General features: G+C 40.0%; 4 protein-coding genes across 8 annotated transcripts; 2 read left to right on the top strand and 2 right to left on the bottom strand.

The window, feature by feature from the left end:
• Positions 1-20,598: 20,598 nt before the first annotated feature.
• On the top strand, positions 20,599-28,717 carry RNF2 (ring finger protein 2). The gene is made up of 6 exons (XM_009947654.2): positions 20,599-20,685; positions 21,048-21,208; positions 22,417-22,632; positions 25,259-25,531; positions 27,518-27,689; positions 28,616-28,717. The coding sequence occupies exons 1-6, from the start codon at positions 20,599-20,601 to the stop codon at positions 28,715-28,717; spliced, it is 1,011 nt and encodes a 336-aa protein (XP_009945956.1).
• A 5,802-nt stretch (positions 28,718-34,519) lies between these two features.
• On the bottom strand, positions 34,520-58,243 carry TRMT1L (tRNA methyltransferase 1L). 4 transcript variants are annotated; one of them, XM_086463404.1, is made up of 16 exons: positions 58,040-58,243; positions 53,437-53,589; positions 50,994-51,056; positions 48,974-49,087; positions 47,553-47,617; positions 46,865-46,994; positions 44,151-44,274; positions 43,006-43,085; positions 41,684-41,930; positions 40,534-40,746; positions 39,079-39,269; positions 38,332-38,410; positions 37,415-37,581; positions 35,679-35,738; positions 35,137-35,263; positions 34,520-35,014 (listed from the first exon to the last, which is right to left on the bottom strand). In XM_086463404.1, the coding sequence occupies exons 1-16, from the start codon at positions 58,197-58,199 to the stop codon at positions 34,771-34,773; spliced, it is 2,217 nt and encodes a 738-aa protein (XP_086319530.1). In that variant the 5' UTR covers positions 58,200-58,243; the 3' UTR covers positions 34,520-34,770. The 4 variants fall into 4 exon arrangements, with proteins under 4 accessions (XP_086319530.1, XP_086319531.1, XP_086319532.1 ...); XM_086463405.1 differs by having other exon boundaries at positions 50,946-51,056; positions 58,040-58,057; XM_086463406.1 differs by lacking the exons at positions 53,437-53,589; positions 58,040-58,243 and adding an exon at positions 52,616-52,639 and having other exon boundaries at positions 50,946-51,056.
• A 259-nt stretch (positions 58,244-58,502) lies between these two features.
• Positions 58,503-99,496, top strand: SWT1 (SWT1 RNA endoribonuclease homolog). 2 transcript variants are annotated; one of them, XM_086462322.1, is made up of 19 exons: positions 58,503-58,565; positions 59,453-59,527; positions 64,157-64,215; positions 65,796-66,549; positions 67,813-67,878; positions 68,010-68,066; positions 68,683-68,812; positions 68,958-69,059; positions 70,634-70,822; positions 71,392-71,485; positions 72,779-72,915; positions 73,752-73,903; positions 75,269-75,407; positions 76,496-76,641; positions 77,986-78,194; positions 79,861-79,989; positions 89,647-89,713; positions 90,609-90,673; positions 98,620-99,496. In XM_086462322.1, the coding sequence occupies exons 2-19, from the start codon at positions 59,462-59,464 to the stop codon at positions 98,723-98,725; spliced, it is 2,667 nt and encodes an 888-aa protein (XP_086318448.1). In that variant the 5' UTR covers positions 58,503-58,565; positions 59,453-59,461; the 3' UTR covers positions 98,726-99,496. The 2 variants fall into 2 exon arrangements, with proteins under 2 accessions (XP_086318448.1, XP_086318447.1); XM_086462321.1 differs by having other exon boundaries at positions 58,548-58,615.
• Positions 99,497-100,892: 1,396 nt separating this feature from the next.
• IVNS1ABP (influenza virus NS1A binding protein) lies at positions 100,893-119,230 on the bottom strand. Its single transcript, XM_086463402.1, has 15 exons — positions 119,073-119,230; positions 112,025-112,266; positions 110,577-110,703; positions 110,052-110,221; positions 109,887-109,962; positions 108,953-109,126; positions 108,428-108,553; positions 106,943-107,050; positions 104,712-104,838; positions 103,926-104,150; positions 103,645-103,766; positions 103,355-103,481; positions 103,137-103,268; positions 102,806-102,979; positions 100,893-102,337 (listed from the first exon to the last, which is right to left on the bottom strand). Exons 3-15 carry the CDS (start codon positions 110,685-110,687, stop codon positions 102,084-102,086), a joined length of 1,926 nt encoding a protein of 641 aa, XP_086319528.1. The 5' UTR covers positions 110,688-110,703; positions 112,025-112,266; positions 119,073-119,230; the 3' UTR covers positions 100,893-102,083.
• Positions 119,231-143,792: the final 24,562 nt, after the last annotated feature.

Here is a 143,792-nt window from a genome sequence, read left to right as displayed (position 1 = left end):
TGGGAATGGGTTTTCCCTGCATTCAGTCCAAACCTTTCTTGTTTCAGCTTCCTGTCACCTCTCACTTTGCTCCCTTGCAACGCTGAGAAAAGCCTGGCTCCATATTTGCGGTTCCCAAAGCCTTCCCCGCACCAAGCTGACCAAGCCCTGCTCCTGTGGCCTCTCCTCTCAGGGCAAGTGCTCCAGTCCCAACCATGCTAGGGGCCTCTCTGACCTTGCTCCAGTTTGTCAATGCCTTTCCTGTGCTAGGAGCCCAAAACAGGACACAGTATCTGGATGTGATCTAATGAGGGCCAAGCAGAAGGCGATAATCTCCCCCATGATCTCCTGGCCATGCCCCCGTTTGTGCCATCCAGGAGGCTGGCCCCAGGACCTTAACCGAAGAGGCAGTAGTGTCCTGTCTCCTGCACTGAGCAGGGTACGTGACATGGAGGGGAACTGGGCATCTGCACCACATTTTCCCCTGAACTGGGAACCTTCTTCATGTTGGTGTCTTGGCAAACTGACAGCCTGCACTTGGAAAGTACCCAGCAGCCGCCTTTTACATCCTCAAAAGTAGCAAGAACAATACATTGCAGAGAAGATACATGTGCTACTATTAAATGATAAATACAGGAATTGTAAAACAAAATCAAATAAATATTCTTATAAATATGGTGAGTTGGACATCACTAGCACAACTTAACTGTGTTGAATTTCTTTTTGTCTCCCTTTCAGCAAAATGGTCTTAAAAATGTTTATAGTTTGTCAATTTACATACCACTGTGTAGTTTTGCATTCTACCAGATGTTTCCAACTCACCTTGCGCTCCATCTGCCTTTGGAGATCTGCCTTCCTTACAACTGCATGCTTTCATTTTGCAAATATTTTTGCAACATACAATGGCCTAATATTCATTTAGCTTTTTTAATCTCAAAAAAATTTACTAACAGTGGTACATTAACATAGGATCTTCTTCACTCACTGCAGTATTGCAGACAATTAACAAGTCAAGCAATTTTCACCAAAGGGCACTTTCTGGTACAGCAATAGCTTGACAGACGACTTTTTCCTTTCCTTAGCACTGACCAACAGCTGAAACATCAAGAAAATTCTGACTAGTTTATTCTATAGAGAGGAACTTATCAGAATATCTTTTTCTGTTCTGTACCAGCTTTAAACTTCAGCATTTTAAAGAGGTCAACACAACACACTTAAGGAAAACAATTATTTTAAAAAAACTAATCAAGAACAAAAAAGGACTGTTAAATCCTGTCCCCAGCTGACTCCCTCTGAGATTTAGCTGAAACATTTGATCACACTTAGAAAACAGAGATGTTACTGCTGACTACCTTATCAAGCTTTTGTGAGGATTTAATTATATAGGTTGCAGTGTAGGTAACAGGAGTGTGGGAGAGTGAAAGCTATTACATAAAAACAGTTACTTAGAATGAGCAGGAATAACCTGACATAGACTAGAATTTCTTAAAAATACGTGAAGTTTTGCAAAGAGGGAAAAAGTCCAAACCAGGACTTTGTTAATATCCTAATTATGAGAATATTAACTGTAAAACTCTAGGAAAACTTAAAATACTCTGTATTGAATTGCTTTATATACTCCATATTGAATAATCTTAAACGATGTTGCTGGATCATTAAAGACTGAAATATTAATTCAAATTTACGTCTCACAAGGTGATCTCTGTTCACTTTTTACTCGCACCAGATTTAATTACACTAAGCTTGCTGCTTTGCTTTTGCTATAAAACAGTTAATGACAAGACCAATAAAGGCACCACTGAAGAGCCAAAGGTCATAAAAACTACCTTAATTTAACAAACGTTAAAATGCAGACACCAGAAGACAAATGCTTATTTCACATTACGACCACAGAGCAGACTTGAGAACATCTAATGTGCGGACTTCAGACACTTGAAAACATCTAATGTGCATCTTTGTACTTTAAATACAAGCACACGGAGCCTTGCTTCAGTTTTGGACTCTTGTCTGAGGAGCACGAAGATGGCAGCATGCCTTTCCGTTGGGCTTGGTGCCACGCTGCCCCAGCCTCACGGTTCAGTCCTGCCCAAGGGTCCAGCTTTGTCTCACGGCCTACACACGGCAGGCGCGGTCCTTTCTTCAGAAAGGCGGCCAAGAGCGAGACCGCTCAGGAGCCGTGGAGTCTAAGGGCACGTCAGGGAGAAAAGGCCAGCCGCAGGCCATGAGTTTGGCCCACTGGGTCCTGAGGCTGCGGACCTGCTCTTGCCCAAAGACAATTTAATAACTTCACTCTATCGCTTCACCTGGCAATGGAATGCAAGCGGCTGCTCGGGGTCAGTCCAGACTTCAGCCGGGACATCGCCGCCGCCATCCCACCGCCTTGCTCGTCGCGGAGATACCCGCACCGCCTCACGCCGACCCGCCAGCTCCCGGGCAGACACCGGGGCTGCGAGGAGGCTCAGCCCCGCCGCCTCCGTCCCCTCCTCGGCGGCGCTGAGTGGAAAACACGCGATCGCACCGATCGCCCACAGCAGCTTTACCTCAGGGAGCGCGGCCGCCCCCCGCCCCCCTTCCCGCCAGGCGACCCCGCTGGCGGCTGGGGCTGCTCCAGGCCGGCGGCACCGGCTCGGGGCAGGGGGCTGCGGCTGGCTTGCGGGGCCGTTAATGGAAAGGGGTCGCAGCGCGGGAAAGCGAGGGCCGCGGGCGGAGGTAAAGGAGGGCGGCAGTGGGGAGCCCCGCCGGGGTTGGTGCCGCATCGCCCGGCGCTTGGGGCCAGTGGCGGGGGAGGGCAGTGGGAGGGCGCGCCGCTGGCGGTGACAGGCGGCGGGGAGCCAGGGGCCGGGCGGCCGCAGCGGAGGTGTGGGCAAGGCGGGGGAAGGAGCGAGCGGCCCCCAGCCGCCGCCGCGCCCCGGCAGGGAGGGAGAGAAGGGTGCTGGGCGGCTCAGTCTCGGCAGCCCCATCCATGCTCCCCCTGCCTAGCCCTGGCCATGAATATGTAACTCCCCTCTATTTCCCGAGCTCCATTGCGGAGCCTGCCGCTCGCCATATTGTGCTGCTGGGGCTGCAGCTTCGCTGCCGGCGAGAGAGAGCGACGGGAGTGAGCGGCGCAGTGAGGCGCGGCGGCCTGAGGTGGGAGCCTGGCGGGCGGTGAGCGGTCTCTGGGGCCGGGGCCGCTGCTGTCGCTACCGCCGGGTCTCTTCCCCTCGTGGGGCAGGGGAGGGTGTGGAGCCGCCGGATGTGGCAGGGTGCCCCGGAGGGGTGTCTGCTGCCGGGAGCGGTGCCCGACCATGGTGCAGGGAGACCGAGGAGGGGCTGCGCCTCCCTGAGCTGGTGGTTATGGCGGCGTGGGGATGTCCCGCAGTGGGCTCCCCCTCTCGGCTGGGGGGGGGGGGGGCGGGGGGGGCTGTCCATGGAGAAGCTGTGGCCAGGCTGCCCCGGCTGGGCGGTCGCTGTGCAGGTGGGCGCGCTGCCTGCCCCGGCGTCAGGCGGCTCCGCTCGCCCCGGACCGCCTGACAGGCTGCCCCCGCCGGGCTGGGGTTGCTCGCCTCTCGCCTGCCGGCCCCGCTCGCTGTGGGGGCTGCCGGGGCGGGTGGTGGGGCCGTGGGACGTGCCTGGACCCCTTCTGCTTTCCTCCAGCCCGGTGCCTTCGGTGTTGCTGCAGGGCCGCGGGGAGCTCCGCAACCCTGAGCTGTCCCCGGGGGGCCCGGCGTGTGGCCGCGAAGCCCGGAGGTGCGGGAATATGTGTGTGTGTGTGTGTGTGTACACGCTCTGGAAGCTGCAGGGAGAGGTACCATACACGGCTGCTTATCACAACCGCATACTGTTAAACACCAGCTTGGAGAGCGAGGCACTGCCAAATGCCTTACTCGGGAAGGGAGAGCTGATTAACAGAGTCACAAGCCGTTATTGTTGTTTTGATAAATCGCCTAAAATACAATATTCAATATGATTTATTGCTCTGTCTTCCCGGTCTTTTGTTTCTCTTAAAGCCTGTGTGCATCACCATGCTGAACAGTGTTTGCAAAGCGTGGTGCTGATAAACTGATACTGGGAATGACCTGACTGCTCTTGTGAAAATGTCATCATTTCCAACAGGGCATCACGTGGAGAAAGACACTGTCAGGAGCTGTAGACATGTCTCCTCCATTCATGCTCACCCTCCCTGCTTCTGATATGAATTTAGCACCTGCTTCTTGGTGACTGTTATACTCTGTAGTAGCTGCCTCATCAAAATCATTTGCCTTCCTTGGACCCACCTCATGGCATAGTGTGTACGTGAAGTGGACACTGAACATTATTATTCTTCTTGGGATTTTTGTTAACATGGTTTCCAGACCCTCTTCTATGGAAAGTAATTGGATCAAGTGCCTAATTCCATAGAAATCCGGAGGACAGCTAGTGGAGAAAGATGATTTCCAGTATGACAACTCATAATCCAGTCATGTTTGGAAGTGATTATAGCTCTCTGTAATAACTATGTATTGCATGCAGGCTTTTAAGGATTAAAGGAAATTGCTTGCATTTGAAAAAATGTGACTGGTGCGCAGGTGAAATTATTTTTGCTTCGGGAAAATTCTTTAATCAAATATGTCATTCATCCAGTGACAAAGACTCGATTTGTCATAGGAGTTCCCCGCAGAGGTACTCTCATTTGTATTCATCTATGTTTTCATTAAAAACTTCTGTAATGAGATAATTTGACTTTTTTATACATCATGTCAAGCTCAGAGCTGGCATTCAACTTGTCAGCTAAGACAGAGGCGCTCACTTTGAAAGTAGCAGTTATTGATAAGCAGTATATTGTGCATTAAAAGATACACTTGTGTGAAGGATCAGCTTTGTCAGTTGTTTGGAGGTGGGAAGAATTTTCACTGGACATATGTTAGGGTGAGTCACAGTGTCAGGTAGCAAGCTTGGGGCTGGATCTGACTCTGTACACTTCAGTGTTGATACTTAGATAAGTTTAGAACATCTTTAGACCTTTTTGACCCTGTTAATTGTCATTTACGATGTTTAATAAATACCTTATTACTTTCTGCATTCAGCTTCATTGTAGTAGTGGGACACAGATTTTTGCATTGGAGGAGTTTTTTAACTTCTTCAGTGGCTAAGAATTTGACCTTTGGCTTCAAAGCTTTGAAACACCAGCCCTGCTGCAGCTGCCAAGAAAAGCACTGCCTGTCATGTATTAGAGTTGAAATAATATGCAAGCACCAGTGGAATAAATGGCATGGGGCTCCCTTTATCAATGACACTTTGTGTTTTAGGAGTGATGCGTGGTAATATGTTGAGTATAAAGACTTGGTTGGGCATCTTGGGTGATTAGAGCAGAACTCTGGCATTTTCAGGGCTGTGTTATGAAATAGAAATATGATTGGCACCTATAGGAAAGCCATCAGTCTTATGTATAAAATAGAAGTTGGGATATGTGAATTTCTTCATCTTTCTTTAAATGTGTCTCTTTCCCTTGCTTAACGAAAAGAATGCAATGGGGGGGAAAAGGGGCTTCAAAAAATGAGGTGTAAGTCAAACTGCTCGGTTGTATTTTTCTTAAAAGGAGCACTACTCTTATTGAAGCACTAGTTCAAAGAACATGCATGAAAGAAGTGTCAGAGTCACTTTTTTTTTTTTCCCCTGAATACCCTTTACCTATTTTTTACTAAATAGATCAGCAGTTTAATAGTTTCCTCTGCAAACAGAGAGGAAGTAAGTTGGAGAAGGGATGTTGTGGAGCCGCAGTTTTGTTATGCTTGTCGGTGAAAATAACTGGCCTTTGAAGCTGACCTTAAATTCTTAATTTTCTGAGAAATGAGTACTGTTTGGTATTATGGAGCTGTTTAGACTTGTTGCAGTGGAGAAATATTTTAGGAATTACTGCTGTCTGCCTTCCCCCCACTTCTGGATCATGAAACTCTTGCAAACAGCTGAGAGTTAGCAGTAGTATTCTGCTAACTAATTAAAAATCTAATCCATTCTTTACTCTTCACCACTTAAGAGATAACATTAAACTATTTTGGATGATTACTGTGGAAGTATTGCTCCTGTAGTACTGTTTACAAAATGTGCAGTTTTATTTGAGAGAAAATCCTTGAAACATAAATTGTTGTTAGCTGTCACCCAGCTTTAGGTGAAAGCTTGTCTGGTTGCGAAATCAACAATTTTGTTTCTATTTATTTATTGCAGCTATTAAGTCAATCATACATAAGATGTCCTGAGTCTGTGCCTTTGTCTCTCAAGTGTTGTGGGGGAGTTTATTTTCTGTTTATTAATAACTAAACAGTCTTTTTGTTCTCATTAAGAAAATTATATCACTATTGGTTGTGGCTAGCTTCACTATGATAGGTAAGTGGGTGAGAAATTTTTGTGGTTATCAGTTCTGAAAAGCTGAAAACTAAGGACATTTCTTGATCTGATATTCTCAAAATGTCTTCTACAATAAAAACTCATTAGAATGCTACTGCTTACTGCCATTTATATTAATAAATGTGACGGATAGTAGGTATGTTGTATGCTGAGAGGAAGGATAACAAAGTGTCTTACTTAATGTGATCCCAGTAGCCCGGGGAGAGCAGTACACCAAATTTACAGTATATTTGGCTTTAGCTTCTGTGATGTTTCTGAAAATTTGCTTAGAAGCATCTTGGATCCTGTTACAAATCAGTGAAAGCAGTAGTCCAAGAAGCTGATGAGCAGGCTTTCATGTTTTCTGCTGGTGGAATGAAAAATAACAAACCCATGTTGATTTCCCAGTGGAAGTGGAAGCAGATCTGTGCTGGCTGCTAAAGCATTGCAGTTCAGGGTCTACCGTGGTCATTTCAACATGCCTTCAGTTTTACACTGTCTTGCGACTGGGTGGTGAGCAAGCTGTTCTGCCCTGCGCTCAGGAGGGACATCTGAGGGCTGGAACAGCCACCACAGTGCAGTGTGGGGAGCAGGAGGTACAACCCTGAAGAGTACTCTAACAAATTAACTGTGGAAGTAATATATCAATTCTATGGCTCCTGTTTATTAAGATCCTGTTAAGGTTATCCTCATATTTGCACTTGAACAGAGTGCTAGTTTTGATGTTGGAGGTGCCTAACACCATCCCAACTGTCAGGAAGGAACGTGAAAGCTTTGACTACACATACCTCTGGTAGGAGATGTTTGTTGTTTTTTTTTTAAATCTGTGTAAGCGCAGTGTTGTGTTAAAACTGCAAAGTCCTGAAGGTGAAATTCAATCAGTGTTTCATTATCACCTCCAAAAGTTAGTTGAACTGTTGGGTAAAAAACAGCTGTGTGTTTTTTTTGTTTTGGCTTGGGGTTTTTTTGTTTGTTTGGGTTTTGTTTTGTTTTCCTGGTGTAAATGTAGCTGTAGAAGTGATTTCTACCAGCACAGTAATCAGTCAAGGAGTGTGTTTCTCCACGTTCCCAGTGTAAAAACTAAAAGTAGAAGACTGGTTTTCTAGAGACCTAACTTTGTCTGCTGAACAGTAACAGTGTTTGTGGAGATGGGAAAGATCATTTGAACTGTAGTGCAAGTAAGTTCATAGGATTTCCATTAAAATATGCAGCAAACTAAAAGGCTAACAACAAGGGTACTGAAATGATCAAACTTAACCTTATTGATTGGAGCAAAAAGCCACGAAAGCACTGGTTCTGAAGCATAATTCTGTGGTAAACGGGTACACTGCACAATAGCAGGGTACGTGGTATTTTGATACAATCACATCCATGTAAATGTGGTCTTTTACTGCAGACTGTGAAGTGCACTCTAAATGTGCTATTAGAGAGTGAATTTTAAAAAGGGAAAAAAAGTAAGTCTGATAAAAAGTATCCTAAGGCAACCTGCATAATTCCTGACCTGTTTGTATGTACATAGTTGCCGTGACAGATTCAACTTCTCTGGAGTTTGAAGGTTTACTTTTGTTTGCTCCCAAAAGTTTTCAATCTTTTATCCCTCCTACTCTGATCTGATACAGCACTGAAATTAATTTTAGGCAGGATTTTAGAGAGGCGTTTTTTACTTTTCTCCTTCACAGTTGGTTATTGATTCTGCAGTCTAAGGTTGATTTAACTCTTCAGAGCTTAAGAACTTTGTTAAGAACTATGGTAGCATGTCTCATAATATGAGGAACTTTGCATAAAATCTAACAAATAGCAGAAAAAAATGGCAATTCTACTCACTCTCCCACAGAGCTCTGCTTAGTATTGTTACTTTACAGGGCTAACTTGTGGCTTGGTAATGGTATTTTTCCTTTCTGTATGAATTGTAGGTGAAGGTCTGTAGCAAATTTTATGTCAAATGCTTGTCTGACTTACTGGCCTACATGAGGAGTGAAAAGGTACTCTTCCTGTAACAGTTTTATTTTCACTCCTGGCAGAAGGTGTTACTGTTGTATTTTAGTACTCACTTTAGACAAGGTGTAGATGGTGTGAAAGGGTAAGTACCAGCATTTTTTAGCTTTAATTATTAAAATAATCTTAATACCTGTTGTGTTAGAACAGTGGTCAGTTTGTGCGGGGACAGTGGTTCAGACTTAGCCTGAGGCCTAAAGTTTAGCTAAGTGAGCCAGCCTGATCCACTGTCCTCGCAAGTTTGTCTTTTTTTTTTTTTTTCTTTTTGTACCAAAACCTGAAAAGTTTTCTACTTAATCCATCTGAGATAAACAAAAAAAGCTTAGTTTTTTTATTTGTTTGTTTGGGGTTTTTTTAGGAATAGCCTGGTTTTGGAATGTAATGAGTTTAAGCATTTATGGGTATGACAGCTAGAGCAGATGGGTGAATTCTTGACTACCTGGAGGCAACTAACATGATATAGAGAGAGGTCTCTGCAAATGTTGTGATAATTCTATATATTCTAGTTTTTGTAGCTCAAGAGATGTCTGGGAGGGTATGATACAGAACCGTAAATAAGAATTTGGACACTGAGGACTGAGGTTATCAACAGTAATGGAGTGATCCAGGAGGCTGTGTGAAAAGGCCATTAATGCACCTAGCAGGGAGTACAGAATAAACTCATTGGAATAAACTTGAATTTGAGCATCAGCTATGTATGTACCTGGACATAGAGTGCTTATGTGCTATCACACTTTGCTGCTATAAATGTACAGAGAAGCACCAACTTAAAATCACATACTTCTGTCATGTCAAAAAGTACACAACTGTTCTTAACGTGGTGATAAAACAGCCTTGAGTATGATCAAAAGTTTAATTTGTTACTTTTTTTCCCTTAATGCTTGACATTTAAAATGGGAGGATTATCTCTCTCTGGTCACTTATATTAGTGTCAGCTTAACTGAATTCTTCCATAGGTGTACATATGTATAGCAGATGGTTTGTATGAGGTCATAGCACAAATGTTTCTAAAGGCCAGGACGAGCAGATGATGGCCAGATTGGAAATGCTGCCATACTCCATGGATCAATTAATTTCAAGCCCAGTAAATTGTGAATGGCAATTGATAGGAAGATCCCACGTCTTAAGGCACCAGGGAGAATGCTTTCTTCCTTGGGAGAATAAATACAGTGAAGAAACTGTAAAAGACCATGTGCAAGCAAGCTAGTGTTTCAGAAATGCCAGTGGTGTTTGTTTTTTTTTTTCTCTTCTGTCAGGTGTCATCTGTCCGGTAGCCTACTGGACATTTCGTAGTCACAGCATTAGGTGTTATGTGGTTTTCAAGGAAGGATTTTTTTTATATTGAAGAGAAATGCCTATTATGTTTATGGGGCAGGTTGTGGGAAAATAGGAGTTATCAGGAAAACTAAAAACTCGGAACTAGTGTGATTCAGAGGGACAGTCATGTTGGGAAAATGTCTGTAGTGTTGCTGACTGTTGAGGCTGTTAAACTGTGCCGGTGCCTCAGATTTCTCTGCATTCCTCAGTTTTACTGGCTGCTTTGGAACATTTTTGAGTCCGTGGTCTTGAATTAATTATACTACTTCTTTTTTTTTTTTTTTTTTTTTTTTTTTTTCTTTCTTCTTCCTGGCTGGTAGTGCTTTAGGGCAGAAATGAGGTTGTCTCTCTTTGCTAACTGCTCTTTATAGACCGGCAAACTTTGTATTTCTCAGTATGACCAGCTGAAAATGCAGAGCTTTATAATACTTGCTTTGGGAATAAACACAGCTTCTCTAATTTTTATGTACTTCCAGTGTTGAGTGCCATAAAGTAACTTCTCATGTAGTTGAGTCTCTTCTAGATGACAAGCTTTGTGGTTGAAAGTAATGGGATAAGAGGAAAAAGCATGAATCTTTCTAGGGTGACCTTTACAAGGGATTTCGATGAGCTTCACATTTTGAGAAGTGTAGACTCAATTTTAGTGTCAAATGAGAGAATCTGACAAACTTGTCTTAAAGATTATGTGCTTTCAAGCAGCCTGTAGAAATCCATACTTCTAATGTGCCTTCTGATGACAGAATACTGTAAAGAAAAGGAGAGTATGTTATTTTTTTCATGTAGAATACACTGGATTTGTGTATTAAATTTAGAACTTGACGCAACCTTGAGTATGGAGAACACCTGGCGCTCATGTACGTACAAACAATTTTATTGCGTTAGTAATTTCTTCATTGTGCCAGTTGATCAGTTATCTGACATTCAGTGGGAGATAGATGTACCCATCTGAAAATAAAATGTGTGATCGTTTAATATCAGTTTTCTGTTTTTATTATAGTTAAATTGTTTTCTCATCCTTAGTGGGCCATATTGATATAATTGAGCAAAACTCAATTTACTTCTGTAAATAAAGTAGGAAAATAGGATGGCAAGAAACCAGATGCAGACATTGTTCAAATGGGATTGCCAGGATGGTTATCACATTGCGTGTATTTCTCAGTGTGCATCATGCTGTCCTTCAAGTGTAACTGAAAATGGAATGACTTAAAAGTAGTGAAGGAGTAGACCTGCTTTAAGTTGTTTCATCACATCAAACATCGACCATAACGTGCACCACAGTCAGATTGCTTGCATTGATACATGTTATTATTTACAGTCATGTGTGGCTGCAGGATAGTCCCAGATGTTCTTTATTTTCATACAATTCTTTTTTTTTTCAGACTTAGTTTCTGGTTTTGTTTAGCTCAAAACCAAGTTTCCAGGTTTACTGTTTAAGAATGAAATGCAGAACCCCTTAAAAATGGACCTGGGAAAAAAAGGAGAGGGTACTGAACTATGTGAATGCCTTGTGGCTAATAGCTTTCCTAAGGTATGGGTTATAATGTCAACCTTTGAGCAATCGTAGGTGTGGTCTTTGTGCCCTTAGTCAGTTGTCCAGGGAAGAGTGTAAGGGCAGCAGTGGAATCTGCAGTGGAGGTAGCTGAGGGTTTCTGTCTGGGTTGACACGATCTTTGCTCTTGCAGTAGGTTTGGAGAGAGGTGGAAGAGTGGAGGCTTCTGCAGTGCTCTGGAGGCTTTGGGTGATTGCAGGGGGACGTAGGGATAACACTGCCATTCCTTGTGGTGTTTGGGAAGGATCTGGGGGAGGACTGTACTGGCATTTGTGAGGATTTTTGGGGGGAGTAAAGGTGGTGATTGTAATGATAGACATGGTTTTAAACATGCAGTACCAAAGCCCAGTTCAGGATCCAAGGATGATGCCCTGACAAGAATCTGATGATTCCTTTCTTATTTCCCAGCGACACTGTTGCCCCTGGAGTTGCTGGTGTGCTGATTTTATGTCTTTCATGGAGCATATAACAACAAGCTGTAGCTATGTCTGACTGATTTTTTTTTTTTTTTTTTTTTCTCCTAATTCAGTGTTTCTGTCCCACAAATATAGTCCAAGGATGTCTTTGTTTGCAAGCTGATATATCATAAGGGTGGGAAGCATGGTGTAAATGCTCATTATTTGTTACCGCATTTGACTTCTGGAGCATGTAATTGCTCTTTGAAGTTTCAGCGTCATAGTTTGTATTAATTTGGCATCTTTAATAGTCTTTTAATTGGCTTTGATTGTGCTTTAAAGATGATAAACTTCTAGCTAATGTGTACAAAAGTATTTTAAACACTGGCTTTGTGTAAGCGTTGCTAACCACTCATTTTTAAAGGTAGTAGGCATTTACAAAGGAGCTCACTTACATTACTATAGAGTATTAACCAAAGTGTTTGGTAATAATTTTGAAATTAACCCATGTATGTACTTTTAGGCATTTGGTGTTAGTAGATGAAACTATTCACTTGGTAACATTAATTTTGTAACCTATATCTGATCCTCATGAGTTTGCAGATTGACTACTAATCTGTGACCACTTACAGCTTTTGTTCTAATAGCTACAAATTTTAAATTTGGGTACATACCTTCAGCTCTCAAGAGGCCTGCTTTTCAGTAGGTGACCAAAACCCAAGGCATTTTTGTTTGATGTTGGTAAATTTAGATGTACATACAGGAAAGACAAACTGTATTATTGGAAAACATTTATGTGGTGATTTGGGGCATATTTGTTAATTTTCCAATTTGGACAAGAGTACGTAGTGAATTTTACTGCTGATTCCACAAATTCTCAGAAGATATTTAAGGAAAGTGTTCTTTTTTCTTAAGTAGGTGGTTGTATCATGTGTTTATGGCAGAAATTCCCATCTTAAGCAGGCTTGCTGGATATTTTTTGTAACATACTAGGTATCTGAAGGCCTAATTCCATTGTTGTTGTTTCCACACAGTTCAAACAAATGGATTCTACTTTGTATAAAGCTAGTGGTCACTGTAGTCCCAAAAAAGCCTTCTGATATTTCTTTTGTGGGTAAGGTTGTTGTTCATGTAATCGTATTCAGCCATCTAGATTGTTAAAGGTGTGTGCAGTAGGAGAAGGTCATGTTTAGGTTTCTTCAGCTTTTTATTATGGCGATGCTTTATTGGCTGATTAGTGTTTGTTGCAGTTGGCTGTTCTCAGGTGGGTCACTTTCTATACAGCAAGACTAAGTATAACTGTCTCCAATAGTGAGAGAACCCCATAATTAGAATAATTCAGGTTGGAAGAGACCTCCAGAGATCATCTAATACAAGCTTCTGGTAAAAGCAGGGCCAGTTAGATCAGGTTGTTTGTGACCACATCCAGTCGAGTGTGACTGTTTCCAAGAATGGACATCCCACAACTCTGAAGTGACCTTTTATTGGTGATGCTTTTGCTGTGGCTTTATGCTTTCAGTGTAGAATTAGTTTCCCCTCTGAATTTTACTGCTCGATGCTTACTAGTTTATTCTGTCTGTCCCTATGCCCTTTGTCATGGCAAATACTTTCTCCTTTTGTTTTTAATAGCTTATGTAATTGTTGCTTTATGTCTGGCTCATGGTACAAGTCCGCAGCACAAACCCCTAGAGATTTTAAATGGCATTTTAATGACTATAAAAGATTATGATGGATACCAAATCATATCTTACCTCTTAGATGTCTGCAAGACTGACGACTTGAACCTTGCATGTTGGAGGTGAGCTGCACTACAAAGGCTCTGTGTTTTCATTGCAACTTTAAACATGGATCGATGAGCTTGAATTTCTGGTTAAGCATAGATCATGACTGATTGTGTCAAGAGAAGATGACTGTACACATGGCTAATATAATACTGAATTCAGTTTGCAAATACAAAGAAGTGAAAGCCTTCCCGGTAGGGACATTGTGACATTGAATTTGATATTGGGAGGACAAGGACTGATAACTGAATGAACTAAAACCACTTTAGTAAGACATTCCTCTCTCAAGCTTATCCGCTTTTGAGTACAATGTATAATTATAGTGAATGGATTATAAATTTACCGAGAGACAATTTGAGGAGAGGTGACAATATGAGTAAACAAGCAGAAGAGGAAGGGGAGGCACAGGCAAATGCAATGACATACTTGTTCAGGATCATTGAGCAGTTAATTTCAGAGCTCTGAACAAAATGAGCTGCAGGCCAGAACCTGATTTGGCTGTGTCCCAGGGATTTTGAGATCCAGAGTTCATAAAAACTTCAGAGAAGAGTGAGTACTAAAAGTACTGGTTGTCCTAGATTACAACTGGCTGTAAAGCAATCTGAGCTGCCAGTGAACATTAATTCCTTTAAATAGTGTCTATTAAGAAATGGTTTGGGTTTGTTTGGTTTTGTTGTTTTTTTTTTTTTTCCCGAATTAAGCTTTTAGCCAGAAAGTAAGAGCAGAAAAAACTTAAATTTCAGAATGATTTAATTGAATAAATTGAAATGAATGATTGAATTGAATGCTTTATCAAAACATGCAATTTGTTCCTAATATTAGTTACAGTATCAGAGAGAGTAAAATATAAAACTCCAATCCTGTTAAGCTTCCAAGTAACTGCACTATGATACCTGTTTTTAAAAGAACTAATTCTTTGGGGAAAATAAATAAGAATGGTTGAAGGGGCTGTTGAACTTGGCACACCAAATAGAGGTCTAACTCTCTTACTGTTTTAAATCTAAATATTTACCTTATAAAACTTGATGCAAAAATCAGTTGATTTCTGAGGATTTAATACTGTGTAAAAATATGTGTTTTTTTTTTTTTTTTTAAAGAGCCTCATGCAATTTTTTTTCCTCGAAGATGTTTTTTCAGGAAAGTGTCAGAGATCAGTACACTGTCTTGAGTTAAATAGCAGCTGGTATGGTTATGGCCTGAGCTGGGTTTGTGGGTTATCTTTTCCAGCTGCTTGGTACCGTTCTACCCTTTCTCTGATCTCAGGGTGTGCTGGCACAACCACAGGTGCAGTTGCTCTTTAGCCTTTGCCTGGGCTAAAATAGGCACTGCAAAGTATTTTGGAGAATAATTCAGATTGTGAGGGATCTCTCATGGCATCTAGTAGAAACTCTCCCGCTCTCTGGTTAAAGCAGGACCGCCATCCAGTTTATTCCAAGCTAGAGCTAAGGAAATCTTAAATTTTCACAAATGACAAATTTTGAGAAATGAGACTAAGGAGTGGTTATACATTGGTGAATCTAAGGGTGGTAAACCTCTGAAAAAGTGAAGTAGGGAAGAGCAGGAGCAGCGACATACTGCTGCTGAGCTCTTTCTTTGGCTGCCTTGTAGCCAGAACAGCCTGCCTGCCCGCAGCTCTGAGTGGTCTGAAGTATGCTTGTGGCCAGTTGGATTTTATTTTTACTGGGCAGTTTCAGGAATGGGATACCCAAATGCTCAGCCTACTGTGACTCAACTACATTTGAGCAAATAAATTACGTGTATTTCAGTATAAGAGCTTGTAAAGTGGGTATGATGTGTGACAAGTGTGGATGTTGCTCTGCTGGAGTTTTTTTCTGAGCATGTTGGAAGGACTCTCTGGCATAAATTCACTAGTCAGTAAGCAGGCAGGAGATCAGAGGGGCTTTTCTGATGGGGTCTTTGATGCTGTTGTTTTTTCCTGGAACTGTCTGCCTGTTTTCCAGCACTTCAGGAATAAGACTTATTTTGTTGTTATTTTTTTAAACCACAGCCATTTGTCTTCAAATTTGTTTTGGAAAATAGTCTACAGATGGATGAGCGCAAAGAGCAAGGTTGCATAAACCCCGTTTTCGGAAGAAATGGAGCTAAAATAGCAAGTCTTTCAAATGAAGTGATGCGATACTTCTTACTAAAGCCGGCAGGCTCATTTCCCAGCTCTAGTTAGGGAGCTATTCAACTTTTGGATAAAGTTTGGTTATATAAAGTCAATCAAAAGTTTCCAAAGTGCCTTAAGAACAGCACAGGTAGGGTTTGTGTTCTTTCATTTTTAGTGCTCTGGCAATGTGGAGAACTGAGAAACATCCTGGGTACAAAGAAATAAAATTTTACACATTCTGATAATCTTTATCAATCTCCCCATTTCATCTTCCAGTTTTCTTCTATGAAAGACATGAAGCAACTAGGCAGGTTTTATGACTATATATTAAATATTAGCTTGTTTCCCTTTTTTTCAGATGCTGTTTGGAACTGGGGAGTGACAAGAATCGAACCTGAAGAGGTTCATAACATTTCTGGTTCTCACATTTGTAACGTATTCTTTTGGTTTTATCAGTCACCTCTTGCTTTGATAGTGACAGATGTGTGTACTCTGTAATTATGAAGTTTGCGCTTGAGAGTCTTATTGTGCTTGAAGACTGAGTCAGTCTGAAGGATTGCAGGTGTTCTTATAGTATTGGTTAGCGTTTGTGGGGGTTTTTTTAATGACTGTCAAGAGTGGCCCTCTGGCTACACCATAAATCACAACTAGTACTTGTTAGTGGCTCTGAGAGAAAGATGTTTGATCTGCCAACAGGAATGTGGCTTTTCCCCTTCCTATCACCCTGTTTTGTGATTGATTGCTTTTCTACTATATCCAGAGGGTATAGACAAATCATAAAGGTAAAAAATGATAAAAAGTGTAAAGCTGTGGTGTGTTAGAAGTCTTTTCAAAAACTTAATGATGAAAAAAGGCTCACAGGGGGTATCTGACTTAATGTTCCTAATGCTAGCATGTGTGATCTGTGAAGAGAACCTGTCTTCTTTGTTTAGAAAGTGGAAAACATCTGAAATGTTGAACAGCTGAAAACTTAAGTAGATATTGTTGTGATTAAATCTGCTTCATATTTTGAGTTGGGAAAATAAGCATGAGAAAATTGTTACGGGAGACTTTTTTTTTTTTTTTTTTTTTTTTTTTTTTAAAATAATGCCAAAAGGAATGCAGTGGAATAGTGAACTGTGTCAGTGAAGATCAAACTGATCTCAAGAATGTGATATTTCAGTGGAATAAATTTCCAGACTGAAGAATATATGTGAGGTTTTATATTCGTTCAGTATCTCCTCTCCCCTTGCCAGTGGTAGTTAATAAGTCTGTTGTACTTTCTGTCTAGAAACTTCCCACTTCCTATTTTTCACTCTGAACAAAGTGTCAACAACTGGAAAAAAATCTTTCTTTGGCTCATGAAAGACTTCCTAATTTTGTAGCTTTAGAAAGGATCAGCTAGCCTGGCCTGCACCATCCAGGATTTCTTTTAGCAGATGCTTGCTTCAAATCTAGTAGCAGTGGATTGTCCTGAAAGAAAACTGAACTAAGGAGTAATCTTTGTATTATTGTTGCAGGCTGTGAATGTCTTGTCACTGTCAGAACAACTAGAAAAATCCCTTCTGTCGGATTCACCTTTATGTCAGGCAAGGAGAGCTGGAGATCGTCTGTCCACAGCAATTCAGCTCCACAGCCAGCACAAGAACAGAGAGAATGGTGTGGTCAAGTCCAGTCATGTCTTGCTCGTTAGGGTTTTTTCTACTGGAGACCAAAAGATTAAATGACACCCAAAAATGAACTAAACAGTGCTCTTCAGGATGTGCTTTGTAAAGAGTGCTTGCTTGCTTAAAACAGATGTTGGTATAGCTGCCCTAACTCTTTGCTGTTAAACCTGAGAGCAAGGGGCCAAGTGCAATCTCCTCCTGCTTGGTTGCAATGCTTGACTTGAGAGTCAGCTAGCTGTAGAGGTTCTTCCTACCTCTGTTCCCCAAGCGAATGGAGAAGATCAGTCATTGATGAGAACAATCTGAACCATCTTTACTGGTTATGATTTTGACGCTGCTAGTTGATGCTTGGTGGCTATTACATGATCAGTGCAAATGCCTCTTCTGATTGTGGAGTTTGATCTTTGATACTCATGCCAGTTGTTGATGTTGCTGTATTAGTTTTCAACAGTGGGAAGAAACTTAATCCAATGTGATGTCCACCAGTGTCATAAGGAAGAGAAGTGAAGCCTCCTTCACATGCGTTTTTCAGGCTGCATATAGATTTGTAAATTGTAGGGGAACAGGAAAAAAGCTAAGGAGGCTTATTTATTGATTATCAAGCAGATTAAAAAATTCATACAGTGTAATGTGGGTTTTTTTGTTGTCGCTGTTTGTTTTGGTTTTTTGGTTTTGGGGGCCTGAGCTTTTTAGCATGTTTGAATTGACCATGTTTCCTCTGTTTCACAGATTTTGACTTCATACGTACCAAAGGTAGAGGAGGTGTTTGCTAGTGATAAAATGGACTTATGTGGATCTCTCCAGCTTTCAGCTAGTTTTAAGGCCAATATTTTTCCTCTTAAAATTTGAAAGTGCTATCACTGCAGACCTTAGGGTGAGAATGAAGCACTCAACATCTCAGACTAGAAGCCTTTAGAATAAAGCTGGTCAATTATTTATCATGACACTTGTACTGTGTCTTCTGCAGTGTAGCCTCGGGCTTGTAGGCAAGGTTGCAATATAAATGATAGTGTTAATATACTTGTTCTCTGGAATGATAGGTTTGCTGACAGTCTGGCACCTGAAGAGCTGCCGTTCTCTTGGCAAGTGTAAGCATGCAAGTTTAGGCAATATATTACTTGCGCATGCAATGATCTCTTTACTATGGGGCCACTGAGATGAGCTCTTTACTGAGATGGAGCTGCATAATGTTGGGAGCTGGCTTTTCTGTTAAGAGAGCCTGGATTTACTGGGACTTAGTTGTCTTAATCTGCTGCAGGCTGACTGTATGCTTCAGCAGATTTTGGGGACGGTGTGAATGATTAGCAGCTTTGTGAATTTCTCTCAGTAGTTGAAATGATAGTTAATTAAACATGTCAGCTTGAAAAGCACTCAAGAGTAGTATCCAGTGCAGACACAGAATAATAATTTTGGACCTCTGTTAGAACAACCAACTGGCAGTAGCACATAACAAAAATCCTTAGCCCGAAGGACTTGACTTCCTGTATGCCTGGAATTACCTTAAATAATACTGGAAATCAGAACACAGAAAAGTACTATTTCCTTTCTTTGCCACTAGTACACTTTTTAATGTTGCTCCTTTGCTGAGATGTGTCACTTAATACCATTATTAAATTCTTAGCTCTGAATAAGTTAAATAAAATAGCCAGAATCCTGACAGGGCAGTCCAACGCTTGTCCAGACTGGGAGCTGACAGTCTGCACTGGGGTCATGGTGGCTTGTCACTTTCAATGGGGAGGTATGTTCCTAACCAGACATCTTACTTTGCTGATCTACACAGAGGAACATGTCTGTTTTAACAAGCAAGCTGTATTTTTAGAGCACAATATTTATGTAGTAAAAATTGGAGTTGATGGTCTGTCATCTCCTAATTATTTCATTTGATGCCTCTTCAGACCCTTATTATTTATTAGACATAATAGTGGATGTGGCTACTTTACGTAAGAGTGTTTGGTTTTTTGTTTTTTTTTTTCCCCTGTTTTTTTCGTAGGGTGAGAAAACTAATTTCTGTGCCTGGATAAAGGTAGATATAATAATCTTTGCTCTACTGCTTTTCTTGCTTTTCCCTCAACAGTTAATTAAAGCTTATAAAGAAACCTTATTCTCCAGAGAGGTTCACCCTTTTCATATAAAACTTGATGAACTGGAAACTGAATTATAGTGTAGATTATAATATATAATATCTATACTGATAGATGCCAATAGAATCTGCATTTGTCTGCTGATTTGAGGGGTCTGGAAATACAAACCTAGATTTTAAAAAAAGTGGTAAAGGAAGAAGACACTTCTGCTTTTTTCCACCTAGTAGAAATGTCTGCAACTGCAATCTTGACTCTTACATGGTTACGTTTATTTTTTTTTTAAATATACCAGATAGTCTGGGATAAGTTTTCCTGCTTTGAGGCAGGCATTTTTGGAAGGATGCTTCCTCTCCCTCAGTGTGAAATATTTCCTGTTCACAAACACAATTTTCTTCTGTGGTTTGACCTGACTTTCACATGTCTGTGGTGACCACATGTGGTAGTTTTGCCTCATCTCATACAATAATCCCAAAATTTTGATGGAAAAGCATTACAGTTTCTTTGCATGGTCTTTTTTTTTTTTTTTTTTTTGGTTTATTCATGTGGGGTTTTTTTAATGAAACGGCAACGTGTGCCTTTGCCTGTAAGCAAATTCTGAACCAGTGGTTGTGGAGTCTATCAGTTTTCTGTTGAGTGCAGTTATTTCTAGCCCTGTCCATTTATAGGGATACCTGTCTAGCACTGATAGAAAAAAATGAGCGAAACCCTGATAATGTGTGTATGATTTGGGTTTCTGAAACATAAAAACTTCTCTGCTGTCCTCCACCCTGCAAGTAATTGCAAATCAGGTGCACATCCACTGAAGCCCAGTGGGATTGCACAGAAAAACGGGACCTCTTGATTGAAGTTAGCCAGTCATTGGGTTTTACTTGATCTTTCAGTGTTCTCTAAATGTCTGGAAACGCCTAGCAATGTATTTTCAGGAGGAAAAAGGCATTATAGCATGCTTCCAGTGAAAATGTTTCGCCAGTTTTCTGTGTGCATCTATAATTTGGCTTTCCACTCTGTTAGGAAGTAGACCCTACTTGACTCGTATGCATTTGTAAGTGGATGTTTTATGAATGTTTTCCGCATCAGGTGGCATTTACAGCTTTCACAGCACACAGCCGAAGTTTTATGGCCTTCACTTCTATGTCACTTTTGTTTAACGATCTTAATTGATTCTTTGCAAAGTGTTCATGGCTGACTGACTCCCTCAGTTTTTCTGGAGTGGTACAGAGCATGGGATTTATCAGTGTGTAATGCAGTGGAGCCTGGCACTTGGATGAACAAGTGTTCCCCCTGTACTTCTGCTTTGCTGGCACAGAGACCACTGTGTCTGTATGGACCCAGGAATTCGGCACTTGCCAGAGAAGACACGTATGTGAGTGTGCAACTTGTTTCTTTTTTCCTTCCCAGCCATGTCTCAAGCTGTGCAGACAAACGGGACACAACCATTAAGCAAAACATGGGAGCTCAGTTTGTACGAATTGCAAAGAACGCCTCAGGTAAAACATAATAAAGAGCTGGCCTTTATGGCAGGGCTTTTTTTATACTTTTTAAAATGTGAAGTTTGATGTTTAAGGTTTTCTTTTTTCTTTAGGAGTGTTGACTGCCTATTCTAAATGATAGAATATTAAAAAATAAAAATCCTTCCAAAACAAAGCCTCTTTCATAATACAAAAAAAAAAAAAATTTGATCTGTATTCCTTTTTCCGTTATTTGGCAGCATGGGTTGTGTATGCTTGATTTGTTTCTCTGTGTGTCTTGTTTTGTCTTCTTACTGTGTTTCTATTTAAAAGAATAGTAAAACTTGCAATCTCTGTCAGGAAGTTACTAAATTCCATTAAAGAACTTTATTTTATGCTAGGAAGCAATAACCGATGGCTTGGAAATAGTGGTGTCACCCAGGAGCTTGCACAGTGAACTGATGTGTCCCATCTGTTTGGATATGCTAAAAAACACCATGACAACAAAAGAATGTTTGCATCGCTTCTGTGCTGACTGTATCATTACAGCCCTCAGGAGTGGGTATGTAAATATTACTACAGGGAAAAGGGATTTCACTTAAGATGAAAATGTGATCAAGGAAATCCTTTTAAGTCCTGAGTGTTGATGTGGATCAGTTACATGCTGGTGCACTGCAAGTTTCTGAATGTGTAGCACACCTTTCATATTTCATTCTTGTGCATTCAGCCATCTGTGGCAGACCAGATCTGGTTTTTACCTCATATGAAAAATTATCCCACAACTTTGTTTCTTGCAAGGAAGTGGAAAACCTCTTTTCTCTTCTTTTTTTTGCTGCTTTTTTTTTTTTTTTCAATCCAGTGACAGCAAACCGTAAATACACTATATTACTTACAAAAATGAGTCTCACTTCCTTTATTCTTCCTTTTTCCTAATAATAAATTGCAAATTGTGTGGCCTTTTGGCAGCAGTCCTGCTTCTGAGCTTCAGTACTGAAACATCCTATGCTAAAGTACCAATAATTTTTCTTGTATTCTTCAGTTACAAGTTCATATTTTCTTAAAAGCAATAGAATTCTGAGGTAACCAACAACAATTAAGTCAATGATGTGAGTATCTATTTCTGATAGTGGCAATTACCTCTGTTCAGAGGTCACAATTAATTTGCTCTGCCTGTGTAAATTCTGATGAGTAATTAGCAAAAATACATCAGAGGGAAACAAGAAAACCATCAGGAGTAAAGACATCAGAGTTTCAGGTATTGAGGCCTCTTCCTCTTGGAGGAAAAAAAATGTGTGAACCTGACATTTTAGTTAAATGAGAACAAAATGGTAGGAAGGACAAGACTGCTGGTTTTGTTTCCCCAATAATTAGTGCTTGAACTATACAATAGGTCCCTCAATCTCTGTTTTGTCCTGCGAGTGCTAGGAAGTGCCTTAATATAATTCCCACTAGACATGCATTTTTTTCTAGGTGAAAATCCATCCAGAGAGTTAAGGAAAGAACCAGTTTGCAGAGTGGAACTTTTGAACTCTAGTCTAAATACAGTTTGCTCAAACATACTTTAAAAAAAAAAAAAAAAAGCAGGGGGGTATATATTAGGGGTTTTGTTTACATATCTGGAACTACCTGATCTGTCAAAAGATAGAAGCCCCATTCCAGATTTACTATAAAGTGTCAGTGAGCACTTTGACTAAGAATTGCAGCATTAGGGCAGACTCTTGTTATTGCCGGAGAGTTAGTATTGTTTTCTTCCTTCTTGTTCACGTCCAGCAACAAAGAATGTCCCACGTGTCGTAAAAAGCTAGTTTCAAAAAGATCACTGAGACCAGATCCCAATTTTGATGCTCTCATCAGTAAAATTTATCCAAGCCGAGATGAATATGAAGCTCATCAGGAGAGAGTGCTAGCAAGAATCAGCAAGCACAATAACCAGCAAGCTTTAAGTCACAGCATTGAGGAAGGATTAAAGATTCAGGCTATGAACAGGTGCGTAATCCGTGTAATTTGTCCACATGTAACCTTGTTTGCCTTAACACTAAAAATATACTGTCCTCACTCCCTGTATAGGTTGAGATTCCTCTTCTCTCCTATGAAGTCTGCAAAAATAATTTTTAACATTTGACAAAATAAGTATTAAACTTTTGTCTACTGATAGAAACCTTTTTATTACTCCCTGCAACTTCTCTGACAACCTGATGTAGGCAGCAGATTTCAGCGTAGCTTCACCAAATTATGGCTATCATGTCTTAGATAATAAACTGTAATACAGTGAATCCTGTACCAACATATCACCGTTACATGCAGATAAATGCACATAATGCCAAAACTTCTATAGGTACGTCAGTGACAAAAGGAAGACTAGCGAAAATGTAGGCCCTTTCCAGAAGGAAATGGGAGACCTGGTTACCCAGGATATGGAGAAGGCTGAGGTACTCAATGACTTTTTTGCCTCAGTCTTCCACCAGCAAGTGCTCCAGCCGTGCAACCCAAGTCGCAGAAGGTGAAGGAAGACAGGGAGAATGAAGAACTGCCCACTGTAGGAGAAGGTCAGGTTTGAGACCAGCTAGGGAACCTGAAGATGCACGAGTCCATGGGACCTGATGTAATGCATCCACGGGTCCTGAGGGAACCAGTGGATGAAGTTGCTAAGCCACTATCCATCAAATTTGAGAAGTCATGGCAGTCTGCTGAAGTTCCTGCTGACTGGAAAACGGGAAACGTAACCCCCATTTTTCAAAAGTGAAAAAAAAGGAAGACCTGGGGGACTATAGGCCAGTCAGTTTCACCTCTGTGCCTGGCAAGATTATGGAGCGGATCCTCATGGAAAACATGCTAGGGCACATGGAAAATATAGGGGGGGATTGGTGACAGCCAACATGGCTTCACCAAGGACAAATCGTGCCCGACAAATTTGGTGGCCTTCTACAACAGGGTTACAGTGTTGGTGGATAAGGGAAAAGCAACTGCTATCATCTGCCTGGACTTGTGCAAAGCATTCGACACTGTCCCACACAATATCCTCATCTCTAAATAGGAGGGACATGGATTTGATGAATAGACCACTTGGTGGATAAGGAATTGGCTGGATGGTTGCACTCAAAGAGTCACAGTCAACGGCTTGATGTCCGAGTGGAGACCAGTGACGAGTGGCGTTCCTCAGGGGTCAGTATTGGGACCAGTGCTTTTTAAGATCTTTTTGGTGACATTGACAGTGGGATTGAGTGCACCCTCAGCAAGTTTACTGATGACACCAAGCTGTGTGGTGTGGTCAACAGGCTGGAGGGAAGGGATGCCATCCAGATGGACCTTGACAGGCTGGAGAAGTGGGCCCATGCAAACCCCATGAAGTTCAACAAGGCCAAGTGCAAGGTCCTGCACCTGGGTCGGGGCAAGCCCCAGTATCAATACAGGCTGGGGGATGAGGGGATTGAGAGCAACCCTGTGGAGAAGGACTTGGTGGCACTGATGGACGAAAAGCTGGACGTGAGCTGGCAATGTGCACTCACAGCCCAGAAGGCCAATCGTACCTGGGCTGCATCAATAGAAGTGTGACCAAGAAGCTGAGGGAGGTGATTCTCCCCCTCTACTCCACTCTTGTGAGACCCCACCTGTAGTACTATGTTCAGCTCTGGGGCCCCCAGCAAAAGTAAGACGTGGACCTGTTGGAGCAGGTCCAGAGAAGGGCCACGAAGATGATCAGGGGGCTGGAGCACCTCCCCTGTGAGGACAGGCTGAGAGAGTTTGGGTTGCTCAACCTGGAGAAGAGAAGTCTCCAGGGAGACCTTCTAGCAGCCTTCCAGTACCTGAGAGGGGCCTACAGGAAAGATGAGGAGGGACTTTTTACCAGGGACTGTAGTGATAGGACGAGGGATGGTGGTTTCAAACTGAAAGAGGGGAGACGTAGATTAGGTATTGGGAAGAAATTCTTGACTGTGAGGGTGGTGAGACACTGGCACAGGCTGCCCAGAGAAGCTGTGGCTGCCCCCTCCCTGGCAGTGTTCAAGGCTGGGTTGGATGGGGCTTTGAGCAACCTGGTCTAGTGGAAGGTGGCTCTGCCCATGGCAGGGGAGTTGGAACTAGATGATCTTTAAAGTCCCCTCCAACCCAAACCATTCTACGATAACTTGTGAATTAAGTTGCAATTAAAACCTAAGGCTGGAATATATGGCATTTACACAGTATTGAAATTGTGGGTGTGCATTTATACCTAAGAGTGCCAGCTGGGAAAGAGGCTCCCAAACTTTGTTTTGGTGAAGCATGATGTGATTTATATTTTTGATTACATTTAGATGAAAATAATGGTCTGAAACTGCCTGAAAAATAAAAATAACTATAAAGTTAAAATTATTTTAAAAGATGTCTAAAAGGTGTTTGAGGGATAGCAAAAATCTAGTCTTGTCTGTGAGTATCTTTTTGTAAGAAAGAATGAATTTAATTATTATTTGTTTAAACTTGAAATACCTCTGAAACTTTTAGTGCCTGTGTTTTCATATGTCTGACTTTTGGCATGACGGAGACTGAGAAAGGGAGGAGTTGTACAAGCATTGTGGGCCTGTACATTGGGTGAATTCTGAATGCGAATTAGCATTTATTTCTACCTATTTCTTACCAGGTTACAGAGAGGCAAGAAACAGCAGATTGAGAATGGCAGTGGTGCAGAAGATAATGGTGACAGTTCACATTGTAGCAATGCCTCAACGCACAGCAATCAAGAAGCGGGGCCTAGTAACAAGAGGACCAAAACATCAGATGATTCTGGGCTAGAACTGGACAATAACAACACAACCGTGGCAATAGACCCCGTAATGGATGGTGCTAGTGAAATCGAGTTAGTCTTCAGGCCTCATCCGACCCTCATGGAGAATGATGACAGCGCACAGACGAGGTAAATGTCTTCTGTTCCTCTTCATGTATTCTGCTGTTATTTTCTGGTGCTTTTATTTTCTGTCTCTTCTTGGGGCTTTTAAAAATCAATTTACTTTGGTCATACCACATCCTGTTTGACCATATGCACTCTTTCCCTGTTTCCATTGCAAGACAAATAGATGGTACTGCTCAGCTATTTTCAAAAATACAGTAACAATCTGTTTTAAGCCTTTGATCAGAAATAAAGATGTTTTTAAGGGTTTCTAGGATTGCAGTTCACAGTAGGTACTAGGATGATGGTATAATATCAGCCCCTTTCTACTTATTCTAAGATTCTTTGGGAATAAACGAACTGCATAAGTGTCAGCAGTTTTCAGAGCAGCTTTGTGTTAGCAGGATTTGTAGGCTGGAAGCTTTTTTTTCTTTTTTTTCATGATCCAGTCTGAGCACAGTCTCATGGAGTTTCCTCAGGTCTCTTCCTGGCTTTCTGTTGGCATCAAAGCACCACACAGCCACTTGCTCACCCCTACTACCTGCTTGGTGAGATGTGGGGGAGAAGATATAACCAAAAGGCTCAAGGGTTGAGACAAAGGACAGGGAGGGCTCACTCACCAGGTATGGTCACGGCCAAAAGACAGACTCAGCTTGGGAGAACAATATCAATTTAATGAACAACCACCACTGTCAAGGATAATGAGAAATGCAACTAGGTCTTAAGAACACTTTCCCCTACCCCTCCCATCTTCCCCGGCTCAGCTCTGGTCCTTCTTCCCCCCCCAGCAGCGCAGGGGGCAGGGAATGGGGGTTACAGTCTGTCTGGCACAAGGTGTCTCTGCTGCTCCTTTGTCCTCAGGGAGAGAGGCCCTTGCACTCCTCGCCTGCTCCAGTGTGCGTCCCTGCCACGGGCTGCAGCCCTTCCAGCAATGGGCTGCTCCAGCACGGGCTTCCTCGGGGTCACAGCCTGCTTCAGGTGCAGCCAGCTGCTTGGGCATGGCGTCCTCCATGGGCTGCAGGGGTCAGCCCGCCATCTTGCCACGGGCTGGAGGGGAATGTCTGGTCTGATGTACCTCCTTCCCTCCTTCCTTACTGACTGGGGTGTCTGCATGGTTGTTTCTCTCACATCGCCCTCCTCTCCTCCGCTTACAGACTCATGAACAGAAACTCACAAACAAAGAACTTGCCCAATTGGTTTTTCCCCTCTTAAATAGGGTTATTCACAGAGGTGCTGATTGGCTCAGCCTTGGCCAGAGGCAGGTCCAAACTTGAGCCAGGGGAGCTTGTGGAAGCCTCTTACAGGAGCCACCTCTGTAGCCTCCTCCCCTGCTACCAAAACCCTGCCAGACACAAACCCAACACACTTTCTTTCTTGATGAGACATCCCTCTGTAGTGTCTATAAATATGTTACAAGCTTCAGCCAGCTTTTCTTTTTCGTTTGGAATTGCAAGGGAGTTCTGGGGGTTGTTCTGAAAGGCAAAAAGAAAGCTAAGCTTCTGGGAGGGGCCTCATTTGCATCAGCCTTTAATTCTTGCACAAATAACTGAAGTGAGAACAGATAGTGAGACAATGAGGAAAAGTAACTTTAACAAGGAGCAGAAGTGCAGAGTGTGATGCATGTACAGTTCTTGCAGCTTACGGCTTTCTGTCCAGGCAGTTCAGACTGTATCTATGCTCAGAAGATTTCAGCAGTCGTAAGTAGTTCTCAAAACCCTTTGACAACCTGTTATTAGGTTTTTCATTTTGAGCAGATGACAGGGCTATTGTGTTTCTACAAAGAGCAGGAGGGCCTGTGGGAGAAGTGTCAAAAAGATGTAAGGGCACTTTGGAACAATATAATTTGGTAAGCTGCTTGCGTGTCTTGGGTGAAAGCAATTGATATTCTTGTTTGTGAACTGTCTTTAAAGGCTTTTTCACACTTAATGCTTAATATTTGGGGGTGTTGCAGATTCTTTTTTCCCATACCTACAACTCAAACGTCTTTGGTTATCTTTGTGGTTGTTGTCACAGATACATCAAGACCTCAGGCAATGCCACTGTTGATCACTTGTCCAAATACCTAGCTGTGAGATTGGCTTTGGAGGAACTTCGTAGCAAAGGAGAATCAAACCAGATGAACCTTGACACAGCCAGTGAGAAGCAGTATACCATTTATATTGCTACTGCCAACGGGCAGTTCACTGTAAGTAGAACTTCTGGCTAAGAGTAAAACTGAGCATCAATACATCTTTGATGCACTTAGATGGACTTTTCCTGAGGTGGCTTGGGGGTAACATTCGTAGTACTAGGTTGTTTATTTAGATAATTGCTTTTTAGGAAAATGTATGCGGCAAAAGCTTGGTTAGTAGAAAAGGAGGCATATAAATTACTTGGGGAAAAATCCAGTGATGCCAACAACTGTGAGCTGGCTTATGCCATTATTTTACAGTTAAAATTGAAGAGAGAAAGTATTACTTCATCTGAGCATCTTGTTTCAAGAGCAGATAGCTCTAGCACCAGAAAGCATCTGTTCTAAGGTGGCGTTTCTCCACTTCCATGCAGGCTTCCAATATTCCACTGTGAAACAGCTGTGAGTACACTTAGGGAAGAACCTCTCCTCTCGGTTGCTGACTTGCAAATATACTGATAAAACAACAGGGCAGTATTGCGATTACATTGAACTCTGAGCCTGGTTTTACACTTGGGCATTTATCTGAATAAAATCTGGTTAAGAGATAGGCAGCTGCTTTGCAATGAGAGTCTGTTTCAAACAGCTTTCGAACATGACCACAGATTGTCCCTTAAACAAAGGCAGAGATGCTTTTGGTGTAAATGCACATCTACTACTGCCTCTGTTTGCAGAGAGAGGAAGGAGGAAAACTGAAGTTCACTTTACTTACAACTATATTCACTTTGCAAGGGTGTTTTTCGGTGCTGTTTTAGTGAGATTAGCAGGAGTTCAGAATAGCTTGCATTGTTTTGACACCAAGTGGTTAGCTAGTAACTTGTGCCACATTATCGGTGACCTCTTCAAGTCAGTGCATTCCTCTGATTTAAGTAGTCTGTTTCTACAAACACCCATGTAAACCATCAGTTTTATTTCATTTCTGTTGTGATGTTCTCTTCTAGGTGTTAAATGGGTCATTTTCCTTGGAACTGGTCAGTGAGAAGTACTGGAAAGTGAACAAACCCATGGAACTGTACTATGCACCAACAAAGGAACATAAATAAGCTGTGCTGGAAAACTGACATGGGACTAACTCTTTTATAGCTGTGACTTCTTTAATATTCAAAGATGACATCACCATTATCTTCATGGACGATACGCGTGATGCCTTCAGGCGCTCTCAGTATACTTATTAATATGATTAGATAGTATTCTGGGTTGTATTTAATTTAGTCTTTGTTTTGGGTTTTTGGTTTTTCACTAGGAGACTAAATGACCTCCAGTGCATTCCAGTGTTTGACATGCTTTTTTTGTTCCTAATGCATGATAACTGAACGCGTGTTCCGGTTTGGAATGTCTTAATTTTGTCCAGGTAAATCTGGATTTCTAATACATTTGACGCAGTTATAGTAGCCTCTGTGAAGGATTGAGCATTGGATGGCTAAGTAAGTCTATTCAATAGTAACATATGCCAAGGAGCGTGTTAAATGTTATGATTTGCTCTAATGGTTATCCATAGAAAAGATTGGCAGAGAATTGATTTCTGATCATCTTGCAGCTAGAGGTAGTCTGATTCCCTAGAGAAGATTTATTAGTAACTTTCTTGTGAACAAATAGCACTGTAGTGAGAGAACTGACACTTTAAAACCTTGCTGTTTCCTGGGCTTAATACTTCAGGGCAAGGTAATTCATGAGATTGGTTTGCTTTTTAATGAACATTTCAGTCAAAAAACCCCCAAACAACCCAAACCCGTAACTTTTCCCCCATGTAGAACATGCCAACCTTGATGCACACTGCAGCTTCCCGTCTGGCCCCTGTTGCAGTGCTATCCTGTCCTCACAAGCTTAATTGAAGAAAATAATTCTGGAAGTTTTACAGCCCTACTCTGTTCCCTATAATAACAGATTTTTATTGTGACTGTATTATAATGTTCTGTAAAGGACTGTACTGAAAACTTTTTTTTTTTGGAAGCAAATCCCTGAAATTCCAGCACACGGACATAATGCAACATCAGAATGCTTTGCTTTATGGAATTCGTGCCACCAATAAGCTATGAGCTTATCCAGGCTTCAGTTTGAGTAGGGAGGACTTCAGCTGTAAGCTGCTCGAAGAGTCTATTTTTTTTTTTTTTTTTTTTTTGCCATAGCTTTAACAAATGTGGCTTAGCACTTTGGAAGACAATTTTAGTACTTGACAAAGTTTACCATTTAGTGTCTTAAATTTAGGTTCAAGTTTTAAAACTTGGCAGTAGGCTGTTGTGTGAAGTCCAGTAGCTGTTGATTTGCATGTTAAACTCCTCTTCCCTCACTCTGGACCTTGCTGTCACTTCATGGGGCTTGCTTTACCTGATGACATTGTGTCTTAAGAGAAATGATGTTACTGTGAGATTCCATTTGCTGTAGGACTTGCTGATGAAGTCTTCACCCATTTGCACCTGAAGCTAGAAGCAAAAAATGTTGCTGATTGATAGGTGAGAAGTAATACACTTTAAACCATACGGTATTGCTCCTTCCTTGTCTTGCCCATAGTTAGACTGGTTTTGGCGTGTGGTGCATACGTATTCAGATGCTCGGGGATTCTTTTGGGGAGGAGGTACCTTCCATCGCTTCTGTCTTTCAAGCCTAGCACTTGTAAATACGTGTCCATTCCAACTGCTGTTTCAGATCAGCTTGATTCCCATGTGAAAACTGCACAGCCTTCTTTGAGTAACTTAATTATTTTCTCTTAGTGGAAAGACTTGGGTTTTTGTGACATGAAACCGAAGTTTTCAGGCCCCAGAACACGGAGGGGGCAGTTTTTAAGGAAATACGTTATTCATGACTCTCTGATGAAATGTTGCATTGTATAGATTAGTAGTGCATGTCCACTAAATATAATCTGGGGGGTGGGGGAACAGTGATTATAAATGCTTTTAAAATTTATGCGGAAACTTCTAGATTAGTTGCAGCATACCTTCCCATTGTGATAGCTAAGGTAATGTCCAGTCCCTTAAGCAAGAGAGGTGTTTGTGAAGCTGAGCAGTCTGTCTAGGAGCTGTCTGTCACTTTGTCCCCAGTTCTTTAAAAAGTGTGGGAGAATGTGAAGCTTTTATTTTCATGTTGTAGTGAATTTACTGAATATTTATGTTCTTCAAATATTATATATATACTGTAGTTGTTTGATTAAACCATTGATTGCACTGTGACTCTTTAGTGCTATAAACTATTTTATTTTCAGAATGACTTTTCTCTTCCACCTTTTAAAGCCATGCTATTTTTTAAGTACATAACGTGTGTTAGGTACGGGTAAACCTAATAGCTGTAGTATCCAACTAAAGTCACACTGAAATTCTCAAATTGACAATAAAAGCAAAAAATGTTATCAACAACCTATTGGAAATGCCAGTGCTGCTTCCTCTTATAATTCATAAAAGAATCCCTTTGGACAGTTATTGTTTGTTAGTGCTGCCATGTTTGTGGTTGTCCCGAGGGAAGGGTGGGTAGGTACAGCTGACCTCCGCCGGTGTTGATACGAGTTGAGGCTGGCTGTGAGCACTGTTACAGTCTGTTGAAACTCCTGTGTGTTATGTGCCTTGAATGAGAAAGACGGAGACGTATAGAAGATGGCAGGTCTTCCATAGGTGAGAGGTCATAGGTGCTGCTGAACATCCCCAACTCTCTCAGCCTGTCCTCACAGGGGAGGTGCTCCAGCCCCCGATCATTTTTGTGGCCCTCGCCTGGACCTGCTCCAGCAGGTCCATGTCCCTCTTGTGCTGAAGGCTCCAGAGCTGGACACAGCACTGCAGGTGGGGTCTCACCAGAGCAGAGGGGCAGAATCACCTCCCTCGACCTGCTGGCCACACTTCTCTCCATGCAGCCCAGGATACGGTGCTCACATTGCTGGCTCATGTCCAGCTTTTTGTCCTCCAGTGCCTCCCACATCCTTCTCAGCAGGACTGCTCTCAATCCCCTCATCCCCAGCCTGTATTGATATCAGGGATTGCCCCGACCCAGGTGCAGGACCTTGCACTTGGCCTTGTCAAACCTCATGAGGTTCACATGGGCCCACTTCTCAAGCTTGTCCAGGTCCCTCTGGATGGCATCCCCTAGCCTGAGAAATAGGATGGATTTTCACAGCACGGGGGTTAAACCCAGCAACTTCCATTGCATTTAACTGTACATTAAGCAGCTTCAACAGAAAACAGTGTAGGATAACTAACGAATCACAGGTTGAGGCACATAATTTGAAAAGGTGAAATTCTGTTTTGTTCTTTGTTTTATCTCTACAGTTATCGCAACCTTTTAACCAGAAGGATGCACCTTGAGTTAAGAGGGAATGCTTCTGTACACTAAGAGTAGGGCTTCTTGAGATGTAGTGAACCGAAGTTCTCTGATTGCAGGAGGTCCCTTTCTGCCCACACTCCTGCTGCTTGCTGTGCTTACATGGATTTTCAGAGCTGCCTTTGAACAGCTTTAGCTCCCTGAAAGCTTCCCTGAATCACAGCTAAACAGAAAACACCCAGAGAGCTCATATGCTCATGGGCAGCTACCCTGTGCTGTATGCAGTGGGTAGGTGGACACGTCCTTCAGCTAAAAAGCATTACAGGTGCCACTCACTGTATACTACCCATACTGGTAACTAGATCATAGCCCAAAGCTTAAGTTTTCCATCACCCCCTGGTGTTTGTCCATGAGGACCATGTACTAGTCCTACCTTCTAACAATCAAAATTTAACCAGAAGCCCCCAAGCAACAGCCCTGAACCAACACCAGTGTTAACTATTGCAGGCCTGACCCTACCTGATGAACAACTGAGGCAAGTATGGAACAGAAAGAGCATTCTCATAGGCCTGAGTTACAAACAGCCCTTCTGCTGGTCACTTACAACAGGGAAAACGCCTTGTCCCAGATTATAGTTACTGATGCCAGTCTGACAGAGAAAAAAGCCTAAATTGTGTGGACAAGCCTGAACTTCACTTTCTCTGCCCTTCCTTTGTGCACAGCTGCAAACACAAAGGGATAGTTGCTTTGACTTGGAAAAGATGTAGACTACCTTCTGTTGCTTAGGAGGAGCCATTAAAGTAATCAATCAAAAATATTTCCAAGAGCAGGCTTCAAACTTTCTTCTTATAGGCCTACTGTACTGTAGTTGCAGCACTCTGTTTTGCTCCAGTTAACTGACTTTATGACTGGGTCTAGCCCACTTTTACATTAACACTGATGTGAGCAGTGTTATCAGCCTGGGGAGACTGGAGGGGTGGAGGGGAGGTCTGTTGTATTTTAGACCTGGTTGTATCTCTCATTGCCCTTGATGGTGCTGGTTGTTTTGTATTAAATGTGTGTTGTTATCCCCAAGCTGGGTCTGTCTTTTACTCGTGACCATAACTGGTGGGTGAGTCCTCCCTGTCCTTTATCTCAACCCTCAAGCTCTTTTGGTTGCATTTTCTCCTCCCCATCCCTCAGCTCCATGGTGCTTTTTTTGCTGGCTGGGTGGGCTCAAACCCCAACACACTGTAACAAGTAAGCACTACAATAAGCAAGCATAGATTACTATTTTAGCACTGTAATTGATTATTGCTATTCTCACCAAGGCAGCATCCCTACTTGGGGAGAAGAGAGATGCAGGCCCAGTCACCCAGCCAGTAGCTAGAGTTCTCACCCTCAAAATGGAAGATTTAAAATGCCAGATTTACACTCTTGGCAAGGTGGGACTGGACTGAGTCAAGTGTCATGTGTTGGTTGGCTCTTAATAAGACTTGTTGTGTTGTCGATTGAGGTGAAGAGCAGGGGAAGAAGAAAGTTTAGTGCAGAGGTGATTGAAAAGTGGTCTGCTTAGTTTCACTGAAGTAAGGTCAGGCTGCAAGGCCTCCCCCTCACCCCAGGTATCACTCAGTTGATTCAGTCCTAGACCAGGGGGTGGAAGTTGCTCAAGTCTTGCCTTTGATCAGGTCCAGTGCTTATTGGCATAAGGCAAGTACAGCGCTCAGCTGCTGCTTTTGTTATTCTGTATCCAACAGTCAGTCATGTTACCCTTGGTTGGTGCTTAATAAGAAGCAATATTCTTACTGTGAAGTTTTAGGGATGGGTAAGAATAACCCCTCATGTTCTGCTCTTAGATAAACCTGGGCCAGTGGCCACCAGGGGCCAGGTTGAACACCAAACCTGTGAAAACATGGAAGGACTAGTTCAATTGTGAGAGCTGCTCCCAATTCAAGTGAAATACACAGGTATCTGAACAAAGTTTGGGGAAAAGAAAGGACAACATCAAGCTTATTTGGCTGGAGTGCTGCCATGTATTTTAAAGAAACCAGAACCAACTACCAACACAGCACCTTTGCTCACTGACAGATCTTTTCAACAGCTAAGATTGTATTTATTGACAAACTCATAGCAAAACTTCACCTAAAACTTCAACTTTTGGTGCCTGTCACTGTACCTTTTTGCAGTACCCAACCAAATGTAATCTCTTAACAAACAGCTACCTCAGGTGACTACCACAGTTCACTAAAGTTTGGTTATAAACTGAAGTTTCAGTAACAATCTTGGAATCATTCCCCTCCATTCTCACTTGCGTCAGGTCCTTGCCTGTAGGCAGAACTATGAAAAAAAGAACTGAATGCCAAATTACATGTGCAATCTGGAGTTAGAAGTGCACCACATCAGGGCTTTCTGGGTTGCTTTAACTCAGATCACATTTTATCCTGTGGTATTTTACCTTAACATGACCTCCCTCTGAATTGTAACCAGTCAAGTTTTAGGAATGATTTGGTTTTTTATTTTTATTCCTTTTCATATTAACCTCATGTTCAGAACTGCTTAAACACTTGGCCCCATCTACCCTTCTGGATTCTGTCCTAGCAAGACAGCTTTAACAGACTCGGGAGCAGCCACAGAACCTCAGTGTGAAAGTGGATGTGAGTGTAAAAGCAAGTAACTGTCTCTGAGACCTTCTCACAGTAACAGTACCTTGACCAAAAACGCTGTGATCAGGGGTAAGTTACTCTAAAATGTCCTTTCAAATTAAAATAGCAGGCAACTCAGGTTTTCAGAACCCAGTTTGGTCAAAAGTACTGCCTTACTTGAACAGGGCGTACTTGCAAGTCTGTAAGATCCTGATCTATGAACAAAATGATTTGCATTACTCAGCTGCACCGTGAGTAGGGTAGTCTTTTGTGAACATGGCAGCAGCAACTCCAGATTTATCATCTTCCAGAAACTCGGCATCTTCTGCCTGCCCCACCGTGTACGTGGGAGTGCTGTACTTCATAAGAACAGTCTTAAATTGTGCCAAGGGTGCATTTGTGCGAACTCCCATAGGATCAAAGTGGGTTCTGCTTACTCTGTATCCAGCTTCAGAGAGATAGTTTAAGAACTTATTTAACCTGGAAAAAAAAAATATCAAAACACAACCATTTAAAAAGGAGTTAATGTGCTAATAATGCTGATGATTCAATACAAGTTATATCAGTTGTCATTAAGACTGGAACATAAAGGAAAACCTTACTTTGGCATGTTCATTCCTTTAATACTGTGTCTGTGGATATTGTAGTAAAATGCAGGGTGCTCAGCACTGTTCTCAGATTTTTGTCGCTTGGCTGAATTTTGAATCACTTCATCATTCTTTCTTTTTCCTGGACCACAAAAAATGCCAGTGAAACCAGTGAATATTCAATGAGAACAAAAAAATGCCAGTGAAGCCAAAGACAGTACATACAAAAAAAGCCACATAGCAACTACACTCTGTATCTGCTTTTATAACCTAGTGTTTTGCAGAGTTAAGATCTAGCCTGAATTTAATTAACATGCCATTTTCAGTAATAAAAAGTGAAGTCAGGAAGGCTTCATCGAGTATTTAGCATTCTGCTTTTACCAGTGAGTATGAGTCTGGATGAAGGTAAAGTAAAATCAGTATTCAGTGGGAAAATAAATCCCAAGTCCCAGCATTGGTAAATTTAAAAAAAAGTGAATGCTAGGTTGGCTTAGTCATCATTTAAACTATAGTTTAATTTGAAACTGCTAAGAGCTACACCAAAATTATCTACTTACCAAGTACCGAGTAGGAGTCAGGAGAAGCATTTGGTGTTTTAATATATACCCCACACTCTTCTAGAATACAATTAAAAGTCAAAATTACTTCTACTGCAAGAATGGCAAAATGCCTTGGTTAAACAGAAAGAAATAATACATTCTGGCCTAAAGAAGGTGGTGTAGTACTAAGCATACATATGGGTTAACTTTTACTTACTAACTCAGTAAGTTGAATTTACAGGGGATATTGAAAATACAATTTTATTTAATAGTAGAACAGCATTCCCATACACAAAGTCATTTCTTTTAGCACACTGATTCGCAATCTCTGCAGAGAATGCAGAGCATGGCAGCTGAAGTCTTCTCTTCCTAACAGCACATGCTCTCAGGTTGGGATCAGGATACACCAAAGAACTAGCAGACACTTAGTATTTCCATCTCCTTCAGGGAACATGCTGGATTTCACGGCAGTCAACCTGCCTGCACGTGTTGGGTTTGTGGGGGGCAGGGTTTTGGTAGTGGGGGAGAGGCTACAGGGGTGGCTCCTGTGAGAGGCTTCTAGAAGCTCCCCTGGCTCCAAGTTGTCAGACCTGCCCCTGGCCAAGGCCAAGGCAATCAGCACCTCAAAGATAACATATTTAAGAGGGGCAAAAGCCTGCTAGGCAAGCTGGAACAGAGGAGTGGGACATGAGAAGCAACCATGTGGACACCCAGGTCAGTGAAGGAGGCGGCGGGCAGATGCACGAGGCAGAGATTCCCCTGCAACCTGTGGTGAGATGGCAGGCTGACCCCCTGCAGCCCATGGAGGTTAATGGTGGAGCAGATGCCCACCTGCAGGCCATGGATGACCCCATGATGGAGCAGTGGCTGTGCCCAAAGAAGGCTGTGACTCCAAGGGAGGCCTGTGCTGGAGCAGTCCATTGCTGGGAGGACTGCACCTGGTAGAAGAGACTCACGCTGGAGCAGTCTGTAAAGAGCTGCAGCTTGTGGGAAGGACTCATGTTAGAGAAGCTCATGGAGGACTGTCTCCGGCGGGAGGGACCCCATGCTGGGGCAGGGCAAGAGTGCAAGGAGTCCTCCCCCTGAGGAGGAAGGAACGGCAGAGAATCTGCGATGAACTGATCACAACCCCCACTCCCCCTGCACCACTGTGGGGGCAGGAGGTAGAAAAATCAGGAGCAGACCTGAGCCCAAGAAAGGAGGGGTGGGGGGAAGGTGTTTTATTATGATGTGGCTGTATTTGTCATTATCCTGCACTGATTTAATTGGTATATTAGTATTATTATTGGTGTTCAAATTAAATTGATGTTTTTTCCCCAGCTCAAGTCTGTCTTTTTGCCTGTGACCGTAATTGGTGAGTGAGCCCTCCCTGTCCTCATCTTAACCCACAAGCCTTTTGTTATATTTTCTCCTCTCCATCCCACTGTGGGGAGGAGTGAGCAAGCAGCTGTGTGGTGCTTAGTTACTGTCTGGGACTAAACCGTGACATTGCATTATGTTTACTTGGTTTAAGACCTGCCATACTGATTAAAGATGTCTAAATCCAGCACTCTGCCTCTGACAGACCCTACTCTTTTTGCAGCACCAAAGACCATCTGACAAGAGCTGACAAGTCCCATGCTGTATCCAAAGCGACCAGCGTTTTCTTGACCTTTTTATGTATGCACTGCTGTTAGTAAGTTAAAGAGCAGTACCTCTCCAAATCACCACAAAGGCAGAGGGTTTTTTTGTGAACAGTGTGCCATTTTTCTTACCTTGTTTGTTCTCATCATAAGGACCATGGGTAGAATAATGTTTTAAAGTTGTGCACTCAGCTTCGCAAACTAATGTCTTCAAAAGTGACTGTGCTTCATCCAAACCATACTGGACAGCCTCAAAATACATTCTTCTGAGGAATCCAGCATTGAAGAGGGCTCCTGACCTATGAAATACAAGACAAGTGAAGAGTTAAGACTTCTTAATGAAAGCAAAAGAAAGTTGCTCTAAAAAATCTCTCACCCAAATTGATCGGCAATTATATTACACTGAAGTGCTGCATCTGTGCCAACTGTGTTCTTAATAATATTGAATCGCTTTGTTTCCAAGGACAGTAACATTGGTCTTACATTGAAAAATCAACATCTCAACAGTAGTAACTGTATTTCCACTAGTGACATGCCTTACCACATTAAGTAATTTAACTCCCAGAAGAAAGGTACTGTCAATTGTCAACCATTTTTAAAACTGCTTTGGAATGGTTAAAAGACTAAACAGAAGGATTTAGCCTTGTTTCTCACGAGAGAAAATTTTAAGTATTAATTATTATCATCAGCACATGTAAGGATTTACTAAATAAATTGTCCACAAATATCAAGTGATAAACTGCTGCTTAACACTTGGCAACTAGAGGAACACACTGCCAGGTTCTCTTTATTAGTTAAGTTGCACTGAATGTGAAATTTAAAACAAATTTCTTAACTGGTTTGAACTCCATATGGACAAAAGCAAAAACTAAATACCCTACTGAATTAAAATCGATGATATGTTTCCTGGATTCCTCCTGATTGCTAAATTTTGTAGTGCTAAAATACCCAGGTAGACTTGCATTTTTATTATGTGACTGCATAGTTGACCTCCAGAGGTCCTTCCAACCTAAATTATTCTCCAATTCTGTATCGTGTTCTGAACTCACCAGAGAGGACCAAGAACTACTGCTGTCTTCCCAGGCATACTGCCATGACAATCACAGGGCAGCTGCTGATAAGGGTTTTCTACAACAGAAAAACAGGATTTAAGTTGTTTTGAAATAGTATACTCCTGTATAGAGACAGCCAACGAACAGTTGGTTTTTAACCTAAAGGCTGCCTTCATTTACCAAGTCTTAGATCAATTACAGGAATGTTGCATACCTTTCCTACCACACCTGCCAAGATATTTCCATCAGGCATGTACAGATACTGCTCAAGGCCAGGCAGAATACACCCTCATCTGAGGGGAAAGTGATATTGTTTAGTCCATTACGTTTTCAGGTAACTAAAACGAACAGTAGAAAAGCAATCTGGCACCAAAATCTGTCAAGCTGCCACTGTATGGGGAGAACCAAACAGCAGCAGAGACTGTCCCACTCTTCATGCCTGTTACTGAAAAGACAGATCCATGGATGTATCTGGCATTCTGGCAGCTTCAGCAGCTACAGCTAGTTGGAGCATGTCCTGTCTAGAAACAAATCCAGTACATGTACAGCAAAATCCATGCAGATATCTAACCCACTCCCATAAAGCATGGTACCTTCTCCAGCTCATACAATACACTCATTGTTACCTTAAAGGGAGTTACTACTTTACTAAAGGGATGTAAATGTAAACAAGGCCTAAACAAGCACAAAACTGAGATACAGAAATCAAGACCTTTTATAGTGGAAAAAAAAAGTGCCATTTACCTTCTACCATATTACCCTCTTTCTGAAAAATTCTCTCTTCACACCACTGGCAATGGATGAGGTATCTTATTTTCTTTGCTGAATCATCCGCAGGGGATGGTCCCCTTAAAACTCTGACCACTACTAGAACAAAATGTTCTAGAGCTACTGCGAGTAAAACTTCAATGCCTTTGTTACAGCGAGCGGCAGCTCTGTGAAGGAAAAACAAACACAAACCCATGTTGTACTGAAATCAGCAGACCAAGATCTGAACCTGATGGTAGATTCTTGAGCTCATCCAGTTTCTAGAAGGAGATACTAGAGATCTGAGAAAGTGATCAGGAGGAAGTGTTTCTTAAGTCCGTAGTTTTGTCTACTTGCTGTAAGGCTAAGCAGATCTTGTTTCACTTTTTATCATGTCTAGAAATATTGGTCTGCCATCTGCATAATCTTCCTATCCAAACACCTACTTATTGCCAGGATATTGCACCAAAAATTATAAAGAAACTACATGAAAATCTGAGAAAGCAGAAATTTCAAGGGACACACATGATGGTAAGTCATTGAATGTTCATTAAATAAGGACTGTGGGAAGGCAAGTGAGCAGTTCCCGAATAGGTGATCATTGAGAAGGAAGAAGGAATCTTCAGGGTAGCGTTGGAGCATGTAACCCAGAACACAATTAAAACTTTGCTTGAGCAGCATGTCTGTATCTAAGAGCATTCTGCAGGGAGCAGCTTCACATACGCAGGGAGATAGAGAAGTAAAATCTAAACATATTCAGGTCAGTATTTTTGCTCTGGCATTCTGAAGACCTCTGTGTGCTTTATTTCATCCCCCTGTCTTTCCTGAGCAGTTGTCCCATACTCATACTCTTGCCTGTATCATTTTTCCCTCTAAATTAGGGACCAGCTTTATACACCTTCATTATTCAACACTGAATTTACTAAGAATATCTATATGCAAATGACTAGTTTTACAACTTAGTAACTACATGTATCTTTTTAACTTCAAGCACAAGGATCTGAAGGGAACATCAGTTTCCATTGGAGCAAGTCTAACCATAATGCTCAGCTAGATGCCATTCAAGCAGCTTAGTATCTACAGAGTCCTATGCAGCACCAAAATGACAAAACCGATCGAGGAATAAAAGAGTTTGCAGATAGGCAAGTCTGGGTATTACTTTTTCTATTACCATGCCTCCCCACCACCAGAACCACTCCCCACCATCCCAAACCCCTAACCCTATTTACACATTTTTCACCTTGCCCAGTGTTTTTGTTTAAAATTTACATTATCCCATACCAGCACACATAAAATATGAAACGTTAGTTTTGTATCAAGAAGCCCAGCTTTTAGAATTAGGGAATTCTGGAAACTGAACAGGTACAACCTACAGCAGCAGTCTTAAGATTCTTATCACTAATAATTTTCTAGTATTTTTTTTCCCCATAATTTGAGATGATTTAGCACTACCTTGTCACAGCAGCAATTACTATTCTGGCTGCCAGTTCCTTGTAGTACTCTGTTCTGACAATATTACATCCATAATGACGCAGGGCAACGTGTTGAGCCTTTGCATATAGAGAACTGATGTCTGTGGATGTCAATGACACAATTCCAAGATTTCTCACATTTCTAAAGGCAGAATCCAGATAATTCACAGAAGTTCCAAAGGGGTCCAAATGGCTGAAAAGAAACAAAGTACCACTGAGTAATTATAAATGCTCAAGAGTTTAGCTTTAAACTGAGGAAAACACTATTTTATAATCTTCATCTATGGTCCTTATATTTAAAACAAAAGGAGGAAACAGGACTAAAATATACAGCACACCTCTCATGAATACTTAAGTGTCAAATTGCAAGAGCCAGGAAAGCATTGTGCTGGAAAATACACATTGCCACAAAGCCAGCAAGTACTGTTTCTTGCATCCTGACCCACTGACTAATTCAAGTTACAACAATGCTGGCCTGATGCTTACCTTCATCTTAAAACAAAGGGAAATTTCTAAAAACGAAAGTTGCTTCAAATGTATGTATTCCAGTTTACATACTAAATAATTAGCCAAATTTTCAGCCTGAATACCTTCTGCTTAGATCTGGATGTTAATTGATTAAAATAATAATAAAAAAATCTAATTACTTTGATCTGTACAGGTTTTGAATGTATGAATCTATAAACCCAACTTGGAAGAACTAGCCTACTTTAATTAAAAATGAATATGCTGCAAAATGGATTAAAACAAGAGATGCAATAAAATCCTACATGACAACATGCAAAGATATGAATTTAAAACTAATTTAAAAAGTTTTCACAAAAAAAATATAAAAGACTCATTTGACATTTCTCTTTATCAAACATACGATGAAGTTATTAAAAGAAAGTTTAGCTTCAAATTTTCATGTACTTTTATAGTCCACCGTAGATGTCATTTTTTCAGCTATTTCTAAAACATTGAAGATTAAAGTTCTGTTCCCACACCATTTCTGGGACAGAGTTAAAGTTAAACTACCTGTTCGTTGATTCTTTCATTCCAACTTCCCTAAATAATCACACACTGGGAGATGGGGTGGGTTGTGTCATTATCAAAGCAGAAAATTATGAACAGAAACATTCAACACTTACATAAAATCAAATGATCTCAAATGCATTATAACGTTGGCATCCATTTTTGTCACCTCAATGCTGTCAGTATTTTCTTCTCCATCTCCCATAGCTTCATCATTGTCGTCCTCCTTAGTGTTCAGTCTCACCTTAATTTTGTTTAAATGGCAGTTTTCCCGAATCATCATCACAGAATTTTCGTTACAATCATTAATAGTGACTTTCACAGAACTTTTGAGATGCTTTGCCCATTGTAATCCCATTATACCTAAGGAAAGACAGAATTGTAACTCCATGACAGAACAGAGTGGGTTTCTGTGTCACTGAACTAGCTAAGAAAAAAAAAGTCATCCTTTAAAATGCTTATAATACAGAAATGTGTGTGATGCAAATTTTGTCATGTTCCTGCAAAAATGTGTTGGTGACCTTCTGCCTCAGCACAGGGGTAGGTAAAGGGACAGTCTGTTTGGCACCTTCTTATATGATAATTTGGGCTATAGACCAAAAGACTTGACATTTTGCAGCAAGCTGGATCCCAAATCTGCAGAAAAGCTCCTGGGCTTGTTGAACGCTCCTATGTAGCAGACAGACCCCTGTGACAGACCACCATAAACCACAAACATGAGGTTTGTGGCACTGTGAAGATTTTTAGGCTGCCTCCAAGTATTTATTGCTGACTTTCATAGTAAAGCCTATGATCACATTGAAGTACAGGACAGGTTGCACTTGTGAAGTCTGGCCTAGTTCAGAATGTTGATACATCCATTATCAAGAATTTTTATGGAAAATGCTAAGCAGTTACCACTGTTCTCAACTATGACCTTAAGTTTACAGTAGCTGGCTGATAATGAAGCAACAATCCAGACCTCTTTGGATTTTTATTTCAGATGGTTAATAGACACAGACATAACCACTTTAAATTTAGTTCATGTTCAGAATTTTTGCAATCAATTAGGAGATGATTCTGATAAAGAAGCTTGGATTCATCACCATTTTTAAACCACAGGTTGATTTCACAGCCAAATTCCACAGCCACGGAGTCAGAAGAGATCTGTGACCTTGGACGCAAGTTTATGAAGATGCCATTTCATGGACATTAAGGCAACTGATTTTAAGAAGACCACTAAACTTTGATTTAATATTATTTACAGTCTTTTTAAAAGGCCTAATACCAGGCTCTTGATACCTGTTTTTTTTTCTATGGAAGCTAATGACTGCCTGCCTAAGGAGGAAAATTATTGTGTACGTCACATTATTTTTGAATACACCATGTCAGTTACTATAGATTTCTGCAGCTTCATACTATTGGATATTAGCCAAAAGATTAAAGAAAATTACTTTACCAGTGGCACCAAAAGCATCCAAACATTCTATTGGTTTACGTTCCTCGGCTAGAACAGCTAGTGCGCAGAATATCAATTGCCTTAAAAAAAGAAAGGTCATAGTAAGTTGAAAAAAATATTTTTCCTTCCTTTTCCTTAATTATCTCCCTTGAACACAATACCAGAACATTTAAGCTAAACTCTATCTTTTATATGGAAGAATTGTAAATTAAAAAACCTCAACTACCCTTAAAAGTTTAATTCTACAGCAGGATATTCATAAGGTAAGATCTTGAATCAACTCACTAGTTACTTTAACACTGGAAAAAGTGGCTAGCATTCAAAAGTAAATAGCGCTTTTCTTATATTCTTAGGACAGTCTGATACTACCCTACTAATGGCTCTGTGTTTAAAAACGTCAGAAATTACTGTAGAGCAGTATGAAATTCCACTGTCTTGAGGAACAGGCCTCGTTCTTTTAGACATGGCCATAACCTTAGTTGCAATGGCCTTCTTCAGAGGCATGCCTTAGCTTTCACAGAGGTATCTGAGCTAACTTTAAACCTGGAAGCTCAAATATTAACAGCACTGAGAACGTAAGGGGTCAGCACAGGCTGAAGCAGAGTCCCATGCGTTGCTGTCAATGCTCATACCTTTTAGTTGTGGTACAGACACCATTTATGACTCTCCTTAAAAAAAGACAATGTTTCTTCCTTCATCTTTTTCAATGCAAATAATGAGAAGACACTTGAGAGAATCTGAGCCCCAAGAGAAAAAGGCCTAGAATTTGAAAACAATTATATGTATGCTGCTGTGCAGTTAGAGGAGAGCAGTGACCATACATAGTATCTTGTGGAGATGCACAGAAAAAACATCTTAATTGTATACACTTAAGTTAGTTTTCAAGCGTGCTCCTTTCAAATGTTGTTCTCCTTAAACTACTCATTACAGAAAAACATTTAATTGCTTCAGAAGTGACAGTATTTCCCATATAGTGTTCTTTGGCTTAAATATTATTTGTCAAGAAGAGTTTTCTAATGGAAAACTATTTCTCCAGCCCTCTGAACAAAAGTTTTGCAGGATTTGCTTTTCAAAAACACATTGAGTACTTTTCACTACAAACTCACCACTCCTCTGGTGCCTTCTCCCACTCCTTGTTCTCTTACCTGTTGAGTTTCATTTTAGGATTAAAATAGGAATCTGTTTTCTGAGGTGTGGAGTAGTTGGGAAGAACCCGCACATCTGTGGCCGACTCTTTCAGCACTTCATGAGAAGACTTGGGAGCAGGAACTAAAAGAAAGCAATTGTGGGCGTGTGGGAAAACTGCCCAGCTCGCCATGGAACAGGAATGCAGGCCAGTTAAGTGTGCTGATCTTCTACCAATGCAGGCCAATTAATGTGCTTATCTTCTACCAGCCTTGGACAGGAACGCAGGCTAATTAGTGCACTTATCCTTTACCTGACAATGAGCAGGGGAGGAAGGATGAGCATTTTGCTTATCTGGCCAAGACACAGCACAGATGCTGGATTTTACAACCTGGTGATCTGGATGTTTTACAACCCAGCCCAATTACTACTGGGACCGGGCAAAGGTCTTGTAGCCAGAGGCTGCATCAACAAAGCTGAAGACAAGGCCTAATTGCCAGAGGTTGTACCAACAAAACCAGAGAAGCATTGGCTTTCCTTTCCGCCCCTGCTACCCCTTAATTAATAGCACCATTAGCCTGCTAGGAGCCCATCAGCACACGAGATATGACTCAATCCCACCTCATCAGCAGGTATAAAATTAGTCTTTACAATCTTCTATTTTTGAGGAAGAGAATTACAACTACACAGACAGGTCGACAGGCCTACATCTCTCTCCTCCCCAGGCCTTGGGCTAAGGGTGGATCTGGCCACACCTAGGCTCCTCTGTAAGGAGTTTAGAGAGCAAAGGGGTCCACTCTGAACCTCGTGACTCAACAGGAGGGCCTCCCTCAGCCAGGGATCAAACTCGTTACCCTTTTACATGACAGGAGGAAGGAAAGAGTGAGAATTGAAATTAACATTAGCACATTTGATAAATTAAACTGTAAATTTGCTCCTATATAGCAAGAAGTCTTGGCTATGCTGGAATTGAAACTAGCACATGGATCAGTTAAAAAGTACATAGGGCAAAAAAAGCAGGTGACAATTAATCTTCTAGTCCTAGGAGTGGCACAGAAGGATCAAGCTCTACCAAAATTTTCTACCCATAAAACATCAGATTTGTTTCTCAGTTGGGCTCCTATGTATCCACTGAAATTTAAGAAAGCAAGAGCCTGAGCCTTAAGCTTAGCACATTTGTTTTGCATGTCAGACATAACACATTGCTAATTAAAACTCTATTAACATAGTCCTGAACATATATCAATGAACTGAAAAACTCCCTCAAAATCCTTGATCTCATCTCTAAGTTATCAAACAGCTTCATGAAATGTGTATAAACAGCACAAGCATAGGGCAATTTCAGCACTGAAGCTTTGTATAAAATAGTCTGTGGCAAAACAAGCTTTCTGATTTGATGGCTGTAGGCACATGCCTATGAGTTATTCCTCTAAGCAATTTATCCCCAGTCTAGTAGCAAAATTCCCCAAAAAGAACAACCAGGAAAAATTTGTTAGCTATCAGCTAGATACCTTTCACTGCTCAGCCTGCCTACCTCTCAGTGCTTTCAAACACAGAGATTCCTTATCTGTGAACTGCTCTAATGCTCTACCATGCGCTCCACCATGTGCTCCACATTCACAACCCCCAAGTGTTGCTGAAGCACCTACAAAGCATGAAATACCTGATCTCTGAATTTCTCCTCTCCCTATGAGGAAAAACAGCCACACACATTTTGTTAAAAAATGACAACTGGGTCATTATTTACTAACAGGTCTGAAGGGAACCATACAGAGATGAATACATTTCACAACACAAACTCTGTTTAAGTTAATGGTATAGCTAGTACTAGTATCACTTCAGACACGCAAACTGATGCTCAGACACTAAACTACTATTCCTAAACCACATATTGCTAACAAAGTAGTGTGAACCTCATAGCTCCCAGGATCATTTTTACTATATTCTATCTAGATAAAATCCATACACCTACACAGAGACAAAGAAAACAGACTAATTTTCAACAGTAACAGTCTGGGCTGTAGCAAAAAACCCCTTTATTTTTACACAGCAGCTAATAGATTACATGCTTTTTAATTAACAGCTGCAGAGAACACACAACTTGCAAAAATAAAGGAAATAAAATTAATTTTCAAGATTTGGCATTTCAATTATTTAAAATGTTTATCTAGTTTATCCAAGTTTAGAAAAAGTCTAATTCTGGAGAAAGTCCAGTAGGATTGTAATTTACCAAAGAACTACTGACACATCTGTCATGACTCTCCGGGACTGGTAAAAACATCATCTTGTTTTGTGAATCCATGCTGATGCAATTTGGATAAAAAGCAAAGGATTTTTATATTGCAGAAAGATGTACTCTAGACTGTGTTATGAAGACAGACAAATACAGAGGCATGAAATTCTCTGCACAGACTTCATTTTATGGATGCCATGTCCCCCATTCTTTTGGGGACACAGAAGCATGTATTTACAACATTAAACTAATCGTGAAGGGAGTATTATTTATCACTAAGAACAGACTAACTGATCAATACAGAGACTAAATCACAACACTGCTACATCTTTGAGGAAAAAAAAAAAAAAAAAAAGAGTTCTGAAATATTAAGGGCCGGTTTCTCATTAGTAAAGCTAAACCTGTTTCAGAATTTTTCCTCATGTCTCTCACCCACATATAGTTATTGCATGTGCTACATAAAACGTTCAATCTTTTTATAACATTTAAGTAAGAACTTACCTGTAATAAACCTTGATTCAGTTTCTCCTTTATTCACATGACGGTTAATATGACTTATCATGTCAGTTCTTCGTGTGATAGTTGCTGAGCAGATGATACAATGGTAATGGGCTCCCATCTTTGAACATGTCTGTAAAATAGAACATACGTAGTTTCAGAATATATAAACATGGCTGAAGTAGAACCATACCTGAACACAGGCATATAAACAAGTCATTTGCCTGTTACCTCTAGTGCATAAAAAGTATTTTGAATCTACAGCCACAGAGACTGTAAATAATCATATCCGCAGAGCCAGCACAGCACAGCTATCCTGCCACAGCTCCACAGCAATTAAACTCTGCCAATACTCCATATACTCAAGCACATCAGGAAGGAACTGAGAAGCATCCATCACCTGGGCTAATGAACCCTTCATCTCTTCCACACAAAGCTGCTGCTTACTCTGAACTGTGACAGTGTTTTACATGATCTAGGCAGCTACCCACCAAAATAAGAGAGATACAACTACATTCAGCTACCCAAGGGTTATAAAAAACATTTATATTCTGGACCAATAAGCTTTTGGTATCCCACACTGGATAGCAAGATGCTTTTTGTGACTAAGTGGATAGCAAAAGTTCCCCTAAATCACTCATTTCCTCCACTTCATAAGGTAATAATTATTTATGTGATTCAGCATTTTTACCTGGTCTCCAACAAGGTTTGGTTTTACTGGACGACAAGGTAAGTAACAGATGCACATTCTGTACCCTGGAAAACAAATTCTTGTCACATCACAGTACAGCAAGTAAACAGAATGTGTATGTCCTATCCCACAGGGAGAAGAGAAGAGAAGACTGAGAAGGGACCTTATCAATGCTTATAAATATCTCAAGGGTGGGCATCAAGAGGATGGGGCCAGACTTTTCAGTGGTGCCCAGTGACAGAACAAGGGGCAATGGGCACAAACTGGAGCACAGGAAATTCCATCTGAACATGAGAAAAAACTTCTTTACTGTGGGGGTGACAGAACACTGAACAGGCTGCCCAGGGAGGTTGTAGAGTCTCCTTCCCTGGAGACATTCAAAACCCGCCTGGATGCAGTCCTGTGCAACCTGCTCTAGATGAACCTGCTTCAGCAGGGGGGTTGGACTAGATCTCCAGAGGTCACTTCGAACCCTTAACCCTTAACATTCTGTGATTCAGGATTCCCAGATATTGCCACAAGACGGCAATAAGAGAACATCACCAAGTATTTGGTACATTCACCCTCTGCACAGGGCAATTTATCGCATCCTACAAAGCTACGTCAAGTCTTCAGGCTACACAGTATGTAACTTTCAAAAGTACTTGTGAGTATGTTACAAAAGTATTGTTACCTGGCTAAAAGATTTGTGTGAAGACTCCTATAAAACCTATGTTCCACAGTTTAAAGAAAAACAAAACCAAAAAAGATACCTGCTAATGCACAAAAAAAACCAGAACTCCAGTCAGATAATTTTAGTTTAAGTAGTAATTTTATTTCCCACAAACTTATACACCTAGATCTTTTAAAAAACCAAAACAAAAAAAAAAAACAAAACAAAAACAAAAAAAACAACACCAAACCAAAACCAAACCATACTGGTCGCTTTCTTTCCCTTCTTAAACATTTTAATGCATCTTACAAGCAGATCAGTTTGTTAAAAAACAGATAAGGCTACTAAGTACCGATACTAAATAAATACTTCAAGTATTTATCTGAAACCATGGAATTTTTATGAATGAGCCAAAAATGACTGTGCACGTGTGTGATTATTACCAATATAAACACAACTTTAATAAAAGTAATTTTCATTATAGATCTATTTTAAATTTTATAGTAATTTTCATGACATGCCAAGCAATTTTTTTTTCAAATGAAAAAATGCACAACTGTAACTGTATTTTTGCATGTACAGGAATACAGAGCTTCTTTACTTTTACATCTTACATCCCAGGTCAAAATTCATTATGTCAAAATATGGCTCTAATTCAGAGCTCGTAACAAGATTCTTAAGTCAAGAGGAATTTAAAAAGATAAAACACAGAACAATGTTTTACACGTTGACAATTTAATATTTACTATTCAAATATGATTGCCATTACCTTCAAATTCAACAGAAACTTTCCAGTGAAAATTCTGAAGGTGGCGATGGAGTTTATGACTATAGCAAGCTTTGTATTTCTCCTCAGGACACAATGGACAAGGCTTCTTTTCATCTGAAAATACAAATCAATAAAAAAAGCATGAGAAACATATGAAATGCAGTTACCACTCACGTTAATAGAGATGCACGCTAAGAGCAAAAAGAACAAAGATCCTATCAGTGGGACTCAAAGATGAATTTCCCCAGAGATTATTTTATTTCAGGCACATACAAACTTCAAATTTATGGATTGCTTCTTTCTCCTCCATAAAATAGAGACAAGAACCATGATTACTTTAAATATCATTAATTTCTACAACCTTTAGTTCTTGGTTTCTAGCATGTTTTAGTCCAGCAACATAAGACTAATGCAACTTCCGAAGAGTACTACAGAATAACAATTTTATAGATGAAGTCTAGAGACTTGCAAAGTTTCAAAAAACCCCAACTGAAGAGGATAGAACAAGAATCCATCTTTCCTCCTCCTGAATCTTTTAGATAAAACAAGCACCTGGTGTCTTTTTAAGCTGCAAAAAAGATAACGTACTCTATGTCAAAATACTTTTTCTTCTTGGAAGTCCTGCCTAAGGCACAAAAAAGCAAAGGCAAGATTATCTGACATCAAAGGTGTAGAAACACTTGAAGTACTAACCTAAATAAAAAATAGCTATTGGGAGATGTGTGTTCTAGAGCTGTACAGAGGAATTATGTATCAGAGCATGCACACATCTGCTACTGGGTGTTAAGACTGCTGAGTGTCAAACAACCTCATGCACAATTTAGCAGAAAAGCTTCTACATGTTAGAACAGGACAGGATGAATACTGCAACATGCCACACAACATGGGCATCTATAGTAATTACTTTTCTTCAGATTGCACAACAGCAAAATTCCTTTTTTGTGACCTTTTTTAACGAGTGGATTACTAGGTCCATGCAGAGTCCCATGCCACTGAAGCCAACAGAAGCAGTCTACACCTCACCACATAAATTATCAGTGTTTTCTGATATTGATCAGCCTCTTTTGTTGAATTATGATTTACTGAGTATCAATTACATGAGGCAATGGTAATAAACACAAGTCAGTCCATTTACAAATGGCAGAAGAAAAAAAAAATTACTGTTGAGAATAGGCACAGGAACAACAAGTTTCTTATCATGCATTTACATGTAACTGGGTTTAGCAGCAACTCTAAGTACCAAGCTTATGAGATACTTATAATCTATCTCCTAGTTAAAAACAGAACAAACTCTCTATAAGATTTTGGCATATTTGTTAGTAAAATTAAACAGACATGGAGGTAAGCTATTATTTCCACCAGTGGCCACTCTAAAAGATGATTAAGGCAGAAGAGCCACACGATGTAGAGCCTATGTGGACCCTGACGGTTTTGGGGTTTTTTTTGTTTGTTTGTTTGTTTTTTTTCCAGTTGCAAGGGCTGCCATTACCAGCACTACATACATACATGTAATCAGAGGAAAACTAAAACGTTGTGATAAAAACACTTTGCAGTCTTAAAGCAATCCTTCAATGCACATCTGGATCAAGAATTAATAGTGTGTGGGGGGAAGGAAATAAAAATAAAAATCCAAAAGAGATTACATATTTATTTAAACAGACATTTAAACACTGCAAAGACAACAATTAGCTTCCCTGTTATTGTGGCACTTAAAGGAAAATAAAAATGTCACCAAGCTGCTAGAACTGACATTTTGCTGATACGTGCGCATGGCCAACATTAGAAATGCTACAATGCAAATGAAAAAGATGAAAGGGAAAGAATAAGGCCTTAAATTTACTTAAGAAGTACAACATTTGATAAGTAAGGGGACAAATCATAAAGCTATTTTTTTTTAATGAAACCCTAGTCTTCAAGCACTATAAATATAGGTAGTTTGCTAAAAACAAAAACCAAGAATAAACGTAAATACCTGTAGCATGAAGATCTGTGTTCTGGGATACTGCCATGGTAAACTCACCTTCTTTCAGGTTAGCTAGTTTCTCTAGATCAGCAAGATGTCTTTGAATTGAAATATGTTTCTCTAAAAAGCAGAAATATTTACAAGTTAAACATCCTCAGTTAAAAACTTATTTTTAGTTTACTGCTATTTTTCTATGCATAATTTCAAATCTAAACACTATTAGAGAATGACTACAGTACCAACTGGAATATTTGTTTGTATTCTTCAACCACTATGGTAGAAGGAATGACTACAACATGAATCTCTGGATGATTCTTTAATAAGATCCATGTATTTCCACATATTTCTACTTCCTTTTTAATGCTCACACAAATTTCTCAAATTGGGAAGACCTTCATTTGAAAAAGCAAGCTGAAAAGATCAAGCCATATTCCACTTACTCCTGATTTTACTGCTCAGCATCATTAGTGACTCTGAGTCATTCATAAAGCAGTATAAAAACATCCTATGAACTGTCTGGCATCATCTAGAAGTGGACCAGCTATAAGTAACAATTGTTCACTATGTAGCCAGGTTATACTAAGTTCTATCACTCCCCCCCTCTTCACTAGACTGTTTAACATTTAAATTTACTTCCTGATTTTTCAACTTATTAGTGTATTAGTCAATGGGAACAATGGAATATTTGTTAAAAACAAGAGAATTCGCTTATCCAATAAATCAGCTTTATCTGTTTCAGCACACAAAACATCTCATTTACAGTAACACCAATTCTGTAGCAATTTTAAACCTTTACAATGTTTTTACAAGATTAGCCTTCAGGTTTTCTTATGTGAAACAAAGATAGCAATTGATCAATGTGCTCAAAATACAGACATCACTTTTAAAGCTAGGGCTAAAAGTAATTCCTAGCTTTTAATTTCAGCACTCAGATACAACAGGTTTTCTCTGCTCTCCATGGTGCTTTTAGCATCAGAGCCTTCTTGCGGAGAAGTGTTTTAGGTTGCTTAAAGAATCATCATGAAAGATAATTAGCAAAATTGATTTTTAATATGAATTTGTAAAAGCGTGACTTAACAAAGTTCGATGCAAGGTTCACTCTACTACTTACTCCACGGGAGAAATACACAATGGAAAAATCAACTTGGGAGTTGAGCTAGAATGATTTTATACAGAGATTGTGAATGAAAGGGGTCAGGTAGGCCTTCCTGTTGAGTCATGAGGCTCAGAGTGGACCTTCCTTGCTTTCTAAACTTTGTCTCAGAGAGGAGTTGAGGTGCAGCTAGATCCAACCTTAGTCCCAGACTTGGTCAACGGTTTATGTCTAAGAATTTGGTACAGGGATTTCAGTGGTATCAGTTTAACATGGCATTATGGGTGCTATGTAACTTTAAAGTAGCAGCCATTTAAAATTCAGTAACACTGTTCCAGTAAATCCTAAGATCAGGCTGTATGATTTTCTAGCAATACTTAATCAGTCAACAATTGCTCATTGGTTATAATCAATGCAGTGACTTAGTTAAGGATTCCACAAAGTTCTCTCATCAAATCACACACACAGAGAAATAACAGAGGTTAACCCATGACTAAGATGTTTCCTTTTCTGCAGATTATAGCCAATTTTTGCTACCCAATGATCTCTAGGAATTTATAAAATCTCATGATAGTGAACTACTCACTTTTCCCTTCATCGGCTTTTACAAGTGGACAGTCTTTCCCTTCGTTGGCCTTTGCAGGCGAACGGTCTTGGACTCTTTCTGTTTCATCGGCATCTATCGGCAGTCAATGAGAGTCTGCCCTGAGAGGTGTCCCAGCTCAGGGGGAGACGCGAAGTCACAGCCCGCTGCAGTCCCTGAGAGCTCAAAGGGCCTCGCTTAGGATCGGTATTTATAGGGGCAAAAGATGGTTGACTTTGGTCAGTACATTTTTCATTGTGGCCATTACTCTTGTCAGGCAAGAGTGGGCTGTGATCCAGGCAGGAGTTGTTTCAGGTGCGGTTAGGGAGAGCCTGATCATCCCAACTCACTGTACTGGTACCCAGGACAGGAGGGTATGGGATTGCTCCAACCCTCTGTCTCATTAGGCAAGATCAAAAAGGGCCAGATTGTCCCAGCTCGCTGCAACTTGTAATTAACAAGAATAGCAACAATGCCTGTTGCTGATATCGCAATGTGGCCCGAGGTTGGGGGTCTGCACCACCAGAGAGCCTGATGTAGATCATACTTCACGTAACCTTGACTTCTCTTCTGTCACTGTGTATGTGCAAATTTCCACAGTGATTTCTAGAAATGTTAAGGGGAAAATGGCATCTCATTTGAAAGATATTTCCAACTCCTTTGGAAAACATTTTATTGAGATGCATGGGAAAAAGTATCCATAGCTATCGGATGTATGGAAAATGAGATTTCAGACATTCCCTTTACCTTTCTTCCCCACTATTTCTACCTTTTCCACTACTTTCCTCAAGCACACAACACATTCTTAGAGTTTATTAGCAAACCTCTTGGATAATCAGATGATGCATCCAAAACGTTGGTATCCGATTCCTTTGTGGATTCTTCTTCCGTTCCCTTTTCTTCAGATTCCAATTCTGACTCAGTAACTTTAACATCCAGATTGTTGCTCTTCACTTTTCCAGAGGCCACCACGCCATCTTAAAATCAAACAAACAAACAAAAAAATCCAGTAAAAGTGTTGTTGATATAGCTGACATATAAATGTTAATCTGTTCCATGTAATGTGGTGCTTCCAACATCCAAAAACGACTACAAGTGTGAAGGAGAACAAAAACCAAACAGTATGTTGGAAAATAACGTGAGATGAATTATTGCTGTTGAAAGAAAAAGAGTCAGCCATCACAAAAATTTCAGGTTTCCCAGCCAGGTGGGCTTGTGTAGTTGCTGAGTGGGAGTGGGGGGACCTTGCTGGTGCCAAACTAATCTCAAACAAAGACAGCAGGAGTCTGGAGGTAAGAGAATGGTAAATTTCTGCTTTCATAAGTAAAGTTAGGAGTGACAAATGACTAACCAATCATTCACTGCAGTTTCTTCTTTGTTGTTATTTTATATACAAGACCTGGTTTATTTCGCAGGTGTCCTGATTTTGCGAGTTATCGCCTAGCACCCTTTTCTGCCCAGAACTGGAATAAAACAAGTATCTTGATTCTGTGTGTTGACTGTTTTTTTGCACACCAGGTAAAGAACCCAGATTTGGGACAACATTATCACTCATCCTTGGAAACCACTGAAATAATGCCATCCTGGAGAGAAAACTATTTGCCCATCTCTCCCATCAAATGTTTAAAGTTAACAAAATATTTACATGTTATTTTCTGGCAAAATGCAGTACTAGCAAGACAATACAGCCAAGCAGAAGCTCCAAACACTCATAACAATTTAATAACGGCTGAGAAAATTTGAGAACAGAAGTTTAGAACTGTTTATGGCTAGTTAAACAACCTGAAAAAAGGAGGGGAGGAGGGAAGGAATTTGCTGCTATCATCAGGGGCAGTGATGAGGGTTAAGTACTGGTGCCATCAGCATTTGCAAGTGAATGACTTCTCCAGGGTAGGGCTGAAATGGGCCTAGGGAAGAATTTCAAAAGGATTTAACAAGCTGAGTGATTGGTCAATAAAAATGACAAAAAAACAGCCAAGTGGTGGACTTGGGGGAAAAAAAACCTCCTAATCTAGATTTCCCAGAAGAATGTAAGGACTCTGAGCTGAGTATCACTAGTCAGGACTACCACCTTGGGATTTTAAAGTACAGTTTTGACAAAAACAAGAGGTATAAATCCTCAGAAGCAGTGGATCCCTCTCCCCACCAACTGACATCAGGAAGTACTAGGAAAGGGTGCAGAAAGCCATGCTCAGCCTGCATATTGAACAGTATTGCCCTTGATCCCCCAAGCTTCACAGGGACAGGTAGCACTAGGAAACTTTCAAAAACGGGTAACAACAAAGCTATGGCATTGCTTCTTAGCTATTGAGAAGCAGCAGAGCAGGCTATGACTTTTCAGCCTGGATATGACAGAGGTCTGTAAGAGCATGAGATGCAGAGAGAGTACAGAAGTCAACCACTCGCTATTCCAGCAAGAAAACTGGGATACACCACATGGAGATATCAGCTGGAAATTTAGAGCATAAGAATGTTCTCTACATGACCTACTGTTAATGCTGTGGACCTCCCTGCCACAGGTTGCTGTAGAGGCTGCAAGCCTACAAGTGCCAAAGTGAGAATTTTATGGAAGAGAAATTCACTATGGGATTTTAAACACAAAACCACAGCCTTTGGCTTAAGAAAATAGGGAGTAACAAACTGTTTTGTTTGAAGATATTTCTGGAGGATGCGCTAACACCTTGTTGCGCTGTTCTGCTAGTCTTCCCTAGCCATCCGTGGTGGTGCAGCCCCCCTCCCCAGACTGCACTGCAACGTCAGGCCCAGCAAACATTGTGTTCTTGTTTTAATTACCAGTGCAATGAGTTGGGACCACCTGTCACTTTCTGATCTTGCCTAATGAGACAGAGGGTTGGAGCAATCCCATACCCTCTTGTCCTGGGTACCAGTACAGTGAGTTAGGATGATCAGGCTCTCCCTAACCGCACCTGAAACAACTCCTGCCTGGATCACAGCCCACTCTTGCCTGACAAGAGTAATGGCCACAATGAAAAAAGTACTGACCAAAGTCAATCATCTTGTGCCCCTATAAATACAAATCCTAAACAAGGCCCTTTATGCTCTCAGAGATGGCAGCGGGCTGTGACTTTGCATCTCCCCCTGAGCTGGGATGCCTCTCAGGGCAGATTTTTGTGAGCTTCAAGGTAGATTTTTGTGAGATAATTCAGATCATCTGCTGATAGATGCTGATGAAGAAGAAACTGTCAAACACCATCCGCCAATGAAGGAAAAAAGTAATTCACTATAAGTAGATTTCATGAGGTTTGAAAGATCATTGGGTACATTTACTATCATCTTGAGATAAAGAAACATCTTACTCGTAAGTTAATCTCTATCTGTGTGTGTCTGTGTGTATGCAATTTGATTTAGGAAACTTTGTTGAATCTTTAACTAAATCACTGTGTTGATTATTGACTGATTTCAGTATCATTAGAGAATCATACAATCTGATCTTATGACTTACTGTAATAGTTATTAAACCTTAAATTGCTGCTACCTCAGTTATATAGGACCCACAATAGCATGTTGATTCAACACCACTGAAATCCCTGTACCTAATTCCTTTAGACATGAACTGCTGACCAAGTCTGCATATAGTTGTACCTAAACTCCTCTCAGTTTCAAAAGCAAGGGGGTCCATTCTGAACCTCATGACTCAACAGGAGGGCTACCGTTACCCTGTTCATCCCCTACATCTGTGTAAATCATTCTAGCTTGATTCTAATTCGATCTTCCTCTGTATATTTCTCCCACGTAGTAAATAATAGTGAACCTTGCCATCGTACTCTCTTAAGTCACACTTTTACAAATGCATATTAAAAATCAGTTTTGCTAACATCTTTGATGGTGATTCTTTAAGATACCTAAATGTTTCTCCTTCACAACCCCATAAATTCCTGGCCACTACTGAAGACAGAATAAGGGCTGGAAGGAACTTACAGCAGTTTTTATGATTCCCCTGGGATTTTTTGTTTGTTTGCTTTTAAACATTGCAGTTGCACACAAATCTTTGCTATTATATTAAAAAAAAAACCCACAACAGAAAGAGGAAATAGAAGGAATACCTCAAGAAAGAGAAATCGTTTAGAAAGCCAGAAGCACCGAGTAAAATTACTCTACCTACCTTAAAATATATCAAGACCAGCATTGCTACTCAGAGAGCATTGCAGTATTTCTCACAGATCTATTTTAAGCTGAAAACTCACCTAAGGCAGACTTCTATTTCCTGCCTACTTCTCAATTAAAAAGTTGCAAGATGCTTGGTGATAAATTCTACATACTTTATTAATAGAAAAACAAACAGAAAATGAAGAAATAAAAGGATTGTTGGTAAGAAAACCTCAAGAAGAATGATTATGACAACACCTGCTGTGAGAAAAGCTGGTAACAGCGTTACAAAACCGGACAGTAAGAGCACAGCAGTGACTGAAGTCCACTAGAGTTGGACAGTGCATCTTCAGAGCAAGCATATGGGTTAAAGTGGTTGAAAAAGAGAGTCTGCCTATAAGTATATATAGTTCGTATGTACATCTACACGCTTCCACAGAAAATGGTTAAGAAAAGCACGCTGCTACCTAAGGAAGATTGCTGAATTTTTAAAATGACCATCAGGAATCACTGATTATGCACAAACATACTGCTTCAAAGAGACTAAACTGTTTGTTTTTTTTTTTTTTTTTTTTTGAGAAGAGTCAGTTCACTTCAACTGTAAGATTGCAATAGCAAATGACTGCCATCAACGCCCCCTTTGGCGCGGCTGGAAACCTGGCACAACCAGTTTAAACACATTTGCCAGAAAGTGCTGTAGAGAAAGCGTATGGGGCAGAAGCAGCATGGCACACATCGCATCCCCATCCACTTCCACCAGGCCCTGCTTTGTAACGGGACCTTGTGGACCGCGGTTTGAAACAATAAAAGATCATCAACAACAATAAAAAAACCTCGTTAGATTTGAAAGGAAAGAACGACACCAGCCCAGGTTTTGCTGTTTCAAAGCTCCCCGAGAAAGAAGGGAGAGGCCGAGGACACCACCAAGGCTCAGACCCCGGGCCGGGCCGCTGCAGTGAGCACATGTGGCCCCGCCGCCGGCCCCACCCCAGCCCAATTCTACACGGAGTCGGTAAAATAGGGAAAACCGGGCTTCGTGCACCTCGCAGGGGCTTCATGGCGCAGGCAGCGGGAGGAGACGGCACAAAGGCGGCTCCAGGCACACGGCTGTAAATTCAAATCCCCACGAGGTTCTCTGAAGGCGCTTCTCCCTCCTGCGCCTCCACATGGCGCCCGCCCGCAGCACCCTCCGGACACGGCGGGGCCGCGCACACCCGGGAAGGGGGGCAGCAGCCGGGCGCCGCGCTGCTCCCCTCAGGGGGATGGAAGGCCCAGCTCCCACCACCCGCCCGCTCACGGTCCCCCGCTACCGATCCTCACTGAGCGCTGCAGTCTCGCCACCGCTGTCGGGGGGGTTCTCCTCATCGTCGGGGTTCTCCTCATCGTCGGGGTTCTCCTCATCGTCGGGGTTCTCCCCCAGTTGCCTCTGCTCGGGGGACAGCTCCGCTAGAGAGGCCTCCGCGGCCTCCTCTGCTGCCATCTTCTCCAGGGACAGCCTGGCGGCGGGTAAAGGCAAGCAAGGGGAGGCCGAGGAACACGCCGCTGTACCCACACGCCTCTTATTTGGGAGGGAGGCGGGCGGGAAGGCTCGGCTGTGGCGGCCGGGCACGTACGGCGGGAGAGGAGGCGGCCGGCACCGCCTACATTTCCCAGAGCGCCTCGGGGCTCCAGCTCCTGGGGGGCCGGGCCTTGCCCAGCGCTACCCGCGGCGGGGAGGGGCCGGGGCCAGGGCAGTGGAAGCTGCCGGAGAGGAGCAGCGCCGTGGGTTGTGGCGGACGGGGAAGTCCCTAGCCCGAGAGGAGGGCCGCGCTCGGACCGTCTTCCTGAGGTCGCCTGGCGCGACGGGGTAGGGAGCGCGGAGCCACTGCCCGCCTCGGCTTCGACTGCGACGTGAGGGTGTGTCTGAGCTGTCCGGCTGGGAGGTGGGGCCGCCCCTGTGCCCTGCTGCCGGGGAGGGGAGGTGGGGGTATGCTGGCAGCTGCCGGGGGTGCTGGAGGCCGGGCGGCTGGCTTGTGCTCTGAAGGGCCCCGGAGGCTCACCCTGTGTTTGCCCTTTCTTCACGCATGGGGTTGGGGGCAGGAGGCTGCTGCCCCTTTGGTCCTGGTGGAGCAGCCGCTCCCTCTTCAGCCGCTTCAGCCCGCCCGTGTTGACGGCTGTCTTAGAGCCGTGTGTTTGCTTAGTCTTCCCTGCTTTATGGCTGAGCTCCTTCTGTGATTTACCTATCGACCTGTACGCTGGAAACTGACCTCTAGAGCTTTCGGAGCTTCTGGTGAAGCTTTCTTACCTCTCTCTTAACGCTCTTCCTGTTGGCGGCAGGCCCGCGGAACTAGAGGGCAGTGTAGCTGTTGCGAGATGTCACGACATTACTTCCACACCAGGGGAAGGGTAAAGGGCCCTAAGGCGAGAGTTACATAGTTGGAACTGCTTTTAAACTTAAAGGTTCCATGACTAAATGTTAGAGCATGTTTGCTCTATTAGTCTGGTGTGTTTGCTGATACAAAATATGTGTCTCTGGAGCAGATGGTAAAGTAATTGCCATCTTTTTTTTCTGTGAAGTTCTCTTAGTAGTGAGATGTGAATAATCAACCCTGGTGAAATCTGTGGCTCTGTAGTGAGAAAACGAAAGAAGAGTATTAGAGTATTTTTTTCTCTATGCAGTTAAAATTTATTTCTTTATACCAGCTGGAAATAAAAACTTGAAGTAAATAATAATAGCAACACTGTTTTTCTTAGGATTTGAAGATGTCTAAAAAGAAACTGAAGAAATTAACTGGAAAGGAAGACTCTTTGGATGGCCGGGATGACAAAGTAGGAACAGCTGTATTATTACTATTATTTTAATTCAAATCCCTACGTTAAAGAGAAGAACACGAATTGTTTATCGGTCTTATGATAGAAAGATGAATCAAATTTAAAGGTGCAGTCATTAAGAACGGTAGGGGGGTTGAATTGGTCATATAACTGCAAGTTCTAGCCAGATAACTAACTTATCTTTTTCTCCAGAGGCTATGAGTAGTGTGGGTATCAGAAAATAAGAGACTTCTTATTTTAGTATATCTTCCTGGTTGTTGAAAGTTGAGTGTTGCCAAAACCGCTGCTATTTTCCTGAACATGTGATCATGTGTCTTAATTTTGTGATTAATCACAAATTGTACTTGGCAGCATTTTAGCAAGCAACTCTCAAATATTTCCTTTTAAATAAGACCAAAATTCTTAGTATACTTTGTACATATTTGTATCTAGTGAATAAGCTTTCACTGAATCACTTGTAAAATGCAGGTGCTACAAGGGTGAGAGTCTTTCTGGTCATGTTTATATGTAACTTCTCATTCTTTTCTATTGTTTGTATCCCTTCTGGGAAGTTACTTCTTGTCAGTAGTGTAATATCTATCCAATGAATCAATCCACACTTAAGTTTGCTAGATTTTTTTTTTTTCTCTTGGATTTTGTAAGGTATATATGAAATAAGAGATATTTTAACTATCTTATCATAAATGTTTAAAAAAATGTTTGGAAGTGTTTATAAATGAATGTGATATTATGGCCTTATAAATGGAACTATACATTTTAGAAGCCTTTTGTTCATGTAGAAAATGTTATTCAAAGCCAAATATTTATAACTTTTTTCTCCTGAATTCTTTATTATTATTCAGTTTGTTTTTTAACATTAACTTATCCTAAGGTGTGTGTTTGTGTGGTTTTGAGTTTTTTTGGTTTTTTGGGTTTTTTTTACTTTTGTAATATAAAGGGTAAAAACTTGGCTTAAAACCTTGTGCTGTAGCTGTATTGCCATTCCTAATGCCTATACCAGTTTGAAGAATGCAGCGTTCTAACTGTTGTATGACTTCAGTCTGTTTGAGACAGCATTAGATATTACCATATGCAGACACTGACCAGCACAAGGAACAGTGAGAACCCCAACTAGTAATAGCAAAAAGATAGGGAAACCTCTGAATAGTAACAGGTGTCTCTTCAGTGTGGTCGCAGTCTGAATAAGAGGTATCTTCAGCTCTTATAGGTAAGAGTAAGCCATTTAAGTAGAGTCATATTTAGGTGTGATTGTGTAGGGTTTTTTTTGTGTGTGGTGTAAGCATGACCACAGATTACAAAATACTTTATTCCTGTTGGCTTTTATCGGTTTGGTATCTAATTCTGTAAGTATGAGTGAAAGGACGTTTGTCAGAGTATAAATTAGAACAAGTTTACACAGAGGTGTCTGGAGGAGTTGGCACAGCTGCCTCTTGGTAACATGGCCTGGATAACACCAGGTGATATGATAGCCATGGGATTGTAAACAGAACACCTAAAACAGTCTGCTCCAAGAGGGTATTTACCCCAAACTGATAATGGTAAGGGGAAAGTGACAGTAAGAAAGTTTGTTTAAGATGACTAAATTAAGAGAAAATAATGGAATTATCAAGAGACTTTTGAGAAAAGTAGGAGCTAGGTTTAAAAGAAATACTGACAACATCGTGAAAACTCATGGTTCTAGGGGGATAGGCCTTGAAGAGAGAAAGCACTAACTGAGCAGCAGTCAAACTGGTCTTGATACTGCTAGAAGCTGTCCCACCAGCATTGTAACCTCCACCTACCCTGATGTAGCACCTTCACTGCTAGACACTGTCAGTAGCCTGCACTCCAGGTGGTGGAGTGACAGTTCAGGGGGAGTATCCCATAGAGTCCCACACCTTGGTTATGCATATGTGACCTCCTAGGAGGCCTTTCTCACTGGTGTGTGCAACAGCAGATTGTAGGAAGTGGTACGGCTGCACACATGGCTGGTGCACCCATGTCTTCAACAGCATGAGTATGTGTGCCAAAGTGTATCATGTAGGTGTGTGTTGTGGAGGAGTGTTTTAGGTTGCTTAAAGAATCATCATGAAAGATAATTAGCAAAATTGATTTTTAATATGAATTTGTAAAAGCGTGACTTAACAAAGTTCGATGCAAGGTTCACTCTACTACTTACTCCACGGGAGAAATACACAATGGAAAAATCAACTTGGGAGTTGAGCTAGAATGATTTTATACAGAGATTGTGAATGAAAGGGGTCAGGTAGGCCTTCCTGTTGAGTCATGAGGCTCAGAGTGGACCTTCCTTGCTTTCTAAACTTTGTCTCAGAGAGGAGTTGAGGTGCAGCTAGATCCAACCTTAGTCCCAGACTTGGTCAACGGTTTATGTCTAAGAATTTGGTACAGGGATTTCAGTGGTATCAGTTTAACATGGCATTATGGGTGCTATGTAACTTTAAAGTAGCAGCCATTTAAAATTCAGTAACACTGTTCCAGTAAATCCTAAGATCAGGCTGTATGATTTTCTAGCAATACTTAATCAGTCAACAATTGCTCATTGGTTATAATCAATGCAGTGACTTAGTTAAGGATTCCACAAAGTTCTCTCATCAAATCACACACACAGAGAAATAATAGAGGTTAACCTATGACTAAGATGTTTCCTTTTCTGCAGATTATAGCCAATTTTTGCTACCCAATGATCTCTAGGATTTTATAAAATCTCATGATAGTGAACTACTCACTTTTCCCTTCATCGGCTTTTACAAGTGGACAGTCTTTCCCTTCGTCGGCCTTTGCAGGCGAACGGTCTTGGACTCTTTCTGTTTCATCGGCATCTATCGGCAGTCAATGAGAGTCTGCCCTGAGAGGTGTCCCAGCTCAGGGGGAGACGCGAAGTCACAGCCCGCTGCAGTCCCTGAGAGCTCAAAGGGCCTCGCTTAGGATCGGTATTTATAGGGGCACAAGATGATTGACTTTGGTCAGTACATTTTTCATTGTGGCCATTACTCTTGTCAGGCAAGAGTGGGCTGTGATCCAGGCAGGAGTTGTTTCAGGTGCGGTTAGGGAGAGCCTGATCATCCCAACTCACTGTACTGGTACCCAGGACAGGAGGGTATGGGATTGCTCCAACCCTCTGTCTCATTAGGCAAGATCAAAAAGGGCCAGATTGTCCCAGCTTGCTGTATTTTGTAATTAAACAAGAATAGCAACAATGCCTGTTGCTGATATCGCAATGTGGCCTGAGGTTGAGGGTCTGCACCGCCACAGTGTGTGAGATTAAAACTTTCTGGTACCAAGTCGCCTGATCTGGTATCATGTTTTAATTGCCTATTATTATAGTTTTTCTGTTGTATTGCTGGTATTGATCCTGAATGTGTCGTTCACTGATTGCCAGTTAATTGAGTTGTTAATAACCCAGTAAAACACTTTGATTCCTATTTGAATATAATCATGTGAGTTAAACAAGTCTTCCTGCATCAAGTCCCATTGATATGATTCTCAGTGGCCGCAGCCTTTTACAGCCTCTTAAGTTACCTTTTCATTGGTTTTGCTGCTGTTACAACTCCAGGACCATTCACAGGCAGAAGTTCTCAAGATTTCCTTAATTCGTTAGGTCTGGCTTCTGCAACCCTTTTATTTTTTTAATGGAGTGCTTTCTAATGTAGAATTAAAATAGCTAAGGCCTTGTAGGCCTTTGCAGGCCTCTTTGGTTAGGAAAATCTCTGCAGCAGTGACCTAATGGCCTCACTGAGTCAGCATGACCCAATTATTGAAGGAGTGAATTATTTGTAAAAGGATGTACTGCCTGGAGCTTCCTTATTGGAAGTAATCCGTATGTTACTGTTCTCTTTGTAACTTCCTACACCCTGCTGTAGTTTTTGGAAAACCGAGTCATATAACCCAAAGATATATAAAAATTAACTGCCTTGTTGGGCAGAGTTTATCAGCAGAGTCTGTGATTTTGCTGCTCTCTGTTCTCTCCCATAGCTGTAATAATAAACTGCTTTCTGTTCTGACCTAATCAAAGTTGCCTTCCAGTTACTCCACAACGTGAATGCGATACAGCTTGTAATATAGGTATGCCAAGCAGTGATACAAGTACTTTCTAAGACAGGACTGTTCAAGTTATTTGTTTGGGTATTGTCTTTACTTTTAGCCAGGCCTACATGCAGTTTCACACTGTTCCACCTAATTAGTAAATCTGATGAGAATTAATAACGCATCACTCCTGCACAAAAATCTCCCATATCCTCTCTTTGGCCTTCCTTAGGGGGTAGCTGGAAGCAGTCTTCAGGTAACTTTATTTTCCTGAAGAATTTTTATCAGTACACAAAAATGTATATTTTGGATACTGATATACTTGTAAAGTATATGAAACACATGAATCATAAATGCGTTCAGTCTTTTGTCTATTTGTAAGTCAGGACTGTGTGCCACATTCACTTTTTCCCCTTGTGTTGTTCTTAAATATAACAAAATCTGAATACTAAATTATAGCAAGGTATGTTACTGCCTTTTTCAAAGTTAACTTGTGCAAAATCATAGTGAATCTAGTATGAAATAATAGCATGTTCCCTCTTATGAAGGTTTTTTTTAACTGCAATTTCCTCTATAATCCCTTGTATTTTTTCCTTCTTTCAGAACTCTGAAGACACAAGGTCTTATAACCATACTATGAAAGGAGAGCCAGAATTTCAGAGGTAAATTCTTGCTCTGTCATTAAATGGAACTACCTAAAAAAGAAAACAATCACAGACTTTTTTTTAATACTGAATTTAAGAATTTTGACTTGTTCACCAAATAAAATATGGTATTTCAACTGATTAAGTGGTGACATTGCATTAATGAGTGGGTTCTCTCTAAGCTGGGCAGTTTGAAATGGTTGAGAAGGCAGGATTCAGAATTTTTTTTGAACTAATGTATGCTACTACACTTCAAATAAGGTAGGAATTCTATGCTTCCAACGCTGCTGTCATAAAAAGATCATTTTTTTTTGTCTTGAGCACTACCTTGTTGGTCAGTATTGCGTATTACACGTTTTGTTGGCAAAAAAAGGCTCCAGTGAAGTCTGGAAGATAGTTCTACAGGGAACTTAGTACATTTAATAGATTCCTGTAGTCCTGAAGTCATTGATTTCTCCTGATAGTTGAAGTACTTGATTCCAAGGCAAAGAAAGCAATCTTTAACCTTGAGTGTAGCAAATGTGAACCATGTTTGAAAACTAATTTGTGTAAAGTGATAATGTTCTTCTGAATCCTGGGATGGAAAAGCTTTGGATTGTTTCTTAATCATGGCAAAATCTGTTGCAGGTTCTCTATTAGACTGGAGTTGTAAGTTGTAGGATATTTAGCTGCAAGTATACATGCTGTTAAGCACTGTTTGTTAGTTCAGTACGCTGTAACCATAAAACAGTAACTATGTTCATTCCAAAACTCTGTCTGGTCCAGTACCCCATCCCTGACAGTAGCCAGAAGGGCTTGCATAGGAAGGAATACGTGAAACAAGACAAGTACAAAATGATTTTTCCTGTTGTGTACACCCTTCCAGCTTTTAAGAACCAGTTAGGGGTCCGCTAAGTCAGAAGTTGGATGCCAGTCAGTGCATTTAAGTTGCCTTTCCTACAGGAGTTCGTTGAATGGCCTTTACCTCCCCAGCATTTTTGACAACACTGTTATGAAGTAAGGTAGAAACTTTCTTTGGATATTTTAAACCTAGTGTATAATAAATTTATTGAGTATTTTCTCTGCTTTTATAAGAATATTTCCTATTCAGTTTTCATATAATTCATGATTTCTGTAGAATGTTACTATATTCCCATCAATCCTTTTCTAAATTCTCCAGTCTGTGCATCCTGCACTGTTTGAAAGCTGTGTGGTGTTTGGTGCTATGCAACCAAGCTGAACTGCTGCACATTCAAATTTTAGGGCGATACACCTCATATCTCATTGAACTGGTTTTAAAACTTACCTGCGTGGTAAGGTGAAAATAGATTTTGTAGAGCATCTCTCAAACTGATAGATAGTGAATGCAAAAAAACCTTTTCCTCAATTTTATAAGCTAAAATAGCTGTACAACTAGGAAAAAAGTAAATACTAAAAATGCTGTATCAAACTATTTTAAAGGGCTGATGTTGCTTCAAGTTCATATTTAAGAACATACCAAACTGGTACTCATAGATTCTTAGCTGTAACTGCCTAAATCAAGTGCAGGCTTTTTTTGTTGTTGTTCTTGTACATTAACTGAGCTAAACTACATTACTCTTTTTGTAATGTTTCTGTAGATTCAAAATAGAGAAAGATGGACAAGAGAAGAAGCGAGACCAAAGTTCTAATATTTCTCATGGCGCTGATGGAAGATGCCGAGGAAAATCTCCGCATAAAAGCAAAACCACAGACAATTCTTTTATCCAAACTGAAAAGCAAAAGAGAATAGTTATCCAGTTTAAAGCCAAAGAAATTAAACATGGAAAAAGCACACGCACTCATGATGTAGTGACTGCTAGCGGGAAAAGTTATAACAAAAGTTGTTTTGATGGAACAGAGGGAAAAAGACTCTTGCATAGCTTTGCAATTCAGAGGGACAAGGCACTGAAGAAGAAGACAGAGAAAGCTGAACTCTGCAAACTGAAGTTAAAAGCGGAACAAACTATGTTGGAAAAATTTAAGTCATCTGCATATAATTCACCTGTAGCATGTAAAAAGATACATGCATCAAAAAAACAGAGTGAAGTTGTTAGAATTCGAGAAAAGCCGTCTGACACCTCTACAGGGACTATGCACCATGACAGGCCTTTCGTTAAGAAGCCAAATACATTATCTAGGACTTGGGAAGAAGAGTACGAAGAAGAATATAAGGAGTTTTCTAAGAAAAAACGGCATGTGAATAAACATACACCATCACACTATTCAGTTGGAACACCACAACGATGGGACTCTTGTAAAAGGAAAAAACGGGATGCTGATTCTGATAAAGCTACTAGTAATTCAGGGACTGAAGAAAGGGGCTTTGAAGCCACAGCATTATATTTTAAGCAGGTAATGAAAACCCAGTTCTTTGTATTATGGAGGTAAATGTTTCAGACTAATTTCTGAATGGCAGGCAGTTTTTATATAAGCAAACTGTCTTAACAGATTTCAAACGGGATTTCATAGCTGACTAGATGGATTTTTCTGATCCCAATGTAAACAGTGTTAAAATGTTTCTCTGATCTGTTAAATGGTTAAATAAAGCAGAAGAATACAGAACAAAATTTTTGTTCGGCTGGCATGGTTGTATCATTTTTTGAATGAATAAACTGAACCAATGAAAACTTTCCTGCCAAACAGTTGCTTGTTGCTGGCAAAGTGATGCCAGGAGAACTTGGAGATCTAGGATTAAATTTGTATGTTTCCTGCAGAGCTTCATGTTTGGCTGTGGTTGCCTCATTTCTGAGTTCTAGCTTGTGTTTGACTCTGCACCTCAACTTTATCTTGACCCTGGTTACTTTTTTGTTGTCGTTCTCATTTAACATGCCTAGCGTTTTTGGAGATTGCAGTTTATGTTATGGTAGCAGGATCATTTTTTGTGTATGCAAGGATAGTAATTACATACAGAATCATGGAGTCACTGAGGTTGGAAGGCGTGTCTGGGGATAGTCTAGTCCAGCCCCCTTGCTCAAGCAGGGTCAGCTGGAGCAGGTTGCCCGGGACTCTGTCCAGTCAGGTTTTTAACATCTCTGAGGATGGAGCTGCCACAGCCACTCGGCAGCCTGTTCAAGCACCCTCACTGTAAAAAAAGGTGGGGGTTTTTTAATGTTCAGATGGAATTTGCTTCAGTTTGTGCCCATTGCCTCTTGTGCTGGCACTGCTGAGTCTGGTTCCATCTTCTTTACACCCTCCCATCAGATATTTATAAACATTCATAAGACTCCCCTTTCTCTTCTCCAAGCCAAACAGTCCCAGCTCTTTTAGCCTCTTGTATGACATGCCCCAGTTCTTTAATCATCTTAGTGACCCTTTGCTCAATTCACTTTTTTAAATTCATGTCTGTCTTGTACTGGGAAGCTCAGAGCAAGAATAACAGAGTCACAAACCAACAAGAGACTGGAAAAATAGGCTTAAGGTGTAAACCACTGTATTTATTTTAAAAGAAAGCCATCCTTCTAAGCTGTTTTGAAATGATACTGTAGATACTTCATCATGGATATCAAAAATAAGTTTTATGTTACCTATACAATTCACTTAGGAATATTCAGTGTTCTCTAAAAAGCACTCTAAAAGCCTGATACGTGTTCTACTTGTGTTCCTACTTGTTTCTAGAATTTTGAGGTCCCATGCACATCTCGCTCCTACCAAGAAGGTGAGGACATAAAGTCTGGCCAAAAGGTTAGTGATGTACTTGTTTAACACTGAAAAGCTGTATTCCTAAACTCTTTGACATGGGGATCACTTGTTCCTCAGTCTTCCTTGACATTTTGCGTTGGTATGTTTTGGGTTTTTTTTAACTCTTCCTACAGAGCCTTGAAGTCTTTCCACTCCTCCAAGACAGTCATCACCCAGAAACAGACCAAGAGGTTAGTAATGTTTTAATTTAACGCTTGTAAGTTGTGTTAAAAATTCATGGCACCAAGGTTGTGTAGCTGGACAATTCCATGATCTTTTCTAGTATTTGGCATTGCTGGCGTATGATCTATACTTCAAAAAATATGAGTGTGTTTTTTCAAATACTAAACAAACTTGCTTAAGTACTGCTAATCAGGAACTTTGCCTTTCTGTTATTGTCTACAGCGTAGGGGGTCTTCATAGTTCCTTACTTACTCCAACTGTCTCATTTTCCATCGTCTAACTTTCAAGTTGGAAAAGAGACTTTTTTTTTTTTTAAAGAAACACCTGCCAGGAAACTTGCAGTCTATCTAGCAAAAAGTGTAACAAAGTTTTTTGGTACTAGGTAGAAAGGTCATAAACAGATCTTTCTTCTAGGCCGTATTTTGGATGTATGTTGTGAACTGCTTATAGTGGAGGATGTGCAGAAGATTCTCATGGCTTTACACTTGCTCTACCAACTTAAAATATTTTATGCTTCATTTTCAGTCAGTTTTAACACAACAGCATTAATGCAAATGTATCTTCTTTGGGAACAATTCATAAGTGGTTACTTTCAACTAAGTGCAAATTTTTTTTTCATTGTAGATGCAGATAGTTGAAGATTTGCATGTTGCTCGTGTTCAGAAGAGCATGGCACTGTCTGTTGTACAGACTTATGGAGAACTTACAAGTATGGAAATAGATCTTCCAGAGCCAGATTTAAATATTTCTGCTGGTATGTCATGGTTTGATATTCTCTGGTATCTACTTGCAACTAGTTATTACAGTTGGTTAATTGTCTGAGTAGAGAATACACAACTGATTTTGTTTGGTTTTTACTCTTTTTTTTTTTTTTTTTTTTTTTTTTTCCTTCCCCCCAGAGGGTTTTACTTCTGGTCTGAACATATTAGTGGTGATTGACACAAATATAATGATTAGTCACCTTGAGTTTGTCAGATCCCTGAAATCTGAGGATATACCAGGTACGTGAATACATGGTGGTCAGTAACACATTTTGAGAAAAAACAGACGTTGTAAGAACTTCAGGCTATATGGAGAAAAACAAACCTGAGGTCCTTAAAAAGGCAGCACGTTTTATGTAGAGGCAGAAGGCTCACGCTTCAGAGGCGGGTTCTGCGAACCCAAATAGGCTGCCTTTTAGGGACAGTTCAGCTATGAAAGTAGAACCTAGTGTGCTTATACTTACATGCCTACAGAGAATCATGGTCAACACTCCCAGGAATGTGTATGAGTTCTAAGTAGTAAATGTCTTACCCATTGTAAGAACATACTTTTAAGCATTTAATCAATTTCTAGTGGTAGTGATGTTTTCTAGTCTCTATTTGGCTTTTTTTTTTTCCTAGAAATCTAAAAATATTTAAAATCTGATAAGCAGTCAGTCGGTGCTTTATTTCTGCCTTGGTAAATGTCACAGGATTCATGAGATGTGTGAGCAGCTTCTTAAGAATGCACATTGTAGGCCCTGGCTTTAATGCTTGTCTTTAATATGTTGTGAAGCTTTTAGTGGTTTAATGTTAGCAGGATTAGGATTGTGCATGTCAGTTGTTGATAGACATATTTGGAATCTATCAGAATACTTAGGGTGCTTTGATGCTTTCAGCTAATGAATGCACTTATTCCAGCCACCTGGAAAATAATAAGGGCCTGAGTAATTTTCAAGAGTGTGTCAGGCTGTATTTGTCTTTCCCATATTAGGAATGGTGTTGCTTTGTGTACACTGGGATGCCTTTTTTAGGATACTGCAGCTCCAAATTTCTGGTCGTGCACCGGACCAATTATGTTCAGAAGGTTGCTCATGCCTGACCTATTTATTGCAAAGCAGATGGATATTAATGTATTTTTTTCAAAGTTGTATTCTTATAACGTGAATGAGAAAGAAAACAGTAGTATTTGTCATGGGTGGACCAACAGAACAGTCATTAAATTTCTGGTTTACTATGTATTTCATGTGTAATAACTTTAAAGTTCAGACCATGCTTACATACAAATAAACCCATGGTCCAATATCCATACTTCCTGTTCCTGGCTTAGGAATGCTGGCTGGCAATTAGCACAAACCATTGCTCCTTTTATTTGATGATTGTTTTGGCACAGTGACTGCTGTGGTCATTCAGGTAGTTTAGCCTGTTATTTCAACTGCTGTCACCTTGCTTTAACATCTTACGGTGAGTGTGTGACAAGGTGATAATTGTTCAAATATATTTTATAATATTGCTGCACACTGTTGCCAAAGGATTCTGTTGATTAAAATTGTGTCGTCCTTTTGCCCAATGTTCTCATTTTTACATGTAACCAGTGTAGTGCCAGTTTGAGGTTAGATTAGAAAGAGGGAACTTGGCCTTTTTCAGTTGTTCATTTTTTTAATGCTAGATACTCTTGAGCATGGGAAATGAAAACTACTGGCAAAAAAAGATAAGTATGAGCTTACATAAAACAGGATGTTTGAATTAAAAAATTTTAAGTTACCTGTAGTGGTTTGCATGGCTCTTCAAAATGTCTTTGTTTTTTGGTTGTGGTTATATTTTTGTTCTTCCAGGTGTTGGCAGACTTGCATTAATAATTCCCTGGGTTGTTCTACAAGAGTTGGACAATTTGAAGAAGGGGAAAATGTTGCAGCATGTTCGGGACAAAGCTATACCTGCAGTCCAGTTCATCTACATGTGTCTCAAAAACCAAGATTCAAAATTGTGGGGGCAATCCATGCAGCTTGCTTCTCAAAAAATATGTAATATATGTGCAACTAATGTAGTTTGAGTACTTAACCTTTGTAGTTCACTTAGTGTGAACTTCAGCACTAAATCTTTCGTTTAATGTCGTCTTCACTCTGCCGTTTGCCCATTAAAATTAGCTGGTAGCTTATAGCAGCCTTCAGAGCATATCCAGGGCTATAGTATGCAAATACCTTACTCAGGTTAGTGCTTTATTGACTATTGTATCAATTATTTCTCAGGTTAGCTGCATCTGTTGGTAAGTGGGGGATTACTTAATGAAAATTCATCTAGTTACTTTTACCTATGGGCTAAGAATATGTTGTGTGCTCTTGCTTTTGACTCTGTCATCGCAAAATCTGACATACTCAAATTTACACATAGCTTACTTTTCCTGGAAAAAAACTTAGCGTTTTTGAGCGGAGTAGTGCCTAAGCATTCGAAGCTCAGATTTGTGTTTAGATTACAGTTCTCTGTCCTTATTTGGGGAGTATTACATTTAAAAGTAGTACCATGACTATACAGAAGCATTTCTTATGTTGAGTTACTTCTGAACATGTCAGCACTGTCTTGACTAAATTTGCAGATGGCCTGAGTGACGAGAACAATGATGATCGTGTTTTACAATGTTGTCTGCAGTATCAGAACCTCTTTCCTCAAGCTGTTGTTATACTCTGCACGTGAGTTCCTATGTGATTTTAGGTCTCTTATGAGGTATAAGTTAGTCTCATGCCAAACACACTATTTTCAGATTATATCTTAATGAAGAGCTGTTTCTGAAGTAAGCTTTTTGAAGAGCAATCGCCCTCTTAAAAGCTAGAGGAGAAGGAGATGATAAAACACAAAGATTGTAGACTTAATCACCTTCATGTGCTTGTGGCCTGAAGTAGAATTAAGTTCACTCAATATTAAATTTTTAAAACATTAAAGCATAGCTTTCTCAGATTTTAGTCTGTTTTCTTATTAAAAAAATTATTACTGGAGTTACAAAATAGAAAAAAATATTTGTATTAATGATTGAAATCCAGTTACATACTTCATTTCTGCTCACCTGGTTGGGAACAATGATAAGCGTTGTCAGCAGTTAATCTTAGAAAGAGGGAAGATGGAGATAGATTTGCATCTGCTCTTGTTTTGTAAGGATAACAGATGACTTCTGAGTGTTAGTTCTCGATTTTATACAAGTCCCATGAAGCTAGTTTTTAAAGGGCTAATATTCATTGACAGGTGCTGTAGACAGCTTGTTTGGTCTTTGCTAGAACCATTTCCCGCAGTTTCAGTAAGTGGGGTTAAGACACTAGGCATCAGCTGGTTAAAGCTGACGTGGGTGCGTTAGGTTGCTGCTGAAAATACTATTTCAGTCACAGTATTGGTAGGGCTATTGATAATGATTTTAGGTTTCTCTGAGTAAAGAACAAAAGGTGACTTCAGAAATGCTTTTCATCTGAAAATCCCTTTATCAATATAAGCAATGGGAATTTTTGAGAAAGAACTAGAATCAAACTTTGTACTGCATCTTAATAGTAGTTCTGCTATAGAGCAGCATGTACCTCAGGGCAACATTTAGGACAATGATTTGGCCAGTAGAACAGTAAAAAACAGTGTTGAAAATGAGAATTTATTGTAGCACTCAAATAAGATATTACTGTCTTAGAATTATTGCCTTGTTTGAATTCTAAGATCATAGCAACTAGGCATCATTGCTGTAGTATTTATAGCTGTTTTTTTCGTAAAGCAAACCTAGAGCCTGAAATACTTTTCAGCATATTTCTAATTTTTTCAGAATAGATGCTTTAGTTAATTTTCTGGTTTAATTTTTTTGAAATGCTTCTAATTGCTTGAGAAAGAAAACTTCATGTATAATGAAGCTCAAAAAATAAGCTTCCCAAAGACAGCTTTTTTGGTGTGTTGCTTTTATTACTTACTATGTAGTAATGTCAGTTTTATGTCAACAGTTAATACTTTTCTCCTAGGGATGATAAAAATTTATGTAATAAAGCCATTGTGAGTGAGGTCAAAGCGTTCTGCAAAGCTGATTTAGTTACGGCTCTACAGAATGTGAACTTAAACAGGCACCAGAACTGTGTTGAGCTGCAACAGCCAAAATGTGGTAAGTTTGTTTAAAGTGCACATATACATATGTTGTTTTTTGAGGAACATAATAATCAGCGTAGGAGAGGGAGAATAGTTTCTACTGTAACTTCAGTTTTCATATACTTTGAATCCTTAGGAATGCTTTTTGTTTGGGGCAGATTTTTTACTTTCAAAGGTAAATGGTTTTCTGAAAGTTTGAGACCTTTATTAAAATATCTCTCTCTTACAATTCTAGGAAATTCAAATATGATGTATTTTTGTTTTATGGAAAAAACATAGCATGAATTTCCTGTGTTTGTAGTAATTTCAAAAGTGTCCTGATTTTTTTAAGACTGAAAAGAGATTTTTCCAGTTGAGCCAGTTTGGGTTCTATTTTTAGTAGTTGTAAAATTCAGTATGCTAAGGTCACTCCTTACGTTTTATGCTGGTACCTTTATCTGTATCCCAAACAGTAGAACTTGATTCTTGGTTTGCCTTAATTTTTCCAAAGATATGAATACAGCTTACAGTATTAAGAAGTGATCTTCTTATCCTTGCTGATAGCCCCACTGGCTGTGTATAGCTGTGTATAATCTGAGTTATTTAAGGAAAAAAGAAATGTGGAGTAAGGTGACAAATGAATAATGCTCTGGGGAAATTAATCATCTTGGTTAATAGCTCATAATTAAAAAAACCCCACAGTACAAGTGGGTAGAACTAGAAATACTTGAAACCTAATTAGAGGTAGCCCGTCTGCTTTATAACATAAAGTGCAGTTGGTCTTTACAGGGACAAGTTACTGGTGTACTATCAACATAAATTAGATATAGAAACAGTTTCAGTAAGTACCTTTTATTATCATTGGTTTGACAGATACAGAATTTGAGAAAACAGAAGGAGGTGATCCTAGTGTTACTTCACGATTCCCAGATATACTTCCAGACCTTGAAAAGAACTTAGGAGAAGCTTTATCTTGTATTCTGGAGACCGAAATGAAAATTGCATTTGGAAACCTATGGATGGAGGTGGTTTCTTATGTCATCTTGCTTGATATTCCAAGTATTAAGAGGTTTAAATGTCCCTTGTATTTGAATGATATTAGTACCTGTGCTAAGCCAGACACCTAAGTCATCTAGTTCACTAACATAACAGTTCACTGACAGTGAACAGTTCAAAGTTCAGTTTTACTATTACATTTTGTAATAAGCTTATTCTATTTGACCAGTAATGACTGTGCAGCATTTTAACAGTCTTTTAGTAATATGGTAACAGATATGTTGTCTGTTCAGTGTGAATTTTCACAACTCCTTTTATTAGTTGCATTAAATTTCTATTTCAGCATTGTAAATATGTCCTTCAAAAAATTATTCTATCACGTTTTATATAATATTGAGGCACTCGTTTTGCAGCCGCTTCTTCATCAGAACAGATGTTTTTAGATACCATGTGGATAAAATTGCTCACAGCTCAATTGGTTATAATGCAGATGCAGAATTAAAAGGGTGTTCATGAGAACCTCCAAACACTCCCTGTTCCAAAAGTATTGATAACAGAAAATAAATATTCATGTACAAGGCATTTTCAAATTAGCCATGCTTTGGTTTAAATTCCATTTTATAGCTGGTAGGGGTTAGTTAGAAGTTTAAATTTATTGCAGATAAGCCTCTGTGGCTTGCAAAAAAAAAAAAAAAAAAATTGTTTGCATAGGATGACTGTTGTTCCACCGGATAGAGCTTTCATTAGCTGTTAAAACTTTTAGGCACTTCTGTTTAGCTTAGTTGATTGCTGTTAACATCTTTTCAAATTCTGGTTTCACTTGGTAATAATAAATTCCAATTTTATTTCAATATGCATATATTACTTCATGTATGTATAGTCACAGCGAGGAAAAGTGTGTTTGTTTTTACTTTTTTAACAATACTAGACAATCAAAGGCATACTGACCTAGTTAGAGATGTCCCTGCTTATTTAGGGGGGTTGGACTAGATGACCTTTAGAGGTCCCTTCCAACCCAATGCATTCTATGGTTCTATGATTGTGTATTTACTACTGTTTTGGCTTTTGTACATAAGTAACACATTAAATCATTTTAAGAGATAACTGAAGAGAATTTGGAGCATTTGAGGAAAGGGGAACCAAAAGATCGTGAAAATGGCTGTACATTGAATACTTCTACATGAGCATCACTATGTAACCTGTGATGCTGCTGAATCAAATCTTTTTTAATAGTCTTGTTAAATCTGAATATGGCCTTTTTCTGGGGAATCATTGAAATTCTACTTCAGCAAGCACAAATCGTAATGTTACTGAAGAAGAGAGCAGTTGTGAAATGTGTAGGAATATGTCTATATGAAAACCAGCCTTCGAACGCACAACATACTGTCTTTCAGATACTGTATCTGAAGCCACCATGGACATTAACAAATTTGCTGAAGTGCTATAAAAAACACTGGATGGCTGTTTTTGGTTATGTTGTGCCAAGGAGTTTACTTTCAACCATTGAATGTCTCTATAAACACTTTTGTACAGGTAAGAATCTCTAAGAATGTTAATTGTAAATGTTAAAAAAAAAAAAACCAAACCCACAAAAAACCAAAAAAACCCACCCCAAACCCCTCACTGTTCTGGCTTTAGTAGTTACAGAAGTAGATACTTGGAAAAGGCGTGTACTCTGTAGATCTAAATGGTAATGAGTTCCATCCTCTTCTGCTTTTTTTTTTTTGTCAATTTACGATTATCCAAATGGAGCTGTACCTTGGACAGTCTTACCTGCTTTTATACTGATCCACAATTTATTCCCCAGGTGGGTGACAAAATCCCCTGAACTGAACTGCAATTGATAAGCTATGAATTACACTTTAAAAAAAAAAAAAAAGAAAAAAAGAAAGTTTGTGCCAAGATCAAGTCTTTTTTTTTTTTTTTTTTTTTAAATTTCTGTATTCTCCTGGCTTTCTTTTTGCTTTTTATACAAAGGCAGTAAAAGCAAATGTATGGACAGTCATCAGGAATGTGAGAATTTATTTCATGTATCTCTATGTACCTGCAGAAATCGGGGAAAACATTTTAATGAATATATATATTAATGGTCACTGAAGTCTCTGAACTGTTTTTAAAAAGCAAATAATTTTTCTCCCTCCTTTGCCACAATGTTATGTGTGGCCAAATGATCTGCATTTGCCACATAAATTATGGAGGAGTAAAGACTACTTAATGTGATAGATGAGGCCAGGGAGGTTTGTTTTTTAAAAAAAAAAAAGCCAATTAAAAAAATCCCAGCCTTTCATTTATTTAAAGATGTCTTTAAGTATTTGACTTTAACAGATATACCTCTTTTGGGATATTGCTGTTCTGCAGAATTATTTTTGATATTCCAGTTGATCCTCTTCCCAGATCCTGGGATAAATTTGGAAGACTTGATTAAGAAGTGAGAAATCTTAACCTCACACAGTTGTCTCTTGAGACTGTTTTATCTAATGCTTCTGAACCATTTTCAAGGCTTTCTGTGTGCTTCAGTTAATCCAGATATTTGAGTATTAAATTTGCATTCTAAGATTTATGACTTCTAACATCTAATACTTTTTTTTCCTCTGTTTCCCTTATTAATGTCTAAATATCAGGAAAACCAGTTGACTCCTCGACAATGCGTATCTTACTCCAGGAATCCAAAAAACTATTCCATGCTTTCAGTTCAAGGTCAGACTATGATGGTGTACTTCCCCGGGCTTATGCTGAAGTGAATAAGCTATACCAAACACTTACACAGGTAAGGGGAGCTTTAGTATTTGTTCACCTAACATCATCTTGAAGTAGCTTCATGTTCATATTACAAACCTGGCTTAGATTTCTAAATTATTCTTATAATTTCAATGAATTATTGCAGGAAATGTTGATGCTAGAGTGGTTTCAAAATAAATAGACCCAAAATTTAACTTTTATTTTCATGTAGCAAATATCTGGCTTTATGTATATGCTTGGTAGACTTTTTTTTCCTAATACAAATGTGTTATCAGGAGGGTGACTGAAAAATTTTAGCTGCTTTCAGGAAAAATGTCTTAGTTTTCTGTTGCATTGGTAGCTGATGGAAATGGGCCTTAAAGATTAAAATTAAAATTGTTGTTTCTACTTCTGACGTTGATCCATTACTACTATTCCTGTGTGGGCTATTTTGGCTTTCATTGTCTTGGTAGCTCTGATGCTACATATGAAGAAGGGACTTGCTTGTATCATGTGCTTTGTGATAGTTAATCGGGGGTGTTCTGAGAAGTATGTCTCTACTTCTAGCTCATTTCTGAATTGATGTGGAAGACATTTTAGTGTCTTAGTTTGTGGTTACTGTTAGTAATGGCATGAAAAATGGAATAATGAGCATAGATGACTTGTATTCTTTCCGATATATAGAAATATTTCAGGTCAGAATATCTGTAAAAAATTCTCTTCGGTTTTGGAGAAAGCTGAAGGGGGAAGGAAGAAGATAGTCAAGGAGAGGAAGGAGAATCTGGGGAGTCTTAATTGTCTACTGTGCTGTAGCTTCTGTGTGCATTGCTGTCAGCCACTCAGTCTGCAGTTCTGTGAACGGTGCTGCCATAAGAAGCAGACTTTGTCTGAAAACTTGTTTCCTCCTGTCCTGGTCCTGACAGGTGTTTGACTTCACAAAGAACTGCCCTTACACACATTAGGTTGTGCCAGATCAGTTGCAGTTTAACCTGGACAAATTTTCTGAACCAGTTTACCAAATGAGTAGATGAATACTTAGTGCTGTTGCAGAGGAAAATGTGCCTTCAGTCGTGGGCTAGGGAGTAAGTCTAAGAAGCAGTTCTTGTTTATACCGGCTTACTATGCCTGGGAAGCCTTGGCATAGGGTTTCCCTTGCTTCAGTTTCCTATCTGTAGAAATACAATATGTACACATAGAGGAAAGACTTGGTGAAAGACTGAGAAATGCTTTAGGTGCAGAAACTATAATAAAGGTTCTGACTAGAAGAGTTCGGCCTTGCTTTTTTTGAGCACTGCTTTAAAAAAAAAATGTAGAAGTAGTAGTAGAAGTGTTCAAGTTTTCTTAAGTTAGGAACCAAATACATTTATTATTATTTGCTAAACTGTTTTATAAGGTGAGGTCAGACAGTGAGCAGGATTTATCAGAAGACATCATGGTTCTTTCAGAAAATGCTATATGTGAAAAAATGGAAGCAGTGACACCAAATCTGCAAAACTCTGCAGAAGAAAAGTTACATTCAAGCTTTCCTGTGGTTCAAGAAAACAGGCACCAGGAAATCTGGTCAGTCCTTGAAGGTGTATGGAATACAATAAACTTGTACAGGTACAGTATGCTAAAGAAGTTCAGAACTTCTGCATAACCTTACATAATTTTCAAACACACTTTAGAAATCGGTGGGGTTTTTCCTGTTTTAGAGAAGAATCTATTATTAATTAGTCAAAAATGATTAAAAAACCCACACAACTTGTCACACAAAGACGTCAGGAGCATGCAGATTGTTATGTGATCTGTCTAGTCTGCTGCTCTTTTTCTGGACAGTGGCTGAAATAAGTTGCCTTAGAGAATGGTGTTGAAAATGCTGTAAGAGCCACAAATGTGAGACATCCATGGGAATCTCGTCTTTAACTATAAAAAAAGAGGCTTTCAAGGTCTAAGTTTTATTGTGGTTATTTCTTTCAAATCCTGTGGAGGTATACTAGCTTATGCAAAATTGCTTAGTTTTTTGTTTTCAGACTTCAATCAATTTGAAATACAATAAATTTTCTTTAACAAAATCCTTCACTCTATAAAATCCAAATGCAGAGTCTAGTAATGACTTTCCTTTCTCATATAAACTCAAAATTGCAGGAAATTAAACTGACCTCCATCTAGATGTTTTACCATTGTTTTTATTTTGGTTGTTTTTGAAAAATCTACTTGAAAATCACTAGATGCGATATTTTGGGATGCTATCACAAAATCTGAATAGATAGTGTGTTTTCGTTTTGTAGTCTTAATCTGAAATCTTTTCAAAGGAGGGACTCTTGAGTTATGTCAAGCACAAAGGAACTCCATTTTTGGTGGTCTGTTAAGGACTCGCCTATTAAACAGTGATAATTACTCTACTGATGCCATTTCTACACTGGCATTTGAATGTGCTATAGAGCTGCACCAGCGTATTTCTCTTGGCTTGTACCAGTGCAGATTAATCTGAATGGAAGCTGGTTAGGAGTTGGCTTGGTGTGGTGTTCAGGTCAGCTGAGGATATGCACCAGAGAATGGTCTCAATGTGTTCTCTTACTGGGATAGCAATTGTGAACTTGAAGGTTTCATATAGGCATCAAGGAAGAACTTTCAGGTGTACCACTTCGTAATGAAAGTGCAACTGAACTGTTGGCTCTTGCCACCTGTTAAAGACCATTCGGTGAAAAGAGGATAAAACTTTAGAATCAAAGGTCGCTTCACTCTCTTCTTGCTCATGTCAAGAAAATACTAGTTACCTCACACCTGTGGGCGTAACGCTTTGTGAGTGCATTGCAGGTCATTGTCCCAACACAATAGTTGCAGGGAAGGTGTCAAGCCCGTTCCAGTAAATCTGGAAAATGAAGCTGCTTGGAAAATTGATGAAAAGCACTTTACTTTGCTTTTTTAACCTAACAATTCTTTAAGAGGCTTACTTGGGTGTACTGAGGTTGTGCATGTAGAGTGAAGTTTCATTCTCAAGTGAGGTTTAATGATAAATCTGTTTAAGTCAAAGGTAAAATACTGTCATAGAATACAGTTACCAAGGAAAATTTTAAACAGAGAAGTACAATTGTAGAGCACGGTCTTTCTACCGTTTGTTCTAAGGCTATTTTAGATTACATGGTTTTAGTATAGGTTTACATTTTGACATATTTTTTAGTAGCCAAAATACAATGCATACAATAGGTACTGGGTTTCTCTGAATCTTGAGAATTTCTATTAAATGCTTTTCAATGTCCCTTTTTTTGTTTCTTTTTAATATTAGTATTGAAATTTTCCGAAAGTTGGACCCAAACACAGTGACTGTGACTTCAAAGTCTTCGTTTGAAGAAGCTTTTTTAGGTCTGCAGAAATTGTTGGCAGCTGTGAATGATATCCGTGAAGGAATTAGTAGGTAAGTATTTAAATTAGTCATAAAAGCTAGTGATAGTGAAGGTTACCTAGAGTCATAAATGTCACTGAAATATTTTGATGCCCGACTACAATTTATTATGTGTGCTTAGTTACACCATTTTCAGCAAAAATCTTGGCATCAAAGCTACCTAGAACCATTTCTTGTTAGCAACAGGGGTAAGAAACTGTTGCAGACATTCAGATCTCCTGTAGTGAATTTTCTCTTTTGTGACTTGGGATTTGTTTCCCCGTATTTGATGATGAGCCTCTTGCCTCTGCTCGGAGTGTAACTGGAGCTATGACGTGATTAACTAACACATTAGCTCTGATGGCAACAACTTTGAATAATTCAGAACATTTGTTTTTCAAATGTGAGGCCCACTGGAATTGGGGCAGATTTCCGGTATAGTGAAGGACATAAAGTTTTCACTTGTCACCACTCCCAAATAAGTTTTTGTTGCCTCTTTTTTATTATGGTCAAAAGAATATTTATTAATTAAAGTGTTTCAGTGAAATATGTATTCTGTAAATCCCAAACAAGCTTCAAAGTACACTCATGTGATGAACTAGTGTGTTCACATGAGCATAAAGACCATCCCTGCATTGGTAGTATTACAGCCTAAGTTCTAGGTCTGATTGTTCTCTGTACAGTGCACTAACAGTGAGATAAATCCGTTCAAAGAATTATTCTTTATTTCAAAGATAATGGTCTAAATATTATGGCAGTAAAACAGAAAAATACAGATAGAAATGTGAGCTAGAGCAGCTTGGTGGTAACTGATTAATTTTAATTGCTAATTGGTTTGTTTTTTTTTTTTTCTCTAAAGACATTATTTTAATGAAGCAGGTCATTACTAAAGTTGCTTTTCATTTCAGTCCTAAAGTTTTTGGAAGAAATCCTGTGGTATCAGTTCATATATGTGGTGGATGAGATATAATGGGAATACGGTGCTTCAGCATCATTATTTCTGTGTTGTAGAGGTGTTTCGTTGAAACTTTGTGTGGCAATAACAAAAGACATTTTGTATTTCTCTTAGCGAAAGCTACTTGCCTCCCATATTTCCCCTTACGGTAGACCTCTGTAAAAACATAAAGGTCTAACAATGTATTAGAGAAATCTAGTTTACAAAAGATGTGCTTTCTTGATTGGAGCCGTTAGAGTATCTGGAGCACAGATAAACAGGATTCTGTTATTTTACTTTATTTGAAACTATTTTCTACCACTAAACTGAAATACACTGTTTACGCATCCAGGGTGATTCTTGGAGCAGAGTAGTTTCCTTGCAAGGTTGCGTTTGGAAATGCCTGCTCTGAGTTTGTTCTGCAAGTTTGCAGTAGGGGGCATCGTGGAGCAAGAAATTCACAGGCTGTAATGTAATCTTCTGGTTTAGTCTTGAGTGTAGGTATTTTTTTAGATTGAGAACTCTGATTAGGTTTTGCGAATAGTCAGAAGACATGTATGGATCATTGTGGGTTTATATGTATTATGGACTATTAAAACAAGTCTGAAGTTCTCAAAAGCGAGAGGGAGGATCATTTTGCCTGAGTTGCTCAGCCTTTCTAAGACTGAATTTAAAGAGTATATTTATTTTTCTTGATTTTTGAAAAAATTCCTTTCAGCGACTTATAGTTAATCTAATGGTGTCATTGCAGAAGAGGAGGTATCTGGAGAAAAAGTAGTGAATCACACTTCCTGAGATAAATGTATGTAATGATACCCTTCCTCAAAAAAAACCCCAACTACACTAGTGGCATTACTACAGCTATTCAGACTTAATGTCCAGAACATGTTTATGTTTAACATAGATGTTAAAAAGGAAGAAAACAAAAGTAGCTGTTTCATGGAAGAAATCTTTTTAACAGCTTTTTGCATCTTACCCTATTTTTGTAACTTTTGTCATACCGTACAGATTTTTAATTTTCTTTGCTTCTTCCTTTAACAACCTTGGTAGCAGAGTGGTATTTATACTGCAAAATACTGCATGCAGTGAATCACAGTACTTCAGCTCTAAAGTGAATGCAATAACTAGTATGGTTTGCAACTGTGGATAACTTACCTCTTCCTTTTGCAGCAAGAAAGTATTTAAACAAATATGTTAGCTGTCTCATCAAACATAGTTGATCCTTGCAGCCATTGTTGTATTAGTGTGTTCTTGAGCTTTACTCACTTAAAAAGTGAGCATGAAATACCTCCTTTCTTCTTTTGACAGCAGAGGTTATTACATAGATTCATGTATATCATGTTGACTAGCAATGAACAAAGATTATTAAACCTCTGAAATGTAAACTTCAAGTAAAATTGTAAAACTATGACATTTTAAAATAACTGGATTGAATAATATTTCTGACTGTTTTCAGTGGTGGTTTATATTTGTATTTATGTTGTGTATTATTTGGGTTGGGTATTATTTTTTGGAACCAGTTAATTGTGGCACCTAATTTAAGGTCTCTTAAATTAAATCTTTAAAATAAATGAAAATAATTATCTTTAAAAATATTTAAATTTGTTTGTTTGTTTTCAAGTAGCTCTTTGAGGCAACAGAGGTACTTCTACAGCTCAGGGTTCTCAAGTTTGTGCCAAATCTTTTATCACTTGTAGAAATTCTTCCACTGATTCTGCTGGAAGACATTTGGGCCCTGCATCTTTGGCGAGAAGAGAGGTTTAAGTCCTTAGCACAGATAACTAACTCTTAACAGATCTTGCCCTAAGAAGTGCAGAATGTCTTGGAAGGTATCGCTGCTGAGGAGTGTGTATACTTGAGGTATATTTCACTCTATACTTAAGTTACATCATAACTTCTCTGCACTTTCTGCATGCAGGATGTGTTTCTCAACCTGTGGAAATTAATGTGTGCACCAATGCCAGTACAAGGCTGGAAGTACTCGTAGGTTTTCATGATCAGTCATATGAAACATTTTGTGTCTTGTTGCTGTTAAATCTTCCCGTTAGCATCCTGATCAGAATATTGAGTACAGATAGATTTCTTACCCTTTCAAAGGCTTCAGCAGCAGCTTTTAAATGTAGGGGTTTAGATTAGCCAACAGTTTCCATTGGCTGAATATAACTTCTGATTTAAAGGTCTATATGCACCCCTAGGGAATTTTACATGTCTTCATGTTCCCTGCCCAAGTTACTTTTAGATAAGAAATACTTGTTAACAGAAAAGAAAAACAAAATTTAGTCTTTAGTGAATTGATAGTTATTTCTAGTTCAAATTTTTTCATCTCTTCCCTAAGTAGTAGTTGTTTTGTTTACATGCCAACTTTAAAAATCACTCACAATTTACAGCATATACTTCTAGATACAATGCTCATAAATATTTATACTAATATAGTGTCAACTTAAAAAAATATTTATCTGTTACTTACTGAAGGAAGGAAGGTGAATTCTGCTTTTTCTGAGATTCTTATCTAAATGGAATTTCTCTGAAATCCCCGATGATTTTGTTTGTTTGGAAAGCACTGATTTAGACAAGGACTCCATAAGCATTTGTAAATGATTATTTGTAAATAATTTTTTAAGATCTCAGTAGTGCAGGAGAGCATTACTGTATCAGAACTGATCACTAAATTAATATTTTTGAATTAAATAATTTAGAAGTTCTGCAGTTTTACTAATTTAAAAACAGAATTCTGCAGATGTAGAGAAACTGTTTTGTCTTTGTTTGTTCAGCTCGTCAGTGGAGGAACTGAGATTTCTTTTCTTGGTGTTTAGTCAGAAGATTGTCCTCCTTCCCTTAGACTACCATGGCATTTAGCAATTTCTATCATAAAGTCTCTGGATTAAGGCTCTACTTTTAATCTTCCTCCACATGCAGTCTCCTTCTCGAAATAAAATGGAGATTAACTCCCAGTTCAAGAAGTATCAGACTTTCTTATCACTAGTTGTTTGATTTTTATTGTTTTATTTACTTAGGTGAAACCTTGACCCACTAAAGGAGAACAGTTATATTGCTTTAAATATAAATTTCAGTCTCAGAGTGCTGGTCCTTGTGTGGTTTTCCAAGGTAAACAATTTACCATGAATGAGAAATGGGTGTTGGAAATACCATATTTAAACATTATACAACATGAGGCATGGTTCCCTCTTCGTTTTCTTAGTGGCAGATCTGGCTAATGGTGCTACCCATCAGCTGTCTTCTGATCTCTGAACAAGATACGTGACATAGTTTGTGTCACTCGAATTGTGAGCAAGAGGAGGATTTATAACCTCCTCCATGGAGTGTTTTGACCACACGTTGTCAAATTGGCACAGCTGAGAGCAGGATTACAGTTGGATGAGCCGTAAGACATCTTGCAGAGAGGCATTGTGTGTAGAGATGTCCCTGCCCAGGGGTCAGCGCTGATGCGGAAGCATCCCCTTGGTTACTAAGAAAACTACTACTTTACATCAGTAGTAGCATTTCCGAAGCTCATCTTTCTGTAATATTGTATCCTTTAGTTTAATTATTATGCCTGATATAGTTGAAAATGTGTAGTATCTGACAAAAGGTTTTCTTCTAGTTCTAGTGTTTCCTTTCCTACATGGATTCTTTGCTATCTCCTACTACATTTGGACTCACTTACAGTCGTCTTTGCTGCCAGAGTCCAAATTTGTCCTTTACTCTTCCAACTACTTTAATGAGAGCTGTAAGAAAAAGTTTCAAGACCTCTGCCTCTGTCAAATACAGCTGAAATCAGCCAGCACCTAAGAAGGTACAGGGCAGAGGTGATGCTGTGGCAACTGCTTAAGCCTTGTTGCCTTTAAACCAGTCTAAAAAGCAGAAGGTTTGAATAAATGAGTTAGTGTTGTAAAAGTCATGGTCGTTTCTGACCTTGTAAAGCTAGAGAATAGGTGTCTAGACAAAGTGGCACTAGGATCTGACATCTGAAGTAGTTCTACAATAGAAGAAAACATGAGCGTGATGGGTTGGGGTGGTTTGGTTTTTTTTGTTTTGTTTTGTTTTATTTTGAAAAATCCCCTTAGTTTCCCAATAGGTTGATGTTGAACAAAATTCTGGCATATGTTGATCATTGTAACACTGGTTTGAGTCCCTTATTGCAGTGCAGTGTAATGAGGAATTGTTAATAAGCTGCATAAAAGTTTGGGGGTTTTTTCCATTTCTCCTCTTTTTTTCTTCCCTGATATTCTGACAGTGAGGTTAAATGGGGCTTTTAATGGGTTAAGTTGACTTTTATACCATTAAGTTTATGCCTTTTTGATTAACCGCACGGATTTCTTGAATTGATTAATGCTTTGTGACAGTCTTATCAGTCTTGTGCCACAGGCAGTTACATAGAACTGTTAAGGAGGAGTTGTTCAGTGTGACATATAACTGAGGTACAGAGGTTTGGCCAGATTTGGGGGTGATTACCACGTAGTCTCGTATGACTTTTACGCATATGCTTTACTTATCATTGCCCAGGATATTTTAGTGTTTGTGAGCAGCTGACAGGCTGACCTACTTTCACTGCTGGATTGTTTTGTGGGTTGTTTGTTTGTGGGTTTTTTTCCTTCTGTTTGATAAGTTAATTTTCTGATCCTTTGCAGATAGGCTTTGCTTGTTTCCCAGGTCTTCTCTATGCAGAAGTGAGGAACCACATTGTGAGCTATTTTCTATCCATTTCTGTTTTTGATTATTGTATCTTACACTCTATGCATGCGTTTGGCATCAGATGAGTGACAGGACAGTAGGTAAAGAAACTTTGAGTGGTTTGGAAAACCCTATTGCTTATGAGATAGAAATCATTAAGTCTGACTCTCTCTCCCATCTGTCTCAAGAACGGTATGTAACCTCCATTTTGTAGCTGGTACCCATAGTCAGTTTTTGTTTCTTTCTATGACATGCTCTTCTCTACCTGATGTGCTAAATATTTTCAGAAAACTGCATCGAACCATACTATAGTTTTTTAGCTTGATCAACAAATTGCATTTTAGTGGCAGTCCAGCTTTCATGTCACCCAGCATCCTTGCCAACACCTGCTCAGAGCATGATGTTTGGATTAGTTAGAAGTTGAAGTACATAATGTGAGGTCGTTTGTAGTTTGGTTTTGCATGGCTGTGCTGATAGGAAAGGTGGAGTTGTTTAGTGGATTTCCACCCTCAGCTTTTGAAATAACATTTGATGTCATGTTGAGAGAGAAGAAAAAGCAGTGGTTAATATTGCCGTGGTCACAATTCTGAGATTCAGAGTGCACGTTGGAAGAGTTTTATGTCAGAGCCCAGTTGCTTCATGAATACTCGTTTAGAGGGGTTTCTCTAGACACAGTTCTATAGCTGAGGTAGACTTTTTCCCTGTGAAACTTTGATGAAAACAAGATCAACTTGATTTAATGAAGTAATACATGCAGAGTCGATGTGCAAAGATGTTCAGATTTCCCGATGTACATCTTCTCTTAAAATTTCTATTTTCTGTAACACTCAAGTGGTGGCTACAGGAGATGTAAGGAATATAAAATGATTAAAACCAGTAGATGGCAGCGGTGGTGTGAAATCATTGCTGTGCGGACAGGCATGTGTTACAATTTTCTGCAGAAAAATATATTCCAAGACTGAAGCTTGCATTTCAGTTCTAGTTGAAAACAGCAATAAGCATGTTTTATGAATGCTGACCTGTAAAGAATTTGTGGAGGAAGTTACGGTGCAAGCTCTTCTCTCACCAACTTCTTTTCAGTCCTCTGTATGTAGCAATGGTTCTTCCTTGAAAACAACAAATGTCTTTTATTTGAAGATATTGTAAGGCTTTGAGCCAAATGTCAGACTTCTCATTTCATGTTATAAACCCAGAAGCAATTGCTGTCATAATCCAAGCAAATGCCATTCAGTAAGTTACAGGATTTAACATTAAGTTAACTTGTATGCTTATTTATGCATTTTGCTTTGGTTTTTTTTGCCAAAGAACCAGAAGCACAGCTGGTTTGTACATCCACCTGAGGTCTGCTGACTTAGAGCAAGTTAAACCAATAATGTTACCTGTTTGCTGGTACATTTTCGTCACCAGTACAAAAATAAGTATGTTTTCCAGTTTTCCTGATGAGAAATGAATATAAAGAGTGATGAGGGTTACCTTATTGAGTGCCTAAAGTGCATAGTCTGGGAAACATCAAAGGAATAGTTTTTAAGTCTGCAGCATCCTAACTAATTGTTGAAAAGTGCTCCCTTCAGTGAGAAAAGATCACATGCAGTGTATGTTATGCTGATGCTTTCATCGTATTAGTTTAAGGGAAAGGAAGTGTGAGTGGTGTGTTGGCTGCTTTCATACTCACAGTACAGCTAAAGATCTGTGCAAAACCAGGGGTCTAAAAATGGCCTTGGAATTACAGTCTAATATGGCTTCAAAAATTACTTTCAAACTGGTTTTCTTTAAGTTTGGCCTTGCTAAGAACAATGGAGTGAAGAATTTTCTAGCCACTTCTCTGCTCTGGGAAGTTAGAAGTCAGGAGGACATAAATAGCCGTGCGGAGATGCTGTGTAGTCAAAGGGAAAGGCAGCACCATTTAGTCCAGCCTTCCACTCTGCTCTCAGTCTCTCCCTTCACCTTTTTGTACGTTCTACATACATTTTTCTTCCACAAGGTCCAGAAGGCTGTCATTAACACAGGTCTTTCTCTCACTAGCTTCCCTTGCCCCGCACCCTCCATCCTTCCTGTAGAAAGCTTACCTGGCTGGGTTTCCCATTGGCAGCTCAACTGTGGCAGCAGTCTTACTTATCCAACACCCTTGCATATGTGTCCTTGGCACAGCAGGAAAAATATAGTGGTGAACATATTTTTGCCCCAACATATTCTGTAGCAGCATGTAGCGGCCCTCAGGTGAAGTTACTAGTAGTATCTTACCTTTTATGTTTTGTACAGTTCTGTATTCAGTTTTATGAAAACAAACATGCAAGCTTTCCTCCTTTTTGCATGAAATAGAAGGCAGAGTGGTGCAAAAATCATCAGCAATAGAAATCACACTTTCCCAGGCTCGGGTACACTCATTTATTTATGTTGCAGATGACTGATGCGATAGCTAAAGCTGATGTATTGTCCCATGCAGACAGGGTTGCTGGCTAATGGCTACATGGAGCTGGTTGGTGGGAATCTTAGCTGCGATGCAGCCCAAGCTGCCAAGATTCCCGGCGTTTCCAAGGATGTTTGCCAAATTGTCTTTGCCGGGGTTTTACGCTGTCAAAGCTGATAGCTTTCTCGCTGAGGTAGCAGTTGAAGGCTTCAAGGTATTTTTAGGAAAACCAGCCAGTTGGTTCTCTTGATGACTTTTAGTTGGCAGGTTAAATGTTTTTAGTTTAAGAAAAAAATTCTGGATACATCTTCTTACGAAGGGGGGAAGAATGTGCGACATTTTTTAACAGTGATAATTTCTCTGTAAAATCATGATGAAAATAAGCAGCGGACTTACCAGTAATGATAAATCCTGTGGTGTGTCACTGTCTTCCAGCCTGTTTTAAATACAGTGTCTTTTTTAACTGGGTTTTTTCACTTATTCTGTTAGTTTTCCATTTGTTTGTTGTCTTGTGTGGGGTTTTTTTTTTTTTATTTCCTAATTAATTCATTTGTAAAGGCTTACAGCTTGCAAAGGGAGGGAGGGGAGAATTTGGGCACTTTCCCATGGGAAAGTAAATAGAGCTTACCAAAAAGAAGATTTTTCTTCAATTTTTTTTTCCCCAAATCCAGTCATTTTCTTAATCTTTATTTATATCCTTAAAACTTAACATAAGGCAGAATTTTATCAGTATTTCTTAATATATTGAAGTGTTACATGGTTTTTAATGTAGATTTTAATGTACATTTTGTAATGTTTAAGAGGGTTCTGTTTGTCCCTAGTGAATGCAAATTAATTTACACTGAGATGTAACTGAATTATATCTGCTGAAATAGATTAGGATAATTAATTTTCGAGATAATGTCTTTCATATTGGATCGTTTTTGGAGCCTTGTGGAAAAGGTTGTGCATCTCTCAGAACTTTGCAACAACTTGCAGAGAGACCAAAGCTGATGCTTTCTTCTGCGGGTGGTGTCTCCGCTTGTAATGTGATGAACAAGGACTAGGTTTTGGGGAAGACTGAAATGTTGCCGGCTGCTGTGTGCACTTGTGGCTAAATAAAATACCGATATTTCATATGACACCAGCTTCTTCATAAAGACACCTCTCTTCAGCTTGTCAAAGCCCATCTTCACTTCTTAATATTGGGTAGGAATTGGTTTTGTTAGAAGTAGCAAAAATGGTATGTAAATTGTAGCATTTGAGTTGTACTTTAGAATACTGGAGGGAATGAGTTAAAGCTGTAGCTGGTGTGGGAAAGTTTTGTATTGCGTGTCGCTGTTCTGTTGCTCCACATTAATACAGCAGGCTTTGCTTATGTGAAACAAAAGGCTTTTAATTATCGCTGGGTTTCTTCCTGTCCATATAGAGAAATTGCTTATAAAAACATCAGTTGCATTTTTAATTAGGAAAAACCTTCATGGAAAGTCCTTACAGAAATAAGCTCATTTAATTCTTGTAGAGGAGTAGAAAGGGATGAGTGGAAGGGAAAATTCTTGAAAGACCAGATTTGCCTTTTTGTTTAAAGAAAGTAATTAGATTTCTTTTTCCCATGAAGCATTTCTGACTATTTTTTTAACTCTTCCATAGAATCCTTTTATACTTGCTTAAAAAAAATACGAAAACTTTTCTTTTTCAGAATTTTGACCCCAACCCGTAGTTTCCAAGATATTTGGACCCTCTATAACTTCCTGATAAGCAATGAGGTATGAAGTTTTCTTTAATGTTTTGTCAGATACACTTCAGTTCCAGTTTTTTATTTACAGTAGTTAAGAGGTTAGCTGTCTCAACATTGTGCTTCCATTAAGCTAGAATTTTGAAGATTTGCTCTTATTTATTAGACATTGGACAGAAAAATTAGACACCTACCAGAAGTTACTCGAATCTACTGGTATTTGAGTTGTGTGCTTGACTTCCTGAGCACGCCTTTTGTGACTGACTTGCTGTTGAGAGTAAAAAGCCTTGAAGCTGAAGTCAACAGAAGGTCCCTAACCTAGTCATTTTAAAAAGAGGGTGCATTGCATTAGATAGCTCTATGGAGAGTGTTGGCCGCAGTTCAGAGGAAAAAGATAAGTTGAAATTACCAGTTACTAATGAAGTTTTAACTAATTTGTGCTAAAAGATTTTAAGAAGAGAAATTGAAATGAGCGTGTGTTTGCAGTAGAATAGAGGTATTTTTCCATTTAGTATATTACGTATTTCAGATTTGCAGTCCTCTCCTATACAGGAAAGTGTATTTGGGGTTTGGGCCTGTACATGTATTTATGGAATTAACGTGAGTCAGAATTTACTTCATTTGCTGTAGAACTATAGGCTAAATTAAGAGTGGAGGAAGAATTATTTAAGGTCTTTTAGATTTGTGCAGAAGTTGTTAAAAAATGGAGCTGGAGGGATATCTATCACTCCTGTTATATACGATCAGGATTGTTAATTTGTAATATTTGATTTTATGATACACAGCGTGACTTTTTTATGTACTGTCTCAACTTGAGAGCCTGTTAGGTAATACTTTGACCGTATCTGTTATACCAGCTGTATAATTTTAATAGATATGTGATAACTTGGTAAATTACTATGTTAATTCTTCGTTCTTTGTTTCAGATAAATAACAGTATAAAATTCACTGCTGAGGAGCTTTATGAGTGTGTTTCACAAGAGATATATCGGTAAGCCAGTTACTGACAAAAAACAGATGGGTTTTGAGACAGGATTTTAGCATGTACTGTATTAAACAGTACCATAAGAGAAATTGTTTGGATAAAGAAAAAAAATCACCATTGTAGGTGTGGCATAGGGTAAGATCAGCGGGATATTTTCTTCTTGCCCCTGCCCACCCCCCCTTTTTTATTTAATAACCTACTACTACAGCAGAGTAGAAGAGGACAGAAATGAAATTAGAGATGAGCCATTAGCATCTGCAAAGTGATTTTCAGCTGTTCGACTTTGAGGCGAGGTGTTGGTCCCTCTTTACCAGTTTTGAATCCATGGCTTAGTGGCAGACAGAGACAGTGTATTCATTGCAAGGTAGGTTAGAGCACAAGGCTGCATTTAAATGAATTTGATTATAACTGAAATTCTGGTTTGGTCAGGTATTTCTTCTAACAGAACTCGTTATTATGAGAACTTTGCTTAAATCAGCAGAGCAAAAAGCCCTGCAATTCTCAAGGCGATTCAAGTGATTAAACTGTACTGTGAAAACCAGGCATATCTGCAGTTGCTGTGCTACGTTGTGGCCATCATTACTGAAGTTGTAAATTAAACCATCGTATGTTACTAAGCCATTTACAAGTACGGTTAGAAAAAAAGGAGAAACAAACGTGAGATCCCAAGACTTGTTTCCAAGGGTACTTTTCTTTTTATGAGTCTTTTTTACAGTTCAGTTAGGAAAATAAGTGTTCTGTTGTACAGCTGAGTTAAAGGCCTTGAAAACTTTAATCTAAAAATGAGTGTCATGCAAGCCTTACGGTCTTTACAGTAACATTTCTGGCTCATAAAAGGTTTCTTTCTGAATTTGTGTAAATCCAGATTCTGTGAGGTTTTCAAAATGCCATATTTTTTTTTTTTTAATAAATCTTAAGTGGATAATACCAGATGGGTAAATATTTTCTTTGATGTTGCTGTTATATGGATATGAATTAGCTGTAACTTGCCAGGATATGAAGCACGGTTCCATCAACTGTGTAAAAGGCTTGCAGATTAAAATAATCTGAATAGGAGAGTTACTCTAAAAAGCTTTCCTTTGCCTGGATTGATACTGATTTCCTAAACCACTTGTGAATTTGAAACTGCAAATTGCTAGGTCAGGGGAGAAAAGTTACTCAGGAAGGGAGAGATTCAATCTATGTATCAGCAGAGAAAAACAGTTTAGAAGCTTAAACTGTCTTGAGTTGATGGCCAGCACTTCTGTAGTTCTCAAGTTTTCAGACATTTGTGGGCATCTCCTTCATTGTCTGTATAAAATCTGCAGTGTACATAGAGCCTTTGGTATTGTGCTAAGGATACTAAGGGAACTGTAGTTTCTTGGTGTTTGAAAGATGTCCCTAGGTCCCTATTTTATCAGAAAGCCTGGAAACTTAGTCTGCTCTCATGAATTCTGTGAGCCACAGTAGATTTCATGGCCAAAACAAATGTTCTTACAAAAACTTTGGTTTTCTGGATGAGCAGTACAGGGTGAGGGTGACGTTTTTGTTACATATAAGTTATGTCCTTTGAAAACATACAAAGCAAATGAAGCAAACATTAGGATTTGTTACTATTAATTCAATCCACGGATTTTCAAAGAACTAGTTATCTCTGTTGTTCTAAGTTATTACAGCAATGAAAGCTATTTGGTATTACAGAAGTGAAATAAAATGATTCCACCTTATAAAGCAGAGATGCTAAATGGGGTTTTAAAAGCACTCAATTAAAAAGAGATGTTCCAAGAGCAAAGGCGCAGGAAAGGAAACTGCTTTAAGGCTGGCTGAATTACTTGTGCTTTGGCAGAAACACACTGAACAAAGTGTTTCCCCCTGCTTCAATTACCAGGCAACATTTTTACTACAACCTGGGCTCTGAATTCTTTGGGAGATAAATTCCTGTCTAGAATATTTGTACTCTGACTGTTCCTTTTTCAGGGTATACCACAGATGTTCTCATCTTGAAATTTTGATCCAAAGGGTTTCTCCTTATCTGGAGAAGGAAAAGGACTACTAGGAGCTAAATAGCCAAAGCTACATGCACAATTCTCCCTGCTTTTGTATTCCTAAGTGGTACTACAGGCTTTGGATTCACAGCAGCTTTTAGAAGATGCTAGCCAAGGACGAGGGTCCAGATCTTTAGGATATAAATGGAACAAAAAGTCTGACCCTGCCCCAGAGGGAAGCTGTAACAATTTTTGGCATCTTTGACAAGTGCACAAAATAAGTTTGGTTTTCTTTTTTTTCCATTAAAAACTCTTGTGACCTTTTTTTTTTATTTTTTTTATGAACTTGCCTGCTAGTCACCTGGTGGATTCCAGTCTTCCTCTCATATATCTGAGTAGTGTTGACCTAAGACCTCTCCTTTCTTAGGGGGGTTCCCCCCTACATTGCTTCCACATATTCCTTGTCCTTATATTGGTAGAGACTGAGATGTGGTGAGAGCAAAGCCCTGTGATGGGACAAAAAATGTCCGTTGTACTGAGTCAGATCTGTCACAGTTAACATCACTGTTAGGGGGCAAGGCAGTAGCCTGCGAGGGAGGAGATGGGGTTACACAAAGGTAGCAAAAGGCAGGCCTGGCTGGCCATATCTTCTATGGTACAGATTCGTCAGGTCTGATAAAGCAGGTTTACAAACATCCTAGCCTGGTGAGCCTTTCTTTTTTGCCTTTTGAATAGTGGGAACACACCACTGTCCCGAGCTGCTTCAGCAGAAGAATTGTGTAGATTAAGGGAGGGTTAGTTAAAGCGCTTGTTTCTTCCTCCTTCCCTTCCCACTGGAGTGTGCACTGCAGGCAGTAGCATTGCTGGATTGCAAGTTTTGAATTTTTATGGCAAGCAGCTGATGTAAAGACCTGTTTAGTACTTTCTAAGGCTTTTGGATTTTCACTGTTGAGCAGTGAACAATTTATATCATTTAATAAGTGACAATTTGATGTAAAGGTTAAGCAGTAGAAAGAATTATTCAGGGTTTGTTTTGCAGGCCTGTGATCTTGTTTGAACTAAGGAAATACATTGTTTGGAGGCCTGGGCGTCTAAGTTAGATCACTTGAAAGCTATGCATGACTTTTCACGCTGCTCTTTTCGCTGTTCCACGTGGTACATCTACCTTGCAGTAAACTGCCAAAGGAGGTGGAGTTGACTGCCTTAGGCAGGGGTTGGGAAGATGCCAATGCCTTAGCTCTGGAATGGGCAGTGACACAGCAGTACCAGTGTGCTCAATCCCTGTGGCCAGGCGTTCCCCTGCTAGCCAGGGAGAGCACCCTATGCCTGCCGCCGTCCTCCTGACTGTGGGGCCAGATGTTGTGTGTGGTGAGGTCAGAGCGATGGTTTGGTTTCTTGTCCTGGTACGCAGTCTGTGGCGATGAAGCACAGGACTGCCAGTGGATACCTTCAGGGAGTGCTAGCCACATCATTTGCAGACCTTACCCCTTTTCTGTTTCTTGGCGGTCCTTTTCAGTGCCCTGTATGTCACTTTCTGCCAGCCTGGCACAGCTGGGTGTCCCACACCGGCCTCACACGTTTCAGTGGAAGTCACCTGCAGTCCAGGATGCACTGTGTTTTTGAGGGCACAGAAACAAGCTCTTGTGGCCTGTTTAATGTTATTTCTAGGTACTGTAGTAACTACGTTTGAATTAACCTGTTGCACTGTTCTTTGGTATAATAGTATGATACTACACGCAGACTTTTTACCATTGTAACTCTTACTCGGTGGCCACTAGAATGATGCAGGGAAAATTTTAATTGAGACAGGAGTAATGAAATATTCATGTCTCAGCTGAGATATTTTTCTGCGCTAGTTTTTAAGAACTCTTCTTGAAAACTGTCAAGGTACTTACTGCTGCGGAGGGCTTATAACTTGTATTGCTGAGGCGTCCCGATGTTGGTGCTCGATCTGCATGCAGACTTGACTGATAGCCTGAATAAGTACACTGTGTGCTTACTGCTGGCTGCCCAGTAGTGCCTAACTCGACAGTGTCAAAACTGAGTTGAGGCGCAGTTTGTAGCTGATGAACGGTGCTTGTTCATCAGCAGGATGGATGTTCGTTCGTCAGTGTAGCTGTGTCAGTGCTATAGGTTATTGCTGGAGAAACGCATTTAGACTGGTTTTTGTGGGAGAGTTAACCTCCTGCTCTGACATGCTGATCTGCCAAGTTTCTACTACCTGAGAGCAAAAAATACTGGGAGGGTATGATGCGTATTCTTTTAAAAGCGTCCCTTAGTTGGAATTGTATTTTAAAAAAATAATAATTAAAAAAAAAAATTTGATCAAGTGGATAAAAAAACCCCAACCAAACAAATCTAGCTGTTGGATATAGATCTGCATCAATATAGGCCTAAAGAAAATAATGTGTGTAAATTTGTGCTCAGCATAATAAAAAAAAAATAAATTTCTTCAGAGGCTGGTCTCTCAGGCTTTTCTTTTGCAACCTCACTTTTTTTGCTCTTTTTTTTTGAGTACCACCTTTTAAATGGTCTTTTGAGAAAGTATCTTATGCAAAACCAAAGTTACAGAATGTTTTCTGTGTAATCAGGTTTAGAGTCCTCTTTTGAAACAAAAGTCTAAATAAATCAGTGTAGTCGAGAGATTTATTTTGTGTGTAAATACAGTATATGTAAATACAGAATCATAGAATAGTTTGGGTTGGAAGGGACCTTTAGAAGGCCTCTAGTCCAACCCCCCTGCAGTGAGCAGGGACATCTTCAACTAGATCAGATTCCTCAGAGCCCCATCCGACCTGGCCTTGAATGTTTCCAGGGATGGGGCTTCTACCACCTCTCTGGGCAGCCTGTGCCAGTGTTTCACCACCCTCATTGTAAAAAAAATTTCTTCCTTATATCTAGTCTAAATCTGCCCTCTTTTAGTTTAAAATCATTACTCCTTGTTCTATTGCAACAGGCCCTGCTAAAAAGATTGCCCCCATCTTTCTTATAGCCACCCTTTAAGCACTGGAAGGCCGCTATAAGATCTCCCCAGAGGCTTCTCTTCTGCAGGCTGAACAGCCCCAACTCTCCCAGCCTGTCCTCACAGGGGAGGTGCTCCAGCCCCTGATCGTATTTTTGGCCTCCTCTAGACCTGCTCCAGCAGGTCCATGTCCCTCTTGTGCTGAGGGCTCCAGAGCTGGACACAGCACTGCAGGTGGGGTCTCACCAGAGCAGAGGGGCAGAATCACCTCCCTCAACCTGCTGGCCACACTTCTCTCCATGCAGCCCAGGATACGGTGCTCACATTGCTGGCTCATGTCCAGCTTTTTGTCCACCAGTGCCTCCCACATCCTTCTCAGCAGGACTGCTCTCAATCCCTTCATCCCCAGCCTGTATTGATATCGGGGATTGCCCCGGCCCAGGTGCAGGACCTTGCACTTGGCCTTGTCAAACCTCATGAGGTTCATGTGGGCCCACTTCTCAAGCTTGTCCAGGTCCCTCTGGATGGCATCCTGACCCTCAGGTGTACTAACTGCACCACTCAGCTTGGTGTCCTCTGCAAACTTGCTGAGGGTGCATTCGATCCCACTGTCTGTGTCATTGATGGAGAAATTAAACAGCACTGGTCCCAGTACAGAACCCTGAGGGACACCACTTGTCATTGGTCTCCATCTGGACATTGAGCCATTGACCACTACCCTCTGGATGAGACCATCCAACCAATTCCTCACCCACAGAACAGTCCACCCATCAAATCCTCATCTCTCACAATTTAGAGAGAAGGATGTTGTGGGGGACTGTGTCAAAGGCCTTACAGAAGTGCAGACAGATGACATCTGTAGCCCTTCCCTTGTCCACTGCTGTAGTCCCTCCATCACAGAAGGCCTCTAGGTTGGTCAGGCAGGACTTGCCCTTGGTGAAGCCATGCTGGCTGTCTGGAATCACCTCCCTGTCCTCCATGTGACTTAGCACAGCTTCTAGGAGGACCTGGTCTGTGATCTTCCCAGGCACAGAGGTGAGGCTGACAGGTCGAATATATATATATGGAAGATGGTTTGAATTGAACCTTCTAAAATCCCCCTTCTGTTGAGAAAGCTGATGTAAGTGACCCTTCGATGCCAATTGGTTTTTAAAACTACCTTCACATAAGACAATGAAAAGCAAAAAGTAAAAAGGAGCTCTGGCTTTTTGCTGTGTTGTGGGTTGGCTGTTTTAAGGTGTTCATATAAAATCCTTGGTTTTAGCAGCTTTAGAGCAAAAGTCACTACTACTTCTTGGGTTTTATGTATAATCAAAACAGCAACTTCCATATCACAACTGCATAGTTTGTCTTCTGCCATATCCCTTTTTAGTTCAAAATTCTATTAAATTGTATTTTGAGTCAGGACAACTGTTTTCAAGCTTTGCAGCTACTTTTCTAATAGGAAAGCAACAAATAATTCCTGGTATCTGCTGCTCCTCAGGGGTTACATTTGGTTGCAAACACCAGAGAAGAGCCTGCAGAAAAGACCCAGCAGATGACGTGTAGAGCAGTTGCTCTTCCATCAGTACCTTGTGTGCCGAGGGGCTGTTCTGAGGTGAAGTAGGCAGGAGGGACACACAGTACGAGGGGTAGAGCATGTGTCCCTTTTCCCCAGGGGGTTGAAGGGGATTTTTTGCCTCTTGTATGTCATGCTCATATGAGCAAGAACATAAAAATTTGTTTAAAACAACAGTTTTTATGTATGCATGAGGTAATTTTTTTTTAACTTTTAAATTCAGCTGCCTTATCTGTAGTTGATCCTTTTTATTTCTCCTTATGCACAATAGCAAATATGTTTGCAAAATACTCAAGCTTAAGTATAGAAATGAGGATTTTTATTTTTTTTCTTGCTGTTTACCATTTAACGAATTTTACCATCCAATTCCAAGTTCAAATAGAAAAACAAGAGCAGGTATTTTGGCAGTTTTACAGCTGGGAAGAAGGCAAACTGTGCAGAGAAGACTGGTCAAACTGAGCAAGTAAATATGCAGCAGATCCGCAGTGGTTTGGTGTCTGCATGTGATTTTTATGAAACTAGACATGAGGAAACAACATCCTGGATCTGGTCATTTTGCCAACATCTATTAAAGCACTCTGAGGGGTGGAAGCTTTCTTTCACTCTCTCTCAGAAGAACATGGAAATTGGAAAGGTTTTTCATGTGTTGAACTGAAGCGGCTGCTATTTAAACATTCAATGCTGTTTGCCAGCCTGCCATATGTTCCAAAACAGGAATTGCTGTAGTTACTGTAAATGCATGCTTAGAAGTTTGGTTTTTTTTTCCAAAAAAAATTTCTTATAGTGCCTTTTTTCTCAGTGCAGGTGTCCCATATTGAATATGTGACCATAAGTCTGTTTAGGAGTAGATAATTTAAACAATATTTAACATGTGTGAGCATAAGCTTGTAAAATGTTGTTACTGACTGGTGACACTCCAGAGATTATCAGAAAAATTAGAGATTCTGGGCAAGTGCAGGAGGAACAGGATTACCTGCACCCACTAAAGACTGAAGTCAGATTATCCCAGAAGCCTAAAATCGGTGTCTGACTGTGGTGTAACTGTGGATAGAACTTGTTTCTGTCTGCAACACGTCAACCTCTAGGAGACGTATAGTTAACTTGCAGCTTAAACACATTCAGTAAAACCCAGTATGTTTTGTATTTGAAGGCTCAGTTTTGGGTTGTGAAGACTGAACTAACGTCTGCTGTGTGGCTCCTGGATTGTTCCTTTTTAAAGATTTCATTGCAGGATACAGCTGGGACCACATAATGATTAGCCAGCTCTGTAATAAACCTGATCTTTTGCTATAAAGATAAAAATCTGTCTGGATTTCTAGAGGTACTGAGCATTCTCTGCTTTTGACAGAGTTGAAAGTGGTATTAGAATCCCTTTGAATTTTGTTTTAAAGAAAAATGTATGGAAATGTTCCTATCTATACAATGGGTCCATTGTGTCCTGATAACCTTTCTGTCTTCTCTTTCCTAGGGAAAGGTTAGAAGTTGGATGTTGCCAGCTGGCACAGCTGGAACACACTGTTAAGCAATGTCATGCATCAGCTCACATGGAGGCCAAGAACAGGGGCTGGCTGTGACACATGGGTGAAGGTTTGGAGCTGCAGTGCTTTTTCCTTGTCCAAGCCACGTCTAACTCCTCTGGGGTGTGCAAGGGAAATACTCGAGGAGCCAAAAATCTGCCTTTTTTTTTTTTTCCTTGATGGTGCTGTTTTATATTTGAGTTGAAGGAGGGAAAAAAAGGGCAAAACAAAACCCCTTGTACCTTATATGTACATTACATGTCAGAATTTTTGCGAAGAATCACAAGCTAATAGAACTTTCTGTCTCGGGTGAGGCTTTCTGGATTGATACAGCTGGTTTGGTGTACAGCACTGCGATGGGCTGGCGTTCCAGATTGCCAATGTTCGTGTTAGGAGCTAGGTCTGTGAATGCTTGTGTAGGAAAAGCCATGCAAGGCATTTGTTTTGCTGAAACTTGAGACGTGACAGGTGAGAAAACAGGGTATGTTGTGACACCCAGGGGCCTGAAAGGAAAGCAGCTGAATACAAGCCAGATACCCGTGATCCTTGCCACCCCTACGGCCACAAGGACTACAGTGCATATGCAATGTACGTATCCCGTGAAGTGACTTATGTAAGGTTTCAGAGACGATATAGACTGGGGAAAGAAATGGACTGATGCTCATTTTTAAAAAAAAAAAAAACAAAACAAAATAAGAGAGACCTATCCCCATACCAGGTGTGTTTGTCCTGGACCTCTTTTCATAGGAAAGAGATGTTTTTTCCTTTGTTAAAATATCTGCTTAATCTTCATACATCAGAACCTGCTAGCAGCGTTCTTTTGGAAAACTCATCCTTCTCTTGTGCCACTTCTCTTGTAAAGGCAGGAATGGTTTTTCCCTCTGGGTTATGCTCCATGACTTGTCTCATCGCTGCTCTCCAGGTGACATCTCTATGTGAGTGTACTGCTTGTTGCTTTCCAAAACTGCTTTAAGTCCACGAAACCTTCTAAAAGCCATTTTCAGTGCTTCTGTGGCCTTTAAAGCTACCTCTTCCGTGTATGTATTTGTACAGAGATGAGATGACTGGCAAAGTTCTAAAGTGTTTATTTTGATATTAACTTTTGGGTGTATTTGTAAAATCTTTATTGTAAAAATATAATTTATTGTTACAGTAAATGAAAGTTAATTCTACATGGCAGTTTCTTTGAATAGCTTTATTTTCACTTTGCTTAATTACTGTGGATGCAAGTTTAATGCAGTTCTTGCCCCTGGACACTTGAAAGTCAGAAAGAAGTGGCTTGGTAGAGTTACTGTAGGAGCAAAATTGATTTTAAGGGCTATTTCCGTTCAAGTTGTTAGCCCACAGTTGCGGGCTAAGTATGTTATGCTCCAAGAAGCTTATGCTGGCACTTTGTATTGTAAATTGAGGAAGGTGGATCAAGTTAAGGACATGATGTCTGTCCATCTTAACTTGCAGCTACTGTTGATACACTCCAGGGGAAGACAGCAGGCACAGAGAAGACAACTACATTTTCTGTCAGACTCCCTGTTCAAATGCACTCAGTGTTACAGCTTGGACTAATCAACCACTTTCTTTGGTCTGATGTTTTTCCTTCTCCCAGGCAGAGGTACAGTAGGCTGCTTGTGCCCCACTTCAGCAGGACTGCCTTCTGTTATGGGAAATAGCCTGTGAAGAGATCTGTTACTGGTGTTGGGATCAGGCAGCTGTAATAAACTAAGAATGTGAGGGTAGCTGAAATTAGCGCCATCACTGGTGTGGCTTAATTTCCTCAGGTTACTTGATGGTGAGGACCAGAGCTGACCGAGCAGACAGAGTTCCTTACAATAGAATTGGGTGTTTCTTTTCACTGCCATGCTACACACTTTTCACATTCACTCAACCCCTTTCTTATCTCACCTCCAGAGCACCACACTTTAATTTGCACAGAGCTTTTAGTAAACTGACCTGAGAGTAGCCTGTAAGTAGGTAGCTCTCCTTAAGCTACCAGTGGTAGTGCTCTAAGAGGCAGGTGCTGTCTGCTGGCTACATGCTCTGTGACCTTTACACCCATTTCTGGAGGGTAACTCCCAAGGGCAGGCAGGGGGTGTATGTGGCACTCCACCCCTCTCCGCTTCAGTTAAACATCCTACCTTGTTTGCCTGGTAGCTACATACATTCAAAATTTTAATATTGCAAACTGTCTTGTGAAAGAAAAGGACACAAAGACACATCACAGCCATCCTGTGGTGCAAGGATTTCCCACAAGGTACCTTTAATGTGTTTGCATCAGCAGCAAGCAGTCAGTGCTAGTTTTGGCACCAGGAGTTAGTTAGATGTGCAGCACTACACATTAGACACCAAGTCATCCTAACCAACATTTATCCATATGAATAGAGAAAGTGAACTAAAACATAGTACTATGAGCACATACAAAATCAAGTTGTGTGTTCTATCACACTTTCAGCTTGTAATATTAGAAAAATAAACTTAAGACAGTTACTAATCAGATGAATACATTTTTGTTGCCAACGGGCAAGAGTTTAAAAACCACGAGAAAACCCCCACGCTGAAGTTGTTGTTTTACAAAGGTTAGCTCACCCATAGTAACAAAACTGCTGTACAGAAAGCACCCTCTGCATTTTTGTCAAAATACTTGGAGCCAAAATAATTTTCCTACCCTAGAAAGTCACAGCTATGTTATGTTCAGAAACTCCATTCAGCTCTAATGGATGTGTTGCAGACTAAGTTACACTACTGCGGCAGAGGCAAAAGCTCAGAAGCTCACCTACGGTGGTAAACCGGTTGTTCCACTCAGTCGCTATGAACTCCAAGGTTGTCTCTTTGCTTCCATAACCATTTATCTGCCATTTTCATCTCAACAGATAAAATACTCTGTTGAGTATATAAAAACTGTTATAAAAAGGCAATCATAAAAGATAAGGTATTGGCAGGCATGTCAGCTTTTTTTAATAAAAAAAATAGCCATTATATCTATTTAAATAAGGCTTCTTGTTACAGATTGTTCCAGTTACTGAAGGAAAACAAGGCCTGATGAAAAAAAATTATCCCCCATAACCTTTACACTTCCTGCCCCAAGAACACATCCTACAGGAAAAGTCATTTAATGTGCAAAGTGACAAAACAAACACTGGGGGAAGCTCCTGAAATGATATGCCCAGTCTAGTCTCTCTTGCATTATCTTCAAAAACCTTAAAAAAACCCTAAAACAAAGTTCTAAAATACACAAAAAAACCCTTCATCTTGATATTCTTTCCAAAACAAATATGTACAGCACATTAATATGCAATATGCAAAAGCTCTGTGTTGCTGTTGGCAACATCTCTGCCCTCCCCAACCCTATTCACATGTGTACCTCTACTAAAACACAATTACATCACTAAGCCTGTTAGTTTGAAAAGGGATTTTAATTCACTTAAAACTTGTAAATTTTTGTGTAGGGGCTCCATTCATTTGACTCTGGATTGTAGACTTCAACTGTGTTCAAGAATTCATTGCCATCAAACCCCCCAACTGCATAAATAGTGTTTGACACCGTGGTAATCCCGGCATTGCTCCTCGGAGTAGTCATGCTTCCCATCATCTTCCACTCATTCTTAGCAGGGTCGTACATCTCCACGCAGCTCACTGCATGAGAGCCATCAAAGCCACCACCAACAAAGAGCTTTCCTACCAAAAGGAAACAAAGTGAATGCTTCACTGCTAAGCACCAGCTGTGTCGCCAAACCCAGCCTCCTCTCTAGGGAGGCAAACTAAGGCAAAGGGAAGGAACTTGAGGTTTTCTGTCGGAAACCTTTGCCTTATTCACAGTCTGAAGTTACAGTATTGACCTGCTTTGAGGCTCTTGATCATAAGAGCTGACTAGGAATTATTGCAGAGTCCAGATTCAAACAGATGCAGCTCTTGAAGCTGCACAGTGATGTTTTCGTAAGAAAGAGGTGGGGGCAAATGCCCCAAAATAAGATTTTTTGATTTTTCTGGTTACAGTTCTTAACTGAAAATTGGAGGCATAGCCAGGTTCTTACTGTATTGTTTCCTCCCTGAAGAAGGAACACAGCTTTGTACTCTGCTCGCATTGGAGCTTAACATGAAAAACTCATCAAGCACAGGAAGCTGCTTATGCCTGTGGAAGCCTACCGTCATGAACGGCCACTCCAGCTCCTCGTCGAGCCACGTTCATGGGTGCAATCAGGGTCCAGGTGTTGTTCTCTGGATTGTAACGCTCCACACTATTCAGGCAGTTCCACGATTCTGCTCCTCCAATTATGTATAAATATCCACCCAGCTCACACACTGCAGACTGATGTCTCCCTGCAACCAAACGCCAGGAGTTACAGCCCAGCACCTAAGTCACACACCAACAGTATGCCACAGCAGCTGAAATACAAACAGCTTTTTTGTTTGGTTTTAAACCTGCAGTTTTGCAATCACCCTTTTCCCCCTCTCCCAAACTACACAGCAAACTTACGGATATTAAGGGGAGCACAGCTTGTCCAGGATTTTGTTATGGGATCAAACACATCACAGTTCTTAAGTCCCTTTTGGCCATAAGGATCTGAACCACCAACAATGTACAGTTTTCCATTCAGGGCACATACTCCTATTCATATAGGAAAGAATAAGTAAACAAGCTAATAAATGAATAAATTTTTAAAAAACCCAAACAATCACCTGCAGATGTGTTACCTGCATTGCAGCGATTGGTTCTCAGCTCCGGAACAGGAGTCCAGTCATCTATTTCTGGCTCATACATTTCTCCACAGCTCAAGTCATCCGAGTGACCGTTTGACCCACCCACAACATACAGCTGCCCCTAGATGGAAAAAAATAAATACCTGCTTCACATATAACAATTCAAATCATTAGCACTTTAGTAACTGTGTAACTACAGTTACGCAACTTCTGCTACTGTTTTGTAAAGTTTGTCCTACATTTACATAACGTCACATTTCATCTGATCTCCACCCACCACACACCATTAAAACTGCCATCTGGAACCGAGCTCTTGGTGTTCTCATCGGTGCAATGAAAGTCCAAGTGTCCTTTTGCGGATCGTAGCATTCCACTGTGCGCAAACACTCCTCTCTGTTATATCCACCTAAAAGCAAAAGGTCAGATGACACCACGTTTCCAAAGACCAACTGCTTTGATGCTGACGAACACCAGCTCTAACACAGTGCACAGAGTTAAGCAGCCACTGTGCCCTCCCGCTCGCAACCGAGCGGGTTGTTTAAAGAACTGTTACTCTCTCCTTTACCTGCTGCGATCAGCTTGCCGTTAAGTTCAGCCGTGCCCAGCCCAGACCGAGCATACTGCATTGGAGACATGGGCTTCTCTATGATATCACTTGGTTGAAGCTCAAAACTCAGGCTCTTCAGCAGCCGTGGTGTGCTTGTGGGAGAGCTCTGAGGGCTGTTACGGCCATGCAGGAATATCACGCACAGCACACCATCCAGAACAGCAAGACACAGGTAGGTGTTACCTGTCGCCAGGAGAAAAGGAGAGACGGCCAATATAATAAAATACTAAGTGAATTTAAGGGAATGCCGACTAGGCTCTTCTGATTATGCTTCTCCCCTTACAAGTGTGAAAACTTTATTGTTTCTGGTTACTGGATCCAAGTGTTAGCCTCGTTACTGAAAAATACGAGTTTTAGATTATTAACATTAGTGCTCAAAGGACATAAGGCTGCAATTTAAAGACGTGCTGGGAGAAAGGCTCCTCGCACACACACAGCAAATAGCTCTGTTAATTACTTAGAGACTGCCTATCTCCTTAGGACTTTCTGGCTAAATTATACACAGCATGGGATATGGGATGGCCCTGTTGATAAGGAATCAAGATGCAAGTGATCCCAGTTTGGCCCCAGTTACATTAGAAACATCCCACAAATTACTGGGCCAATTACTTGACTTGCATCATCAGTAAGAAAAAGCACTTCTGCATTGCTTACAGATGATGAAGGAAATCCCCAGGGAGTGGGAGGCAATAGGTACACGATACCATGTGCATCTTTTAGACAAACCCTGCCCCAGTTACTCACTTGAAGTTTTCTCTGAAGCAATGATTTTCCACTCGTGTTTAGGACTCTGAACAGTAGCATTTGGAGAAAGACTTCCAGAGGAGCTGCTACTAATCTGCTTGTGATCATTCTCACGTGGTGGCTTCTTCTGCAAAATCAAAAGGCAGCTACAGAAACCTAGCCAGAGACTATACCTCCTTCTACCTCTGCTTCTCTGAGCTAATACATAGCTATTCAAGAGAACACAGTCTACCACCTCTGCAGAGCATCATACACAGCACACCTACATTTTCAACAGAACATCCTGCCTACTCAGCAACAGTAGCCAAAAACCACCCTGCATCTTCTCTTGGTACTCATTTCACCCTGTGACTGCAGCTTTATACTGCTGGTGTCTGACTAGAAATCATTTCAAATTCCTCAAAAAGAGCATGCCTTACTAGCAGGATTTTCAAATGTAAGGAAAAACCTACCTCCACCCGGAGAGAATCTACAAACTGGAAGCCTCACTCGCAAGCTCTGCTTCTGGAACTTGAGTTAATTATATAATACTATTTGGAAGTGAATTATCTGTTCTCTTCATTCCCTGAAGACAAATTAATTTTGCCTCAGTTCCTCTCTGTGCTCCCATTAGCTGTTTCTTGGATTTTATTCCCTTGATATTTCCCACTAACAGGAGATTTCTGCTTTCTTTTCTTCAATTAGATTTATACTGTAGCTTACATTATTTTGCTTGATTAATAAAACCCCCCAAATTTCACATTTCAGATTACATTGCACAGTTGGCTGGGGAGCTGAGGCTTTTTCTGAATCATAAGAACCATATAAAATAATATTCTGTCTATTCTGTTGAGCAGCAAAGTTTATGACCACAGTACCAAGTTTGTGATGCTTGCACAATTCCCTGGAGTCTAATCTCTATGGAAACTGTCAAGATTTCTGAAATACATCATCTAACTCATAGCTAACCTTACACAGAGGAGTTTGATTGCTATACTCAGAAATCACTTCATTTCTAGAGAGCATTTTTGTTATTTCTGAATCTTCATCCAATTAAGAGCTTATTCTCTTATCCTTAAATTGCCTCGACAGTTACAGAAATTACAAACTTTTGTAATCCAAAAATTTAAAATTTACAGTTTTCCCAAGACTGTCATCTATGGGTTTTCTGGTGTTTCTTCTCTCAACTCTTTAGAATGTCTAAAGTTGGCAATTCCTATTATCAGAAAGGATTTAAATAAAGAAAAAGTTGAGAACTCATCCTGATTTCTGAAAATGAACTTTTTGAATGTTCACCTCTCAGCTTCTAAGTATTACAAAGAGTAGTATCCAAAGGTGGTGAAGTCTGTGAAGGCTTACTAAAAACAATTAAGAAAACTGGAAAATTAGCTGGCTTTTCATTTTTTCCTCTCTTTTCACTTCTAAAATCCACGTTCCAGAATGTTAAGTGTTTTACATAAACATTAGCTAAAAATTTCAAGAAGTATACTTTTGTATCAGCACATTCCACTGTTAAAGTTAAAATATTACAATATATTTGCTTCTAACTCAGCGAATTTCAATCTTAATTTGTATAAAGCAATCGATAATTTACATCTATTAGCCCTTTTTTATTCTTTGTTTCTTAAAAAGCCACTGTGCTAAGCCATCCGTTTTTCAGGAGTTGAGAATGATTGTATCTGGCTAGAACTAAAAAAAAAAATAAAAAATCTCAAGAAGCACAAGACTGATCTGTACACAGTCAAAGCATCAGCTCTCTCTAGATCAGGAGTTATCTACTGCTGCTTTTTAAAATCTCTCTTGCACATTACCAGTGCAGCTGAACAAAAGAAAAGGACACTGAGAGCTGAAGGATTAGAACTTATGTCTGGAATCTCTTTCTGTGCCAAAATTTAACAGATGTATTCTCCACTGCAAGCCAAGCAGTCCGTGATTCTTTGCAGTCTCTTGAGTATCTCTACAAAGCTACAGCTGACTTGCTACAGCTGACTGCTTTTCTACCTCTTCTTTCTTCTACAGCCCAAGATTTAAGTCAAACCTAAAGCACTCTGTTTTGCAAAGGCTTAGAGTCAGTGTGGCCAAAACCAAGAAGCAGAGGCTAAATCATCACCTCCAGCAGCTTTGAGAAAGATACTGTCTCGTCACCTCTTTCTCCATTAAAGCTTTCTCTGCTAACAGTACACAAGACTTCAGGTGTGCTGTAGACTGCTCCAGTCTATCTGGGGTTACCTGAGACTGTCTGCAATTTGTACCTGCACAAACTGAATGTGGTCATCATCACTGCCATACACCTCAGCCTGTCCATCTAGCAGATTTCCATCAAGCAGCTTGTGATCAGCTGAGTAGTACAGCGTTTGAACCTGCAAAAACAACAACAGAATACCCATGTGGCTACTGTCTCCATTGCTACTTAGCTACAGGCAGATTACAAAAGGCAGTCGCCAGCATACTTCTCGTCATCTCATCTCAATCTAGCAGAATGACAAAACTAAAAGGAAGCAGATGTCATGGTGGCAATCTTCAAACACGGGATGAAGGTTCCTTACTTTCTCAGCTTGAAAGAAATCTTCGTTTTCCAAGGACTTCTACTGTTTTTCCAGCACAGAAACATTAGACAGGCAAGAGGCATATTAATTTGCAGAATTACACAAATTCACAATCTCATGCAAGCATTTTCGTTATCCCCGCAAACAAGTTTTCTGCTTTGAAAAATACACATATTTATCTTGACCAAAAGAAGTTAAGAGAAGCCAACAGTGGACTCCAAAAGAAAGGTATGGGAATAAGGGAAGACAACACAAATTTAAGTTCTGGAGGAAACTGTTGTCCACATCTAAACATCAGATGCAACTGTTTCAATGAAATGCATCTGAATTTCAACATGATCAAAGCTTTTAAAATGAGTTTTTTCCAAGAGGAAATACACACTTGAGAATATATGACAGCATCAACAGGTATTTTTGCCTATACAAGTGTTTCCGAAGATCTATCGTTCTTGTAATAACAAACTTGGAAAATTTTGATGTTTCATGGGTTTTTGTAAAGTCCATTTTCTCCAGCCAATTAAAAATTTAGACTCCCCACTAATTTTTCCATTAAACACTGCCCAGGCTACATCCAGTATTAGTATTCATGAGTAAAGCCATTTAATAACACACAACTTTCAAAATAATGTATCCTGTAAAGGAGTAAGTAAACACCATTAAATCATCATCATCGTTCTCTGCCCACAGCGGATTTTCTTAGGAGAACTGGGGCAGGACTGCTGCTTCTGTACGTGTCAATACACTTGAGGTTTCTTCTTGGTTCTTCAGCCTTGGTATCCTAGTTTTGTTAATAAACCTATGGGGAGATAAACCAACGGGGAGGAACAACCATTAGAAGCTTTTACCTACTTTGCATTTACAAGCAAAACCTGCAAAGGAAAACATCAAGAATCTATGGCAAGTTTCCGTACCACCTCCCCAATTCTACAGCAAGTTACACGCCACTTTGAGGTTACTATACAGCACATACTGAGCAAAAAAAGGAAAGCGGAAGACCAGACTGAACAGTTCATTCAGCTCACCTGAACACCCCCCCAGTTTCTCAGCTTAGGGGTACCTACAGTAAAATTTAAATTCTTTAGGGTCACAGTTAAAAAAGTGAAAAATAAAAAAAATTAAAAGAAAAATGGGATCATCCTTCATATTGACTTCTTTTTTTAAATGTTTAATCCCATTTTCTTAAAGACTAACCTCTTCCATTAGATCTTCCAGGCTGTCTCCATTCTCCCAGATGCTGCGCTGTACCCAGTTGATTACCTTTGTGTACAATTTGCCATTGCTGGGTAGGCCAACATTGTCTTCCAGCATTACTTCAAGCTTGAATTAGAAGAGAAAAGGATGATTTACTCTACAGGTATTAGCCTTGTGTTGGTAGCATACTGTACTTTACGTAGTGAGCATTACTCTCACTTTACCACAGAGCCAGAAGATGCCACCTATGAGGAGCTTTCAGCCTATGCCACTGAAATTAGGAAGCACATTCAGAACTGTACCCAACTGTACAACTGCAGTTATCTTTTACGCTTAGAAAGGATGAGAGTATGTATTCACTACAGTAAGGTTCACAGTAGTATGAATATTATACAGATCTAGAATTTTCACATCATTGGTAAGAATCCAAGTTTTCCTACTCCCAAATAGGAAGTCGTAATAGTTGCTCCTTGGGTTGCTTTTTGAAATCATATACCAGAAGGAAGTCCACAAACTTAAGCTAACCTTTAACCGTGGAAGTTTGAGAAATTCTTCCTGTTCTGAAATTTGTAAAAGATGTTCCTGAATGTAGCTATCGATCTTGTTCAACAAACGTGAGTCTCCCATACAACTTGCAAAGTTTCGGTAAGAGATGCAACTCTGAACATCCATCTTGGACAGCAAATAGTCACCACAAACCTTTTAAGAAAAAAGGCTGCATCTTAGTTTACAAGTAGACAAGATCTTTATATGTTTATATTATCCCTCCCAACATAGAAAACAGCAACAGCTGTTTTCTAACTGCAGAATAGTGACTGACTGTCTGTTGTCATCCCCCCCACGCTAGAGCTGTAAACAAAATGTTGCCTTCCATAGGAATATGCATATATTAAGTCACACACATTTGAAAGCTACTCACATATACATTGACCCCATGCTTTCCTATTGAATGCCTATTCAAAACTGCTTATCTGCAGTCAGGTGATTATAAAGAACCCTAATACCCTTGTCAAAGGTATCCCCAATTGTGGCAAGAGAAGTATTTCTAAAATCAAGTGCTACCAAACTTACATTCAGGAGTGTGTGGATTTTTCTTTTTTCCACATACCACTGCCACAGATTTACAGGTTTAATTGTGCCCCCCCAACACAACCAAGCACACCACTGCTTCCATGCATCTGAAGGTAAGTAAATAGCTCTGATTCAGAAGCTGTTTTGCTTATGTGGGTGCACAAATACAAAAAACTTCAGAGAACCCTTCAGTACAAAGATAACCAAGTGGAAGCAATACGTATTGATGTCACTCAAATCAATACAATGCTAACGATCACCTAAAGAAGCTTATCTGCTGGGCAGTTTTTCCACAGAATCATGATTTTTTGTCTCATTAACACCAAAAAGCATAATGCTATCAGCCTGAGAAAGCAGAATGGACTTCCAGAAGAGCTGAGAACTGTACCTGCTTAACTCTCTCCATCTTCAATTTCTTTGCTGCAGAGTATACATCTTTCACCAGTTCTTTATCAGCTTTTAACCTATTAAAGACAGACATTTATCTTTATTATTTTGATTTTCTTTTTTAATTAAAGTCTACTTTTCTCTAGTTTCCATGAAAGATACTTACTGAGCAGTATAGGCATAATTCAACAGAACTTCAACAGCCTCTGGATTGAGATCATCAAATTTAACATGGGAAATTCCATGAGAATCACTATCACTATTAAAGATTTCAAACAGGTAGGGACTGCAGCAAGCTAACACGGCTCGGTGCGCCAACATCTCGTGTCCACATACCTTTATTTAAAACACAAATAAGAAATCCATATGCTGGTAAGAATTTTTTTTAAAGTACATTTGTATTACAATAGTATAAAGACCTATCCAAGTGAATGTCGTAGTTCAAATTAACAAATCAATTTTCAAATCTATAGTCTCCGATTTATGTCAGCTGAAAAAAAAAAGTTACCATCACTTCTCTCAAAGTATATCTGTTGTGGTTTTTTTGGATGGTTGTTTTTTTGTGTGTATGCATTTTTCAGAAAAATCAGATTCCAAACTCTAATGCCTCACAATCAATGAGGCACAAAGCATTACACAGTGTAAAAAATCCACCGCATTCAACCATCCTACTCGGACAGAAAAAAGGTACCTGCAGACGGACATCACAGAACTGACCACTTTTACGTAAGGCATTTAGTTTGGCAACAGATGACTCGATGAAGTTTTCATCTTCAAACATCAAATATCCATTAGGAATCATTTTGGTGTTGGTCTGGCTGAAAACAGAAACATATAAACTTTAGAGATACAACATTTTGCTTCAGTATATAAGTACTATTAACACGTTGTTTGCAAGTAAACATCCATAGGGAATTTAAAAAAATCCGTCTCAAAAAAAGGCCCAGAAGACCACTACGGCTGATGAGTACATGCTGACAACAATCCTTCAGATCGACTGGATTAATGATTTTCAGAGATTAAGGCCACAACTTTTAATTTATCCCCATCATTTCAACAGGCACCAACTCCACAACTACATGCTGAACCTGTGCTCGCTTTGTGGCGGCAAGTTGGAAACCACTGGATTACACAAGAAGCTTTATTCCCCTCTATAAAGATTTGGTTTGGTAGATTCATCTTTGCTCACTGCATGAAATCTGTTACACCGGTCAGCTTCATTTTTTGCACAGACCCAAAAGCCTGCTACATTGAAAAATAAGAACTAAGAATTTAAAGTAACTAGTAAAGTAAAACAGCTCCAGAAATACTTTTTTGTTTAATTTTGAGTAATGTCTCAAATATTTCAGAGCAGCTAGAAGTCACGGAAGAACATTAGCATCGATAAAACATACAGAATTAAATACATTTGAACAACAACCATGTATTTTATGTCATCATGAAGTTAAAATAACTTCACCTGAAGATATACAAACATAGCACCCCAGGCAAATTGGACTAAGACTGGAAAAAAAATTTAGGAAACTAACTTTTGAATTTGGAAGCTATTTTATAGCTCATCTAATTGATTTTTTTTTTTTTTTTTTTTTGCTAAACACTTTTAGGAAAAGTCTGCTTCCCAAACAGAAAGCTAATTAAGAATACTAAAATATGACCCTGAGGTGACCTAACGAATTTGAAGTAATAGTTTAAAAAAAATAATCAAATTTGTAAGTTTGAGCTGCTAACATTTGAAAAGTATACCTTCCTCGACAATTTCAGAGAAAATAACATGTGGGATACTACTAATGTTACCAGCAACAATTCATATTTCCATCTGAAGTTTAAGAAAATTCTGAAGATCAGACTAAACAAGAAAACCATGAAAAGAGAAAAAGTGGACAGAAAAATTCAATAATAAAATCAGCAAGCCACACATAAAATACTTCTAGTGTTAATTTGTTTATTTTAAATTCACTTACTACTGAAAGCATTTGACCCTGAACTGGCAACAATATTCTCACTTACAAAGATTATTATCCATTTGTATACACTTTCATTTGTTGTGTTTTATTAAAAAAAGGACAGCAAAGTTTTAAAGCTGCAGAATTTCAGCAAGAGTATTAACTATTGTATACACAGCTAAGAATATCAACTTACCTAGTGGATATCTTACTGTAAATTTTTAACTGGGAGATCTTAAAATAATCCAATGGTATCACTGTGTTAAAACAGAGCACTCCAGTTTCAGTGTCTTCTGACAGGGAAGATGTTTGTTGAAACGCAAACGTGTCTTTGCAGCTGAAATATGGATTCCAAAACTATCAGGCTTGAAGATGATGTAATAAAGTCCTTAAGAGCTATAGACATGAATTTCTTCTGTGATAATCATGCATCATAATCTGCAATAAAGGGGAAGTTATCAAGTAAGGACAACAGATAGCACCATCATGTATTTCAGACGAAACTTTAACAGGGTCTTAAAGCAGAAGTTCCTGACCCAAACAAACAAGCTTTTCTTAGCAAAAAGAAAGCCTGAAAAACTCCCTATTAACACTAATTTTCATGCCTAACAAAAAGTCAACCACATCAGTTTTTATACCCACAGAGACAAGAAAGTGGCTGAATTAGTGCTTAGAGAAAAAGTTACAACAGCTGAGTCTCATTTGTAGACAATTCCTCACCAACTCTAACCTTCAGCACTTTGTATATCTAGATGTTTATTGCTTGCTCATACAAGTAGGTAACGCTTAAGTAACACAACAAAAATGACTAAATTTTAAAGAAGAACCACTCCAGATGCTTCCTACCTTTTGCTTTTCCTGTACTCTTCTACTTATACCCTTCTTCTACTGAATGCCTAAAATGGACTGAAGATGGATTCAGGACATGTTTGAAATGACTAGGCATGTCTTCAGTCTCTGCTACTTCCAAAAAAAATCAAAGTCAGAAATTGCTCTTTCAATAGCTTTCTTTGATAAAAAGTCTCTTTGCTATCCTGCAAACAGAATCTGTGATGTTCTGGTCAAGTTCTGCACTGGCTCTGCAGACTGGGGTAGCTTCGTTGGGATTCAGCATGTGGATGGGCTGTTTATGCTGGACTTTTATGGGGAGGGGAGAAGAGGAGGAGGAGCAGCAGCGGGGAGGGAAAAAGCAACAAACACCCACGCTGGAACTTTCCATGACCCTGATGCCACCTCAGGAAAACATCGATCACTTCATCCACTTGAGTTCCCCGCTGCAGTTCCAAAACTATATTTGTATCTACAGATTAAAGGCCACATTGGGAATCTGGTTTCCTAAAAATAGGTGCAGCTCATTTCTCCTTGTTAAAAATTAAGTCATCTATGTTGTAGGCAAGAGAGGCCCACAACCCTATTGCCTGGCCAGCGCTTACACACAGGATCATTTTGGCAGGAACTGTACCTCCCCTGGCCTCTAAGTAGATCAGCAGCTCAAGAGCAAGGCTGATTCTCAAGAGCGGCAGGGGGCATTATCCCACAACATACCAGCTCCACAGGAAAACTGCTTCAATCCGTAACAACTTCTGGAAACCCCCAAGACAGAATATTTCAGCCAGCAGACAACCGAGTAGAAAGAATTAATGTTAATTAAGTCTGGCTGCTAGAACAGACACAACCACATCCATTTAAAGAAGGAAATAACTGCTCCAGAGCAGCAGTGGCATCTGTCTGTAACATAGTACCCCCGAACGCAGGGAGAACTACAACTTTCTACAATGTATTTTAATGTCAGCACACTTTGCCAGGAAAAAACCTCGAAGATTAGATGTATGTTCCTTTTATAATCCTACAGGCAAGTTATGAAACCGAAACCAAGCTCTATTTACCAAATATTATTGCATTGGGAAGTCAACACTTGTCTTGTTGGTACATCTGGTATAACCATTTCAGTTTCTAAAGCAATCAAAATATTTCACTTCTCAGAAACAGAAGCAGTCTGAGGTCCACACTTTCCCCAAAGATTGGCCTCAGCTGAAATATTCTGTTGCTCAAAGATGCAGAGGTATTATTCCAACACAAATTGCACTGAATTAGCTTACACAGAAAGTTATAAGAATCTATTAGACGTTATGGTTCACCAAGACTATCCACGAACGTACAAGAGAATTATCACCAAGAGACCTCTGACTTTAACATTTCAGATGTTAAATCTTCCATTTCTGTCATAGGAATTATCCAGACATGATGGCCAGACTTACCTGGCCAAATGCAAACTATAGGAGGCACCTAAAAAGGAAACTCAAGGGGGTCAAGCTTGGAGTTGCAGGAGTTGCAATGGGTGGTCAGTTCAGCATCAGACCATTTTGGTGAAAAGGCTTGGACCAACCCAGTCACCAGCTGCTTGATTCTGAGCAGAAAGCGACACATCACATATCAGATTATACATTTTGCTCACAGTTGTTTTAAACCAGCTTTTTCTCAACTGCCAGATGTCTCAAAGAAGTTCTGTTGTTAACTGAGTAGAGGTCTGTAATTATCAAAGCAAATTAAACCTATAATTGCTACCACATTTCAAACAGGCTACTGGTCTGCTCTCGCATCACATTATGCATTCCCCCATCCAATATTCATTGGGATTACTGTTAATTACCAGTACTGAGGCTTTGGGGAGATCTCAAGTTACACGTCAATTATTCAAACAATTTCAACTAAAGTCCAGAATCATCCTCACTCAGTTTACATCTCTGGGCATGTTTTGGCATGTTCTGCTGTAACGGAAGAACTTTACTTCAAGTGCAGTGTTTTAACTTTGCTTGATGTACTTGCTTACGACCTTCAAGACCTATAAAGGATATCCAAAGTAATTCTGGACTGAATGGAAGATTTGTCTTGTAAAGTCCTCCTTTGTGCATGAAGGCAAACTCACACATTTTTCATTTAATGAACTGTCCAATCTGAATATTTAGAAATTTCGATGTCTTAATTATTGCCACAAAGTTTCAATACTGTTGCGTTAGAACCATGGCTAATATTAGTAGTCAAAACGGCAGTAAATAGCACAAGCATATGCATTACTTTCTGCCTTCTTTTTGGTTTGGTACACTACTGCTAGAACAAAAGCTAATCAATCAGCCAAAATTCAACTAAAAGCCAGGAACGATGAATTTTCTGCATTAAAGATTATAAACAGGTACTGCAAACAAATTTCTTTCTTAACTTATTTTAAGCATCCAAATAGCTTTGTAATTACCTTCCCCCCTGCCCCTCTTGCTTCTACTCCCTTCTAGCTCACCACATCAAGAGCTGTCAGTGGCTTTTTTGGTAATCTTCCAGTATTTTGAATTTTTAAAACCAAGCATGATGTTCACAGAGGACTGTCAGCCAGGTAAAGTATGAAGTCTGATGCCTCTGAAATGATCACTTTTCAAGCTCCATCAAAATGCAATTATTCAAATATGTTAAAGCTACAGAATTAGCATTCCAGAATGGGAACAATACATTCCATTTGAGAGCAGGCCTATTTACTCCACTTATTTTTAAACCAAAGCAAAATACAAGAGTGATATATAAACTCTGGATTTCTGTTCTAGTTTTAACATCAAAAACTGATAACTAGTGTTGAGCCCAGAGGCACCACCTTTGATCAAGAGTGGATCATTCTACGTGTACTACTGCAGAGGACTGAGACAGGTCAGAAGCCATAAAGCATTCACATGGCATGTTTCAATGGCATGGCTGCACCCAAGTAGAGGAATGCCAGCACTCAAATGTCCATCCAGTTGCTCTAGTTAAACATAACTGTGTTCTAATAATTGTGTTTCCTAAACACTTACTGTTATACACAGACTGAGATTTTAGTTTGCTGAATATATGTACCACTGGACCATGAACGAGTCATGGCTCATAATACACTCAGAGATAAATTCACTGCATGTAACTGGCTTCCAGAAGAGAAATTTCCCCCCTGTAACTCATCTTTCCATTTCACTGTATATATGTTTAAAGGACAACTCTTCTTAAATACACCAAGTAACAATGATACTAAGTCACCCTTCACTATGCTATCCTCTTATACGATTCTTGCAAATACACGTACTACTGAAATACGATTAGCTCAGTTACAAGAGCAAATAAATGTCATAATTAATACACTTTAAATTGTTAATTTTGTTTAAAATGTAGGATCTGTTCAACCCAAATCTTTTTCCAAACAGTTGTTCACTGCAGAAAACATTCTACCATTTAAAAAACCTGCTGCAATTCAATACTGTTGAATTTCTCTGAGATCTAAAAAACATTACTGTGCCCTAGGACTCTCCACTGCTGAGCCACTTTCAGGGGCTGTAGGAGCTGTGGTCTCAGGTGTGGTACCAAGACAATAGGTCCCAGAGCCACCTACTGAGGCAAAAGTCACCTTGTCCACCTACCAACACAAGTAATATTTATTTTTCCTCCTATCTGAGAACTCTCACCTTTAGTATAGTCCATTGGTAATTTCCATGTGCAGTATTTCAATAAAAAACTACATAAAGCCCTTGCTTTGTGCCAATTTTGCACAAACGTTTTTGTCAGATTAAGGTACTACCTCTTCAATTCACAAGTAAAACATTAATTTGTGAGAGACACTTTTTAATCTCTTGATTAAAAGTCAATACTTGTTGGTATAATGATGGACACTTGATTGACACCTGTTGGTACAGTGAAACAAAACTGGAATTTAGCACCACAGTTGATGCTTTTTAGTTGCTTTAGGCTTTTCGGCTTTTCACAGCCAGTTCAGAAGATATGTAGGTCACACCTACAACTACTCATAGTCCATTACTTTCAGAAGACACAACCAGATGTCCTCAAAAATTTTCTTTCACACATTAGCATTAATTTATGGTAAAAACACATGATCTATTCACATCTGAGTTTGCATTTGGGCAAAACATCACGGACCAAGACATAAACCAACTTATTTTACACCACTAAACAGGCTCAACTTGTTTATACCAGTGATTTAAAATAACATTCACAGGATTTATATTGATTTTATTTTGCATATTCATGTTTCAGTTGCTTTCCACTAAAGGTTTAGTTTCATTGATAACTACAACTTGCAAACAAAATCATTCTATTTCACTGTAAATCAACCTCTGTTGTGCTCCCACCCCAACAGTGAGAAGGGAGGGAGAGAGTATTTGTTATCACTGGTTAAGAATTGAAGGGGAAGGAAAAAGTACTATGGACATTTTCCAAAGTCTTTTACACATAGTCCAAGAAGATGTAATACTTGGACTGTCCTCGACAGACAGCAAGCCTAGAGAGCTCTTTCAAACACATACTTATATATGTAGACTTAAAAAATTTATGAAAAGCAGGTTTTATGCTTGAATGTTACTGCTCTTTCAACCACAACTCTCAGCTGTAGCACACCAGCTGCCCATTTAGTACTGCTTCCAGTGCTATACCCCCATGCTTTTGATATACTGTTTCACCGAGCGGTCATTGCATTCCCTCTCCAGACTGCGTTTCCTCTTCTTTTCCACGTGATACTCTTTGTTGTTGTTGTCATAGTCTTTATCTACACCTCTTTTTCTACTTTCTGCCTCACATGCAGTCCCTTAAAAATCTGAGTTCTTCCCCCCCCCCCCCCCCCCCCCCCCCCATGGGTTTCTTTTTTCTACTAACGCCTCCCACAGTTCTTCAAACATAAGCCACATAATCAGCAAACTGGTGGTTTTGTTTGTGTGTAACTGTCTCCCACCCCCCATTCTGGGCATTTTTGCCTTTCTTACTCTCCTGCTCCTTAAGAATTCAAGCTGAGGAAAATAAAGTCAGACCTATTCACAGTAGCCAAAGTACCATTTCCTAACTGGAAAGTATTCCCTGACTGTTGCATCCTGTGCTCCAGGAGTTAGGCTTGTGGCTACAAAATCCGCTTTCTAAAATTAAACCAATCTCATCACTGAAGCACCACATCCTGCTTGGTTTCTTATTTTGTAAATCCCTGACAGAAGAGTATAAACGTGGTGCCTACACACCCATCACTGGAAACAAAAAACCCCTCCCCTTCACAAACCACGACAAATAAGGGGAGTGACATGATACTGAATTTCCACTAGTCTATCACTGCTCAATATTGCTATCCTTCTCCCTAGTAACTAACTCTGGCACCTCACCTCTCACTTTTTTTCCACCCTGCATGAAATTGTAACCAATTCAGAATTTATGTCTATAGGAATCCTGGGTGAAGGAACAGGGAAGCTGCCAATGAAAAGATATTTTCTACTTTGAAGCATCACTGAAAAACTCTAAAAAGCTGCTAGAAATTTGTTCATACAGGCAGAACATACCGTACTTGTCTTTTCCCCCCACCCCCGCCCCCCTCAAAAGCCCTTCTCATCCATTCATACTCATCACCTTTCTCCAGAAGCACTAATGTGGACTGACAAAACCTGTTTTCATTATATTATCTCCTGTTTCCTAGAACTGGAATAGATGACAGGGAGGGTCATGATACTGGCAACCAGCTGTCAACACATGTTCTTCAGCCGAAACGGCTATTTTCTTCAAAGTGCAGGATTTCAGCGATTCTATTTTTCCCCCGCTTACCATAAAGCGTTTAAGAAAGGTGCCACTACGCGATTGCCAGCGTGGTGCTTGGAAGGGCGCGCAGGCAACGCCTGACCTTGGAACAATACCTACCCGTGTCGGGAACATCTGATTTTCCGGGCTGGGGGTACCCGACATTCCCACCAGCCGCTGGTGCCCGTGCGGGGCCCCGGCAGCGCTGCCGCCTCCCTCGTCCCCAGCCGCGGCAACCCCCCGCGGGACGAGGGCCGGCAGCCGTGAGGGAATCGACCTCAGGCCACCCAGGCCATTTACACAACTTCGCCTCGATGAGCACCGCAACTTCGCGATTTGGTCAGCCTTTGAGAAACGGCCTCCAAATAAGCAACGAAAAGCCGCAGAGCCAGAGGAGCTCCTGTTCCTCCAGCCGAGGGCGCGGGGAGGGCACGGTGCGACGGGCCCGGCCGCCACCGCGGGGCCCGCTCCGCCCGCAGCCCCGGGCCGCCGCCGCCGCCACCCCCCGCGCCAGCGCCGAGCGGGTAACAAAGAGCAGCGGGGCCGCCGCCCCCGGCCTCATGGTCGCTGGCCGTCCCCTCATGCCGCCGCCCTTCCCCTCGCTGCCGGCGCGGGCCGCGTCTGGGCCGGCCGCTCGGGACGTCCCGCTGGGGCCCGCCGCCGCCCCGCCGTACCTGGTGCCTCTCAGCGCAGACGACGCTGTTCATATTGGGAGCCTCCAGGCTGAGGGGCAAGTCGACGAGAAGACGCAGCCCCACCACGCCGGGAAGAGGGAGCGGAGGGAGCGGAGGGCGCAGGGAGAGCGAGGCGAGGTGGCGATGCTGAGGGAGGAGGGGGGCGGCAGGAGCGAAAGGGAGCGGAGCGCGGGCACGGCGCCGACGGACCGGCCGCAGGAGCAGAAGGAGCCCACACCGCCTGCGCGGGCGCGGCACTGCGCCCCGTAACCCTCCGCCTCCGGCGGGGCGGGCGGGAGGCGGTACCGAGGCCGCGGCATCGCTCCGCCGAGAAACAAGTCCGGCCGCGCCCCTCCCTCCGGGCGCGCCCCGAAGTGGGTGGGGGAAGGTGGCGGCAGGCGGGGGGCGAGAGAACCAGCCCGGTCCGGAGGGGCGCGTGGCGGCTGAGGGATGGGTGCGCAGGCAGGGGAGAAGCCGGGGCTGACCCGCCCGTGAGGCGCTCGGCCACGTTTCCATGCGTAACTGCACCGCAGTCGTTACTCGTAGCTCTCGGCCACAAGCCCACCTGGTTCAGTAATTTTATTTTTCAAACCCGGTGTTGCCTTTTCTCCTCGGCGATTTGTTCCTCCCGTCGCTCGGATCTATATAGCTCAAGGCATCGTATCTGCTTAACCAAAAAATAACATAGTTAATGCTGGAAACTCTCCCTGGCACCCTGTCCTGTGTGCGTGGGGGCCTGGCTGCGCTCTGTCCCGCCTCTGGCTCCAGCACCCTGAGTCATTCTGGGAAAGCCATTATACCATCTGGATGAGAAATTACCGGCCGCCCCCCCCCCCCCCCCCCCCCCCCCCCTTCCACAACAAATCTTATCTTGCTAGGCAAAGTAGTCTTAAAACATCACTGCTGATAAATAAGGGGTGTTTGAAGTCTTGTCTGTTTGTTATGCTAGATAGCATAATGGGTTTCTGATGCATAGCTGGGGCCCTGAGTGCTGCTGCAATATCATAATAAATAAAACATGGAGCTGGATGAAATCTGAGGTTCCTTGCTTGCTTCCTGATTTAAAACTCCAAGGTCACCTGGAAGGCAGCGATATGCTTCCCCATGCTATTTCCCTGTGTGCTTTCTCCTGATTCAGAGGCTGCCTTGTTCAGAAACTGGGAGACCTATAGGAGATTATGTTAAATACAGCTTCAGTGTCTCATCTGTCAAATGTCTGTTACAGATGATAGTATTTACTCATTTCTCTAACATTCTTCAAAAATCTTTGTGCAGAAGAGTATTTCAAAACAATGAAGTTGGATGATTCTGAGGTTTCAAGCAGAAAATGCTTCAAAATATTGAAAATTATGGTCATGTCTCATCAGAAGTGAGCAGAGACATTAAGCTCTAGGCATATTCCTCACCTGTGTGAATCCCTCCGTCTCTGGAGCCAGCCATGATAGCACAGTGCCCATGCTGCCACTGGGCCCTCTCTTCATCTTCTCATTTTGCTGACAGCAAACAGGACTGTCTCGACTTCTCACCCCTCTCTGATACATTTCCACTCCCTGCTCCTTTCAATTTTTAGATCACCAGCCACACCTCAGTGCCTACCTTCCCACTCTCAGCTTTCTTTTTGAGTGAAGCTTCTTATTAGGGCCATACTAATGAAAGGCACTTGTGGCGCAGCTGGGAGGGAGAGGGAGGTGAAGACAAGAGACAGGAACTATGATCAAATAAAACAGTGCTGGGGCTGTTCCTTAATTAAGCAAATCTCAGGATTACGCAAACTGCTGTTCCAGTATTCTTAGGAAAGGAGACGTCTTTATGAATCACCATCAATTTTCATTATCAGTCACTGCAAGTGACGTCAAAGAGCGAGTGTAACATCTTCCTGACAGCACAGAGTTAACAGATGCATGTTTCCAGTTCTTTTCAAATAGATCCAGTGAGGCAAATTTTGTGAAAGGCTAGGCTGGGAGATCAGACAGTGTCTCCTTTTGGCCAGGTGCATTCTGACCACCCAAACTCACCTCCCACTGAAAAAAAGGGTTTTTTTCTCTGCTTCTAGCTTTGAAATCAACATGAAATTAGTTTACATCATTAAAACACTATTGTTCCAGCTGAGATGTGACTGTATTTCCTATGATGATGGAAAAGACTTCTGTAACACGAAAGTACCTACATTTCGGTTTGCTAGATACTTTGCAAGCCTTCCCAATGCTAAATCTTGATTTCTGAAGAACACCATTGAAAGGGACTGGTGGGATCAAGTTGATACCAGACAATTGAGTTACTGGTAAGTGAACCAGAAGAACTAGTTAGCACATGTGCAACCACCAGAGCAATGATGTTCATTAGGGTCTTAGATCTCCCATTTTGACAACCGTCCTTCCCTGTAACAGTAAGATGTTGAGAACACTTCTTTAACAAAACCACTTCTCTAACAACACTGTATTTAAAAAAAGAAAATAAAGTTGTGCTTGTGAAGGCTCTGCAAGTTCCATATACCAGTTGTGTCCCACCACAGAAGATACAGTCTTCCTAATTAATGAATGAAAAGCCCTCACGTAGTTTTTCTCTTTGGACAGAGATTAGTATAGTGCAGTGAAATACACCACCTGAGCGAGGTACGCTACCAGTCAAGGATCTGGTCCATGGTTTTCTTTTAAAAAGAAATATTTTTTTGTGAACAAAAAAAATATTTTGTGAAACGGATACAATTTAGTGAAACATCATTTATTGTGTATATATTTAAAATATATAGAGATATATTGCAGTTGAAGGTTACTTGTGTTTTCCGTAATTATCACATATAGCAATCTACTCATTCCATAACTTTTCCGTGCTGCATTTGGGAACAATTTTTGATAATTCATTATGGTCACAGAAATCCTTGCATGAAACATGTTTTGTTGGTGCCTTGGCTCTCAGTGTCCTTAGTAGTGACATTTTAATGGTGTTTGGTGTGTAGAGGCTGTATTTGAATTAATGATCTGCACTGGACACTTTCCTGTAAATTCTGGCATGTCATTTGCCATCTGGCTGTCTGATAACAGCTACTCTGAGGAGGGCAGTTTGTCTCCTTTCCTTTCCCTATTCTTAGGCAAAGCAATGGTCATCTTGGGTGAATTCTTCACTTAGGAGCAAAGATTGTAGGAAATTTAGATGCAGTATGAAAGAGTACTAAAAGGCCCGGTTTTAATAGCTGTGGTCTTAAATTTTAAAGGCAGATTCTCTGTCAAGTCTCTGTCCATCTTTCTTAAACAGTATAAACAACTTCTTCATTGCAGGAGACACCGTTCTTTCACTACAGTGACCTTCCCTGGTTTCAAATAGTTTTGTGTTGGATAGAAAGCCAGGGACTGTCTTCCACACCAAGGGTATAAATTATGTCTTGTCTCATTTCCGTTAAGCAAACAGAAGTCTTTTTAATTTATTCAATTGGATTAAGTCCATAGGAAATGTACAGAGGATTCTGACAGAGCTGCTAGTCTTAAAAAAAAGCCCCTTCTTCTGACTACCTGTCCTTGAAGGATCAATCCTGAAATCTCAAGAACATAGCTTTTAGGCTAAAGCATTGCGGGAGCTCCTAGCTGCAAATATACCTTTCATAGAGAAAATAGCTACAATTTCTGAAGAACTATAGCTTTTATAACGCTCGCAAGACAATTCTCACAAGGCAACTGTCAGCAGATCAATTCTGTGCACAGAGATACTACCTTTGTTTATGTTACAAGTTATTTTTACTTGGCCTGGGACAATTGTAACAGTATTTAACCCAGATGTAACACCAATTTGAAAGTATGGATGTGTCTATGTAAACTGCATAATAGTGTTCACAAAGCAGTGTCTGTCCTGTCATCATTCTCTGAGCAAACAAATCAAAATTTGATTTTCAAATCTGAATCCCCAGCAAATGTGGTGTGACATTTTAAGGAGACTTGTTTAAAGTCTGATACTTTGGACCATGCATGCTCAAGAGCTTCTGATCAGGAATCAGCCTTTAAAAAAATTCTCTAGTTTATGGCTTTCCTGTAGAATCTGGAATTTTGTTGTTTGTTCTGTACGACTGGAAGCCTAGTTAAAATTAAATGAACTCTCCCGTGTTTTCCAGCTGTATTAATTTGTGGTTGCTGGGTGGTGATATTTGCAAATATATTCTGCTTGTTCATTATAAAAATGCTGACGTGTTCCGTACACCTGTATGTCTGTCTTACTTCCATAAGGACAATAGTTTCTTTGGCTGAAACATCCTGTTCAGAGAGTTACAATAAAAGGCAGTAAAACAGTTTGCTCTTAAATTGTTTGCCTTCATGACCCTTAAGCTTTCTGCCAGCTTCTCACTGTGCGCACAAGTAAGAGCTTTGTATTATTTGTCCTTGGTGTTGTATTCATAAAATACATTTGTCGGCTGTACTGCAGTCTGGTAGCTCCCAATTTGCTTTTCATTCTTCCCCCACTCCCAGCCCTGAAAGCACATCATGACTTTCACTCATGGTCCTAATGAAAAATTAGACTGTAAAGAAAAATGAGAGCGTAAAGAAAAATAATTTAGAAATGTTCGATTATAAGAATGTTTCTTCAAGTATTAAGAATGGTAGCACTGGGAAATCTCTGGAAAACAAACAAACAAAGAAATAAACAAACACCTAATGGCCTCTAACCCAAAGAAAAACTATGTTAGTGTGGGGTCATGGAGGCGAAAGAAAGGGCGATGTGTAAGTCCCAGTGCCTGGCTCTCGTGCTAAAGAATTGGTGACTCCTGTTACGCCACTGTAACCGGAAAAAGCTGCTTCTTGCCAGTGGTGTGTCAGTTACGTTCTTCAGACTTTTACATCCCTAATCTGGTCAGTGGTGACTGTAATCAGAAACACTAGGATACAACATTGGTAGCAGGCACAGCGCCATCCTAACAGATTGGGAGATCATGTCTGCACTCCAAGACAGACTGTTTTCATTCCTGTGGCTGTGAGGAATACACTATCTGTCATCTCCATATCTGAGACAGGTTGGCTTTTAAGATAAAGCTGTAAGTGCAGGAATGACCAGGTAGTGATTTATCTGCTTTTCTGGGAAAGTAAAAGAGAATTAAACATCCTGTTCTATTATAAACTCAGAATATGTTCCAGGCAACGATCAAAGATTTATACTAGTAGGTCCAAAGCTCCTGTTTTGGTGCTTTTTTTCAAGCAAAGCTCTTTTTTCAGCTTTTGCAGAACAACCCACTACCCTTCAGTTTTAACTTTTTTAGTTAATGCTAACAGCTAAAGCAGGTTGAGGAAGGTGATTCTGCCCCTCTACTCTGCTCTGGTGAGACCCCACCCACAGTGCTATGTCCAGCTCTGGGGCCCCCAGCATGAGACATTGGCCTGCTTGGGTGGGCCCAGAGTAGGCCACGAAGATGATCAGGGGACTGGAGAACCTCTGCTATGAGGAGAGGCTGAGAAAGTTTGGATTGTTCAGCCTGGGGAAGAGAAGGCTCCGAGGAGACCTTGTAGCGGCCTTCCAGTACTTCAAGGGGGCCTACAGGAAAGATGAGGAGGGACTTTTTATCAGGGACTGTAGTGGTAGGCAAGGGCTGACAGTTTCAAACTGGAAGAGGGTAGGTTTAGACTAGATATTAGGCAGAAATCCTTGACTGTGAGGGTGGTGAGACACTGGAACAGGTTGCCCCAAGAAGCTGTCGCTGCCCCCTCCCTGGCAGTGTTCAAGGCCAGGTTGGATGGGGCTTTGAGCAACCTGGTCTAGTGGAAGGTGGTCCCACCCACAGCAGGGGAGTTGGACTAAATGGTCTTTAAAGTCCCTTCCAACCCAAACCTTTCTGTGATTCTATGATTCTAATAAGAACAAAATTGATTTAAGAGTTGGACTATGCATTTATAATCTCTGCACAAGCAGAACTGTAGCATGTTTCTAAAGTCACTTTAACTCTGCTTGCCTATTTTAGCCACAATAATGTTATGAGTAACTTAATTTTTAAAAAGAAGAAAATGTAGAAAAACCTTTATGACCTGTGGAAGGAAAACTATTCCCATTGTATATCCACGCTAGCAGGAAGACAGAAGGTTAATGAGAAAGCCTTCTTTACAGTTGCTTTTCAGATGTGCACAGCAACAAGCCAAAGATGAGCTATATTGTTTCTTGATCAAGAGCCATGAATTAATCTTAAAAACTCATAATTTACTCCAAAGAACACAGAAATTTATTATAACTGTGGCTTCACTCTGTGTTATGCTGCAGATTGACAGTGTCTGAAAAAATAACCCTCTTATATATAGATCCTCTTTGATTTCATCAGTGTCGTGAGTTCATTCAACATGGGGGGGGGAGGTGTTTGGAGTTTGTTTAACATTTAGACAGCTGTCTTTTATTGGTATGATTTATTTCCAAAAACACTGGTCAGTGCTACAACCAGCCTACCGTAGGTTATGGATTTCAGTAGGACTGAGGAATAGTTCCATGAAAATGAGTTCTTTTTGAACCAAAGGTAGAGTTTAGCCATCAGAGTTTGTGTTTAAATTATTTCTTTCACATGACTCATGATACATTGCGATTCTCTAACACTTTCTCTTTGAAGGCCTCAGAACTGTACGTAAATTAATTCAGCAACATAGAAATGCATAGGAGGAGATAACTATTCTATATTTATGCTTTGCTTTTTGTTGGGTTTTTTTAACAGATGAGTGAACTGCATGAAAGGAACTGTCTGATTTGCCTGAAATCACAAAAGTGCAAGAACTGGCAACAGTGACACAAGCTAAGTTTCCCAACTCTTAAATCTAGAGAGAATACAATAAAATGAAAATCAGGCCAGTCTGCACTCATCAGATTTTTATGTGGGACTTCTGCAAGTGCAGTGTATGGTGTGTGTTTGATGTGTGGCACGCTGTTCTAGGGATGACCTGAAACACCTGGGAGGTAATAAAGAGAGAGAGCTGCAGTACAGAGCAAATTATGGGAATTATATTTAAGAACGGGTTGGAGAATTGTCTGTGATCTTAACAGCTGGTTGTGCTGATCCATGCTGAACTGCTTCCAGCGCAGCCCTGATTGTAGCATTGGTGAATCCAACATATCAACCCAACTGCTGCCTCCTGAGATCTGCTTGGGGGCTGGATCTTTGCTGCCTGAAACTCCTGCATTCTGCAGTGGTGGTAACTACCTGTGTCTTGAGAGGCTCTCCTCTCCTTGGAGCCCTGAAGAGGCTAGGGCTCACCAGCAGGGGTATGGGGGACAGGGGCTGTATAAGGAATGCTACAAATAGCTTGGGGCTTGAAGGACTTTACTATACTCCTTATTGCAGTGGGATTCACTTTAATAGTTGGGCTAAAAGGATAACTGAGGCAGCTGAGGCACCCCTGCTTGCATGCTTCCTTTGAAAACTGAGCAAGTCACTGTTTCTAGCTTTTACTTTTTTTGTACTCTGCTGGTAGCTTCTGATTGCAATGCTAATATGAGCAAATCTCTGACAGTTTAAATGGGAGATGTTCATGTAATATCTGTAGTGTGACCTGTTTATACTTAAGGAAATTGTCACCATTAAAATAAAAGGGCAGAAGTAACCGCAAGTTTCTCCTTAATGAGAATATTCAATTTAAATACAAGTAAACAGGAGCAAAGCAGTCTTATTTTAGAGCTGGTCAGCCCACATATTGATTTAATCAGGAATCAGTTCATGCACAGAAGCAACCTTAGGTTGCCAACACCTTGTAATGCAATCACAGAAAATCTGCGTAATCAAAATACCATGCATTTTGAAGACATGCACACAAGTGTAAATAGGACGAGCAGTGTAAGGTTTATGGAAGATAGAGCAGCACAGAGAGAAACTGTAAAGGAGCACATTTGGCACAAGAAATACTTTTCCTGCAGCACCAGTGTCCCTTCAAGAATCTGAATTACTGCACAGCCTTGAGGAGGGACAAAAAGACTGCAGAGATTTAAAATTCCAGCATGAAGGCTGATGATGTGAATGAGCTAAACGCAACAAGAGTATGTAATGTACACTTGGTGTCATGTATATCTGCTCTCCTGAGGACTGCAAATTCCATTATAAGGTCATACCTCTTACTTTTTGGCTCCATCCTTTTAGGACAGAGAATGATAACTGCTACAGGCTGCCTCATGTTACACTAGAGTATTAATAGTGTTGTTATCTGGCCAAACACCATGCTGAAATAACCAGCTTATTTCTTTAAATATGTATATGTGCGTTACATAGTTTCTTATGTGTTGTATATTAACATACCAGGATACTCAAGAGACAAAGTTAAACAATAAACTCAATTTTTATTAAGATAAAATACTGTATTTTGGCTCTCGTGTTAAGGACTCAGTTATTTTATTATTATATGTAAGATGAAGAGTTTGTAACATGCTGATATACAAATGTTTATGGTGCCAGGATAATTACTGATGTGTGATAGCCATGCATATTTTGTTCCAGCTTCAAAGCTCTTCAGCCTTCTCTACTAGTCAACATCAAATTCCTACTCCTATTACAATTAAAAGCATGTTTACCTTTGAACTCTGTGGGAACAAGGACTCCTCCCTTGGGCAATTGTGTGAAATAATAGACTTTAGTAACATTTACTTCACTCATCAGCCCTGTGAGTTGATTTGAACCAAATTACTGAGGTAATTTCAGCACAGTTGACTTACAGTTTTACATTTTTAATTATCATGCAAGTCTGTAGCTAAGAATGATATGGATTTAGGAAAAAGAGAAAAAGGTAGTAGTGGTTTTCTACAAGCAGTGCTGAGATAATACACACAGACCAAATAAACCATACAGCCACTCCAAAATATGAAGTGTTTATTCAGCTTTTGTGAATTCTAGTAGTTACTAGAGCAAACAAAGCAGATGCTCATTTTACATCAGTCCAAAGAAATGTTTTCACGTTGTATCACTGGGGCCTGAAGTTCTGAAAAGAAACAGAATGTTGTCTTGTATTTCCCCAAAAGAAGTTAACTAGTAACATATCTTCTTCACCTCTTAATTTTTGCCTCTTGTTCATTTATCTTGTTTTATCTTGTTAACTTATTATCTGTCTTCTGAATGGTCTTTCTTCAGTAATTTTCATTGTCTGCTTTTATGTCACTTGGCAAAACCCAAGATGATAAATTACAAACTCTTCGTTAAAGAGAACAATCACCAGTGGCTTTACTCTTGTAGTAGTACTTTTATGGGATGCCTTATCTTTTCCTTTTGCTTAAAAATGAATGAGAAAATGTGCTTGATAGGAAAGGGGAAGTGGCATAAGCATTTGTAAAGTGACAGCCACAATGTTGAGAAAGAAAACAAGTTTAAAATCTGTAAGTGAAAGCTGAATCCCTTTTTGGTTTTGTAATCATTCCCTTTTTATAAGTAAATCAGGATTATACCCCGTTATTACTTGGAATTCTACTATAGTTACTCTTGAAGTTTTCCCCACTGTATATCTGATCCCATCATCAAGATTAATGATTGTAGCCTCACAAAGACTCAGATTTATAGACCTGATTTTACAGTTCAAGAAACTAAAACTCAAAAAGCCTAAGCCATTGATTCAAGTTACAAAGGAAGAATCTAGGAAAACTGTGAGTTAAATTTGTATCACCCAAGTCCTATATCAACATTTTCACTGTAAAGCTATTGTTCTGTTGTGATGCAAAGAATAGTATGTGACTCATGCATATATACTTCTTTTTGATATAACCATTTAGAAGAGGACCACCTTATGAATATGAATAACCCAGAATGATTTTAAGGAGGAAATATCCAGAAAGATGTATTATTGTGTGGAGAAGATTAGAAACTTGAGATTTTTTAAGTCATCAGTGAAGGCCGATGGCCAAAATAACTGGCTAGCTGCAGGTGTTGCTGTAGTATTTTCCTATACTTCCTAGCTACCTCTTTGAAAAATTAAATGTGGGGACTTGGAAACTGTGTATTTGGTGAAAGAGAGGGTAATGGTATGATCATAGTGAAAAGCCTGGTGGAAGAAATAAAAGAAGGAAATACACTTAAGCTTTCCAGGATTTCTGAATTTCAGAATTAAAAACCCAACACAAAACAAAACAAAACAACAGAATGAAGGAGATATTCTTTGACTCTTTGTGACATCTTTCCTTTCAGCTATAGCCCTCACATGATTTTCCTGTACCCTTCTCCAACTACAGACTCAATTCATCCTCATCCACAAACTAACTCTCTTGATGAATTCGACTTTGCCAGTCCTGACTCCTCCTTACCTTAGGACTTTCTTAGCTCATTATTATCCACAGCCATTTTTTCCAGTCTCCATTCATATTCCCAGGCACAGCTCTAGCTCCACTGCCTGAAACCCCTTCATTGATTAGCAAACCTTTCAACATTACTCACTTCTGAACCCCCTCTGCATGCTCCCAAGCTCCTTGCTGCCTCCTTCCCTTATTCAGCGTTTAGGTCAGGGAAGCAGCTGGTGAAGTTAGACTTTATTCCTCCACAAACTGGACAGATGCAGAAACACTTGCTTTCCTATCTCAGACCACCTGTGCTGTACATGCAGCTGCTGCCTTATCTAGAGGAACAGGAGACCAGGTGGCAAGAAAACTATTCCTAGATATGAAAAACATGTGTCCTGAGTCTGTGTGGTTGAAGAAAGTCAGCTCTGTGGAAAAATCCTGCATCCTTCACCTGCCTCCTCTTTGTGCTGTGGGACTGGGAGCGCTGGATGAGAATCAGATGCACTGCAGATTTCAGGGACTAGCATAGCACTGTTGTGCGCTTTTGGATAGCTAGTGTGCTTCACTCTCAGGGAATTAGAATTTCAGTGGTGGATGCATGATTCCAATGGGTGAAATACAGAAAATGAGCTAAAGAGGAAGAGATACAAGCTGCAGATGTACTAACTTTCCCTTCAGGAGAATGGGAAAGGATGGCAATAGCAGCTGCAACAAGAAGAGATCCCTTTCTTATTGCTATACAGGACTCTTCTGCACAACAGCAGAGATAATCTACAGTAGTTTATTATACAGCCTGACAGATTATTGGAATGACTTTTTATTTTTGTGGAATCCAAATGCGAAATCTGTAGTAACTTTGGGAGTTTTGATAGGACAAGCACTTCAGCACATGCCTCTGTTAGACACAGAGGTATGAGGTTCTGCATATTAGGGTTAAAAAAGGAGCAAAGAGGACGTATTCTACAGTCATTTGTAGTTCCATTCATAATGGAGAAAGGAGAGAGTTTTTTCATGATGATCTGGATGTGTTTCTAACAAAATTAGAATATGGCAGACATGTTTCCCTTCATTATATGTTACCACTGTTGCTGCAGTTCTGCGATCCAGCTGAAGAAACAAATGGGTGGGAAGAGCAACCCCTATGGCCTCACCATTGTTTTTTATCACCACCCCATCACACCAATGCAATTGTTTGCTGGAACATGCTGTAATGCAGAAGAATGAAATTATCTAATCTAAGAAACAAATTTTTTTTTCTGAGGAGTTTTTCTGGTTTTCAACCTGCATCATTCAACAGATGATTGAGTTTGCATGGGAATGGGCAGCTGGCCGGCAATTCTTACACCTACTTTTGCTACTACGACCAACATACAATGGGCTATGGTGTCAGGAGAGCAGTATTATGTATGATGTATCCCTAGATATGACTGGCTTGATATTTAAGACTAGGAGAAGACACAGTCAGTGTCATATCATAAAGTGGCTACTTGTAGTGCTTTCAGTATCAGCATGGCAAAATAAGTACAAAGTAATGAAGGTGGTGGCTGAATGATGAGCTGTTATTGACTAAATAATTCAGTAGTAGGGGGCATATGTTGAAACAAGAGAGAGATAGATTTAAAAATTTGATTGAAGAAAGTACTTCTTTACAAGGCATGTAATGAAATTCTGGAATTTGTATCCACAGGAGGTAGTGGAAGCCTATTTATAATGGGATTAGACAAATTCGTGGATGGCAGGTATATAAATAGCTACTACAGGGAATAGGCAGAGATGTATCCTCTAACATCCCTAACACAGTTGTGGGTGTTGGGGAGTAGGAGGGACTACAGAAAGTGGTCAGGCTCATGGACTCTCCCTAAACAGCATTTTCTTTTGTCACTCTTGCAGGCAGAAATCTGGGCAAGACGGACCATCGGCCTACAGGCATTTCTTATACCCGCTATATAAATAGGCTTGTGGTCGCTAAATATCTATCTCAGATATTTGGATTTGCTTTAGTTTTGAGTAGTACAGTACCCAATAGTATGTGAACAGAATACTGTAACAATAAACACAAGACAAAACGTTGTTAGGGGTATTGAGAAACAAACTACAGCCAGACACAAAAATAACAATTTCAAATATGTACAGAAGAAGAGGTTACCCTTTCAGGGTCCAAAATTTTTGGTATCAAACACAATTTGTGCCTAAGAGAGACAACCAGCATTCCTGCTCTCGTGTCCTTAGTACTTTGGAGGTGTGGAAATGAGTGATTTTGAGAGTACTTACAGAGATTTCTGGAGACTGAATTCCAGAGGAAGATAGCTTCTGTAGAGATGCAGTTGTACCATATGGCCCTTTTCATCTCTTATGAAGATGCCTGTGAAGCTTGCAGTTTTGGCATATTTTTATTGACTAACATACTCTTTATGCTGTTAAACACTCATGATATAGCAGTGATTAACTTTGAACCTGTCCTGATCTTTGCTGTTCCCAAGTGACTCCATCTACTGCAAACACGTCACTCGTCCTTTTGCTAGGACATGGCACAAAGTAAGATATTTTGAGGGACAAAGAAACTCCATTTAGTGACGAAAGATGAGACAACTTCTATTATTTTTAAAATTTTGGGTCAAATTCCTTTTTGTCTCAGTACGTTTGCTGCATATTGATTTCCCTGAAGTTACATAAGGCATAAAGCCAGCCCTTTGTCACCAAAAGCAGTACAGCTGTTTCCAGGACCATGAGTCATGTGTATGACTTCTCCTTTTAACTTCCCACTAGCTTTTTAAAAATATACTTTAAATCAGTTTTGCTTTTCAACACCAAAGAGAAACAGCAATAAGTTCTTCCATGAACTGGAGATTTGGGCAAAACATTAAGTTTTCAGATGCTAAGAAGGATGTGTTGCAAAGTTGTTTTAAACTCTTGACATTGGCACAATATTTTAGAATTACTGGAGAAGTAATATATATGATTACATACATCTAAAATTCATATTGGTGGTATTAGAATTGTCTTATTTAAGCAATAGTGAAACACAGCTGCTGGAGGGCTTCTGGAGCTATTTTAGATACCCAGGCAGTCTAGACCTTCTCTGACCAAGTTAGGCATCAGAGTTGTTAAAATGTAGGTTGCGAAGCGAATTAATGTTAGCAGCAGTGGGAAAAACTGAGAAGTTTAGGCTACACTCCCACTTTTGTGGCAATGTGTTCATATATACCTAATTAAGTATGGAAGCCTATGAAGGTGGGTAGACTGAAAAAAATAATAGAGGTACAGGGTGGGACTGAAATTCTCATTGAAGTATTTTATGTAATCCCGTCTGGATTAGCAAAACAAACACTGATGATTAAGACCAGCTTTTCCATGTCCTCTTTCTGTAGTATTTCAAATAGAGATATAACAACCTGGTCTTCATGTATTTGCTTTTGAACCTTGTTTTATTTTGCTCCAACTTTTGTGCCAGGGATCTACGATGACCTGGGTGTACCTCCAAAGGGAACTCTGTGCTCTTCTGAAGCAATGCCATCTCATTCCTCTTCTGGGTCCCTGGGATCACAAAGAGGGGCTCATTTGGACAAGACTGTGGCCATAGCCTTTGTTCGATGCCCAGAACTTCTGCAGTGGTACAAAGAAGCTGCAGTCCTCTCGACTGTTCAGTTAGTCTCTTGGCAGAAGCTTGTTTTAAAAATTACCTTGTTCCTTGTCAGACATTGTGACTATGCTTGAAAATGTTCAGCTCCCTGTCATTTGACACTGGTGACTGTGTGATTTGCCACAGAGATTCAGATGGTGGTGGAGGAAAAAGAGAGCACAGTGATCTGAAAACAGACTTCTCAAAGTGTGTTCCCATGTGTAGTCCTTCTGGATCCCAAGATGGAGCGATCTGGCATGTGTGTGTCACCTGTTTGTTATCACAGTACCTCCCAGGTGCATACAGAGCAAAGCCAGAGCACTGCATTACACACACAAAGAAAACAAGATGTGACTAAATTATGTGATTCCTGCCAAGTCACCTGGCAATCTGTGCCACATCCAGGGAATTTTGTGTGTAAGTTTTATGGGTTGCAGTCTGGCCTGTTACCGCAAGACTCATGAAGTGAGGAATTTATGATACATCTCCTCAATATAACTCTCTCTTACAGGTTTTAAAAAAGTCACTACAGCGCTTTGACTGGCTTCCCAGCTGCTGTACCAGCACCCAAATACTTGACTTGTCTCTCAAGAACAATATTGAGAATTAGACAAAATGTATAAAGCACTCAGAAGATTAAAAGCACACCAGTCCTTGGCACTATGTGGGAACAGTGGCTTTCCAGCGGTTTAGATTGCATTTGCTGAAGTCACATCACCTGCATATCTAAAATAATGTGATATCCATATATCATATTATATTAATATGATAACTGTATGAAATCTATATATTTGCATTCGTCTTCTCTAAGGCTTTTGGTCTGTTTTATGAGCTGAGAAGAGCACATGCATCCTCCTGGCTGCTGTGTTCAAGAACAAGTGAAAAATTCGGTGAAGGTTTAGTGAGCAAAATCTCCAAATGTTCTTACAGTTTCACACATCTCACACACTTGCCTAAATTTCAACAAATGAGTAATTTTTAGTAAAAATAATAGCAGAGACATGACAATGCAAGAAAGGCTGAGACATTACTTGATAATTTTTGTATATATTACAAACATCTCTGGTTTGCTTCAAAGCTTCTCACTTTTATAGAATCATAGAATTAGAATCATCAAATTGTTTGGGTTGGAAAGGACCTTTAAAGGTCATCTAGTCCAACCCCTCTGCAGTGAGCAGGGACATTCAACTAGATCAGATTCCTCAGAGCCCCGTCCAACCTGAGCTTGAATGTCTCCAGGGATGGGGCTTCTACCACCTCTCTGGGCAGCCTGTTCCAGTGTTTTAATACCCTCATCGTAAAAAAATTTCTTCCTTATATCTAGTCTAAATCTGCCCTCTTTTAGTTTGAAACCATTATTCCTTGTTCTGTTGCAACAGGCCCTGCTAAAAAGATTGCCCCCATCTTTCTTATAGGCCCCCTTTAAGGACTGAGATGCCACAATAAGGTCTCCCTGGAGCCTTCTCTTCTCCAGGCTGAACAACCCCAACTCTCTCAGCCTGTCCTCACAGGAGAGGTGCTCCAGCCCCCCAATCATTTTTGTAGCCCTATGTTTGAAGTCTGTTGAGAAACTAAAAAAACCCCCAAACTCAACACAAGGTTTTTATGATCGGTTTTTCTAAGGCAAATTCAGTGGCCCAGCTTCATACCAGCAGCACTGTTTGGGTAATTATTAATTCACTTAAGAGGACAGATACTAGGTTTTAAGTCAATTTGTAGTGATGCCTAGAAATACACGCAAGAACACAAACATAATTTCTTTTGATCTCTGTATACATATATATATATACACACACATGTACATACCTATGTGAGTTACACGGAGACATATATTAGTGCATAGGTCGGATGTTTGTATAAGTTACCTTCCTTGGGCATAACGCTGTGAATAGCCACATGCACAAGTCAGGCCCTGGCTCTGCCTTTTTAAAAGCAATGCTGCTGCTTAGCAACCGTTTTCTGCCTGGATGAAAGAAGAAACCTTGCAAATCATAAATAAATACATAAGTCCATGCAGACGCCAAGTTAAATAAAGTGGTATCCTTTACCCTAACTCTGTGTGCTTCTTTCTTTTGATAGTAAAAATTTCCATGAGAAATGAGAGAGAGTGTAGGATACAGAGCTTTAAAGGAGTGGTTTAAAAAATAAATAGGAAATAAATATGATGCACAAGTTTTTGGCCACTATGGAAAATAAAAAAAGACCTCCAGAGGAGATAAAAATAAATTATTTCAGTCTTTTAATGCCAAAATTTAAAGTGGATTTAAAATATTCCATTTTTTCTTCCATGAGTAATAATTACTAACATGTGTTGTTTCTTTCATAAAACTTAGAGTGGAATGGAGAGGACAAGGGAACTACTTTTGGTATCTTTATCTAGTTATTTTTAATCATGTCAGCCAGACATTCTTATGCACTGAAATTTCATTTCAGGCTGACTGGGTGAGCTTCAAAAAGAGAGCCACAGCCAGCAGACTACAGAGCTAGTGTTCTTGAGTTTGCTTACTGATATACTATGTGCTCTCTGCAAATTGTCAGTAGTCCAATCTTCAGAGATCTTTGCCTGTCCCTAGAAATGCATCTGGCACCCAGCCATCACATTTTCAAAAGAAAATCTAATGAAAAGATAATTAGATACCCAAATCTCAGGGCAACTAGATGCTTAGTCTATTAAGGTACTTTTGAAAATCCCTTTAGGTATCTAAATATCCTTGGCAAAATCTTGTCCTCTGAGACTGAGCAAAATCCCCTTGAAATTTGTGGGAGCCACTCCACTAACTTCAGGAGGTTTTCAACTAGGCTATTACATTGAACCAGTTACATTGCTATATTGTACCAGTTTTGTAACTCTGAACAGCAAATAGTAATCTTGTAGCTGCCACATGGAAGAAGGATGCCCACCCTGAAGTATCAACTCAGATTAGAGAGCACAGCAGCGTACCTAATCTGGTAATTTCTTACTCTACATTAGTTTGTATGACATGGAAATAATAGTCCCTGAGCACAAGTGGCTACAAGCGGCCGAGCCTCTTGGTTTGTGATCTGGAGGCAATAGTATGGAGAGCCTGAAGGGAACCGAGAGTGGTGCCTGCACAGCCCGGTCTGGCATAGACAGTCTCCCAGTCACACAAACAGCTGTTTTACCACTTCCATTCATCTCCCCACTCCAGTGTCATCCCCTAGATGTAGAGAATCCCTGGTTTAGATCTGTTCACCTGTGAATACGTACTAGCTAAGATACGGCTTCTATTTCCTTTTCTGTGTCTGTGTTGTAATGTGGAAGTTTTACTGTCTGCATAAAAAAAAGCTTCTTTTACAAATGCTCTCCTCACATCTTACTTCCTAGTCTGGCTGTAGAGTAAATTCCTATGGACTGATCTCTGTGTGCACCTCTGTATGCTTCTTTCTATGTTTTTTAACTGCAATATGCCTCATCATGGCCCAGTACCTGTCTAAATAAGCATAAATTCTCCCCAAATGATGAACAAGACAGGCAAGCCACGCTGTTTTCTCTATTTCCTGATCTAGAAACTTTGGGGCAAAGAAACTGACCCCTATGCGTTTTCCAACAAAAAAAAGGCTGCTGGTTAATATGTGAAAAATACAGAGGCCTGCTTATATTTTCAAAAGCACTGGAGCTTTTCCTTTTTTCAAGGCTTAAATACTTCTGAATACATAGTATTAAGGATTTAATATTAAAGAAAATAAACCTTGGATGCTAAAATTATGGCCTTACTTTGAAAATCCAACCAATAGAGAATGGATTAGTTTGCTATACAATTCCAGTGACAAAAAAACAAAAAACAAAAAACGAAAAATAAATGAAATTGTAATTTTTTTTTTTTCCCTCAAAAGTGCTTCAGTGGCTATTTCCCTTATGGTTTGATCACAGGTAACTTAAAAACAATGAGCCCAGTGTTGCAAGATGCCCAGAACAATAGATCCCATAGCAAGAGGAACTCAGTGGAGTTGTCCTTGCAGCGATCAGTGAGCTGAAGGATGAGATCAAAGAGAACTGAATGCTCAAGTCTTCTTGATGCTCTTTGACTCTGTCTGAACCCTGGCAGGTTTGTTTGTCAATTACCTCTGCATGGCCTTGCTCATGCAAACTAAAGGCAACCAGGTTGGCTCCTGCAGCTACAGCAAAAAAGGAAAACAGGAATACTGCCCGGCAAATGGAAGGGAACAAAATTGGGAATTTTTGAGAGAAGCTTTTGAAAATTGCTCAAACCCAGGTATCTTTAGGAGCATGGTGACAAGTTTCCCATAAACCAAAAAGGAACAGAAAATGTTTGAAATTCTTAATATGATGATGCTTTTTAACCTACACTAAGAATAAAGCAACACACTTGTATGTTTAAGACATTTTTACTGTAGAATTTCCAGCCTTACAAGCGTCACGTTTTGGCCCTGAAGGCTGCTTTTGTATAAAGCGATGTTGACATACTTACTAATCTTTGGAAGGCTTTGAGCAAGGAAACAATATCTAAGCTGGAGGCCCATCTGCAGAAAGCATTCTGCATGTATAATACCATCATAAACAAAGTTAAGCATTAGAAAAATACCTTTATATTTTCCAGTTATCTTCCTATTTTGAAGTCTCACTATCAAATGTTGTAAAAACTGTCAGGAATGCAGCAATTTGTGCTGTTATTTTTAAGCAAGTGAAGCTGGTATAATCACTAAATATTGGGCTTTGATTAGAGACAGCGCTATCAATTCTGTTTAGGAGACATGAAACTGCCAAACTTCATGATGATGCTCCTGAAACCACAGCTCTTAGAAATAAACTAAACCTCTGAACAGTGCCTTCCAAAAAAGTACTCTGAACTATTTCTGGTTTAAACAGAGTTAGAAATATTTGTTTTCTGGGAAGCGTCTTTTAATGAGGAAGTTACAGGGTTGCATGAAAGGGAAAGAGTGCTTCTTGATTGCTGACAGTGACAACAGCTTTCATTTTTTTAAGGTATTTCACCACAAGATTAATGCCGTCCTTGAATATGAAAGTGACTGGCAAAAGACTTCTGGACAACTGGAGAAGACTGTTACAGAAATGCCTGTGGAAAGATGTGGTTAGCAGGGAGCCTTCCCTCTCAGGCAGAATGAGTCCTCTAAGATAGCTGATCCTTGGCATACGCAAACAGAATAAAACCGAGAGCAACTACACTCACAATGAAAAAGGGAAATTGTGTCAATTAACTTTGGTCATATTTTCATCAATGTTTATCATGGGAAATTACTCCAGGGTGAAAGAGAACATCAAGTACAGGGTGCTCAGCAAATCACCATCAAAGTTGAATATTTATGAAAATTTAATAGGTCTTGTAGATTATAACTGTTATCTTTCAAGGCTGACTACCAAACGATATACAGAGAAGACATGTGATGGGAAATAAAGTTTACAGCCCCAGTCCATGTGAATTAATTGAGGCCAGATAAAATGTAATGTGTCAGCCTTTTTGTGTATTATACTCTAATTGCAATTAATAACTCTGGGTTATTTATAATTTTATAATTATGTATTATTTTTATAATTTATATATATTTATAATTTATATTATTTATAGTTAATATGGGAAGTCTCTTAGCAATTAGCTTGTTCTTCTTAAGCTTGGAATCAGGAATGTAATTCGAATATAACTGTTAAGCTGGAAAAGGTCTGTAAGTCCAAAAGCAATCAGAATAAACAAATGCACTTCCTTTGCTGAAAATAACATGCTTGTAAAATCTTGTGCAAATACTTTCCGAGAATGAATACAAAAATAAAAAATTCTGTTAAGCCCTAAAAACATCGCAGTATCATGACCTTCATGTTCAGGTTAGTGACAGACAGAGGAAAGTCATCCACAACAGCAAAACTCAGAAAGAGAGCTGGTCTGCCTCACGTGAGGTGCATTATTCAATGCAAAAGCTAAACTTCATGGGAGCTACTTAATCTGGCATCAGTTTACCCTTTACAGTAGAGATTTTGATGTTTAAATGCTCAGCTACATGCTGCTTATTTTACCTTAATGTCTGAGTGAATCTGTGGGTCAATAAAATAAATCCAAACCACCCCAGCTTCAGACTGTGAAATGTGAATTTTACTCTAGGTTGAGAGGAAGAACATGATCTTCCTCACATTGCAGGGCCAATATCCTTCATTTAAACTTTACACAGAGCTAATTAATCTTGCCCCATCTTTGCATGGAGGTGGCAGGTATTATCAATCTCATCTTATGAGCACTGACATCTCAGATAGATGTGTAACTTGACTAGTTGAGCTGGATCCCTGTTTTAACCAGTAGGTAACATCCTCAACATAGAAGGCATTAGTTTTAAATATTAACACTTCAAAATATGAAACCTGTCTCCACCTGAAAAGTAGGTTGTTTAATGAGGGAATAAATACAATTATTCCCTTTGAAATGCAAAACTGTCTTTTGTTTTGTAGAAGAGTAAATATTAAAAGTACTTCTTATTAATAAAACTCAGATGTTCACTGCCCAAAACTGGATGCACAGCAGTTGATGGGCTCCATACAACACAGAAAAATATGATGTATAGTAATAAAACATGCAAATTCATCCAGAAGGGTACTATAATCCCCTACTTCGAATCTGTTTACCTCTGTACAAATGTCTACTTATTTATTTGCAGTCTGTCCTTAACAGAAGACACGCTGTTTTTTGCTGGTGAGTTAATTTTGTTTGACATTGACATCCTTCCTCAAGGTAGTGAGGAGCTATTTCTGTAACATTTCAAATCTGAAGTTTATATTTTAATGTGGCAATAGTATTTAACATATAACAAGGCAATAATAACTGACATTTTCAGTCCCTGTTTTATGAGCAGTGTTCTGTGGAAAGGGATTATTCACTTCTTTGCTTCATTCCAATATTTACAATTTAAATGTCACCACTGTGGTGTTCAACCACCTCTCTCATAATTTAGATAATTTTATTTTTTCAGGTTTTTATTTTATTTCCTAGTGATAACAAATACTGCCACTTTTATAAACAGCTATTATCTCTTTCCCTTTGCAAATCATTTTCACTGAGCAAAATACATGGAGAATTTGCAAATAGGAGACTATGATTTCAAATATTTCATGTTGACTCTTACCTTGTCCCTCTTTAACAGTTCATTTGGAGTTTGGATCTTCAGTCAACTGGCAGTATGCCATTGCTAAAGGGAGATGGCAGATGCTTGCATCTGCACAGTCAGCAGTGTCAGGCTGGCCAGCCTTGTCCCTTTGAAGCAGGAAAAGACACAGCACAGCAGGGAAGCACCAGTGGGGTCCCTGGCTCCACCACGCACAACATCTATGGGCGTAAAATTCATTATGGGCCTTATGCACCTGGGAGAATTCAGAGCAATATTGCCTTTGCTTCAGGTTTTGCTGAGATTGGGCTGCTGAGGGTTGGGCAGCAGCAGCAAACCTTTCCTGGTTGTTGCTGCCCTCCATAACCTCCCAGCAATATAAAGCTGTAAAACCTGGCACAGAGCTTGAGTCATAATTTTAGTACTCACTTTCTCACCTACAGAAGTGTGGTAAATATGCCATTTCAGTGGACGGCAGATAGACCTGAAAGCAATTACACTCCCAGTACGAAACAGCTGACTTTAATAAGGCTCAGTTTAGTGCTGGGGATTCAGTGGGAGACTGCATCTGACTCCAACAGCTGTGAAACAGACCCTAAATACAAAACATTACATTACCTTAACTTCGCTTTTTAAAATAGACTGCTGATACTGAGAATTATATACATAAATGCATACATTTACTGTTCAACATAGTGGATAGCTGCCCTGTGGTAAACACGTATGTTTGTACTAGAGAAGTAGGATGTAATTAAGGCTGCTTAATGCTGTGAAACTTAACATTGCTTGGGTTATTTTGTTATTCCTAATGTATTAATCAAATTAATCTCAGCTATGTTTCCTTATTCACTGTCTCTGCTAATAGTGCCTCATTTGCCTTTCTTCTAAAATTAATATTTATATTCCATGCTTAATGTATAGCCTTTTTAATGAAAAACCTCAGTGCTGAAATGAACATGTGAATTTTTTTCTCTCTTTTTAGTTCCCGGTAATGGGAATTATCCCACCGAAGAACAGCTGGGCTTAACGTCTGATAGACTTTTTCACTTGCAAAAACAGATCAAGTGACTAGAAAAAGTTAATTTATAAGATGACTGTAGGTTCAGCAACTGTATTTTCTGTAGTGGTGGCTATTAGTCAAATGTTGCTACCTGTAAGTACGATTTTCCAAAAATCCAGATTCTGGATAAGTGTACTGCTCTGTCTTTTGTAAGTAGAAAAGTATTTGAAGCTTTAATAGATTCTGCTTCTGCATTTCATTGGTGATGATTATTCACATTCTAAGCCCCAGCTTTGCTACAGGGTGGATCAAGATACACAGTAATTATCCTATTAGAAATTAATGCTGCAGAGAGTTTTAGATAAGGAGGAAACAAATGGGTACCACCTTATTTCACAGTCACCCAAGTGGTAACAGCTTCATTCTGATCCAAGTGGAAACTATCAGAAAGGGTTTCATAGCTAATTACAGATAGCCCAAAATGTCCAGACACTCACAGTCTTAATGGCACAGAATAATTCATTTTTTTTCAGCTGCTATACTTCCCTCTAGAAGATCCAAGTGAGCAAAAGCATGCCAGAAACTTCAGGAAGACTATTTTCTCTAACGTATTGTTTGCAGAGCGTAGAAAGACCCCTAGACCTCTACTGAGGTGGCCAAGGCTTTTTTCAGGGAATTCTATTCCTACATGAAGTACTATTTGCAAAATACAAAAACTGTAGCATATGAGTTAAACAAAAAGCCAGCTTATAACACTGATGTAGTGCTCCACAGGGACCGAAACATAATATTATCCAAGCAGAATCCATAATAGCTCACAATGTCCCTAAGCAAAGAGTATAGCAAGTTTACTAAGAAAACAAGGGCAGGAAACCTAGCTGAGATCATAAATGCAAGTATAAAATGAAAAAGCTGAGCTAAATATATGTTCTTATGTTCATAAATGCAGTAGGGTCTCTATCATGCAAAACATTTTTATTTTGTGTCTTGATTTTAACTTGAGGCTGTAACAGCTAACATGGTTTTGCATCATTTCTCAGAATGGTATGATTCATCTGAAAGGACTTGTATCAGTTTATCTTTGCTGACTTCACTGGTATTATGTCTTTATCTCATTCTCTCTAACAAGAGATTCCTGAATTTTGATTCTCACTTAAACACTGAAAAAAATACCATATTCTCCTTTCTGTTCATATAAGCAGAGTCCTACCCTTTCAGGGTCATACCAAATTTTCATGAAGTCAACACTATGTTTTTCATTTATTTCTATAGGAACTAGATCAGACTTTCATATCATAAACTAAATTAGGTATCACTTCATAGTATATACATTGTAAATTTTCAGGAGACTTCATGCATTCAGGCAGTTTGAAATGTGAAGCTAACATAAACCATATTTAGCAGATGGAGCAAGAGCTTCTTACTTAAAATACATTAAAATAATTTCATGTGAAAACAGTCTGGCTCCAAATTACATCCAGGACATTTCAAAAAGTTAGTGATACATAGTCAGACCTCATATGACACCATGGGAGAGGGCAGAAAAAAAGGGAAGATGAAAAAATGTTGTAAATATTTTCAAGACTGTAATTGTTCGAGATGTAAGAAACATTAGCTGTTAACACAATCAGCAGGAAGCAGTATCTGCAGTGAGCAAGTGTGACTTTCTGGATGTGCTTGTTTGAAAGAATTCTGCCTCTATGTCTCTCCAGGAAATATTGGATAGCTTATGAATCTACTAGGCAACAGTAATTAATTTGAGACACTTAAAACCAAGAAATCTCTGGTGTGAGATAAAGTATATTCAATTTTTAAGAAAAGATCTTGGTAGGCTTTACATCTCTCTTGGGTTATGACAATTATTCATGACACTACATTTAAGGAACTAAGAGCTTATATGAATATGTGAAAATACCACTAACCTCCTGAGATGAGACTTTTAAGAATAAATTGATAAATAAACTATTATAGTGTGTAAAGAATGAGTGATGAAGCATTACTGAGTATGCAGAAATATTTTGTGATCATTGACTACCATAAAAATAATTACCTGTCTCTGTAGCTCCACTGAACCCATTGAAATTTAGACATTTAAGGGTTCTGATTATGTCTTGGGGCATCATTTCTGGAAGGTCTTTGTCTTTTTTTTTTTTTTACATGACCCATTTTCAACTACATGTCCATTTCTATAATGACAGCGATGAAAAGATAACTAACACAGAGATGAAGAGCTCTTAGATTTTTGAAGCAAGCAGGATGCTATGAAGTGCATATGATTTAGTTCTCATGGTCAGAGAACAGAAGTATCTAACTATTAATGGCATTATATGTTGAAAAAACAGATCTGCAATAGGCTGAAGGGCCCAGATTCCAGGACAAACAAAAACTATGAATGTAGCTTGGGCTACAAAAGTTTTAGTTGAGTAGAAGCTGTCTCATATGGATGAAGCAATATAAACTCACTGGGTCTTTCTACCAGAAAAAAAATTTCTGGCTTATTACTACAACCTCTTCATTTCATTCCTCAAATGCAGAGGGCTTTGATGAGGTTACATTAAAAAACAGCCTCTGTATATGGGAAACTCAGAGTAAACTTGAGTCTTCCCTATTTTATATGCAATAGTATAAAGTGGCCTCCTACAAAGGAGGTCAAGTGGCTTCACCCAAAGATGAAGAGCAGAGAAATGAAAGTACTTTATTTGAATGTCTGCTTCCCGCATAGACCTCTACACTTACCTGTGGCAGAGCACATCTTTTTTAGGCAAGCTATATGTGGTATTTGAATTAAGATAGCCTATGATTAGCTCTGTCTCTTTGTGCTTATAAG

The sequence above is a fragment of the Leptosomus discolor genome, chromosome 3, assembly GCF_034619465.1.
Source record: "Leptosomus discolor isolate bLepDis1 chromosome 3, bLepDis1.hap2, whole genome shotgun sequence".
Taxonomy (NCBI): domain Eukaryota; kingdom Metazoa; phylum Chordata; class Aves; order Leptosomiformes; family Leptosomidae; genus Leptosomus; species Leptosomus discolor.
The sequence above is the reverse complement of the archived record's forward strand: the minus strand, read 5'-3'. Positions and strand labels throughout refer to the sequence as shown.

What these genes read in the sequence shown, in the direction of transcription:
- RNF2 (XM_009947654.2), top strand. Translation starts at nt 20,599, where the DNA reads ATGTCTCAAGCTGTGCAGACAAACGGGACACAACCATTAAGCAAAACA. An exon ending in AATTGCAAAGAACGCCTCAG is followed by an intron (nt 20,686 to 21,047) that starts GTAAAACATAAT and finishes ATTTTATGCTAG; the next exon opens with GAAGCAATAACCGATGGCTT. An exon ending in GATGACAGCGCACAGACGAG is followed by an intron (nt 25,532 to 27,517) that starts GTAAATGTCTTC and finishes TTGTTGTCACAG; the next exon opens with ATACATCAAGACCTCAGGCA.
- TRMT1L (XM_086463404.1), bottom strand. Translation starts at nt 58,199, where the DNA reads ATGGCAGCAGAGGAGGCCGCGGAGGCCTCTCTAGCGGAGCTGTCCCCC. An exon ending in AGTTTCTGTTGAATTTGAAG is followed by an intron (nt 47,618 to 48,973) that starts GTAATGGCAATC and finishes TTTGTTTTCCAG; the next exon opens with GGTACAGAATGTGCATCTGT. An exon ending in TTGAGATCATTTGATTTTAT is followed by an intron (nt 40,747 to 41,683) that starts GTAAGTGTTGAA and finishes GTTTCTTTTCAG; the next exon opens with CCATTTGGACCCCTTTGGAA.
- SWT1 (XM_086462322.1), top strand. Translation starts at nt 59,462, where the DNA reads ATGTCTAAAAAGAAACTGAAGAAATTAACTGGAAAGGAAGACTCTTTG. An exon ending in ACCCAGAAACAGACCAAGAG is followed by an intron (nt 68,067 to 68,682) that starts GTTAGTAATGTT and finishes TTTTCATTGTAG; the next exon opens with ATGCAGATAGTTGAAGATTT. An exon ending in ACTTCCTGATAAGCAATGAG is followed by an intron (nt 89,714 to 90,608) that starts GTATGAAGTTTT and finishes TCTTTGTTTCAG; the next exon opens with ATAAATAACAGTATAAAATT.
- IVNS1ABP (XM_086463402.1), bottom strand. Translation starts at nt 110,687, where the DNA reads ATGATTCCTAATGGATATTTGATGTTTGAAGATGAAAACTTCATCGAG. An exon ending in TGGAAGATCTAATGGAAGAG is followed by an intron (nt 107,051 to 108,427) that starts GTTAGTCTTTAA and finishes TTGTTTTTGCAG; the next exon opens with GTTCAAACGCTGTACTACTC. An exon ending in TGGAGTGGCCGTTCATGACG is followed by an intron (nt 102,338 to 102,805) that starts GTAGGCTTCCAC and finishes TCCTTTTGGTAG; the next exon opens with GAAAGCTCTTTGTTGGTGGT.